Source organism: Chaetodon trifascialis, chromosome 3 (assembly GCF_039877785.1).
Source record: "Chaetodon trifascialis isolate fChaTrf1 chromosome 3, fChaTrf1.hap1, whole genome shotgun sequence".
Classification (NCBI taxonomy): domain Eukaryota; kingdom Metazoa; phylum Chordata; class Actinopteri; order Chaetodontiformes; family Chaetodontidae; genus Chaetodon; species Chaetodon trifascialis.
Genome location: NC_092058.1, coordinates 15,651,291 through 15,794,123, shown reverse-complemented (window position 1 = coordinate 15,794,123; position 142,833 = coordinate 15,651,291). Strand labels below are relative to the sequence as shown.

At 41.7% G+C, this 142,833-nt stretch overlaps 9 protein-coding genes and 1 pseudogene across 11 annotated transcripts; 4 read left to right on the top strand and 6 right to left on the bottom strand.

Annotated features, from left to right (window-relative positions):
* The first annotated feature begins 1,104 nt into the window (after positions 1–1,104).
* Positions 1,105–6,052, top strand: irf6 (interferon regulatory factor 6). Its single transcript, XM_070958703.1, has 8 exons — positions 1,105–1,301; positions 1,632–1,806; positions 2,611–2,806; positions 2,915–3,013; positions 3,106–3,381; positions 4,148–4,540; positions 4,723–4,841; positions 5,049–6,052. The coding sequence occupies exons 2-8, from the start codon at positions 1,633–1,635 to the stop codon at positions 5,277–5,279; spliced, it is 1,488 nt and encodes a 495-aa protein (XP_070814804.1). The 5' UTR covers positions 1,105–1,301; position 1,632; the 3' UTR covers positions 5,280–6,052.
* Positions 6,053–9,854: 3,802 nt separating this feature from the next.
* eps8l3a (EPS8 signaling adaptor L3a) lies at positions 9,855–15,517 on the top strand. Its single transcript, XM_070957785.1, has 19 exons — positions 9,855–9,913; positions 10,022–10,098; positions 10,194–10,258; positions 10,347–10,505; positions 11,422–11,571; positions 11,663–11,712; positions 11,825–11,880; positions 11,975–12,102; positions 12,254–12,359; positions 12,456–12,529; positions 12,681–12,755; positions 12,985–13,130; positions 13,741–13,882; positions 13,970–14,013; positions 14,109–14,205; positions 14,296–14,400; positions 14,821–14,906; positions 15,251–15,383; positions 15,506–15,517. Exons 1-19 carry the CDS (start codon positions 9,855–9,857, stop codon positions 15,515–15,517), a joined length of 1,764 nt encoding a protein of 587 aa, XP_070813886.1.
* Positions 15,518–15,918: 401 nt separating this feature from the next.
* LOC139328566 (AMP deaminase 2-like) lies at positions 15,919–43,422 on the bottom strand. Of its 2 annotated transcripts, none has more exons than XM_070958353.1 (18): positions 34,218–34,612; positions 27,762–27,892; positions 26,960–27,090; positions 26,283–26,351; positions 24,975–25,086; positions 24,690–24,876; positions 23,291–23,432; positions 23,114–23,203; positions 22,876–23,005; positions 22,587–22,781; positions 22,365–22,496; positions 22,110–22,273; positions 21,887–22,013; positions 21,634–21,797; positions 21,380–21,500; positions 20,525–20,698; positions 20,185–20,295; positions 15,919–19,774 (listed from the first exon to the last, which is right to left on the bottom strand). In XM_070958353.1, the coding sequence occupies exons 2-18, from the start codon at positions 27,789–27,791 to the stop codon at positions 19,559–19,561; spliced, it is 2,295 nt and encodes a 764-aa protein (XP_070814454.1). In that variant the 5' UTR covers positions 27,792–27,892; positions 34,218–34,612; the 3' UTR covers positions 15,919–19,558. The 2 variants fall into 2 exon arrangements, with proteins under 2 accessions (XP_070814454.1, XP_070814452.1); XM_070958351.1 differs by lacking the exon at positions 34,218–34,612 and adding an exon at positions 42,981–43,422 and having other exon boundaries at positions 19,414–19,774.
* Positions 43,423–52,090: 8,668 nt separating this feature from the next.
* On the bottom strand, positions 52,091–55,494 carry LOC139328567 (G-protein coupled receptor 61-like). Its single transcript, XM_070958354.1, has 2 exons — positions 55,190–55,494; positions 52,091–54,057 (listed from the first exon to the last, which is right to left on the bottom strand). Exon 2 carries the CDS (start codon positions 53,840–53,842, stop codon positions 52,439–52,441), a length of 1,404 nt encoding a protein of 467 aa, XP_070814455.1. The 5' UTR covers positions 53,843–54,057; positions 55,190–55,494; the 3' UTR covers positions 52,091–52,438.
* A 10,125-nt stretch (positions 55,495–65,619) lies between these two features.
* Positions 65,620–69,833, top strand: LOC139329573 (amphoterin-induced protein 1-like). Its single transcript, XM_070959963.1, has 2 exons — positions 65,620–65,787; positions 66,160–69,833. The coding sequence occupies exon 2, from the start codon at positions 66,216–66,218 to the stop codon at positions 67,734–67,736; it is 1,521 nt and encodes a 506-aa protein (XP_070816064.1). The 5' UTR covers positions 65,620–65,787; positions 66,160–66,215; the 3' UTR covers positions 67,737–69,833.
* Positions 69,834–78,923: 9,090 nt separating this feature from the next.
* Positions 78,924–84,720, bottom strand: LOC139329121 (RNA-binding protein 15 pseudogene; annotated as a pseudogene).
* Positions 84,721–92,135: 7,415 nt separating this feature from the next.
* LOC139328946 (sodium-dependent neutral amino acid transporter SLC6A17-like) lies at positions 92,136–106,970 on the top strand. Of its 2 annotated transcripts, none has more exons than XM_070959035.1 (12): positions 92,136–92,260; positions 95,327–95,766; positions 98,777–98,934; positions 100,073–100,199; positions 101,849–102,030; positions 102,127–102,237; positions 102,345–102,586; positions 103,394–103,586; positions 103,676–103,868; positions 104,156–104,315; positions 104,459–104,621; positions 105,253–106,970. In XM_070959035.1, exons 2-12 carry the CDS (start codon positions 95,484–95,486, stop codon positions 105,658–105,660), a joined length of 2,220 nt encoding a protein of 739 aa, XP_070815136.1. In that variant the 5' UTR covers positions 92,136–92,260; positions 95,327–95,483; the 3' UTR covers positions 105,661–106,970. The 2 variants fall into 2 exon arrangements, with proteins under 2 accessions (XP_070815136.1, XP_070815135.1); XM_070959034.1 differs by lacking the exon at positions 92,136–92,260 and adding an exon at positions 92,269–92,382.
* A 2,951-nt stretch (positions 106,971–109,921) lies between these two features.
* On the bottom strand, positions 109,922–113,123 carry LOC139329280 (tripartite motif-containing protein 16-like protein). Its single transcript, XM_070959485.1, has 6 exons — positions 112,633–113,123; positions 112,047–112,142; positions 111,732–111,965; positions 111,331–111,499; positions 110,997–111,062; positions 109,922–110,869 (listed from the first exon to the last, which is right to left on the bottom strand). Exons 1-6 carry the CDS (start codon positions 113,110–113,112, stop codon positions 110,322–110,324), a joined length of 1,593 nt encoding a protein of 530 aa, XP_070815586.1. The 5' UTR covers positions 113,113–113,123; the 3' UTR covers positions 109,922–110,321.
* Positions 113,124–114,907: 1,784 nt separating this feature from the next.
* Positions 114,908–124,206, bottom strand: strip1 (striatin interacting protein 1). Its single transcript, XM_070959165.1, has 20 exons — positions 124,056–124,206; positions 122,338–122,407; positions 122,147–122,221; positions 121,923–122,057; positions 121,698–121,818; positions 121,263–121,438; positions 121,040–121,167; positions 120,748–120,930; positions 119,872–120,092; positions 119,611–119,676; positions 119,436–119,499; positions 119,246–119,317; positions 118,859–118,933; positions 117,957–118,054; positions 117,540–117,666; positions 117,270–117,370; positions 117,116–117,182; positions 116,910–117,014; positions 116,620–116,824; positions 114,908–116,252 (listed from the first exon to the last, which is right to left on the bottom strand). The coding sequence occupies exons 1-20, from the start codon at positions 124,164–124,166 to the stop codon at positions 116,005–116,007; spliced, it is 2,448 nt and encodes an 815-aa protein (XP_070815266.1). The 5' UTR covers positions 124,167–124,206; the 3' UTR covers positions 114,908–116,004.
* A 516-nt stretch (positions 124,207–124,722) lies between these two features.
* LOC139328527 (S-adenosylhomocysteine hydrolase-like protein 1) lies at positions 124,723–137,831 on the bottom strand. Its single transcript, XM_070958271.1, has 17 exons — positions 137,328–137,831; positions 133,961–134,072; positions 133,517–133,660; positions 133,198–133,298; positions 132,736–132,838; positions 132,052–132,146; positions 131,795–131,901; positions 131,560–131,676; positions 130,380–130,443; positions 129,925–130,013; positions 129,563–129,633; positions 129,355–129,449; positions 129,055–129,153; positions 128,888–128,956; positions 128,504–128,582; positions 128,198–128,318; positions 124,723–127,703 (listed from the first exon to the last, which is right to left on the bottom strand). Exons 1-17 carry the CDS (start codon positions 137,505–137,507, stop codon positions 127,697–127,699), a joined length of 1,653 nt encoding a protein of 550 aa, XP_070814372.1. The 5' UTR covers positions 137,508–137,831; the 3' UTR covers positions 124,723–127,696.
* Between the last annotated feature and the right edge of the window lie 5,002 nt (positions 137,832–142,833).

Here is a 142,833-nt window from a genome sequence, read left to right as displayed (position 1 = left end):
GGATTTTTTTTTTTTTCTTTTGTATTTTATCTCTTTTATCCCTTTAATCATGTGATGAGACCTTTTAAATCCACCCTCCTGTTTGATGCATGCATCCCTTGGGAGACCCTGACCCTCAGACTGGGAACCACTGCACACATCACATGCTTTGTGATGCTAAAGAAAGATGGCCCTAAACTGCCTTCAGTGGACCCAAAACAATTTAACACACCCACACACTGTACAATGCATATTTAGCATCACAGAGACACGGCAACAGGCCCGTTGTGCATATTATGTCGAAACCAGGAAATCCAAAGGGAAAGGTGAGCAGCTGACAGCAGACACACGCTCTCACAGGCACCAGTGGTTTCAGGGAGTGGTTTGTTATTGTCGGATTATTTTTGCGACTATTAGCGACCGGATCACCATCACCCATCCACCTCTCCTGTGCCAATATTGTATTTTTTCTGTGGGAACTCCCCTTCTGGCTGCCAGCTGAGAGTCCTGTCGGACAAATGTGTGCAATCAGAGCTCTGGATGTGGGCCAGTTTAGGGATGTTTGGCACTTATATTTGACAATTAAGATATTCCCTCCTCACACTCTTCTAAGCAAATGACATAAAATTGAAGAAAAATGTAAATAATTCCGTGTAAAATTATATAAAGACTGGTAGAGAGAAATTAACAAATGTGACATTAAATGAGCAAAATGAAGGTCATTTTGGGCACTTCTAATGCCATCTTATTTCTTGGGGGACGAAGAAAACAGACGTTTAGTTTTTCCTAAACTTCCCTTTAAGTTCTGTGATAAAAGTCTGTAAAATCATATTTGATTGTTGGCGAAAAAACAAAAAATGTTTATTACATAAAACATATGGACGTAACAGTTTGAACAAACCCGATTGAACCGGTTTCAGGCTTTACCTTTTAAAATCTGAATTATTCGTCATTGTCTGGGCCGGACTCGTACTGAATAATAAAATCTCTTACTGAATCCATTAGTTTTCTTGCCTGCTCACGTGCTTCAGGAAACGTTGTCCCAGCTGCTCAGAAAAGGTGTGTCACCGGCGTGACGTCACGGTCGTACCTGAGTTTCGGTGAGGGAAAGGGGAAGGGCCAAGCCGAGCGATCAACATCAGCTTTCCGCCGTTCTCCGGGATAAACTTTGCTCTTGTTGTTATTCTCAGCCGCCTCCGTCGACGCTGCTCTCAGTAAACGTCGTTCGGACGATCTGCGGAGGAAACACGCAGTTCAGTCCTCAGCTGTTGGTCCAGCAGGCCGACGCGGAAAGAGGTCTCCAACTTCCTGGTTCTCCACAGGTATGTGTGTCGTTCTTTCGTGCCGTGTTTGGTCGCATTGTTTATTTGACTTTTTGAACAATCCTACTGTATTTCTCACTCTTAAAGACACGATGACCTATCGTAAAAGGTCAAACCTTTGAGCAAACTAAAGCTTTATGATAAGAAAAGGTTCCTCCTGTCAAGGTGTGGACGAGCAGTTTTAAAATGTTTGGGAAATCCGGATCTGCAGGGTTTCGGCTGCAGCGCTGTTCGTTACGGACTGTATTAGATGTATGTGGCAGCTGTGGAGGTGAATCGGAGGCTAATCCACTGTGGGCCGACTGGTTTTGTGCTTTTCTTGTCTGTCAGGATGTCAGTCACCCCTCGACGCGTCCGGCTGAAGCCCTGGCTGGTCGCGCAGGTGGACAGCGGGCGATACCCGGGTCTGGTGTGGATTGACCGTGATGCCATGCGCTTCAGGATCCCATGGAAACACGCCACACGACACACACCCCAGCACGAGGACGAGGACACCATATTTAAGGTTAGAAATCTACCTGCCTTTAACAGAAGTGTTAATTTACCCTGGGGCAGACGGACAGGACGAGGACATGTGCTCCCCCGGCGCTGCTGCAGTTTCCATGTGTCCATGTTTCTGCAAACTTTAAGCTGCTTCAGACCTGCTGAGCATGCTTTGCAAATGGCCTGATTTTGCAGCATAAATGCAAGACCTTTGCATGTTTCTGCAGCAGCATCGGGTTTTGCAACTGAGTTACATAAACATGGTTGTCAGTTACATATGAGCTCTCTGTCTGGCTTCCAGCATGAGCACAGATAAGGTCATACAGATGTATGGCACAGAGGATAGGAAGGCAGGTCCTAGCACTGAGTCTGCATTTGTGTTGCTGATATTGAAGATCCAGGACTGTGATCGAGGGACACGCTGTCTTGGCTTTTTTAGGAGGGTATATGCAGGTATTTAATCACAGATTGAGTACATTCCTTGGAGGAGCACATTCAGTTTTTTTTTTTTTTTTTGCCAAACAAGAAATAAAACATCTCAGTACTGAACATGTAAATTCATGAGATAGAACGTCTTTAGGGGTAATGAGTCCCTTAAATTGTCTTCTACTGATTGTAGCTGTAATTGTTCATAATCATGTCTCATATGCATTAAAGGCCCAAACATCACTGTGTATTTTCTTGGATACTTCTTTGGACCCTACATGTTGCATCAACCATTTTTGGAAAAAGTGGTTGTAAGTGTGTGCATTCTGTGCTGAAATATGAAAATGCTGCAACGGGATGCTGATATTGACACTCCCATTTTTTAAAAATGTCCCTCCAGGCGTGGGCCGTGGAGACTGGGAAGTTCCAAGAGGGAGTTGATGAACCCGATCCTGCAAAGTGGAAAGCTCAGCTTCGATGTGCCCTGAACAAAAGCCGAGAATTCAACCTGGTCTACGACGGCACCAAAGAAGTCCCCATGAATCCTTTGAAGATATATGACGTCTGCGACATCCCGCAGCCGCTCAGTAACCAAGGTACGTGGGAGCGGGTTGAACGTGACTGAGTCTGTGGGTCTTCACTCATTTTCCTACATTTCACTTTCATTTTCATCGTATTTACAGTTTTTCAATGTCACCCCCCAGGGTCCTCAGATGCTGGTTCTTGGACTCCACATGATGATGATGGTGGCGAGGAAGATATTCCAGACACACCAGAGTCTCTCCCCCCATACCCATCCAACGGTGAATGGCTTCTCATGCCTTCCATGAATATTTTTTATATCAAAAAGCGGATACAGTTCCATTAACAACTAATTCTCTCTTTCCTTGCGTAGGCACCAGCCCCTCTCCTCTCATTATGTGGTCTCCTATGGGCTCGGAGTCCTCCATGCAGCCCCCTAGCTGTCCCCCTTCAAATGAGGTCTGGCCCAAAGAGGAGCCTGTCAAAATCTGGCCTAAAGAGGAGCCTGTGGATGTGGAGATGCATCCCTCACCCCTGGCTGACATGCCCCCCCTGCCCCCCGCTCCTCTGGCTGATCACACAATGCAGCCCCCTCCTCTACCTGACACACTGTTTGCCTCTCCAGAAACATGGATCAGTTCCCTCCCGAGTAAGTACGCACCTCCTCAAGTATCGTTGAGATGAGAAGCGCAGACAGTAAATTCAGAGACACTGTTACAACCCTGACTCCAATAGAGGTTGATTCACTGAGTAAAACTTAAATAAAAACAGAATGCAATTGTTTGCATATGAGCTGTGTTTTCCAGCTATGTTCCTGAGCCCATGTCTTAATATCCTTCATACAATCATGTGTTCACAAAGTGGTGAACCTCGCTCCAGGATGCCCCTTTCATACCCAATCCACATCTTTCCCAGTCTTTAGTTTGAAGCATGTTGCTGCATCAAATCCAGAATAAGCCATTTACAAAAATCTATGAAGTTGGTGAGGTCAAACATTAAGTATATTCTATTTGTTCTGTTTTTAGTTGAGGATATGTCAAAAAAGGATTACAAGTTATCACAGTCTGTATTACTTACGGTTTACACAGCGTCTCAACCTCTTTGGAATCGGGGTTGTACGGTCAACAATTTCAATTGTGCACAGACAGAAAGCAGGAGCACTTTGTTAGAAAGTTGTTCTGAAAGGGGGCAGCAGATAACATTTTACTGGTTTGCTCTTGTCCAATGAAAAGACCACAGCCAATAATGTTAAGCAGTGTGGCTTATTGAGGTGTTTTTAATTGTTTTGGGTTAGCAGTGGACACCTGTGGCACAAAGGAATAAGCCACACAGGCAATACTTGTTAGAAGAATCAATTCATTCATCACCACACACACTTCTGTCATGAAACTTGACCTGCACTGTCTCTGGTCCAGTGACAGACCTGGAGGTGCAGTTCCTGTACAGAGGAAAGGAGATGTGTCCCACAGCCACCGTCAGTAACCCGCAAGGCTGCAGGCTGTTCTACGGGGACCTGGGCCCCATGGTCAACCAGGAGGAGCTGTTCGGGCCGGTCAATCTGGAGCAGCTACGCTTTCCGACCACAGAGCACATTACCAACGACAAGCAGAGGATTTTCACTGGCCGCCTGCTGGACGTGATGGACAGAGGCCTGATCCTGGAGGTCAGCGGCCACGATATCTACGCAGTCCGTCTCTGCCAGTGTAAGGTGTACTGGTCTGGCCCCTGCGCTCCAAATCCAGCCTCACCAAATCTTATAGAGCGCCAGAGGAAGGTCAAACTCTTCTGTCTGGAGTCTTTTCTCAGTGGTAAGCAGAGTTATCACTTTTGTAAAATGACTCTGGTTTTATGTTACTTAAATTATAGTCTCCATATTATAGATTAAATTATAGTCTCCATATTATAGATTAAATTATAGTCTCTATTTAAAAAAGAAAAAGCAATACTCTCTGAGGATGAATTGTAATAAATGTCTTTGTATGGCATGCAGGGGTGATAGCCTACCAGCGCGGCCAGACACCAAGCCCCCCTCAGTTTGAAATCAGCCTGTGTTTTGGAGAGGAGTGGCCTGATGGGAGGCCCCGGGAGAGGAAGCTCATCATGGTTCAGGTGAGAAATATTGGAGTTTGACTGTTTGTGTTACGGAGGGACAACACAGGCTGGTAATTAGACCCCGGGTCAAAACAACAGTACTCCCTAGAACAAACTTCATCTCTGTTTACAGCTGTTGAAATAAGAGTTTACCCCATAAATAGTAAACTGTGTGGGAATATTTTGTGGCTCATACTGGTCTTCTGTCCCTCCTCTGTCCTGCAGGTCATTCCAGTGGTGGCCCGTATGATTACTGAGATGTTTTCTGGAGACAACACACGATCCTTCGACAGTGGCAGCGTCCGCCTGCAGATATCGATCCCAGATATCAAAGACAACATAGTGACCCACCTAAAGCAGCTGTACTGCCTGCTGCAGACCCACCAGGGTCAGGACGGCTGGGCGTTGCCCCCTGGCCCGGGCCTGAACATCGTCCAGGCTCTGCAGGCACAGTGAAGCAGCCCACATTGTGAACTCACATTTTATCATGTATCATACTGCTACTGAGAGTTACCTACTGTTAGCAAAGAAGTACTTATGTGTAATCATATTTAGAAGTCTGCACAGCATATTGTAGGACTCATATACTTTTCTTTAGTATGTGCTGTGACAATGCTTTTCTGTATTTAGAAGTAGTGCCATCAGTGTGCAGGGACCATTGACAGATGTGGTGGCTGCAAGGGCCAAAGTCCTGCTTGCTGCAATAGAACATTTAACTTAGTTAATGAGTTACAGAAATCGCCCTGTCTCGTATTTATCCAAAAGGGGTCAGTGATTACCAAACTTGCCTGGAGTCAAGAAACAGGACAGAATGAATTCTCGTGTTTGAACTCGGATAAAATGTTTTGAAGCAACACACCTAGCCTGGGATTTGTATATTTTGCATTACATAGTGCAAGCAAATGTGAATTAAAGCGTGGGTGGCTTCTTCTTCCATTCATTTGAGACTAAACAGTCCAGCTGTACTCAGCTGTTTGACATCCCATTTTCCTGCGAGCACATGTAATGAGGTGCATCAAGCTTTTAACCAACGTTTGATGGAAGGATCGGTTTTCTGGTCACCTGGCCTGCAGTTTTGTCTTTACTTGTCTTATTTTTCCTTTTATATGGTAGGATATTTTTGTATTCATATCTTTGATTTTAAGCCATTTATTGCATCCAGTCAGACATTTAACTAAACAACATTCAGCTGTACGGATCTGTTTTAGTATGGATGCCACTGCACTTTAGGGTGCTGAATTATGTTTTATGCCTAGCTGAATGTTAGTACATTTATCCTGTGATTGTGTTTATTTTATCAATAAAACAAGCCAAAATAACATTGGAGTTTATGAAATACTTTAAAAATTACAAAAAGAGTAAGAGCAATTAACCTTTGTAGCCTCTTCCTCTCAGAGAGCTGTTAGATGTTGACTGTAGTTCCCTGTCTGAACATTGTTTGACTTCTGTTCCGGCTGACTGACACGTGACTCTGCAGGCTGACAGGGTTGTAAAGTACCTGCAGCTCTGCACCTTCTCACGCAGCACTACTGACTTCCAGTGGTTTAGTTTAACTGAAACAGGTCTGGGATGCGTTCATCGTAGATCCTAAACCGTACACTAGATGTGATGTGTCAAGATAACTCTGGGATAAGCAGCCTTCTCACAGGTTCCATTTTAAAACTTACTTTAACTGGAACCTGTGGTGAAAGAGGCTTATGCTGTCATTATAGTCCTTGTATTTTTCTGCCAAGATACAAATACTGTTTTGTATTAAAAGTAATGAGCGTAAGACAGCTGTCTAAAAAGGAAAAAAAAAAAAAAAAAAAAAAAAACAGATTCTGCTGGAATGTTGGTTATTAAAGCTCCAAGAGAACAAATGATGCTTTCAATCATGAAGATAATTTCATGATTTTCAATTTTGCCTGAACTTAATATGCAAGAACTGCTGTTGGTATTCTATATGGCTAATATAGTACATTAAGTAAGATCTTTTATATAGAAATGCTAAATAGATCCAGTATTATGGCCTATATTGGCAGGCAATTCCAGTCAGAAACACAAGAGAGAAACACAACTACTGTAATCTATGAAAATATCTATTAATGCCTAAATTAGGAAAAATATACTTTCTCTGCCTCCCCAAACAAACACAATCCTGTTTCTGCCACTTTTGGGAACATTACACAGACTTACATTAATTTCCTGGAGACTTTCTCTGACCATAACCTTAACCTTAACCTAACCTCAGCCCAAGTGTTCACTGTAAAATGTTATTATTTATGTTATGGAGACTTGTATTTTGACCCCATAAGGAAGGCAAGTCCCCACAGTGTGACTGTGTGAACACACACTCTTTTCCTTATCAGTAGTATTCTATTTGTTTACATTAGCAACACTTGATTGCCATGGAATCAGCTGATTAGTGGACAAATGCTGAGCTAATATTAATAAATATTGTATCGCTTCCGTTACCTTTGAGCTCTAGGTTAGCGTAGCTTACATTTTAACAATGTTTGCTGGTAAAAAATGTATCTGTTTAGCTAACAGATCAATGCTGTTGAGAGTTTTAAGTCAGCAATAACTCTGACTTTAAACTTAGCCGGTTAGTTACTTGGTAGCAATCTTCCAATATTCCATCGCAAAATCCTGCATTTAAAATATTACTTAAGTTAAAGTCAAGAAATATTATTGACAACATTTTCTTAAAGTATCAAAAGTAAAAGTATTTATTAGGCATTATGAGCAGAACTGTGAGCAGAATTTCAATGTTGCCATTTTTCATATTTTTCGGATGTAGTGCCCTAAAAGGACAATATTTCCCTCCAAAATGGCACGGGAATAAAGGGAGCAAACAGCTGAAATACTCAAAGTGCAACTACCTCATGACAGGCAGGACTGCTGTGATCTGTGTAGGCTGATTTTTGGATGATATGAATTTAAAATGGACCCATGTATCTCTCCACTGTAAGAGCCATTCAACTAAATATGGTCATGCTGTTTCCCACATGCTCATTACATCACAGAGGAATTTCTTCTGGTTAATGTTTGGCAGTGTGATTCGGGTGATATGGTGTCTTATTTGATTAGATTCAATGGGGAGTGTGGAGAAAGAGAGAACTGTTTGCTATCTTCTCTAACTGCTCTCTCTTTAGTGTTGGCCTCATATACTCTATACAGCATATAAGAAGGGGGCATTAGGAAGAAACATGAAAGCATTCAAAACTGGATGTTGAACATACAGCCTTCCCTGAGGAGAACCGGTAATAGTTAATATCAATACTATGCAATGTGTCCTTTCTGCCTCTGTAGACCTATCATAATGTGTATCTGACATGTTGTTGGTAGTTATCGCAATAGGATTCACATTTTTAGGAGAAGAGAAGAAGAGCTGGAGTGTTTTGTCTGTGCCAGTACTTTATAGGCTGGGAGAAATGACCTTTAAGTTTTTCCAAGGTAAGGTGGCTCCCTCTGTATCTGATGACCTTTGCTCAGGTGTGATGCCAAACTAGAGCTCTCACACCCACCTCAACAGATCATTTCGCTCCTGACTCTGGACTTTGTCCTTCCCTTTTACGAGGAGGTCTTGGGTGTATAAGATCGTTGACTGAGGGACAGGATTAAAATATGCTTTGTATTTGTTCTGACTGGTAGATAATACAGAGGGAATTAACAACAGCATTCAACTGTCAGAATACAAAGGTAAGATGACTTGACAATGAATTTCCACAATAGACTGGATGTCTTTGTTCTTTGTCAATTGATCTGTAGTGGGGGGTTCCTGTGAGTGCATGTTTCATTTAAGCAGTCGTCAATGAAGAAGTCAGAGCTTTTCCTGAGAGAAAATATGAAAACCATGATGTGAAAATATTCCACTACAAGTAAATGTCCTGCATTTAAAATCTTCCTTTAGTTAAAGCGATAATATCAGCAAGTGTGAAGTATGAAAAGTAAAAGTACTCAATGTACAGTAAAATTATCCCTGTGTTTCTCTGTTATTAATGGTGTTTTTGGATCAATATCACTACTGCATTGATGTGTATGTGGCATTTTACTGCTGTAGATGTTTAAAGTTGAGCTTTTTTTTAATTACTTTATGTACTGCTGGATAGTTTAATCTACAGCAATGCATCATGTTCTATAAGGTCATCAAACGTATCTGTAAGTCAACTTTTCATGAGCTCAGAGAAGCAGACCTGCTTTCAGCTTTGTGTTGATGCATTTTCCTGCTAATCCAAAGGTTTTTGAATTAGCTTCTTTATCTTTAGAAGGAAAATTTTCTCAGCCCATATAAGAACACGTAATCCTTCAGTTTATCACGAACATTCAAAATCAACACATTTGGAGATATTTAGTTTTCACTGGACAGGAAATGTATGAAAAACAGTACAGTTGTACACAAAGTACAATGTTTGCCTTTGAAATGTGGTGGAGATGTACAAAGTTGCATAAAATAGAAATTCTCAGATAAAGTACAAGTACCTCAACTCTGTACTTAATTACAGTACTTGACTAAATGCACTAACTTACGTTTCACCGCTGCATTTAAGACAAATAAAATCCACATCACCATAATTGTCCTTATATTTCTTATAGTGAAATAGTCTTGACAGCAGATCAATTAGAGCAGACTGAAGACTTTTCTGACTTGTTCTTAATCATCACACTGAATTTGTGTTTGAAAAATGTTGAGGTTATTTTATTATATTCTAACAGATGACTTACCTTTGAACTGATTTCATTAGGTGGATCACAGTGCTGTGTCGCTAGGTGACTATAGCTAGTAGATGATTAACAAGACCCTTTTTTAAATTTATTATTTAAAACAAAGGAAATGACTCACTGTCAAAGCTGCATTTCTCAGTTAAATCTTCACAAAATTTTAGTTTTAGTTGGCTTTGAATGAAACCTGACAGCACAACAAACCTCCCAAATAAAGGATTACTCATTTTATTTCAGATACAGGTTGCTTAGTCAGCTCATACCACTGACATAACACATTTATGGTGTGTGTTCTTCCTATCATGATATTGCAGGTGTTCACTACTGACGATGTTCAGGATTAACAGTCTCAATGACACCAGCAGCTATGCAGATTCAATCCACTCCAAGTATGTATTTCACAGTTTTATGTGGCTGCTTGATCAGCTGAGTGATTGAGTCATCATTTTATTCATCAGCAGACCATCAGTGTTGTAAATTGCTTTCCTTTGTTGTAGCAACGATTACTCTGCTGCAGATGAGGTGTCATCACAGCGATCAAGTCTGTCTAGGCCCAGCGCAACGTCAATTTACTGTAAGTTAACACTGCTGTACTTGATATAATTAGCTGTTCCACCTGTTCAGTTTCATCCTGTGAATATGACAGAGCTCTGGTTTGTTTTTTAACAGTGCAAAGGAAGGAGTATGCAGTATCAATTAACAAGATGATGGACAAATATCAATACAGAGTGGAGGTATCATACCAAATGTTATCCATACAAATGTGACCTTCTCTGAACTGTTCCACCTTTAATGTTGCGTTTGAACGCCCCTCTCCTGCAGCACTTGTTCACTTGTGACCTGGATGGGAAGGAGTTGAGAAGCGTAGCTGACTGTGTGAAGCGGCTGAAGCTGCTGGAAGAGACAGGCCGTGTGTGGGGTCAGAGCATGCTGCTGGAGGTGCAGGGTCCCAAACTGCTGCTGACAGACACTGAAACCAAGGTAAACGCCATATGACAAATTAGTGACAAATTAAAACACAGATCTGATGGGAGTAGTCTGTTCCAGGATGATAGGGACTCCGCCCAGAGCATAAAGGATCACTGAATGATTAGATGAATATGAAATCACACGTTTTTACAGATTGTGTTACACTGCACTCTCCACCACAATTCTCCATGTTTATGTAACATGCAACCTGGAATACAGTCGTATAGTGTTATCCTTTTGATAGCACCATTTGAGCTTCCCATCCTGAGCATGATGTCAGAGGAAAATGTGAACATGATCTATTATCTTTAACATCTGTTTCCCCTTCTACGCAGATGACACTCCACTCTACATCTGAGACTGTCCTCCCAAGAAAAATGACAAAATCAGTTGTTTCAGGAAATAGCTAGCGACTCTAGAAATTCACACTCTTGTCCGTCAGGAGCAAAGGAAGTGATGTTGGATGTTATTATAGAAGGATGTTATTATAGAAATGTAAGGCTTTAATACAGGAGACCTCTGCTTGTTTCCCAAGTCATTGTTGGTTTCTTTTAGCCATGACCAAGCCCGTTCCTTAACTTAAACCATGTGGTTTTTATTATAACCTGAATGACGAAGGTCCTCAAACCGTAACAGAGCAACAATTTTAACCCTCTGTGCTTACTTCAGCAAAAAGTCGCCCTGTCATAACAAATATGCAGTATAATTAAACAAAGGAGGATACGATAATCTTATACTAATCTTACCGTCCTGCATATTTTAATTTCAGAATTTTCTAGTTTCTAAGTTGAGTGCTTCGGTTCAAGAAATTCACTCTTCTTATTTCGGTACATACCACACTGATAAACTTGAAGTTGAGTATACTTGATGTTGGTTTTTCCTTAAATTTGTCAAAAAAAAAAAAAAACAACCTGTTGTGCTTTCTCAGACAGAGCTGGAGTCCATGGCTCTCAGTGACATCCTGGAGCTGAAGGCTCTGTCTGGCTCTGGAGCGCTTAACTCTCTGCTCACAGTGACAGTCAAGTCCAGAAGAAAAAACACAACCACTGTCTTCATGTTTCAGTGTGAGGATGTCAGGGTGAGGACAAATCCATGGACACAGCTGTGTTATCAGTGAGAAGTGAAAGAAATAATTGAGTGCATGTTGTCGTTGTTGTTGTTGTTTACAGGCTGACTTTGTTAAAAAGGATCTCTCACGAGCAATTTCATGCAGAGTCAGGTTAGTCAAGAATCAGGTTAGAACCTAAAGTCAGTGAGAACAAATATCTGAGACTTTATTACATATTTTATTTAATTATACTTCATTAAAATGCCTCTTGTACTTGTTCAAGCAGCAATTCAGGACACCAAGGGATGAAAAACCTTCACAGTGCTTTAAGTGACTATGGTGAGTCTGAGACAAGAGATACACAACTGCAGTACTGATCATCACTGATGACGTTAAAATCAATACAAACCAGCAGTCGCCTTTGTACCTGCAGAGGATGACACCTTTGAGCCTGAGCTGTTGGTACCTGAGGAAGACGAGGAGGATGCATCGCTGTGGTCTTTCAGAGCTGAAGACACTCTGTTTACTCCAGGGTCACAGACAGAGCTGGACAGGGATGTGGTGAGTGTCCTCTTGTGTTCAGACACAGCACATGTGAAAGCTGTGTTTGACACACTGATAACCTGTGACATCTTTTTTTAACAGGGTTTATGTTTAGTAACATATAAGAAAACGAGAATATGGAAATGATTTTCCTCTCCTTTCTTTACAGGATGTCTTCAATCGCATTTTAAATGACATAGAAATATTCATGGCACAGATAACTGCAGTAGTGGCTAAAGATGCAAAGAAAAAGAAGAAAAATAAAAAAGGAAAAGGTAATTTAATGCAGACATTGAAACACTGCTGGATGTTATGCATCAGTATAACTTCTGGTTGGACGGCTTCATCATGTTCTTATTTTGATTTTCTAGTCATGGCCGGCATGCCGCCTGCAGCTGAATTTGAAGCTTGTCTCCATAAATTCAAATGTGCTTTCAACCTTCTGGTAAGTGATCTGAATCACATTCACACACTTCCATCATCGCGGTCAGTGTTATTCCTGTTCACCTTGCAGTGTGCAGTATGTGTAACAGTACCGCTGCTGCTGCTGCTGCACATTATGTATGATTCATGATTCTGTGCTCACTCACTGACAGGGCGAGCTCAATGGAAATATTCAAAATCCCAGTGCTCCTGCATTTGTTCACTCCCTATTCTCCATATTATCATTCGTAAGTGGCAAAATCACTTCAGTGTGAGTGATTTTGTAATTTTCATTAACTTGAGCAATATAATGTAAAGATTTTATCATTTATAGTAACTGTTAAAAAGATTAAGTATGATCTTGTTCTGTTATGGATGATTAGCTCAGCCAGTCTTTGGGTTTGAATTAGTCTCACTGAATTCTTAGATTTTTTTAAAATGTGTTCATGTTATGATATCCATGTTTTTCCTCATCAGGTGGTATCTCACTGCCCTGAGCATCTGCCACCGACCATCATGGAGCCGCTGCTGACGCCTCAGTGCATCCGTCTGTTAAGTGAGGAGGTCTCTGTACAGGAGGAACACCTGTGGAGGTCTCTGGGAGATGCCTGGAGCATCCCCAGGTGGGACACTGGACACTGTTGGATCTAATAAGATTTCTAACTTCATCTCACTACATCTCGAGGACTGTACTTAAATACAGTTTAAAAGCATTGTAGCATTTCCAGTTTATGCTATTTTATGTTTCATCTCCACTACATTTCAGGGGAAAATCTTTTTGACTTTTATTTATTTGACAGCTTACTTTTCAGATGAACACTGAAGAAACAATAAGTTCATGAAATTCTATATACCATTACAGTGATTTCCAACATTTTTGGATTGTGACCCCTTACAGAAAAATCAGCATTTAATTGTCAAAATTTGAGATGTCCGTTAGTTAGTCCATTGTTAGCAGTTCCATTAAATAACTTTAATAACTTCTCAGATGGTTAAATTTAAATATCATCAAAGACCTTAGAAAAGTCCAACCAAGTCACATAAGTTTGTCTTTTCTTCGTTTGTCCCCCATAAATCGTCTAAAGAAATCCTGCAGTTGTGACTTCAAACTAGCTTCAACTAAACCAGTAAAATTTTGTTTATGCCAATTTTCTGCAGAATGAGTCATTTTACTTTTAAAGCCAGTAGTTAGTTTTGGAGTATAATCAGCTATGATTCTGACAATATTCCCAGCACTAAATGGCCAAAAGATGATGACATCTCAACACACACTCTGGAGTTTGCTGATGGCTGGCAGACCCCCGAGGCGTCTGTAGCGTCTGAAGCCACAGAATCGTTGAGCAGACAGGAGAGTCCAGAACCTGCACGCAGCCAGGTAAGCCTTCACATCAAACAGTCAGGATGACACCAGCATGACATGCAGCAATAAAAGAAAACACATAACAAGGCTTTTTCTGTGCAGACTCCAGCCAAGTGGAGAATACCACATCCCACACAAAAAGCAAGGTACGCACAAACACAGCAAACATGATTCAGCACAATCTGGATATTTTAAACCGAATTTTTCGAAAGTTTCTGACGCCCTTTCATGTGTTTCTCAGCTCAGGTGAGCCAAAACTGCAGCGCATGCGTGCTAAGTATGACTTCATTTCAAGAAACAGCAGAGAGATCACCGTCAGAAAAGGAGAGATAGTTGAGGTGAGTATTAGTGACATGAACCAGCTACTCTTTCTGCTCTTTCTGTGCATTCATCAACCAACACGAGCTCTTTGCTTTGTGCACGCACAGCTGCTGGACATATCGAAGCTGTGGTGGAAAGTGAGGAACAGCAGTGGGGAGGAGGGCTTTATACCCCATAATGTCCTGGAGGTTGATGAAGAGCAGCTGGTCCAGGTGGGTGCCACAAACACTGAAGGTCAACTTAAGCTCAGTATTATAGGAAAACTCAGCGCCTGTTTAAGACACTGGAGGATCTTGGTAATGACGGCGAAGGAAAGCAGCAACTTCACTGTCAGGAAGCAGGACGTCAGTCTCAGTTACTTCCGGGGGGAATGAACTGTGAAACTGCACTTCAGTAAATTGAGCACTGAGCAGTTACACAAAAAAACTTTTGTGTAATTATGTGTCACGCCTCAGTGATCTTGACCTTGTGGCTGATATTTACCCAAGAAGAAAAGTCACCACTGCAGCAGAAAAAATGCAAATAAGATCAGAATGATTAAACAAGACTGAAGGTATCACTGATGTTACCAATGCGTAAAGTTTCCATCCTTAGATTTCAGTCAAATGACAGTGCATTGTTCCATTTCTCAGGAAACCGGAGGCCCTCCTGTGCTAACAAAGAAGTCCAAGCCTGCAGAAGTGACAGCCTGGCTCGAAGACAAGGGCTTCAGTAAAATGTACGTGTACATGTACATCAGTTATTGAAGTCAGTATTAAATTAATACATGTATGTCCAATGGAAGCTACATTTGATTCATTCATTTAACTTGATAGAATCTATGAAGCATCTAATGAAAAACACTAGTGAGTTGCATGATGGGAAATGTAGGATCAAGTGTTTTTGGAGCTTTGCAGTCGGGATGTTTTGGCCTCTGCTGATAATTTTGACCAGTTTATTGGTCTTTACTTCAGTGGAAGCTTGAAGCAACAGTCGTCACAATTTGGTACAACAACACTTTTCCTGCTAGAATGAACTCCAGCATTGATTAACGACAGATCAATATAATTTTATTACTGGCAGCACTGTACGCTGTCTGGGCGTGCTGAGCGGCTCCGCGCTCCTGGGAATGAGCAGAGAGGAACTGAAGACAATGTGCCCTGAGGAAGGGGGACGAGTCTTCTTCCACCTGCAAACGGTCAGGTCTGCATTACCTGTAAGTGACAGACCAGCTTCACTTTTCTCCACCATCCATCAGTAGATTTATTATTTTGTGACTGATGAGTGCTGGTGTAAGCACAGGCACCGCTCTGACTGCTTTGTGTTTCAACACTGTAGGCTGCCAGTTGAATGGGACCAACAATGAAAGAATAGAACATCAGAGAGGAGGAAATCATCGTGGACCAAATCAAGTCACCAACGTTCACATGCTGTAAAGTCTGAGATAATGTTAAGTGAGTTTAGGTTTACAGCTTGTTTGGCACAAAATATCCTCTGAAACCTTTTGTTGCATTCACAAGAAATGTGCCACATGTATCAAATAATATGCCAATCAGCTGGCAAGTTATATGATCAAATGTAAATTGAAGTGCATTTAGACAATTTCTCCAGTGGTACTGTGGTGTGCAGTATGACATTTAATAAAGTGTAATGGTCTGAATTATGTAATAAAAACTGGAGTAAAAAAGCCGAATCCATGTGAACATTATGCAACCTGTAAATACAAGTTATGACTGACACGCACACAAAGGTTTAGTGAATAAACATGCTTTATTTTATTGTTCAGACATTACACATGAACCTTATCCGAAGCATCTGTTTAACACTGGCAATCCTTCAGGCAACAAAATGGCTACAGATCAATGGACAAAAATTAGGCAAACTGAAAAATATAAATCAGATGTCAAAAAGTGACAGTGTTCACTGTGTGAAAACAAAGATACGATCGAACGACCGTGAGTGTCAGCATCAGAGACAACATCAGACACTGTAAACTATGAATTGGTGAATATGGTGTCTATTTGAATAACTGGTATGATTTCATGCTCTCATCCAAGTACTCACTGTGTCACTGCTCAGTGAGTGCTGGACAGCATCTTTTAATGGTCTCTGCTGTCACTGCTGACAGTGCTGTGTCTCTTGTGAATCACTTCTCATGTGCAATTACAGTACTTACTAGGATTAACTGATTAGATGATCCACAAAAAAAAACAAACCCTCAAATAAAAAATTGTGACGATCGATTGGTCTTTTAAATAACTCTAAAAGTTGAAATGACTTAAATTTACTGGTTCAAGCTTCTCAATTTCGTGATTTGTGGCTTTTTGTCGACGACGGCAAAGCAAATATTGTTGGGTTTCAGACTGATGGTTAGACAAAACAATGGGGAACAAGGAATTATACTGGGCATTTTTCACTGTTTACTGATGTTTTATAGACCAAACATTTAATCAATTAAACCAGAAAAGAGTCAGTTGATTAATCAATAGTGAAAATAATCATTAGTTGTGGCCCTGCTGTTGGACAACACAGAGCAGCCACATGACAGATCAGAGTTTGTGAGGTAGGGTGCATTATGTTGAGAGTGCAGACTGTGGCTCTGCGGTGACGGCAAAAGACAACATGAAGCCTTGAACATACTACAGAAAATGGATGGATGGAAATGGTTCAGGTCAGTCCAGACTAAATTCATCTCCGCGATAATGGACCTCAGCAGGGCATGTTGTCATCAAGCACTTACAATATTTCCATAATTACCCTAAAACATGTTACAAAAACGTCAATCAAGAGTTGTTGAACATGAAAACTAGAAAAGGCCAATAACAAACTGAAGCTGCAATAATTAAACATAATATTTTGTGCTTCAGTCTGTGGACTGATGCGGTCAGATAAGGACAACTGTCGATCAACACTTGACACGAGTGACCAACACACACATAAAAAAAGCAAACTTCATTGATGTGATGTCAAAAGTAAGGTTAGCTGTGTGTGTGTGTGTGTGTGTGTGTGTGTGTATAGAGGTCCCCGTTTCTGACTTGTTTTGGCTGTGAGGTATGAGGTATCTATCATGGGCACAACAGACAGACTGCAACAATGAACTGAGAATGATCAGGCATAAAAAAACAAAGTGTGAGCAGGAACTGAAGATAAGCAAACACTAAAATGTCCAATTAACAGATTAAAAAGGCTAACGACAATAAAACGGTATCGATTATTCTATTTTTGATACAGCTATTTTCGTGATGTAATGCCAACTCACAATGATCAACAGCAATGAAACTAAGTGTTAAACCTTGACATCAATATATTGTGATTATAAAACTTCTTATTTCTATATTACCTTTAAAAAAATACACTTTATACATGAAATCCAACAAACACAAATTTCACCATGTTCAGCGCACAGCTCCAGTGCAGCCCCATGAACACTTAGAAGCGTCTGTCTTCTTACTGAACAAAGACCTCACCTTTGATCCTAATCATCTATAAAGCAAACATGTACGTATGTACTAATACATTACAGTTGGTTATTCAAATAAAGGCTGACATTTTCTGATTCTCTCTCCTAGTCTTGGCATCAAATATTACTGGACAGTGGCGTCTAGATTGGAGATGAATGCTCACAGTTTGAAGGGACATTGGACCGTGTCCGGTGGCAGGATGCGATAATATGATGAGGGTACAACACAAACTGTGATCCCAGCTTTGAACAGATTTGGGACGACTTGGAAAAAAAAAAAAAAATGCTACATGAACCATGTCACAGTCTTAACCATGGTCCAGCATGGTTTGCTCATTTCTACATGGCAAACAATGAGTTTAAATCCATTTGCTCACTGTAACAGATTTCTGACTCCAAAGCTGGTCAGCAGCCCTGAATTAGTTAAGATGCTTTACGTTACAGCTTGCTGTAAGCGACTCATTGTCTCCTGCCATCCATTATTCATGCAGGCATGCAAAAAAGCACTTGAAAGTAGAGAACTAGAAACAAATTAACTTTCGTCCTCAAATGAAGGCCAAGGTAAAAGCCACTTTACACCGAGCATGCAGCTAGGTGACTTCAGTTCCACTGGTGTGGGTATTCGAACAGCACAGCGGCCTACAGTAAGTGACTGAGGAGAGGAGATGCAAAACTCGTTGCAGACGATACAGACAAAAACTGGGCATGCAGTGCCCAAAGCTGAAAATGAAAAGGCACTGTGAAGTCTTGGCTTGGTGCATATGTACAGTGCACTGCATGCAAAGGGAAAACACTTTCTAGTTTGTCTGCAGGGAAAGGAATGAGTGAGATCAGGGCCCTAAAGAGGGACAGAAAGTCCATATCTTCATGGCCACAGTGAGGTAACAGTGAGGGCGTCCACATGTATTTGTGCTGTGGTTACAATTTACAGTGCGCATTTCCCCTTTAATATCTCTCTGAAACACACCATCGAAGTGAGATGGTTTCCAACATTTACTGGAACTCTTCTCATGTGCAGCTAAAGAGGACAGCCGGCTTCATGGAATGTTTTCTATCGATCACAGGAAGTCTGCTTCTCTTCGGACCAGACTCTGAGCCGATTAAAATCATGGAAGAACGATTCTGTGTGTGCAATTTGGCAAATGAATGATCCGAAACCATGCCAAGCACCAAGCATGGCCGAGATGCAGCGCTGCAGCATTCAAAGGGAAGCCATCCTCTCTTGTTATAGGACTCTCTGATTAAGTTATTGTAAATGTCCAAGTTTTAAGTTGTAGCTTAAAACCTTCACAGATATCATCAATGTCTTCATTATAGGTTTGTATAATGAAGATGACAGATGCATTAAGTTTAGTCAAGCAGCATGACTGTACAGTATAGTGGAAGATAAGCAATGTTCTGAGCAGGTTCATGTGAAGAAAGTTTCAATGTGCTGGTTCTTCTGTTCTACACAGATAGTACAGAGATACTACATGTTATATAATATCTCTGATGAAGTAAATCATATCACTGAATAACAGGATAAATCACAGGGATCATCTGATGGCTTTGGCTGGACAGGATGGAGAGATGAAGAAATCAAGAAAGTGTCTTCAGTGAGTGTTTCCAGAGGGAAATCTGCTGCTTCATTATGCTGAGACTGAACATGTCACAGAGAACAACAGAAGAAACCTTGACTCATAAATATGGAAACTCAACAATAATACTGGGTTCAAATCCTTTCCAGTAACCTAAAAATGAAGAACGTCACAGCCGAAGCGCTCTGGCTGGACGGTGTATCTGTCAGTGTGTGGCATACTACTGTAGTGATGGTTGGTGGAGTTTATGCTGTTTATAGGATGACCGACAGAATTACTATCACGCCATGTCTCTTCAGCGTCCTGCCGGGTGGACCACAGGTTTGGGGATTTACAGGACAGGTCCAGGTGATCTCAGCGTCCTCCTGGGAGCGGGCCCATGGACAGAGACTCCTCCTCGTCAATCGTGTCCAGCTCCTCAGTGCGCACAGCGTGAGTGATGAGCTGAAGCTCCTCTGACAGTGTCTCACTGCGGTATGCCACGCGGATATCGGGGACGTTGGTACGACGGATGTCGTTGCTCACGGGACCCTCCTTAGAATAACTGGGGCCCAGCCAGTAGCTTTTGGCCTGGAATCAGGAGAAGCTACATGAGTGGGAGGTTCAGATACAAGCAAGACACAGAAGGAAACACATGATCTGACTGACACCTATTGGACATGTTTGTCATACCATTTTAGATTCAAAATGTCCCTTTATTACGAATGGGTTTGAGGGACACAACAGAGAATAATCAATACATTTTAGTTCAAAGCAACACCACCTTAAACTCTGACCTCAATAATAAACATATATTATAATAATAACATATATAACATAATAAACAACTAAATGTACATATTTCTGACGACAAAAACTGAACATTATGAACTTCATGAGAGTAGCGTTGCATTCGATTGTTTACCTAATAAAGAGGCCACTGAGCACATGCCACTTAAACAAATACATAAAATGAGAAGAGCGGGTTTAAACTAGTTTACCTTGTGTGAAAAGCCACTCATGAGGACACTGTTTCTCGACAGCTCACACATGTCACAGGAACTTAGTTTCCACACCTGAGTAGCAATGCTGTACTCCTCCATCAGAGGCTCCTGGGCGCAGACAAACACACACCCACGCACCGTCACACGCACCGTCGCACGCACCGTCGCACGCACCGTCGCACGCACGCACGCACGCACGCACGCACGCACGCACGCACGCACGCACGCACGCACGCACGCACACACAAACGTCATGTCAGCTTCGTCTTATCTTTTTATAGTTTGTACCTTAAATAAAGGTCGTGTGTAGATTAACTCAAACTTCCTTCGTACTGACCTTGGTAAAGTGGAACTGAAGAGGATCATCCGTGGACAGAGAGACCATGAGGCCTCTGGAGAGGTACTCTGGCAGCGGGTTGCGATGGTAGCTGAGGAACAGGCTGTTGTTACTCAATGGTGACATGGCGATGCCAATTTGAGCCAGGTAGTAAAGATACTGCAGCACTGGGGCCTGATGGACAAGCAGAGAGACAGCATGAGACACAAACCACTGCATATAGCTTTGTCTCAGACGTCTTAACACCATGAGCAGCCTCATTTTGCACTGCCCTGCTGCATGAAGACTATGTCACTAGTTACATGGATGCAGCGGCAGGGACACAGCAATATAACAGAGGACATAAACTGTGGCGTTATTTTTCACCTTGGTGTACTTTTGTATTGTTTGGATGTTTTTAACAGTTTTCTTATGGAATATAGTTTTATGCTGTTTTATCTATGATGTTTTTTTTTGTCATTTGTTTCCTTTTTGGTAATCGTACTGATTAGGATGGAGCGGGTCATATGTTGGACACTGCTTTGTCACAGCGTTCGTGTTTTTAAGGATGAATAAATTGAATCTTGAACCTTTCGGAATGCCATCAGTGAGGGCCAAGGGGGCTCCATTCATTCATATCTCCTTTTATGCTTCCTAAAATTCAATGCAGTCCAATTAACTGCTCTGACACGGACTAAAAAATAAATACATGTCCAAAAGTAGTATTTAGAATTCAGGTGTTCTTGTGTTCACCCTTTGTACGATGTACAATTAATGCACTAAACAGTCTTTTTTTTTTTTTTTTATTCAAACCTGGTAAAACCAAACATTTCCATGGCAGCCTTTTGCAAACAATCCAGTCTGCTCTGTTCTTACCTTTCTGAGCAGCAGCCCGTGAGAGATGTTCTCTGATAACATGAAACCCGACACCAGGTGGTGGATCGGCCCCGCCTCCCCACAGTGAGGTCGCAGCACAAACGTGTGGAAGCCTCGCCGCCTGAGTCAGAAGAATGTATTTACAAAAGCAACCTCGTGCATTTTGTGTTTTATGCCAATGATTGTGCTTAAATGAATGGATGTGAGGCCTAATACAGGGTGAAAGATTCTCAATGTGTCAAGCTGGCCAATACCTTCGCAGGTGGTTGAGCACAGTCATGTTGGCATAGGTGTAGTAGAGGTAGTAGGAGTAGGGTGGGTTGTCTTCTTCTGTCCAGCTGGCTGGCAGCGGACTGTCAAGATTGAAAATGTGGTGCTCCGGTTTAGACTCATCGTCCACGCTGTCGAAGCCCACCACCTAGCACCAAAAACAAACAACAAGCACTCAATCAATCAATCAATCATCAGGACAGCTTGGATTTCTTAGTGATGTGATGTGATCCTCACATGGTCCAGGAAGAGGTGCAGCTCAGGATGACTGCGGGGGTTGATCGTGACTTCAAACAGAGGCATGAAGATATTCTCCAACATCTCCTGGAAATTAGCCAGCTGCTTCTTTGTGTGGTACACATCGCTGGAGAGGTGGTGATTGAACAACGACATTTGTTGAGACCACAGACATGTAACATCATGGAATCTTGATGGAAATGTAAGTTGGGCGAGTACTCACAACAGACGGGGCACCTGGACAAGCCAGCGCACATTATCAGAGTACACTCGATGTTTCACGGCCCACTGAGCCAGTTTATCCCATTCGTCTCGGGAGCGACCGTAGATGGACAGACGTAGCTCAGAGTTCTGGTACTTACTCTCCTCCAAGTCAAACATCACCTCCTGGACACATAGTGACAGGAGACATCGATGCATCAGCGTATGCGTTGATAAACTGTTTGGATGATGCTTTACATATGATGTGATTTCACACCTTGATTATATGTGCAAAGTATTTTCCCTCAATGTGGTTGTCAGTCTTGATGAAGATCTCTCTGAGGATGGATTCTCCAATCGGGTTGTATTTGGCGTTGAACTTGTCGAACCGATGGAATGTGTTACGGTCCTGATAAGTGAACACCACCAGTCAAACCTCAGTTATATCCAAACCAAACCAACCGGTATCCCTTTGCACATAATCTCTCAAAACACTCACCGCATGCATGTCGAGAGTGTCTACGCTCAGGTCAAAGGCCGTCAGGTTCATGCTCTCAAACACCTCCTTGAGAGTCTGACCACGGCCTTGCTCTATGTGAACGATCTCCTCGGGGTATTTCTTCATGGCTCGCTTGATGAATCGCAGCAGGTGCTTCTGATTCATGCAGGAGGATGCATGTATGTGCGTGTCCACCTGGAGATAGGACGGAGGAGAATATGTGAGAGTTCAGTCCTGGGTGTATTTCACAATGTCTTGTTAAACATTGACGTCACATGTCGGCTCTTGCCTTTCGAATGTTATAGAAGTCTCTGTGTGGAACTTTCTTTTGAGCCGCCAGCTCCTTCATCTCATTCAGGAGGATGTGCATCTGGAACTTAGAGCTTAGGTACTGTAGGCGGCGGTAGCAGAAAGACTTCCTGTAAACAACATCAAGGGGAAACAGACATATTTCATGTAAAATAATAAAAACACATAACTACAACACAATGACATGTGTTGAATGATTGTATCAAAGAAACACTCACACCGGCCCGTTGATAATGAGAGCCATCATAACATTCATGTCGGCGATATACTCCTTCAGGTCAGGATAGGGCAGGTCCACTTCTACACTTCTGAAAAGGACAAAAGCATCAAAGTTATGCAAACAGACTCAACCTTTTTTTTCCTTAACATGTCGACCTACATGTAGAGACACATACTTGTCCATGTTAGTTTTCTTGGTGTAGACGTGGACGACTCCATCCACCATCTTGCAACCATATCCTGTATCTGCTGGCATATTCTTGGGATCCTGATTGTCATAGGGGTGTGTCTCTGAAACAGGTGGGTGGACAGGTGCATCTGGGAAAACAGGAAATTGATGGTGATTAAATTGTATCATCCATGCTACAAAAAATAATCCTAAAATGTTAAACAACTGCTCATGTGAAAGAGACAAAGTGTAGGAGTTTTTATTACACAGTGGACCCGGGTGGCTACTGTGTTTTTATTTGATCTCGATTTGAGCTTATAAAAGCCGTTTCTCATAGACTTTGTTGTTGAGTGGTTTTGCCCACTGGTTGGCATTTCCTTGCTGTCTCAATATTATATAGCCATTTATGATTTTCTAAATGCCTGAAAGGCTGTTAAGCTCCTTCCAGCTTGATCACACCCATTAGCTTAATCGTGTTACCTTGGCGCAAATTATATCACAAGATAAGCTTGCAGAGCTGAATCATCTTGCTAACAGGGATGGAAATCACAGAGTATCTCATGTTACGTTACTATCACAATCATGACGGCAGCTTGTCCCTGTCCACGTCTGATAAGTCAGACAAGGTGGGGAATCTGGTTACAACACCTGCATGTTTAAATATAAATATCAACATTTGGCACCAATGTATCGATAAGAGGAAGTAATGTAATATATTCCCATATCGATATTTCATCCCACCTCTGCTAGCTGTTGTGGTAACGATTGGAAACCGTGGACAGCAGAACGACTAGAATCTGATGGAAGGTTGCCTGATTGTTTGGTTCTTATGGAGAAAATGGTGAATTTATAAATGCAGGTAATTATTATTTCAACAATCGATAATCTGCTTATTATTTTCTCTATTAATCGATTAAGGTCAGTAAAACGTCAAAGAATAATGAAAGCTGCCCATCACAATTCCCATGTACCGAAGTTGACATATTTATATTAGCTGTTTTGTCTGACCAGCGGTATAAAAAGAAAAATATTTGGTTTCCTATCACACAAGACACAAAGCAGAAAATACTCCCATTTGAGAAACTGGAACAGAGAAATTTTGGCATTTTTGGTTGAAAAATGGCTAAAATGATTATTCAGTTAATAAATGTCAATTAATTTTTTTCTTTTTCCACCGACACTTCTTTGCGTGAAGCTTCTTCAGGTATGCCCCGAACAAGTCAGACTAAAGGGTGAAACAATGCTGCTGCATAGTTTCAAAGTACGTATCTTGGCCATTGGATCAGTACAATAGTAAAGAATGTGTTTCCCTCACTGTGTGCTTATGTCCTTTTGGATGTACACTTTCTAATTGCTATTTCTTCCCCACTGTAACAGAACATCTGTTTGGTGTGTTCATGCCATACCAGCATCTACTGGGGTCTCTGGTATATCCTCATAGACTCTCATATCCAGAGACTTCACCCCGAGCTCCTGCAGGGCGTGAGCTGTGGTCTTACAAAAATTCTGCATAGATCGATTTATGTACTTCTCCCGGATGAATAATGCCTTCACCACACACTTTGCAGCATCTACCAGGTCAGTGAAGGGCACCTGGGAAGATATCAATAGACAGTATTTTAACTCACTGGAGTGTAAGTATGAATTACTGCTGAGAACATTAAAATTCATTGGAAAAAAAAGCTCCTCACCCCGCACTTCTCCTCTCCAGATATCGAGACCCGCTGGTACTCCTTCTCCATTGGCATTTGCCGCTCCTTAAAGCCATCATCAACAGTGTCCACACTCTTATCCTTCATTAACCTTAAAGGATACAAACAGAGAAAATGAGAGTTTAAAACAAGAGGAATGGAGACAGAGGCAGGATGGATGAGGACGCAGAAAGATGGAAAACGAAAGCAGGAAAGTAAATGAAGGTGAAGACAATCCAGATGTTTCTGGTTTTATAAAACTGGACTGGTAGCATCAGAAATTAGTGCAGTTTATTGTTTCAAACAACGGGTTTGGACAGTAATCAGATTCTAACACACAACATTTCATACACAAGGTGGTTCTTACACCCGTGATTTTTCATTTACAGACATGTTTAGACCCTTAATCAGTATTTCATAGGAACATTATAAGCTGTGATTACATCCTAAGGACCCCACAGATGTTTTTGCACTGTCAAATACAGTGAACTGTGGAAACTTGTATAGGAAAGCGTGTAGCTCTGAAAATAATTGGGCTACAGTTGACCGAATTTGTCACGACTCCTCTACGTGGCGGAAACATCCCAGGAATGACTTAAGGTGGATGCATTCAAACTCACTTTGAAATGTCACTACAAAGGGTTTGGCAACATATGTAGATGAGGTGTTTGTGTGTATTAGGTTTGTTGCACTTGGAGCCATCCCTAAAAATATCCACTCTGCCGTGGGGTACTGAGGCTCAACACAACAAAAAGTGACTAAGCATGAACACTTTTCAAACCAAGTGTACACACAGGGTAACAGCTAGTAAGATGTCAATGTCTCTGTGTAATAAACTTCAGTAGTTAACATACAGAGCTGCCCAGTGACCAGAACTGTAAGAATTTCTTGGGGTCCAAGTTTCATTACCAGAAAACAATGAAATTCATACCTCATGTGAGGAGAGAAGTCATATCAAGATCAGTAGAATATGTAAATACATTCGCTTTAGACTTTCACACTTTTTACAGAAAGTGAACGACCCATTTGTACATTGTACATCTACCAAGTCACCAGCAGGGGGAAGATGTGGTCCATCTCCACGTGCTGATAATCTCTGCCAACAGTTCTGGAAAGAAGTACTTACACTCCAGAGTTCCTAAATAAGGCAGACTAGATATTGATAGGTACATAGTATTGATTAATTCTCCAATACTCAGGTAAGTAGAAGAGAACAAGCAAGCAAAACAGAGATGAACTGTGAGAAAATAAACAACGAAAGGGAAGATCACCACACAAAACAAACATACTGGAGTAGATCTCACTCACTCGAGGTCTGCAGCACTGTCGATTTTCATGAAGTCCTGTTTGGCGCGGAGCAAGATCTCTGGCTCAAGCCTTGGGGTGATTTGCAGCGGCGCAGGATAAGTGTGGGCAAGGCAGGGGTGGCAAATGGGCACCAGAGGTAGTGAGAAGAAATGAAGCATACAAAGGGAGACACCCAATATATGTACAGGCACACGCACCAACACACACTCAAGCAATCTCCCTCTCCCACACACACATATACATAACTATACAAACAAAGCATATTAGGTATTAAGTGATCAAGGAGATGACACAAACAGAGATATAATCAGTTAGTAGTAATACACCCTGATTGGTACACAGGGGTTTGCAGGGGTTGTGTCAAATCCCCCCCCCCCCCCCCAAAAGATCGGCTTAGTGGTGCAGATAGTGTCAACCCTGGACTCCAACAGAGAACGTCCTCATAAAAGTTTATGTAGAAGAAGACTGAACACCAGGACAGGTGCCAATCAGACAGCTGATTGCTGGGGTTAGTTAGCCCACAAACTGGCATGTTGGAAGCTGATAAGCACGTGTGCGTGGGGGAAAGCGAGACTGTGTAAAAACGGTGGGGGCAGGGGACACCTACATCTGTCTGAGGTGATGTAAAGAGTTTATTTCACTGGCTTTGTGTGTGCGCTGTGTTTGCGTTTCCTCACTTAATGTCCTGGCTGATTTGCCTCTCGAGGCGGTGCCGTCGCTCCTCCAGCTGTTCGATGGGGCTGTCCTCCGGGAACTCATAAGGAGCGCTTCGCATCTCGCTCTCTGCCATGCTGCGTGTGAACAGCTCCTGGTGCGAGCACAAGTTATTCCATTTATGGTGTCGTAAAACAGGCAAACAGGTCGATTTCCGTGCACTTATCAAGAGGCTCACACAAAACCACCTGTTACATTTACTTTCAAATGAAGTGAATTCAAGTGCTGTTGTTCAAAAAAAGGAAACTTTGATGAAGTAGTTTCTAATGTTATGCAAACATTAAGGCCTTACTTTTCCTTTCCTGATTTCATAGCCAGATTTTCAAACGTGCAAACATGTATTTTCATAGCTGGAAAATTCCACAGTCAAACAAAATGCCAGTAACAGCTGATTAAAATATATGGATGGTTGAAACCGGTGCAAGGGTGCTACTTCAAGATTCAATTATTGTTATTATTCTCAATTATGCTAGAGTGTAAATGTTTTTGGTCTGGGCTCTCTGACAGTGCAGCAGAAGTAAAAATAAAACTAACAACAAGGGCCTTAAAATGGTGCTTAAAGCACAATAAAGAAGTTGGAATATAAATAATGAAAATAAAAATAATGTGCAGTTAATTGTGCAAGGTGCTATGTGTGTCGAGATGATGTTCATATGTGTATTATTTAGATTAGCTGTACCTAAAACATCTGACGTAATCATGGCTCATAGAGTTTCTGTGAGTTCACAGCGCAGCGACATTATCTGTGCAGCTTTGAATCTTTACCTCAGCAATCTCTTTGTACTTTTCTTCCATGGATGTCCGCAGGTCGATTGGGTAGTGTGAGATAGAAACGGGCGTCCCTGGAAGGGATCTCTGGGGCTTGAGGGGCTTGGGGCCGGACGCACCGCACAGGTCTGTAGGCAGACACAGACAGAGTTACAGTATGTGACAGAAACACATGGTGGCACTGTGACTTCAAAATCATAAATCATTCATTACAGAGCGGTTTTCTCTCTGGTCCTGAGCCCAGTAAATGCAGAGGAGATGGATTATAATCAAAAAGCAACAAACTGCAAAAACCGAGCCCTTTGAACGCAATCATGCCAACATCTAAAAACAGCCATAAAAAGGCAAAATATTGAAAAGCTAGAAAGCAGAGAAGTTAAACATTTTAAAATGTCTGCATTTAAAGAAGGAGCCAGCTCCAAAATCCTCTAAACTAGTTTTAACTCTTTTAAAAACACTATCTGTTGTGTGTGCATATACATAGAAATGTCTGGCCTGTAGTTTACAACGTAAATGTTTACTATTAAAACAGCCCTGACAGTAAACATGAGAACTCTCTCCAAACATATCAACACACATATAAGAAGTTGTGCTGCATGTAACATCATGTGCAACGCATTGCAGAGATCACAGGGATTCGGATACAAGAGGACCATCTGGGCGCTTTGCAGGCTCACAGCTAATTCAATAGACATGATGTCAATCTTTCTCCAATTATTCTTCATTTCACAGTCTGCTGACAGCAGAGACAGATAAACACGTAAAAACAGGCAAAGCTACCCAGACAAAAATAGAAAACAATTAATGTTTGGTTGACCAAAGATTGCAATGTGTGGTGGGTTGACTGTGCAGAACTATGATTTCTGCGACCACAAATTTGCCTCAGACTGTTTACACTGCAGCTTAACCTCATGTGATCCTTAAAACTAAGACAAGTGCACAATCATTCTGTTAAAAACTATGTGTTGTGGACAAACAGCGAATATAAATAACTGCTCTTAACACTGCATTCATGTAAAACTACAAAGTCAGTCAACTAAAAGTTCACATAACACAAACACAGGCTAACCAGAGAAAAACAGTGCTCTCAAGACTGAGAAATCCTGAGCGAGAACTTCCTTTGTTTTCCTCTGGCTACAGGAGAAATTTGTCCGTTTTTCTTGTATTTACACATCAAAAACAAAGACGTCACTTGCAAATACTCAACAGTCATTCATATGTTAAACAAATGCACATAATCATGATTACCTATGAAGCTCTGGTGACAATAGCTGTGGCTGCAATCTGTGGCAGAGCAAGAAAACCCTTGTAGGACTGTATGTCTGAGAACAGAAGCCGGCTTAAGGAAAGACAGCTGTACCAGCAGATACTGTCACTTCAACCACACATGTGCATGCATACACTTGAGAAAGAATTGCCCTGACTCACATGCACACACTGTGTCGTGTGCACACACCTGAGAATGACACAGAGGGGCCTTCCCCTCTTCAGACCTGCTGGAAACAGATGATGCCGGCTCCACTCCAGACTAAACCACACAACACAACAGACCAAAAGACTACATACCTCTGTCTGAGGTACACTGAGGAAGATCACACTGCTGATTCTTGTGTGCTTTCTTAAGACAGCCATGCAGTTGAAGAGTACCATAATCTGAAGAGTACCATAGTTACAGTAATCACTCACTCATAATCAGTCTATGGCTTTTGGGAGTGGAGTGTTCACTCTCCTCTGTAATTGTTGCCCTTATTGGTGCTGTGTCTGGCCTGTGACAATTAGTCTCTGCCATCTGCTGTCTGCCTCCAAGGCGGTGGAGTTAGGAATGAACAGAGGGTAACTCTCCCTAGCATACTAAGACTGGCATGACACCGTAAAGCATTTCAACAGGGCTCACATGAGTTTTAAAGGATCTGTGTTATAGCTGTGCCGCAATCTGCTGACAAGGACATACCCAAGGACATAAGAAAAAAGCTTGAACATGCATGCATATCATTATTGCCTGACCAATACTGGACTGTTAAGGTAGAAATCTACATATGACAGTTTTAAACATTTCTTTTTAATTTTAACATTAACTTTAAAGGTTTAAGATCACAATATGTACTGAGCGAACCATTTTATCATTGAAAAATATACTAAAAAGCTTCTCTCTCTGGTGGACAAACCACATATATCATGTCATATCTGTCATGTCATATGTCATGTCATGTCATATCTGCCTGGCCAGTTTATCAGATTATGAGCAGAGCACACACGTGTGTGGCTATAAGGACATGTCCATGTTCACATGGACAAACAGATGACAGACACACACATACAAACACAGTCATCCCCAGTATAGTATCCATATAATCCCCTGGCCTTTTCACCACAGATGACTCTTAATCCAGCACCCCCAACTCTATTTTTCTCAGTGACATCACGGTCGGAGGGAGCAGACTTTCTTCACACATCTATACAAGTAAACAGAACAAAGCTGGGAGAAACTCGCAAAACACAGAGCTAAAAATAAAGCAAAGCAGAAGTATGAAACTTTGCTCAGTGAATTCTCTCATATTCTGCTCTCCACTGTCTCAAAAATCACCTGACAGACATGCAAAGACACCAAAAATACAGCAAGAGCCAAGCGTCAAAACTGCAGCAGAAGCCCTCATGAGTTTCTGATGGGAAACATCAAGAAAGACTTGAGTTTGTCATAAAGGTGTGTATGATTCATGTCATAAATGGAAAAGCCTGTCAACTAGACAGATCAATGAAGATGGCCTGAACAGTGAAAAATAACTAATAAATGTCTGAGCCATGATGTGGTCCAGCCCAAAGCACTTCAGGCTGTAGCCGCTGCTTGTCCGTGAGACAAATATAGTATGTGCGATATTTGTGCTTATTTGTGAAAGAGAGTGTGGCTCAACATGGGACAAAACATCCTCATTTCCTTTTTTTGGCAGCTTTTCTGTGAAGCTTTGACACCAGCACTTTTGTTTGTTTACTCTAAAACCACTGTGCAGATTGCATGAGAACATATTTTGGCTCACAGGCTAGCCAAGAAATCTAGCCTCACCTTGAGCACGCCGCTCACTACTGTGCGAGTATTTTAGAATGAAATGCCCTTCTGTCTTCATGCGGCCATTGTGAGTTAATTTCTGAGCCCAGTAAGTAATATTGACAAAGCTCTCCATCTCAGCTTTCCCTCACATCCCTGGAACCTGACTCTGCACACCACCCACATACACAACCCACCTGTTCTTCTGAACCCGACCTGAGAGACAGTCATCTAGAATCTGTGGAGCTGCCTCTGCTCTGCGAGGATCAATACAATCCTTCCAGCCCGTCTCATCCTCCCTGTCCCTCGAGCCAAAAGTAGCAGCAGACTGGTTTTGGCAGTGCCGTTCTAGCTCATTTTCTGAAGTGGTCAAACAAAACACTGGACAGTATGTCCATGAAAATATTCCATCAGCAAATCAATCTCTATCAATTTGGCAGCTTTTGTTGTCTTTTTCTTCATCATTTTGAGCGTAATAAAACAAAAAGTCCCACAAACATTGTTAGCAAAACTTCCCTAGCCGGCCCACCAGCTGAGCCATGACAAACATTACGATATCTAGAGAATTATCTCCCAGTTTAATTTCCACATGTATTTTTACTGTAACCGATGAGCAAATCTGTCAAGTAAATAGTGTATAGTCACTGATTAAATTACCAAATTACTGCATGACATTGTACTGAAAAAAGACCTTGTTGTTGCACAACTATTCTCAAAGCAATGTCACAGAGACAGTTGTCAGCATCTGGCCTTGCTCTGCCTCCTCTCATCAGGCAAATGCATATTAATACTACCAACAGGGAAATGCCATCATGTTGTAGCGCCGCATTCTTTGCTCCACTATGACGCCACCCAAAAGCAACCAAAAGCAAAAGCAGTTTAAGTCTCAAAGAAATAATGAAAAAAAAAAAAAAATAGACTTTTATTTCAAATCTTCTTACATGTAACCTCACTAAGCCAGCCTGCAAGCCCCTTTTTCATTGTGGTGTGGCAATGCCAAAACAAGCTTTAAAGAGTTTCAATTCAACGTACAATCGAAAATGTTTGGTATTTCTGCCTTATTTGATCGTAGATAGCAGGGAGAGACAGAAAAGGCTGCAGAGAGAGAGAGCGACACGTAGCAAAGGGCCTGGGCTGGATTCAAAGCTAGGCCTCTGCGCTAAGGACTCAGCCTTGATATATGGCATGCGCTCTGCCAGGTGAACAACAGGGCAACCTACATCAAAAAACCTGAACGGTTAAGGATTACTGTTGGCGCCAAACCAAAGTGGCAAGGACCCAACTCTCAGGGGCAGGTGTTGTTATATTTTTCATTTACTGTTTAGTGGGTGTGATTCTTTCCAAAAGTGAACATGATTACAGCTGTAGGGAGACAGTGCATGCTTCTCCTTTCCTTTGTGGTCTACCTTTATAAATGAAACACACCGTGACATAACTTCATGAAATTCATTCAAAGGTGTGTTTAGCACCGTCTGTCTAATTGCACCAAACGGGCCACAATGTCTTCCTTGGGTTGCTCTTACTTGACGGTGTCACACTTGAAATATACATGATGACATTTGCACCTGTAGTAGTATTGGAATCTTTAATTAAAACTGTCATTAATACTAAGTACGTCTTTTTCCCTGCAGCGAGAGGCGGCCAGGTGAAACCACATGACACCGCCGACAATGAAATGTAGGTGTGGGGCTGATCAGGAGCCAAGACAGTAAATTTAAAAAAAGAAAATGTTTTCTGAACTATGTGTGTATGTGTCTATGTGTATGAGAAATGTGTTACAATCTGACATCAAATAATCAAACGGACGTTAGAATTGTGGTCTACTTTTACACATGACAAGACACCATATTTCATATGAGTCAAAAGAAAAACATAATAACTAATTTTAACCCTTAATAGTTCAGTAATACTTGTTAATTCTTACAATTAATTAGTTTGTTCTATATTATTAGGTTTGACAACAGAAATCTGTAGTACAACAATATAATGATCTTGTCATCACAATATGATATTGCTGGAAGTCAATAAACAATAACATTGAAATATTGCCAAGCCCTTCTTATTGTTACACAGCTGACCATATGTTTGTCCATGTATTATTCAGACATAATCAGCTTGTGTGTACTATTATCAAACCATGAGATTAATCATTTAGAAAAATCAATTAAGGCAGCCAATTTCTATTTGTAGTAGCGACGTTAAACTTGAGGGAAAGTGTTCATGGTATAAAAATTGTGTGTGCGCTTGTGTTTTGGTCTAGTGTGACTGTGGTTCCAGTGTTTAGATACACTTGTTTTTCTTTGCAGATTTCACTTTATTCCCTGAGAGGGAGAGCAATGACACAAGCTTCACATGTTCCTTAGCAACCACAGATGAGAATAAACCTCGACTCTGGGTGCTCGTCTCGAAAATATATTATCAGTCCTCAGCAGGCGGGGTGCAAGGGGACAAACAGGGGTGATGAAACATGGCAGCCAAAAACTACTGCCTGCAAATTCACTTTGTAAACAGTTGGGGCGTAATTTCCTTTCAAAAATAACTTAATGAAGGCTTACCGGAGAGACAGAAATACATTTAAGGCATTCGGAAAAAACAAGATTGTTGTCAGCACTGTGGTAAGAGACCATTTACCTCTAGTGTTACTCTACGGCTTTGCGTAACATAAACAGCCTTTAAGAGGGGACGGATAAGTCACTGCCATCACACACACCAGCACATAAAACAGATGTCAGCTGTTCTCACAAAAACGCTATTCTAAACATCAGGAAGGTCAACGTGTTCAGGTGGACTTTTTAAAACTGAGAGCAGCTCTGCCTGAGGGGCACAGTGTCACTGGAGATGCAATTCTGAATAACAGATTTATTTTCCTCCACTGTCTTTCTGGTTTACTTGTAGAACATGTGCCATATAACGTATACGCTTTGTTTTGGTCAGCACACTCACAAGAATCTCAGTGATTAATCCACTGGGCAATGTCACTGCATCATACAGGAGTGGAGCAGACAGCAGGAGGGACTAGATGCTCCAAAATCCAGTCCACTCACTGCAACAGCCACACTCTGCAAAACACTATGGAGCACATCAAGCTTTCCAAATACCAGCATCATAGCAACAGACCACATGCATGACGTATTATTCTCTTCCATCTGCTTGTGCCTCCTCAAACAGAAATCCCCCTCCTCTATATTTCCTCCCACTGCCTTCTGCATGCTGTCAGCTTATTCCAGTACACAGCACCTGTGTTTACTAGCACCTCAACTGCCACTATCAGCTTGCCTGTGCAGTATTTTTGGAGTCACAAGTACCATGCATCACAAAGAACTGCTGAAACTTCTAGTAACACAGTATTCACATTAACAGGCTCTACAGTATATATGGTGCTGTTCATCATTATGCAGCATAGGTTACAGTACCTCTATCTCCCTGCCTTGTCCTGTTCTCACAGTCTCCGTTACGGTCGCAGTGGCCTTGTCTGAGCTCTTGCGGGATGCTGGGACATGTAACTAGGCCTGGGACGGCCGAGGCACCCTCCCCCGCTGGCACAGAGGGAGGGAGAGAATGACAGCAAACAGAGAGAGGAGAGACACAAGATACGCTCTCCCCTAAACACAAGCTGCTTGCACACTAGGATAACACAATCCACCCTCTTTTTCTCTTTTCTCTGCTTCTCCTGCTCTAACTGTAGCCACCTCCAGTGTGCTGGCGAAGCAGTTTTTTCCCCTCTTTCCTCTGATTCTCTCTCTCTCTCTCTCTCTGCCTCTGTCTCTCAGCTGCTTCCTGGATTACACCGGTTTTCAGTACATGAACCGCACAGCCTTCAAGCTCCCGGATTTAAATACTGGGTTGGAAGATACCACGTGGCAAAATAGGGGAGGGACCGGGGTGAACTACTTCAGGCTCTATTGTGCTGTAAAATGGAGGAGGCCCTGCATCCCTGGCCACTCCCACTGCTCCTCTACCTCCCTCCTCCTATTCATGAATGCGCTGCTCCAGTCGTCTCATGACTGCAAACCTTTAAATTATGTTACGAATACCAGTATTTAAAACCAATTATCAGATGTCTGTGAAAGACACATTTTTTGCACATGGTGTGCAGTCCTTCTTAGTTTGTGTGATAAAATAAAGATTTTAGCTATTTATTGCTGTGACCTAAAGTTTTTTATACCGCCAATATGTGCTGAGTCTGTGTTGATGTTTCTGCTTATTAAAATAAAGACTTTAATAAATAAAGACTATAACTCAACATTCTCTCATGATTTCAATCATTTTAAGTGATTGTCAGATGTTTAAATTCAATGTCTGAAGTGTGATTACTTCTGTTTGTGAGGTCAATATTCATATGACTGAGCACACAGTGGTGTGCGGGTATATGACTGTGTTGACATGCCAGTGAGCTTGTTTACATACTGCACGCCATGTTACTCTCTCCATCGATCACATGATTTCAGGCTATTTCCTTCCTCTCTCACATGACTGCTGTATGGCACAAGGATGGCCTGTTTGAGGGATTTTACGATTTACAAAAAAATCTGCAAGGCCTCTATTTAAGTTCCATTTTATCAAAATCTCAAAGCAGCAAAGATCATCAAGGAATTTTCCAGATGACAGTCAAACAAATATAGGCACACAGGGACACACACACAAACATCAGCATGAAAGACACAAAAGGCAGACACAAACCACACCAGGTGCTGAATTCTGGACAGATCCTCATTTTCCTGCAACACCGTGACACATAAATGACCCAGCTGCAACTAAAGTCAAGCCAATAACATGCAGCACACAAGACTCAGAGGAAGCGACGATGACAATGTTGCTCTACTTGTCTGACTCATGAGTGATAGTTTTTCATCTTTCATGTTACCGTATCCAAACTCAACGCTGTGTGCTGAACCCAGTTTGACGGGCAGAGAACAGTGTGTACCAAGCCTCTCAGCAACTACAAGACAACGCCTTGTCTATTAAATCTGAGAGCACAATCTATGGGCAGAGTAGACGTATGATAGATACCACAACCAACACTTCCACACCACCCACAGCTTTTGAAAAAAAAAAAAAAAAAAAAAAAAAAGTTGACCCAGATAGACAATACTGCCATTGCTATAGCTGTGCAGCGTGCTACATGATGGACGTAAAACGTGGTGGCCAGTGATGTTTCCACATCCTGTCTGCTGTGTTTTAAGTGGGCCGGACTTTTACAGTTCAGCTGAGGTCACCACAACAAGTCAACAAGCTATTTGAAGTCTCTCTTTCTTCAAGAGAGACTTCAAACCTTAAATCAACGATGTCAGCAAACAGAAGAGTCTTTCATAAATACATGGCTCAATGTTTCACAAAGTTAAACATATTTTTACACCTTTCATTAATCTCAAATTTTAACAATATCAGTGGCTGTACCTATGGTGATATCAATTTGATAAATCTTAGAGAATAAAGATAAACTCACAACCTGACGTGAAGAATTTTGAAAGCCTAGAAGCACATCACCCATGACTTTGATAAAGCAGACACACAAATGTGTCCACGTTGCATGAAAACTTGTGGTGATGGCGGTGTATATTTTGGAGAGTGCAAAGCTTAAAAATGTTTGGCAGATCCAGGCACTGTGGAAAAAAGAGAGTAACTAACCTAGAACAGCTTCCTACACGTGTCCAGTTATAGGGTGCGCAGTTTTTCAGACAGCAAGTCAATCAACAGAGGCTGCTGCCGCAACCCAATGACAGCTCCAGGATCTACTGGAAACAGGCTATAACACACATTTCTGAATACATATGATAATAATGATCATTTGATTTTGTCTGTGTAGATTTGTGAAGTTCATTTCAACAGATGAATGCTACCGTCACTTCTACCTGGTAAACGACAGCCACCTGATGTGTTTTATCGTTTTAGTTATGGCACCTGCAGCATATCCCACAGTGCATGTGGGGATTTCTCATGCTTTACATTTCTGTGAACTTGGTGCAAGATTGAGGCAAATCTTTTTCTTTGACTTTCTGTTCAAAGCTCAACCCATTTATGACTACCAATTATATTAGAGGAGGAAACTGCAAACAGACGACATGCAGCCACACATGACTAAATCTAAATTTTTGATTTCTCATATCTATCATGGCTTAACTGGTAGACAAAGTTGCGAAATAAAAAACAAAAATACAAAAATAAGTTTAACGTTCATTTGACGTGCAAACTATCAGATTCACACTGGAACAAAACACATATTATTGAAATTAAAGTTGTCCTGAATCCAATGGTACCAACCATTTTATCTTAGCTCAAGTAGATTTTGAGAGTCAGCCATTTCTGTATCATACATTATTTAGTCGTTGTTTGGGGTTACTCATTTTATCATTTCTGACACTAGTGTCAATAGAGATTTCTGTGATCACTTCTATGATTTTAAGCTACAGCCTCATACTTTCACAATTTGAAAAACTGCTGAATAAATGACTGGATTTTCAATGGAACTGTGCTTAGCTAAGCTAGTACTTTAAAAGCCGTAAAGGGAATTAAAAAATTCCATTGTGGACATTAATTGGTTAAAAACTGACAACGCATCTCCTCTATAGGGTTAATGATGAGTATGTGTTCCATCATTCATTACTCACGAAAATAAAATAAGAGCAGGCTGAGAAGTTCGCTACCAAAAGACAGCTACAGACTGGTGTCAGTTTCAACTCAAACAATGTACATGGCCACTTTTTTTGGCTTAAATCACATTTCTCTCAACAAGTCTGAGGTTTGGTGTCCGTTTCAACCCCAGCTTTTCTGCTATTACCTCTGTTGTGTTCAACACATCTTTTTCCCAAGGGGCTAATCAGCAGCACAGGGGAGAAGCCGTTCACCACTTTTCACTCCCTTTCTCCCAGAGGAAAACAAGGCCTGGCATTATTGTTAAAGCCGTTGTCAAGCAAACCTAATCTCTAACTCAAAACACTCATGGCCTCCCAACACTCAGACTGATGCGATGTTTCTCTCTTTCTGAATCCATCAGGACAGTTCTCAAAACAATAAATCCCCCCTGCAGTCCATCACATGCAAATACACAGCAAAATAACTGCATACTCCCATATATATGTACACACACATATAAGTACACAGCCAGTGCACAGACACACTGTCTGCTCACCAAACCTCTTGCCACCGCTGTCAATGCAGCTCTCACCATATCTGAATATAGCAAAGAGGAGCAGTGTGTCACTTGAAACTGTCAACATGTAGCACACCGTAGTTAGCACTGCTTGGACATCCGGAGGTTAATATCCCATTCCTGAGACTAAGGGTGTATCAGGGATCAAAGCTGGAGGCAATAAAAATAGTGTTGCTTCACTGACGTGGTAGAATGAGGAGGCTTCTGATAACACACGTCCTGTTTCAATGAACTTTGATACAGACTCACATGTACATGCACACGCCTTGCTACTGCTATCTTTACTGCAAGGTACCTTTACTGTGTAGAAACTCATCTTTCCTGCTTTGATTTAAGGTCTTGTTTGTTTGGTTTTAAGGTCAAATCAAAATTTAAGCTAGTTTTTAAGCAAGTTTAGTTCAGTAGAAGATTTGTCATGCACCAACATCACCAAAAAATCATAAACTTCATAAGTAAGCTAAATATTCTCACAAAGGAGAGCATTTTAGTGGTCTGCTACGATGCAGAAATGTGAACACCACAAAAGGAAAGAACTGCTTCTTTGACACTGCATTACTGTGGAGGTGCATGTGTGTGTAGGCCTGTCACGATCATTACGTTATTGATCATCCTATACACGGACATAACCTCGATGATTTTTGCTGACCTTGATACGTCCTGTTGTGTTTACATGCATGTTTGTTTACATAACAATGTCACTAACATAACACCAGAATAAACAGCTGGGTTTTCCCTACCAGTGTTAGACTTGGGCGCAGTGCCCAAGCATATTTTTCACAGCGCTAAGCTTATTCGACAGACAAAAAAATATGACGAGACACATTTAGTTGTCATTCCTGGTTCTGCTGCTTCTGTCCTCTCATCTGCGAACAGTGAAGGACGTGAAGTGAAGATAACGTGTTACTCGAGGCTAATAGGTGTTTTTCCCACAGACTCCAGATTGCAGCCAGAAAGTTAAGTCTCGGTTTCAAAGCCGCTCTCCACAGCTCCACTGTGGGAACATTTTTGGCTTAAAGTCGCATGAGAGAATATTCTTGAGAATTAAAAGTTCACTGCTCTTTGAAAGGGTGCATTTGCATTATTATTCTATTATACTCTCATTATGTCAGTGGCATAAAATGCTCTTAAAATGACAATAATATTGTGTATTGCAAGTATTTCTGGGACAATATTATCGTCCAACAAAAGCAGTTATTGTGACAGGCCTATGTGTGTGCCTGTATTCATAAACAAAGTGAGAATATGAGCGGGGACATCACTTCACTGACTGACTGAGGACAAAGGACAGTGAAGAGCCAGTCAGAGACCAAACATCAGCTGACACTGGTTCATCTGTGATCAAATGAGGTGGATTAAATGAAAATGGATCTTCATTAGGAGCCATGCTGAGAGCAGAAACAGACCAAAGCTTAACTGTACCTCAGCGATGAAATACAACCCATCATAACACATGTGTACAAGCTCTGTCTGCCAGCCTGCAAATCACCCCAGTGAGATATGGTGCATCCAATGGTGTGATGATGAGTCTGGCTGCTCTGTGCATGTGAGTGTGAGTGTGTGTGTGTTTATGTTATGGTGATGATTAAAGTGACAGATACTGTGGCTCTGCTGCTTATCTACTTGCCCCCAGCAACAACAGGCCCACCTGTTGGTGTTGCAGCTTTCGAGGCCTTGGTTACAGGTTCTCCAAAATCCCTTTTCCAGAACTGACACACTTCCCCTGATACATGGGAAGCAACTGAGCTATTCATAGCAGAAGAAAGCCCTGGAATTTTCCACCCAAATACAGAGCAAACTGGTCCTCAGTCATAGACTGCAGAACAGCCAAAGACCCCGGACACTGACAACCAGCCACTTGTTTAAAACTGATGGTCTGACTTTACAAAGCACTTCTTGTGCCAGAGACTCCCTCTAGTGGTGAGATGGAAGCATGCAGCACTCTTAACTGCACTATTAAAATTTAGTGAAGAAAGATAGTTCATAAGAAAATGTTATAAATGTTCACACATTTTTTCACTTTTTACAAAAACAAAGTCCCCACATACACACAGGCCTAGCTGAGTTCAAACAGTTCAACATCATAAAATTGTGCAGCGTCACTGAGATCTGTTTTGTCTCTTAAACAGAAGAAAATAATCCCACTGACACCTTTTTAGCAGGAGAAGTTAATACAATATGCTTCAACACCCACAACCACAACTGTGAGGTTATGGGGCCCTAGGCAGGGACTCCCAGTGTTTGCTTGTCACATATTTTTGTCTGCTGAGGGGCCAGGGGGTGTGGAAGAGGGTGGAGTGAGGCGGGCGGGCGGGCATGGGAGTTGTCAGTTGTGCAGGTTAAAATGCATAGGGTAACAACATGTAGATGTGCTACAGAGACAGTAAAGAATGTAACAAAGCCCCCAAGGGCTCATATGACTTGCCAAGTCATGATTAACAGAATACATGTGAGTTCAAGAGAAAGGCCCACAGAGACATGCCATGAGAGGAACAGAACATCTGATTAATAATGAACCAGATTGAGCCATGGGGAGGAGGGGAGAGCGGTGGAGAGAGTACAGCAACCAGTCAACTGCAGCATGGAGCGGGATGTATTACTGTATACATTATCCAGTACCATACAGAGCACAGACATCCACAGAGGGAAATTCAGGTAATGAGTCAGGGATCACAGTGCTGTGTAAATGCTATTGAGTTGACAACCCAACTTGAAAGAAACAAAGGAAATAAGTGGCAGCAACCTCATCCGACAAGCTCGCCTACTAGAGAGCCTGGAGACAAAAGGTACACCAGGCAATGTCAAATTAAAGGCCAGTAAGTTAGCGAAGATCAAGGTAAGACAGCCTCTGTATCAGATCATATCACAACAGAAAGCAGAGCAGCGCTGGAGAGAGGAATTCCCTCCACCTCTCTGGCAGATACTTAACAGCCTCTATATATCACGTCACATAGCTCGGGCTGCACAGCTAGCACATCACATATTCTGCTTCATGTGATGCAATGAAGGTCCAGTGGGAGAGCAGCCTGCAGGCAGAGACAGATTCCTGCAGATGAGAAAACTGAGTAATCAATGTTTCCACCAGCAAATCAACACCAACACTTACATAAGAGAGCTGCTTCATCTGTGCAGAAGTGCTGAAGATAAGACTTTCTTAAAAAAAAAAAAAAAACCTAAACTTCCAACCGACTTGAAAGGAAAGATGCTGTGAAGCTGAGCTATTTCTGGTGCTGCTTCAAGAAGCAGCACAGGAAATGTTGAAGACTTCAGTTCATGACATGGATAAAAACACCAGCTGTTCAAGCTGCAGCTACATGAGACTGTTCTGCAGCAGCAATTTGGCAGTGAGAAAACTAACAGACTGGGGTGGTCAGATGGAAGTACTATAATGGGTGGCCTACATGCGACTCTTATGACAGACTGGGAGAGCAGAGGGCTCAGCCAAGCGGCTAATTGAGAAGACTTAAATGACTGCATGGATGGAGAGACCTCTAAGTTATTTATTACTGCAGCAAAGACAGGCTTCCTCAGCAAATACAGTACAGTGTGTGTGTCAACATGAGTTACTGCTTGAGACCCGCTGCTGCATCCCTCCAAACATTCAGCATTTGTGCTGCACTATGGCAAACTGAGGAAGGAGTGATCAACATTTAATTGCTTCACAGATAAATTGCTTGTCTAGTTTCTCCCCACAGAGACCAGTTAGCATCAACTACTTCAAAGGTTATCATAGAGCTACAATCATTTGTCCTGTGTCCCATCACACTAAAAACTTAATGAAACACCTACGCATACCTTATGAATTGAGACTACGCTCACACTAATTAATACACCACCATATGCCAGTAAGGCACAGGCCCATGGTGACAAAGGCCAATTAAAATGTGTATGACTAATATCTGATTTATAGAGCACCATTTGAGATTGAACTGCTTTCTCATAACAATTTAGTACCCAACAGTTATAAATTTAATTCAAACAAAGTAGCTAAAACCAAACAATCAAAAAGGAACTGAGGATCCGCATTTCCTAAATTTTGTAACATGAACTTTATCTCAGTCTGTCCAGTTTTGAGTCAGAAATCCAGAGGCCACTACCACAGGCTAAAAACATACTCAATGAGAGTTATCACATCTGTGAGGTTAAAGGAAGAATCCAACTGAAATGTAGAGAAAGGATGAAATGCAGTAATCTCTAGCTGTAGTAACAAAAAATATTTTTCTCCACGTCAGTGCATACTCCCCTAAACAAAAGTAATGACATTTTGGGCAAACAGTTGGGGAGGTTCTCGACGTCTAACCCCTGCCGATAAGGAGAGGCCACAGTCAGTAGACCTATGAACTGCTGCTGCAAGGGATGTCCTCTTCAAGTGTGCATATCTACCACACAACCCACATAACTGTTATGTATGGGGAACACCCTCAAAAGGCGCTCCTGTTGTATACCATGGGGAGCAGTTTCATCAGCATGCACAATATGACAGTAAAAGCAGAGCCTAATCCATATTTTAATGTGTTCGAGTTTGGCTGTGTTATAATGTACCATTGTATTAATGTATTAACTTATCAACTGCAGCGGCAAGTTGCAGCTTTTTTGCATTTTGCACGAAGTGAACGCCCTTTGCAGTTTCACCCATTTTTTAGGCTTGAGGGAATGCAGTGTGCTTTTGGTTAATGGTTAATAAAAAAACAGCAATTATCAGTGAATTAACTCAGCTGCAGCCCCAGTTTAGTTCAAATACTCTTTGTAGTGAATTGCATTACAGTTCCACACAAAGCAGCATGTATGCTGAATGCTAAATATATGAAATCAGCCACAGCTTCAAACAAATGCAACCAATGTCACAACAACAGATTTAGAACATAACTGAGCAGCAAGCTGAATGAGCAGCAGTCCTCATCTCTGGTGAGCACCGTGGATTCTTAAATGCCACTGCACAAGCATCTGTATAATTTCCTGCCTCCACGTCCATGTAACATCTGTGAGTTCACTCACTCTTTCTGCGGGACCCCTTCTCTCCCACACTCACCAGGGCTGGTGGTGCTCTGCAGGCTTCCCCTCTTGCGAAACGGGGATTTAGGTTTAGGCTTCCCTTGTCCATCGTTGGAGGAGGAGGAGGAGGAGGAGGAGGAAGAGGATGACATCTTGCCGACTGTGCTCCTGTTACTACTGGAGCAGAGTGAGTCAGAGCTGTGCAGTGGCCAGCAGAGGGAGAGAGGAGCACTACTTCTAATGCTGGAGCTCTGTCTCACGGTGGGGCAGCGGGGTGGCATGACCCATACTGGGCTGCAGAGTTGGCTCCTCCTCCCAGCCCGCGGAAGGTCAGCAGGCATGCTGCACATCAACGAGCTGAAAGGCAGCCCGAGGCTTCCCCGACTCCTGCTGGGGGCCATCCTCCTTGGTTGCCCTAGCAACCAGGGAATGAGCTTCCTGTAGCCAATGCAGGGAAAAACAGCCGCTGAAGAGGGCATGGCGGATCAAAGCGTGTCGCTAGCTAGCCCGCAAGCCTGGAAACCGACTACAACCCGCCAGCTGAGAGCCAAGGTGAGTGAAGGACAAAAGTTTTTTTTCCGCTCCTCTAAAAATAGCAATTAGATACACCAGATATCATGAGGAACTGTATTCAACTGGGTGGAAAAAAACCCAGAGGATTTAGATAAATGGCAGGTGACAAAATAAGTCAAAGAATAGAGAATGGTCAGAGTGGATAAGCACAGAAACCAGCTTAGTGTGTAAGCTGACTAATGAACTCTCAATCTTCTTTGCTGGAAATTTCTGAGGGGAGACAGACAGCCTGAACACACACAGCACAGGCCCGCCCGACATCAAGTATTATAAATAGTGACAACCAATGCCCAGCAAGGGCCAGTAATGCAACCAGTGACGAGTATGTGCACAAGTTTCGCTTCTGTGAGTTCCTGCAGTTTAGGAGCATTAATTATTATACATTTTAAATAAGTGTAATAATCACACAAGCCAAAACAGCTGAGCCTGAGCAAGAAAAACAAGTAAAGCTGTGGGTTATTTGTTTGTTTGTTTGTTTTAGCAGCAGTTTACTTTATTGACACTTCATGTGATGGACACACTCATCTCTGACCCGCACAGTAACGACAAAGTTAAAGTTGTTGTTCAGCATACATGTACATATTTTAAAGAAAATACACAAACACGATAAATGCATGTTACCTCTAACTTAGCTTTCAAAATGATAAACCTTTCTTGACTTCCCAGGGCAGACACTAAATACACCCAAAATGGTTCATTAAAACTATTTCTGATTCAGGATTTGCAATGTCACATATCAGTGTACATATATTCAAAAACTTACTGAAGATGACTGACACTGACTGTTGACTGACTCTCTGATATTGGCCTTATAGTGCACCTCAGTACTTTGGGATTCTATCACTTACAGTGTAGCCAGAGCTGGAGAGATACAAAAAAGAGTAAAGATCTCCATCTAGTGGTATAAATGTTTTATGCAGTGACAGAAAAACATGTCAGTCCCCTCTGAGTATGGGGATTATTCTTAAAGCAGCAAATAAATTAATACATCATAAATGAAAACACTTTGTAACTGCAGGATTATGCTTACAGCGTTTTCAATTAAACTGGCCTCTGACATTAATGCTTTGACTGAACCTGATCAACTCTGAACAAAATATCAAAAATACAGGTGAAATGTGGATCATACACTTAGAAATTCAAATGTACCAGAGAACAAACCCCCAAACGCTCAAACCTATCAGACTGATCTCTAAAACTGAAACACAATCTACAAGTTATGTTTTGTTAGAATCAGTGTGCAATTTAGCTAAAACAAAGACTAAACTCACAAACCTGTTCAAACAACACAGACCTGCATGTTCAGCAATCACACAACTAAAATTCAACCAGTCTGTTAAATGAGCTGGATAACAACATGCTTCCAAGACAGATTCTGGTGGTGACCAACAAAAGTGGAAGAAGTCAAGGTTTACCTTTGCCAGGCTGAAATAAAAATCTTGTTACAGCCTTTTCTGAAATCTGACCCAGTTTTTGAGTGAGCTGACATTCACCATCTGGTGCAGCAGCAGCAAAGGCTAAAAAACAGAGACCTACTTTTGCCTGAAACAAAAATCTTAAAAACCCCCATGAACAGACATTTTGCTCAAACCAAATCACATTCTCATTCTCTCACCTGGAAACAGGAGAAACAGTCAGCCGGGTAGCTCTTGCTAATCCTTTGGTTGTCTCTTTGCTCTCTGCTGCTTAGTCAAGCTTTCTGTCAACACACCCTCGCTAAAAATGAGACCACTGTGCATATCACTGGCTGCTTTTTTTCACTCCTTCAGAGCAAAGCGTATGGAATTCAGCATTTTGTTTGCAGAGGCCATACACCAAAAAAAACACAAAACACAGAGGGTTCTCTCTTCCCTTTCATGCCAGTAAAATGCCATCAAACCCAACTGAACAAAGCATAATTTTCACCAAGCAGATTCCATACAGCTTGTATCCAAAGGCTGATGTTGCCAACCCTATGCATGAGGAAAGCAGGAAAGCCAGGATTGTTTTAGCATGTTACAACACAGAGCTTTTTTTGTGTGTGTGTGTGTGGGGGGGGGGTATTGATAGGATGTTGTCATGGGACAGTTATGTTGGGATGCCACCATGGGATGCCACCATGGCCATTGTTACAATTACAATTAGTCATTTGGCAGATGCTTTTATCCAAAGCGACCTACATATGAATTCACACACTAATGGCACAGCATCAGGAGCAGTTTTGGGGTTCAATATCTTGCCCAAGGATACCTCAGCTTGTGAACTGCCTGGCCAGGGATCGAACCACAGAGCTCCAGATAGGTGGACAACTGCTCTACCTCCAGAGCCACAGCCCCCCCTGTTTGTTACCCAGAGTAGTCTCCGAAATGACACATGTAGCATTGATGTTAAAATATCTGTACTTACAAACATAGTAATATTTACTTTAAATAAATTGTTTTTTTTTTCTTATCCAAGGAAAGTGTGTCATATGTTGTAGCCTACAGATTAACAGGATGTAGCTTTAAAAGCTAAATATAACTAAAACAACAAAGTTCTTAATGAATGCTTCTGACTTACTGACATGAAAGAACTGTAGAGCTGCTGGAGGTAAACAGCTGGCTTAAAACGTTTTAAACGTCCCATATGTGAAACTTGGTTTGATGTAACCTCGTAAGCACTTGTCCTGAATGGCTCGTGACAGATGTTTGCGCTGCTTGCACACTTACCACCTGACATTGTTGAGGACCCACGAGGAGTTGAGGGAACGTTAGACTGTAGCACGAGACAGGAAATTCCCTGCAGCAAACACACAGCAACATAGCACGCGACGTTAAAATGACAGTGGTTAGCTAAGCTAGCTAGCTGATAAGCTAACAGACAGCGACACCTGGACAGCTGCGTTATCTAATAAAAGTTTGCTCAAGTGAAAGCTTCACATATGTAACATTAAAACGTGCTTTTCGCTTCCTCACTGACTAATTAACTTTTCACCACGAAGTCAACTAACGTCAGTCACCTCTAACACCGAGCTGTAATTTCAGGTGAGCAGTCAGTGAAAGGGTTAAACTCGTCCATAACTTCGAACGTTACACCTAAACTGACAGGATAACAAAATGTTAATTCAAACAAGCGAATAGTTATTTACCTGAGGTTTTCTTCACCTTTCTTTGACCAGGTCTGTTTTTGTTCTGACGTGAATGCAGTTTCCTCAAAAGAAGGACGAAGTTTTAGTTTTAAAGGAGCCGCTCGCTTTGACCGTGAAGTGGTTGAAATGTCGCCTGACACAGAAGACAAACACAGACAGGTTTCCTCAGGCTTACTGTCCAGGAAGCTCATTGCTCATTCAGCTTGTTGGAAGTGAGAAGCAGCAAAGTGACACAGATAACTGTCACTTTAAACCACAAGCTGAGCTGAATATGGAGACATTAAACTACAGTTTGGCTCACTGTGTGTTACCATGTATTAAACCAGTAGTGGAAAGTAACTACCCCTGCTAGAGTACATTTACTCAAGTACCGCAGCCTACTTTATTTTGAGGAAACCTACTTGTACTTTACTTGAGTGTTTCCATTTTTTGCTACTTTACGCCTTTACTCCACTACAATGAAAAGGCAAAGAGTGTACTTTTTATTGCACTATATTTATTTGATAACTTCTGTTACGATGCAGACAAATACAAAATCTAATCAGCAAATAAATTGTGATGCATTATTAAGGATAAAGACTCTATTGGTCCCTCGGTGAAAGTTAACTTCCAAACAGAATATAAAGTTGTTAAAGTTAGCTCAGCTCCATCTTTATCAGCTGCAACATCAGTATTTATCCAGTAATATAATACATCTTATTGTCACATGATCCATTCTGCATAATGCGTAACTTCACTTTAGGTAATTTATATGCTTTTCAATACTTTTGTTCTTTTACTTGAGTACTGACACTGATATTGACTACTTTTACCTTAGTAAAAGGATTCACTGCTTCTTTACTGGATTTAAAGTAAAAGTACTTATAATGCAGAAAGAATGGTTCTATCAGTGTTACAGCAAATTGTCATCTAATAATGGGTTAATATTACTGATTGAACATGTAAGCAGAATCTTAATGTTGCTCCTCAAGGTAGAGCTAATTTTGGCTGTTTTATGTGCTCTTTCTTAGTTTACTTTACTGCATAACAATGAATTGTATTTAATATGCTTAATAAATGTTTTTAAATTCTAAACTGCAATAAATGTAGTGCCAGATAAAAGCAGTGGATGGAAAATTACAGTAGTTTCCTCTAAAATATAGTAGAAGTAGATATAGAAGTAGAAGTAGAAAGTATCAGGAAATGAAATTACTCTAGTAGAGCTAAAGTATCTCACATAGTATAGTTTGTCTGTTCAATTCAACAACCAACAGGCTGTTTGCCAAAGCAAAGGGCAAGGCTGCAAGACACTTATAGTAAAGATGGGAACACATACCTCAGCAGAACAGCATGTGCTGACACAGAGCTTTCAAGACTGAAGTCCAACATTTCATTTAGTCATGCATGTCGCTTGTGAATACATAACCTTTGATCTTTATTGAAATCAACAGATAAGATAAGATGTATAATGATAACTTAGTAGATCCTGTTATAATATGATCATGTTACGATGTTGACATATGTTGTTATTTACAATCTCAATTTTGTCTAATATTACAGGTTTTGTGAAGCTGCTTAGCATGTAACAAGCCCATGCTAACATCATTACTAGTAAACTAATGCGTGGTATGTCAGGAACACTGCATTAATATACTCAAAGATTACTATATTGAAAATCACATTATTGAAGTATCAGTGGCTGCATTTGCCTTATTGTCTTAAAAATGTTTAAACAATTTTGCCTGTTTATATTTGTATGTTCACGTGTCTGACAGTTTTATTCCTCTCTCAATTTTACATCATCCAGCAGATCTTATTTCCTCTTCTGCCCTCTCACTTCTCCTTCCTTGGCTGCTTGTTGTCCCTCTTATAAATGGTATCTCATTTTGTGAAATGTTGACAATGTGCCTGGAAAGTTGTTGCAAACAAACAAATGATACTGCTGTTTTCTTGCTCTTCTTGTCTGTGTTTCTGCCACAGAATCCGGCTGCAGTCCTCTTGTCCATCTGCTCTCACTTCCGCTTGATCACCATGGGCAGGAAACATGATCTGAAGCACTGACATCCATCTGGAGTCAACTTTTTGGGTTTGTTCGGCTATAATATGGCCCTTGCACGTCAGGTTCAATAACAATTACTACTAAACTAAAGATTTTGAGACAACAGCTGGGCCCTCCACGTTTAGTGGCAGCAGAATACATTGAGGACTGCTGTTCACAATCTCCCAAAAATGCTCATTTGAAACCAGATCTTGTCTGCTGCTGTATCCCCCATATGGCTAACAGCATTACACAGTATAACCATATGTCCTCTTGATAGTGGCACAAAACCTTACCCTGACATATCTTATGTCGTGTATGTTGATTCAAGATTTTTGTATTAAAAATGTGCCAAATGACTATGCATAGTGTGAAAGATGTGAAAATAATGACATGACCCATGAAGAATTTGAGCATGTTTTTTTTGTATGAAAGGTGCTACACAAATCTTTCAGTTCATTGTTTTGGTTTTCTGAACCTGAACTTTGCTGTTCTGGTTCAGTCTCTCCTCGATCATCTGTGTTACTTCCAGATGCAGCAGCAGCTGTTTTGAAAACCTTTGATAAACACACTCTGCAACACCAAACAGCAGACACACAAAGTTAGCAAATAGCAGGTGAACATAGTGAAGCATCTAATGTGTCCCTCAGGAATTAGTGGAGACCAAACCAGAGCTAAAAGGAGAGTGAATATGGGACTTACATTCATCAGGTGGCAACAAACACAACTCCAAATGAATACTAATGTTATGTATACTCACACTTTGCAACTTCTGTTGTTCTTACAGTCGTGTTTTTTTCTTTCAGTTTTCAGTTACACATACTGTACATGAGACGCATGTTTTCAACAGTAGTTTAGGCTTTTGCTTTGCATTTGCATTCCCAAGCTATCAGGTTAAATTGATTTTAATATAAAGAATTGTGTGCCATCAGCTTCAGTACTTCTTTTTTATAGCAGTGATCAACAAAAATTATCCACACAAACATTTCACACAGTATGAAATAATAGATTTTGAATCTAGATTATCAGAAGACGCAATCTGTATCAGAATATAATACTGAAGTTTACATTTGAAAACATTAAGGTAAAGCAATCCAAGATCACAGAGAAATAATCAAAGCTTGCTCTGAACAGCAGCAGAGCCAGAGAGTTATTTACAGTCGGAGATGCTCACACAAGCAATCCCAAGATTATGAAAAAAAAAAAAAATGTCAGCTCTGGTTTAGTCTGGAGAATTTATTTTAGGAGTCACAGATAAGGGTGTCTTGTTGGATTCCCAATAGAGCAAGCTCCTCCTCCCGCCCACTACAGCTCTGAGAAATGTCACTAGGTAATAATTGCCATGGGGATGGCAGAGCCTGGCGAAGCCGGGGGCGGTTTGACTGAGGTCCATGTTGAGGTGTGAGGCCTGTCGCACACTCGCATCTTCCAAGTGAAACACAGCATGGAACAGCAGCAAGATGCATTTGTTTATATTGAGTATTTCTACTATTTTTTTTCTTTACATTTACACCTATCTATCGATCTATCTGCCTATCTATTGACAGTTATATTTTCTTTGTGATGAAGGTCATACCACTGGCTTTGGCTTTGAAGTTGAAATGTTACCTTAAGGTCAAAGTGTTTGAACTTTATCCTCCCCCCACCCCACCCCTTGCAATGGATATCAAAGTAAAGCAGATAGATTAAGCCACACATTGAATCAGAGAGCACAAGCATACAGAAACAGAGCACTGAGATGTGGAGTAAAAGGAGCCCTAAAACCCTAAATACTGGGCATGTATTTGGTATCACTTAAGCGTATATGTGACAGCAACCCCAAACTGTCGGTGAAATTATGAGAATACATCCAAAGTGTTTTACAAACATAGAAACTCTTTATTACAACAGTATCTTGCACTCAACTTGTAGCCATGTATTTTTCTACACACATTCATATCATTGCAGTACAGTGGAAGTCATTCTTTTATTTTAATCACAGCTTAAAAATCAAGTGAAAATCCTAACACAAACATTCAACATCATTCACAGTTTGGGATATTTAGACGTGATGCAAAGAAGATATTAAGCTCAACAAGCTTTTGATTTTGGATTGGCATTGTCACTCAAAAACAACCTTTGGAAAAAATATCTTATAAACCCTGTATCCACATTTGGTAAGAAAGAATCTGTTATTTCAGTCAAACATTTCCACATAAAGTTCATCATATTCATCCCTAATATTTTGCTAGAAAATACTACTCTTATTGTCAAAATCAAGCCGAAAAACTTCTGCACCCTCACGTCTAATAAATACCTCTTGGAGAAAATCACACCTGCTTGAGTCTCCTTGCAACATCAGAGTAGAGTGTGCTGCAGAAGTCATTTTGACATAGAACTGCAGGACTGTAAAATAATGTTTGTTTTGTCCTGCATGTGAGGTAAAACCCCCTGATGAGCAGGGTAGTCAAACAAAAATCTAAATGTATTCTCCTTCAAGTCTAAAAATCTCCAAACAAAGAGCAGTTACTGCATATGTGTCAAAATACATCAGCCTCCTTGTAATGAAATTCAAACTCAAACTCACGAATGAAAAGAAAAATGGGGGTGTTGAGTGAAATACACAACCCAGAACTCATACAAATTTACTAAAAGTAACACACAGTTGAGTACATTTAACAAATGTAAGAAGTAGAAACATATGTGAATGTAATGCAGTTCATCGAGAGAATGCTGATTTTTAATATCTATATCCAAATACACTGATAAATACATCACATGGCAGAAAGCTGGGTGACCCGTTCAGATGAGTTAAAATAAAGTCAATCTAAAGCGAGTCACAACAGGTCTGGCTTGCTTTTTAGGAGGTCAAAAGAAAAGGTGTGTTTGAACAAGCACCAAGGAAAGGAGAACAAAATTCAAATGGTTATCTGTAAACAACTCTTAGCAATTCCATGAGAGTTATGCCACGACATGTACGCCTCCTACTCCATTAGAATCAGACTGGCATAAGGGTTAAGAGTGACATTATAACTGATGAAAGCCAACCGCTGATCAAAAGTGACAGCAGTGCTTTTCCCTCAATGGATCCCAGAAATACTCACAATTTTATGTATTTTATTGCTGTCTTCTTTGACATGACTTTTCTTGCAGTCATTTACAAAACTCTTTTCAAAGAGAATCAACTTACCAGGTGTCAAAAATGATTGATTTGGCAGTTACAAATACAGTATCAGTTGGAGTGTGGACCCATTTAATCATCATCATGTCTGAATACCAAAGGCAGTTCGTCTAATAGCAGAGCTTTACTGCACAACAATAAAGTAATTAACTGAGAGGGAGCCAGTGTATTTCAGCAAGTGCTCCCTAATTTGAGATCAAAAGGGATATTCAAAAACATCCAACACTGAAAACGATTCAGTCACCTTCGTAGAATCAAACATATAATTAATGTTATTTTTTTATTTAAAAAAAAAAAAGGCTTTAACAAGTTACATCAACATTAATTCACTGAGTCATTAACTGTACAGAGCTGAGCGGTTGTGTGGAATGTTTTCAAATCTAGCCGTAATTTCCCTGTTCACAACAACAGTTTGAAATGCATCTCAAACAACTGCATGTGATCGTATCATCGTCACTGAGGATGAAATCTGATGAGGCAAAGTGCAATGATTCAAAGGTACATGTTCATTTAAATGAACTGTTGGAAAGCTTTCGGTAGAAACAGAGCAACGTGTTTTCACTGAAATGACTCCCTAAACAATTTATATCTGAATGATCCAATTGTGTCTTATTTTCAGGGAATAAAGCTGTTGAAATCTTAATTGTCTGTATATATATGGTTGTTTTTCGGCTGTTCACTCTCAGTAAATTCTGAAGTCTCTTCTGCAATTTGTCCAGGGATGCGGAAATCAATCGGTATGGGCTGCACTGGCTCCAGTGGCTGGGACTGAGCCACAGGGCAGCAGGCCTCCCCTTTAGGACTGGAGGTGCTGTGAGAGTTTTGAGGATCCAAGTTGCAGCCAGTGCCCTGAAGAAACTGAAGGAAATTCTCCTCTATAGATCCTTCACGGCTGGGCAGTCTGTCCTCCATCTCAACCCCTGCTCGACGAAACAGACAAGGCAGATGCTTGCCCAGCTCCTCCCGGATCTGTCGGTTGAGACAACCATAGAAGAAGGGATTGGAGGTGAAGCAGAAGTAGCCAATCCATGTGACCACCTCCTCCAAAGAAGCTAATGTAGCTGGAGGGCTGGCAGCCAGTGCTGAATACAGGTGGAAAGTAAAGTAGGGCAGCCAGCAACAAAGGAATTGCCCACCTACTGCTGCTAACACTGCTGCAGCCTTTCCGCCTCCAAAGGGCCGCTGTGGGGTCGCTCTGCCTGTCCCAGTCCCCGTCCCAGAGCTGGTTACCATCGTGGAACGGCTGCTGAGCGATTCTGAACGCTGCCGCCGAGGAGTGTCCATCCAGGTGGGCAGAGGCCCGTGTTGCATGGCTGCTACCCGAGCCACTTTGAACATATTGCAGTACACAACAAGAATAACCAGTAGTGGACAGAGGAAATACACCAGAGTAAACAGGACCATGAAGGCCAAGCGGTTTGACCCTCCTCCTGTCCAATGTAGTGAGCAGCGCCTGTGACCCTGAGCAGGGGGAGATGGAACAGCCCCTACTCCTCCTCCCCCAACCCCACTACTCTCCAGAAGAGGAATTCTTCCACCTTGTAGGAACCAAGCGAGCAACGGCAGAGCAGACATGGCCAGGGCTTTGACCCAAATCCCCACCAGCACTGATGCCACCAGACCGACAGTCATCTTTACTTCATAGCGCATAGGGTGTATGATGTAGTAGTAACGCTCCACATTGATGACGGAGATAGAGAGGATGGCAGCACTAACCAGGCACACACTGAGAAAGAGGTAGCTCCGGCACAGGGCCTCCCCAAAGAAGGCTCGGCTTGAGAGCATGCCAAGGGGCATCAGCACCAGGGCTGCCAGCAGGTCCACCACGCACAGGTGGAAGACAAAGGCAAACTTGTGGAGCTGTGGGGCCTTGGCAATGACCGCCATGACAGCCACATTACCCACCACAGCCAGCAGATCCATGAGCAGCATGGCCAGCAGGGCTAGCGACTGGGACAGAGCCCAGCCCTCAGGCAGAGAGGAGGCAGACACATTGGACATGAGCTGTGGAGGTGGGTGGGAGGAGTTCCACATTGGCTCCATTGAAGGGTGGGATGAGGCAGGCAGGCAGGATCAGTCACAGGCCCATCACCCATCCTTCAAAGCCAGGAAGTACGGCCAGAAAACAGCGACTTGAAAATGAGGTCAACAGCTGCCTTGTAGTTGGAGGGACGATGCTGTGATCTTCAGGAGGTTCAGATTTTACGATTCCTGTCCATTTAAAAAGTCTTCATGTCCGCTGTTGGCGACAACACACCCTAAACACAAGAGAGAAAGACAGATGGAAATAAACTGTGAATCACCTGAGTTTTTATGCAATCCCTTATTTGGTACCTTTTTAGCTACTTGCTGAGAAAACTGAAGGAGAACAATGAATTCAACAATCATGAAACATCATGCGAAAGAGTTGAACAGATTATAATTCATAAATCCACAACCGACTCATGATGCCCACAGCACGTGTGTATAATCAGACCTCCTTCTTTACACTTTTACTAATATTACGGTAAAAAGGCAAATTCAGTCTGCAGGTGTTTAATACTTTTCAAGCACACATCCTGTCAATGCATGAATGCATACTAATACCCCAAACCAGTCCTATCAGGTAATAGCCCTTTCCCATCACATCTACACCTGCTGCCAGAGCTCTTGTTGAATATGTATGCCCAGGTTCTAAACTGACTGTGTATCCTAAAAAGAAAGCAGATTTCTGGAAGGTGTTGCCAATGTGTTCCCAGCATGCAGGTCTGAGATTCAATGTACTGCATGATTTTGCTTGCATACATGAACTACGATAGCATGTGTGCCACTATGTGTTTAGTATTTCAAATGGAAAACCTTCATAGGCTGTGGAGGCTGCATATTAACTGTGCCCAGCTATTACACACAACGAACAGACATGGGTGGCTGCTGCTGTATGTATGTATCACATCAAGGAAATCCAGTTGCTTACTGCTGTGAATGCTCTCTGCCACTGATGTAACAAAAGCCCGGGATGTTCTGCCTCCTGTCTACAGTGATAATAGTACGAACCTGGGTAAAAAATTGAGCTCCAACCCCTCTCATCACCTATGAATGACTGCCCTCAGTGAGCAACATCTCTAAATCACACATAGGGGTACTCCCAATTCAGTTTAACCCTCCTGCCTGGTTTAGTCATGTCTTACCGCCTACACATTTATATATTAATCATGAATGCATTACACTCACTGTATAAAGCAAGGCCCACATTCTGTATATCACATTACAACTGAATTAGATTTAGCATTGCACTCAGCAGTACATAATCAGCAGATTAGAGGAAGAGGGTGAGAACAGGCGAGAAAATGTGGTGAGAATCCGGGAGCGTGGGGAAGAGATAGAGAGGACAAGGCAGAGAGCATTATATACCTGAATCAGAGTGTTCCCTGATGAAGCTGTCTGCTGCTTTGGTCTCTGAGGATGAAAACCTGGTGTAGCTCCCACTGCTGAGGTACACAGTGGACATCAATCACCATACCTTGTGAATGCTGTTGAGGTGCTTCCCACTACACAAGTCTGTTTCTCTTCCCATCCCTTGATCTGCCTTTTGCATCCTCCTCCCTGGATGACTTCAGCTGTGGCAGCAGAGATTTGTCTGAAACGATGCTGATGTAAATGCTTGCAAAGAGACCAGCTCACTCTCTGCTTTCCCCCTCCACTCACACTCAGTGACTGCAGAGATGGAGCAGGAGGCAGTGAGAAACAGGACCAGAGCTGCTGTCTCCACAGGGTCCTAGTGTCCTTACTGTATTGTCAAATTTTACCTTCAGAAATCAGGAACTGGATATGATGCAAGTGGAGAGAAGTTATATTGGTTGGTCAGGGGAGGGTGACAATATCTCCATTAGCCCAACACTTCTAAAAAAAATGATTGTGATATAACTATATGTATTACAGTATATCTCAACAGCTCTAGGGTTGCCACGTTTGTTCTAATTCCACCACCGGGTTAACATTTCTACTGCCTGACACTTCGGTGTTTGACGAAATACCTCACAAAGCAAGGACCAAATTCTTGCTAGCTTTAGCCGTATAGTTTGAGAAATGCTAAAATTTATGTCATGCTAAGATCCCAAATTCTGGCCTGTTAAACATCCCACAGTGTTAGCATCCAGTGATTGTTATGTAAACGTGCTAATATATGCTATTGTTAGCGGGTTAGCATGCAATTTAGACCCTAAGCTGGATAGTTAGCTTGCTAATTCTACAGTTCATGTTTATATCTTTCATGGGGGTGGTAATATTCAGGTCAATCTTTTACTTTCTAGTGTGTAGTGGGTATTACAGCTGAGTAATGGCACCAACATGGCAATGAACTTGTAATCTTATTTTTTTTTTTTTTATGTAATAGAGGGGAAGTGCTTCAATGCTTAACACATTACCTCTGAAGTGACCTCTGTGTTTTTACTCCTTCCCACCAAATCTGATCCATTATTTCTTGCTCCTCTCCCCGTTCCTTCATATTTGTAAGTCGGTAATGATTTGGTCAGCTATTTCATGGATTAAAGTTCCCTCTCCTATAAGATTTACTGAGACAGTGAGGCATTGATTAGGCCAGGCCTCAGCCTCCACCATCCCAGCTTCTCAAACTGGGGCTCCTGTTGCCACGGTGATCTTTTTCATATACAGTCCATCTCATCGCTCTGTCTGCAGAGGACAATGAGATCTGGGCCATTATGGGTAAGCCTACTCTACTGAAGGAGCAGGCATGGAGCTGCTTGGATCGAAATGTTTCCTATTTGCATATGTAAGGTTTTCCATGATAATACACGTAACATTTGCATTTCATGTAAATTGCGTCTCACACCTCTTTCACCTTTAAAAAGCATGTTTTAATTTTCAGCACCTCTCAGGAATTCATTGATTGAGTTCGTTCACTTTCACAGCTTTATTGTAACAATAGCACTGGTTAAGTTGGTGTGAGAACTGCCGTCTTCTGGTTGAAATATTATACACTTTGTTGCTTTCAGCCCACATGCCAGCACTCACTGCACTATAGGAACAACAGATGCAGTTATGGATGAAGAGTGGTGAGATGCGCTTGTGACTCTTGCATTGTGAACTGTTGAACAAAAGTGCTGTTTAAATTTTACATTACAGGTTATAATACCATATACTGCAGAATAGTATCGACAAAACAAATAACTTGCAGCTATTTGAAAATTGTTTGAGTAATTTTTCAAGTGTTTTTCAAGGATTTCGTGCTTTTCTTTGTCTTGTGTAGGCAGACAAAAAAGGGATTTTTGAAATTCAGAGCAGGGGAAGATGTAATGGGATTTTTCATTATTTTTCACTATCACTGATTGATTAATAAAGAAATATTATATATAGAAAATATATTAATCGATAATGAAATAACATTGTGATGTCTGTTGCAGCCCTACTTGATATCACTGTGCCACTCCTCACCATTGTAAACTATTATTTCAGACTGTGGAAAACGGCACTTTTGTGCAGTTTCATAAGCCAAACACCTTTTACCTTCATACATCACAGTAGACAACCATTACCATGTTTGGTGATCACATTCCTCTATTCTAAATCTTATGTGAGTGAATAGTAACCTATGATTTTGTTTAGACTTGTCTAACCCCGACTGATTGCAAGATTACATCATGTCCTGTCAACGCTTCACACATGAAACACGCCTGGACAGCAGAACATAAGGAAACACACAATGCAGTTATGGAGAGATTTAATGGACAGCGATTACTACTGTGGTCATGATGAAGATGTATCAGGATCTCTGCACTAAGGAGAGACGGGAAACTTACACATGCTTGTGTAATACATGATGCCTCTCAAACAGTATATATGATTAAACCAGCAGCACTACTTGTATAGCTGTGGGGTGTTTTTTCTGTGCGTTGTGTGAGTGCATCTGTCTGTTCTCATCTGCATTCAGGCATGTACACCTGAGCGTGTGTATATCAGGTGTTGACTCATGACAAAAATAGCAGAGTCTTGCTCGGCCGGCAGCACCAATCGCTGCCACCGCAAATACAATGGTTTCCATGGCAACCATGAAAATAGACTCCACATTCGCACTCAGAAATAGCAAAGGACGCCGCACTAACCCCAGAGAGCCCCCGCTGCCTGCCAATAATAACCACCCATAGATATGAACGCGCAAATATCAGCAGCATTCATGCCATCACATTTACCAAAACATAATGACTGCAGCCTACACAAACAATCAACTCAAATGCACATTTAGCATTTAGTGCACCAAGTGATGGAGAACATTAACCAGCTTTGCGTTTAATAACATCAAAGCAAAAGCACAAAGAGGTTGTTCAGTCAAGCTCCACAGCACCTGACTGAAGGAGAGACTCTTTACAAATGTCCAACATGCTACACAAACAAGCCTCTGTCGTGGCATATTTTCAGGTGTCTTGTAAATGTGTTGCAGCGATGTTACTGGAGATAAAGGGTAAAGTGATGAATGTTGCCTTGGTGACACTTTGGGAGGAAGGTTTATATACCGCAGCAGACAGTCAAACAGGATGGAGGAACAACTAATACAAAGTGACTGTGTGTAGCCAAGCACAACACTATCTGTTGGCTTATTTTCACTTCCAGTGAACATTCCCAGGCTGAGGCGTTATCGTTCAGGAGATTTGTGTATTGTTTGGCGTCGGGAGTTATACACAATGTTGGATAATATTATGTTGGATCGTATCAGACATTATGAGTCATTCATAGGGGATGTTGCTGTTGAATCACTGTGCCGCTGGAAACAGCTATGAAACAGCCTAACGGTGGTCGTTTCCTCTGGAATCAGTGAACATTGAATCACTTTCAGGCAGGTAGCTGCAATGATGCAAACGCATGTGGTTCATCAATTAAGCTGATGATGATGTAACTACCCATTCAGAGCAGCTCTCAGAGCTCGGAAAGTTTGCCAAGTTTGAGTCCATGAAAATAATTTTGTGAACTACTGAATTAGAGAAGGAACCATTAAACCCTGCACATTATCAGTCATGTGAATTAACTTTATCTCAAACCTTCATCAGCTTCCATTATTACTACAATTTTAAAATAAGAGTCTAAATGATCAACCGAGTTGTAGGTTTTTAGGTTCATTCACACTCAGAGTTTATGGCCTGATGCACTTTAAGGCTTTCTTTAGATTTGCTAAACTTCTGAAATAAAAGCTGATGTCAAACCTCACTGTAGTTGAGTCGTAAAAAATTATTTTTTTTATAGAAATCTTTGACATTCTTCTCTTAGTCTGTCAATCATTGCTGGCAGGAAGTTTACTGAGTTATCTGGATAACTGTGTTCCTGAACAGATCTTTTTCTTCAGTGTTCTGGGTTTTACTCACCAAACTTATCCAGATAACTGAGCAGACCTGCCTCTTTAACAGGCGCCTGAACGTGCGGGCTATGCCAGATGGTGGCAGTGTGTCTTCTGTATTGCAGCTGTGGTACATTTGCTGCTGCTTCACCCACTGCAACAGAGACTACCTAAACATGTCTGCGGTGCACCACTGCCAAACAGAGACAGAGACAGACACATACAGAAGGACAGGGATAGAAAATAGTCATTTCTTTTACAACAATAAAACTTGGAATTCACTGCTGGGTTTTGGTGCAGATTTGTATTAATAACTTAAAAAAAGGTCTTGTTCAGTTCATAGTGTGATCATGGTTTGTGTGTGGGGGATTGTACAAACTGTTCTTCTCTAATACAAAGAAACCATCTAAATGTTCTTGTTCTTGTTCTTGTTCTTGCTACGTTTTTCACACAGAGAGCTCGATCTCTGGGATTTGTTCTGCTGTTCTCTGTCTGGCTTTGATGGAACATCAGTGTGTGACACATGTGACTTAACATGTGCATAACACACTCATGGCATTACTATTGATGTGTCAGGGGTTTTTTTTATGTGCAATGGCCTGTCCAAACTTTCAAAGGAGATATCATTAAGAAAGATCACAAGCACAAAAATCTAAATGTTCTGAGACAACTGTCAACATCTTTTTTTATTTCATATCAGCAGAAGAGCAAATATAAATGGACCAGTATGCTCTGAATAAACTTTTAACTTTCATTCTAAGGCCAAAAGCACAATGATTTTTTTCAATGAAGAACATAAAAAGAGCTGATACATCCTTGCATCTTATAATTTAAATATATTTGGATTTTTTTCAATACATTTAGACTCATTTATTAACTGATGAACCTGTTACTTGCATGCATTTATCCCTCAAGTCCAGAAGAACCTGTCATGTTGATCCCAAACGTCAGTAATTAAAGAATGACATACAAACAATATTTATTTTTCATCATTTGATGCCACTGTATATCCACACATGCATAATTTATGACACATAAGAAAAAGTCATGGCATATCAGGTTATATATCGTGACCAAAATCTATTATTTCTGACCATCACAATGACCTGTCAGCCAACACGTGGATCATCATCAGCAACACAGTTCACCATCAGTTCTTAGAAAACAACAAATCTGTCTTTTTCCAGCTGTGAGCAGCAAGCAGCTCTTCTTCAGAGAAAGAGGCTGATTTCATTTAGCTGATGGAGCGCTGTGAACTGGGCTGGATATTACACTAACCTGCTGCCAATGCTCTAGAACTGTACCTCATTTATAATTCACAGGAGGACTGTAAATCTCCCCAACGGCCATCCATCAGGCGGCTGCCTAAATCTATGCTGCTATCTGATACTCTGCAATTGAATGCACATCAGGTTGAATCGGCTTTATGAACAGGCTGTTGTTGTGACAGCCAGAGGTGAGTTCACACGACTCACTCCAACAAAAATCACAACTTTGAAGAGGCAATAATAAACATTATGCACATGGGATTACATCCATCAGTGAGTCTGTAACTGTAGAATGATTTATTTGTATTTTGTCAAAGCAAAGAATGCATCAGTTTTGAAAAGATCTAAAAATAAAAATAAAATCAAAATAAACTACCTAAGTTTATTATAGCTCAGTGATGTGTTTTCAACATTTGGAGCTTCATGGCACAGAGAAATAAGATATATCAGGCTTTGACAGTGGGAATGTTTGTAGGATCAATTTACCGTTTATTTTGCTCTTTAAATCGAGTTTGTTGACCATAAAGAAAAAGGCATCACAGCATCAATGCTGTGCCTTTGTGGAGCAAAATAAGCATAATGTGCTTGTTTTTTTGTTTTGTTTTTTTTCGTTTTCTTTTTGTTTTGTTTTTTTGCTTTTTTTCCCCAAAACGTTCTGGTAATGATGGGTAATTACTGCTGCTGAGATGTCACATTATTATACAGTGGAGGGTGCACGTGCATTGCGCCTGCACAGCTCGGTCTCCACACGGCCCCATATCTCACTGGATCTGAAATAATCATGATGTTTACTGTTGTCGCCTAATGAAAGCCATGCATCTCCATTTTATCGATCAGATCAATCATTGTTGGTTAAGCTCTGTAGACTACAACAAAACAAAAAATTAATTGATTCATTAAAACAAAGGTTCACATAAGGTTTTCTTTATCTCATGAAAATATTTCTGTAGAGCAGAGTGAGAGCTTGATGTTTCACGTTTCAACCACTGACTCTAAATGATTCATCATCATCTTTCTTTTCAATTTACAACACAATCTGCTTCACACTTTCCCATAATGCTCAGCAGCTTCAGCATAAGACGAGCTGGACTCTGATGCAGAAAGCACAGCATATGATGACACATGTATTCAATTAATGGAAAACACTCCGTAGCACTTTATCAAAAACTAGCTCAAAATGTGTCCTCACCGTCTCTTGTAACTCCCCTCGTGAGTCCACAATGTAATTGAGACCAATTTGGGAGAGGATGTAAGCATGGGTCCCTACAGACATCTGACAAATAGATGAATGATGATAATATCAGATAATACTCAAGTTACAGCACAGATGAGCTGATGTATATACAACATCTCCCAAAGGGACATTCAAAAAGGTCTATTTGTGAACGTCTATTTCTAATTTTTAAGAGGTTACTTGAGCCAAGAGAGGAAAGGAAACTAAGGAAACAAAAGACATGTCAGATAATAAGAAATAACTACATTTACTCAAGGGTTGTTCTCAGGTGCAGTGTTGAGGTCCTTCCATCACAGAGATCTATTTTCCGGCTTGTTATACTTCTACTTGACGGTATTTCAGTATATAATTGTATGTACTAAATGTTTGACCTCATCATCATCATTCATTTCTGTAAATATCTGCGTTTTCTGGATTTGATGCAGCAACACATTTCAAACACTTTGGGACAGGAGCAACTAAAGACTGGGAAAGATGTGGAACACTCCAAAAACACCTGTTTGGAACATTCCACAGGTAAACAGGTTCACTGGTAACAGGTGATAGTATCATGATTGGGTATGAAAGGGGCATCCTGGAAAGAATCAGTCATTCACAAGCGAGGATGGAGAGAGGTTCACCACTATGTGAACACATGATTGTATAAAGGGTATGAATACATGGGCTCAGGAACACTTTGTAAAAGCATTACCAATAAACACAATATAATTACAGTACGTTTGAATTTCAGTTAACTGTTTCATTTAACAGGGAACATTTCAGCAAGGTGACGATGGAATAAGAAACCTGCTGTCTGACGAATGGTCAGAGTACAAATTATATTTCTATTTTTTACTTTTGGCAAAACAGTTTTTGCCAATTTTGCAGATTGCTAAGAACAAAAAATAATTTAGGTTTCAGTCAGGAGTTCTGTTGAGGATATTTACTCGTTTCTTCTGGTTTTATATAAAGTCTCTCTAAGCTATCTGGACGGTGTAACGTTGTCCTGTAAGTGAGACCTCACTGTGTGACTTGATCCAACACTGAAATCGAGCCCTGATGTCTTGTCAGAGTTTAATCAAAGACTCACAGGTTGACACTGAGTGCTGCACGTTGATCTTTTGCTCCCAGCTGACGTCACAGCTTCCCTTCCCAGTGTCACTGATGGCCATGTTGATTAACGTCATAGGATGTCAAATGACCATCCCACCTACACACACGCACACACACATTTTATGCAGCACGTCTTGTTGCTCCCATTGTTTGTTTTCTCCACCATCACCTCCTAGCGTAGCAACCCATAGCAACCAAACCTGTGGGCCATTTCATCTTCACATCACTTTGTGTGTGAGGCTTTCTGTGTGCAGTGACCTTGGGCTCCGAAGACTGATAACAAGGAATTTAATCAGCAGCTGTATGTGAGCTGGATGGTCATCTGTCATGTTGACACCTGCACCGTCGCCCTTTTCACCTTTCCTCCAGTTAAAATCCCACTGTGTGTGTGTGTTCAGGCATTTTCCATACCCTCGACAGACCTTTTCCACAGCAGACCTTTTGGCTTTTCGTCGCAGGTGTAACTGATAACATTAAAAACAGATGCTTTCCATTTAGCTGAGCTGGTTTCAGGGTCCTGCCATTGTGCATGCTGTCTTGTCATGGATAACTGGGACACTTCAGACGTGCTTTTCTGTAATATGACAAGTCAAAACCTCTGTGGTGAAAAAGGTCTGTATTACTCAGCTGTGTCTCATTCCCTCATTAAGTTTGCAGCATACAGGCCTGTACATCTGTAGTGGTGTAACCTTTCCTGCCCATTACTCATTTACCTGCTTCCTTGTCTATTGTTTACGTCCTGCTTGCTTTGTTCACCTGATTCTTCTCTGCCTGCCAGATGTAACTCAAAATGAACTAAATAAACTTCAACAATAACTGATGTGTTTTGCATTTGTTTGAGTCTCCCTTGCTGCTTGCAAGTTATTCCAGCTGCCACAGCCAACAATACAGTGCATTTAGCCAGTGTAGTTGCAATAATGTGCACACACTGCATTATGTCTAAACTCACAACCCAAAGCAGCTGGTGTGAATAACAACACATTGCTAACAAGGTCAGATTACAAACCAGGCTCTGAAAGCTCCAGGCTGTCTTTGTGTCACCTGGGTTGTCCAAATTTAATTGAAAATGTGTTTGAGAAAAAGAACCACTAAAGCAGATTATCCACTGATGTGATCTTAAACGTGGTGTGAGTCATTCTGGAGAAAGACTGTTCATATCATCATCTTTCCTTCTTCACAATGCAATTACATGTTGGCATGCCAGACTTACCATGCCTCTCCCCCATCTCCCCGCTCCTTCCCCTTGTCCTGTGCACAAGCATGAATGCCACCCATTGCTGATTGGCTGGAATAGCGCTGTGTGGCTCGGACTGTGTGGGCTGTGTACAAAAGCAATTTTTTCTAACTTCTTTTTTCATACACACAGAAGGGACAGCTAGAGGATGACATGATATTTGCCGAATTTGAAATTCAACTAATATCTTTCTGACAACCCTTCTGCAGAGTGACTCACCACACCCATCTAATCTTGAGACCCTGTCTTAGCAAGGGCACTTGTATCAAAATCCAATGTTAAAGCAGCTATAATCGACATTTATTATAAACAAACAATAAATTAAAAGACAAAGTGACAACAATGTGACAGTGATTCATAGCGAGTTTCAACTCATTTTTTAGCTGCCCTCTCATGATGTTGTTTTCGGCAGCAGCAGTACGCTAGCTACAAGCTAGCGATGAGACAGATATTTCCCTCAGGAATAGGTGGAGACCAAAGCAGAGATGAAACAGAGTGAACAGAATGGATGGAAACATGAATGATAATGTCGCTCCACAACTGCTAAATGTGTAAATAAGCAACTGTTTGCGAACAAGTTCGGCACAACGAATTAAACAGAAGCCATGTCGGTCTTAATGTTGTGTTTGCAACTTGTTTTCGCTGCCCCCAAGTGGCCAGAAATGTCTTCGTTGTTGTTGTTTTATGATGCATATTCCGAAAATAAAGTGTGTGAAATAATCCCATTGCAAACCTGAGGCCAGTAAGTATTATAATGTGGAAAGCTGCACAGAACGTGTGAGGAAAGAGAGGCCCAGAACAATTTGCTCCTTACCGCAGGTTAAATAAAAATAAAAAGCACAGTGAACTCTAACAAAGACAGACTCAATTTACCAATCTTACCAGTGTAAGGACAGTTCACAGGATAGAACACCCCCCCCCCCCCCCCCCCCCCACACACACACACACACACACACACTGCTGCATGCACATCACGTCCTGTGCTAAAGATCGCTGCAGCTGCAGTTCCCACACACACTGAGTGTTTGCCCTGTCCTTCACCAGGGTAATAAGATGAACCAGGAGGAAGGGCTTCATCATTAAAGACATCATTGCGCTGAATGAGCCCTTGATTGTTAATGCGGCTTTACAGGGAAGAAGAATGACCCCATCCTTCCAGACAGCCCTTTTGTTTTTTGGGGGAAATAAAATGTGATGAGAGAATAATAATAATCTACTGAGGACTGAGGGAAACAAAGACAAAGGGGACAAGGGGACACTCAGCGCCGCTGGAGTGCTGAAGCTCATCCCAAAGACTATTCATTTAGCACACTGCAACATTCAGCATGTTTAATAAAAGATGTCAGATTCTGATTTCAGACATCATTTGATGTTGTTACGGCTGTCTAAGTTCAACAGCAGCGTATTTGACCAGCTGAGGACACTTCACCGCTTCAGTGTTTTAAAACAGTCATGTGTCTTATTTGAATAGGTAATGATGTGCAAATACAAGAGACAGACAGACAGACAGACAGACAGACAGACAGACAGACAGAGAGAGAGAGAGAGAGAGAGAGAGAGAGAGAGAGAGAGAGAGAGAGAGAGAGAGAGAGAGAGAGAGAGGAAATGTGACACACCCCCCGCTCTGCCGTTTGCGCCCCTCAGATCAACTATCACATGGTTGCGTTTCCCCATCAGTGAGGACCGCAGACAGGCTTTTCCGGTGAGACAGGAGGGACCGCTGATCGCTGCTGCTCCTGCTGCGATGAGAAGAGGATGAGACTGTCCTGCAGCCGATCACCTCCAACACTGGACTGTTGAACCTTTTTGTCTCTTCGGATCTTCAGAAAACGACACAAGGTAAAGTATTAGCGGGCGGGACGCTTGTGCCGACCGGCCAAATGTCTCTGAGTCACTGAGGAGATTTGGTCATGAGAAGATGGTCCGGGGAGGCAGAGGAAGGATGTAGGATTAAATAGTTTGATGCCAAGATTAATCTCGTTTATTAACTAATGGCTGATTTGATGATTTTTGCCCTGGCCAACCATAACTTTTTGACCAGTGGTGATCTAGTGGGCAGCCTGCTGCAGTGCACCCCTGGGTGCATTAGAGCATGATGGCCGTGAGCTTTAATGTCATCATGATCATTTCATACAAAAAGAAAGACATCACAGTTTTCACTTTGAGCCTCAGGAAAACAGTGCTGATTTATTGATCTCATTGTCCTTACAGCTGCATGACTCTCTGCTCGACCAGAACTCATCCAGACTGTTGATAATCCTGACACGATGGGGGGGTCGCTCTGGGTTTCCCACCGTGCCTCTGAAGCAGTGATCAGAAGAAGGAGCTTCCTCGCAGTCCTGCCTCTGGCTTTATTGTTGCCAACAATGAGAGTCAGTGCGCAGTTTATTGGAAGCCCTCTGGACTGCCACAAGACTTGTGTGTGCGCCAGTAACATCATCAGCTGTTCTAAGATGAATCTAACCAACGTTCCCACTGCTCTTCCAAAATATACAGCTGTTCTGGATCTCAGCTTCAACTTCATCACCAGGCTACGTGCAGAGTGGACCCCTGTCAAACTCAGCAGACTGCACAGTCTGCTGCTCAGCCACAACGGCCTCAACTTCCTCTCCTCTGAGGCGTTTGTGTATGTGACGAAGATTCGTTACCTGGACCTGTCCTCTAATTGTCTCCGCCAGCTGGACGAGTACATTTTTGAGCCGCTGGAGCACCTGGAGGTGCTGCTGCTTTATAAAAACTGCATCTCTCAGATAGATCGCTCTGCCTTCTCTGGCCTCATCAACCTGCAGAGGCTCTACCTGAGCCACAACCAGATCTCACGCTTCCCCTTAGAGCTGGTGAAGGACCGGAGCCGGCTGGAAACTCTCAGGCTGCTGGATGTGTCCTCCAACCGAATCAAAACGCTGCACCTCCATGAGCTTCAGGCTCTGCCCGCCTGGATCAAGAATGGCCTGTACTTCCACAACAACTCTCTGCCCTGCAGCTGTGAGCTGTACGACATGGTGGCACACTGGAACCTCAAGGAGCTCAGCTCTGTCACTGACTTCAAGCTCAGCCACACTTGTGTTTTACCAGGCCCACAGAAGAACAAAATGGCCATCCTGGATCTGGACAAGGTCTATTTGAACTGCAGTGAGGTCAGAATTATGGATGAAGAAGCATATCTGGAGCAGTTCCTGGTCCTGGACTGTGACACCAAGCAGAAGGACATGAAGAAGAGCTGGGTGCTGCCTGGAGACATCCCCTTGTCTGCAGCATACGAGACTGCTGTGATGCGTCCTGACGGCAGCCTCCAGATTGGGCCCCTGAAAACCGAGGACTCAGGAGTCTACAGCTGCTACGCCACCAGTGACTCCTTCAATGAGACGGTGTATGTGACTGTAGTGGTGTTTAATTCCACCATGAGAGGTGGACTGGAGAACCTAAAAACGGCCTACACCACCCTCGTAGCATGTCTGGTCAGTGTCGTGATGGTTCTCATCTACCTCTATCTCACACCCTGTCGCTGCCCTTGTTGTCCAGGTCAGGGCCTGGAGAAAAATGACCCCGGAGACAGCCTCCACTCTTCAACTGTCAGCATCTCACACGATGAGACACGGCAAGAAAGAATGGAAGACGGCGGCTTTCCTTACAGACACGTGGCCTTCCTGGAACACAAGGACCAGCTGGAGCAGAACGGGCGGTTGAACCCGATAGGCGAGGAAGACGAAGAGTGGCAGGGGGACAGCACGGAGAGAAGGAGGTCTGACGCAGAGTCTGTCAGCTCCGATACCCCCATGGTGGTGTAAAAGTCAGGGGTTGAGTCTGCAGGGTAAGACAGTGTGGCTCGAGCCATGCGGCTGCTCCACAGGGGTTTGTGTGCTTTGAATGTGTGCAAGATTCAAAGGTTAGCCTCTTCCAGACAAAGTTAAAGCTTTAGTTGGCTCAGCTGGTGCCACTGTTGCAGTAGCATGTACTCTTCCTGTTAGAAAATACACTATCTCTGCAATGTCTCGATAACAACGATTTAAAAACACCCGTAAGCATTTTTATAATGCCGAGAAACGTGGTTACATCATTGGTGACCTAAATTTTCTTTGATGAACGCATTTGTCATTCAGGATTGAAATGGTTATTTCTGTTTCTTCACCAAAATTCTCTGCAATTAATGCACTGATTCAATAGTACGATTTTTACTGCAAATCATTGGCTGGCCCTGTAAGAATCTGCTATGCAACTAAGAACATAAGAGTCTGAAATAGTTTTTGCAATTATTTATGCAAAAAAACACTAACCCTCAGCACTAATTACTGAGAGGCAGCAAACTGCATGGAAGCATTTTTGGTGTTATTTCTCACCTTAGCAGGCTTGAACATGCTGAGGCTGCTTCAATGAAAGTGATCCAGCTTTTGTTTGTGCACTGGGGAACGCAGCACTACACAGATTAGATGTTTTAAAGATGTTGGACGGAAGCTGCTGCTTGAAAGAGAAGCTAATTTTTATGCAGAGCTCACTGAGCTCACTTAATTATTACAGCAAGATGGTTAATATTTATGCTATGTTTTACATTCCTGTTTGGTTTTGTCAGCCTGTGCAGCGCATGATGCTGTGAGGATTATTCTTATGCAATTTTATCTATTATATTATTTTAAAATTGAGTGTGATTCAACAGTCAGTTAATCATGTGTGTTTTTATTACTGCCTTGTATGCAGGTCTATTTTAAGTCATCCTGGATTCAGCATAATCACAGAATCATCAACCACTTAACAAAAGCTTTTTAGATCCACCAGACTACACCCAGTGTTGTGGCAGTCCTTCATATCACAGTGACCACACACGCACTGAAGATGTTCCTGAAACCAATACCTAGTTGTTTACATCAATAGAAATACAACCATTGATTATTAAGAGAACATGAAATATTGATTTCAGATGAGCCAGTTTTTCACCCTGTAATCACATGATGGAGCAAGAAATATTGTACAAAGAAACGTTTTTAATATTGATGAGATCCAGCCATGCAGAATAATTGGCTGCTAATTCTTAGACAAAGACACTTATCTCCTGATTGCAGCATATCTCTCTTTTCTAACCATGCTTGGCCTGATATGCATGTATGCCTTTTATTTTAGAGCACCTGTGTGTAGTGTCATCAGGGACAGAACTGCTCCACTGACGGAGACTTTATTAGTACATTAATATCCCCAGTGAGGGCTGCAGAGATATCACAGATTCCGGTCCGGGAAAGTAAGCACTGTAATAAGATGAAGCTCATGTAAAGCTTAAACAAACATTCCAAAGTCAGCTAAGTCACCCAGCTGTCCTCTGTCAGTGCAGCTGCTGCAGGTTTTGTCTCCTGGTTACATTTTTAGTCTCAGCCCCCCAGTTTGAACTGTTCAGAAAAGGTTAATCATGCTCAAAAAACACTAAAATACCAATTCAAGTCAGACTGGATACGTGACAGGGAGTTCGAATTCCAAAAGAAAACCCGGTGACGTTTGGATGCAGTGTGAAACAATGTGTTCAGTATTCAGACTGGTAACATGAATGTGCATCCTGCCATATTGGAGAGTTAATAGCAGCCAGGAAGCATCAGCCCAGGGGAAACAACTGAGAGCGAGTCCCATCTATTGAATGCTTCTGGGCATTAGTGCCCAGCCCTGAACAAATCAGCAAATGCCAGCCAGCCAGCCAGCAGTCTCATAAACACAGTCAGAAATAGCAGCTCGTAGCGCAGCCAACACACAGGCTGCCTGACACAGATGAAATGTAAATACACAAGTAGCAGTTTTCAAACATGTCTTAATTTTAGTAGCTTTGCTAAGTTACTGCTAAGAGGCTCACATCATAACTTTAATGCTGTCACCTCCATCATATGTGCAAACGTGGATATAAATCAGGAAAACACAGGAGATGGAGGCCAAGTCATGTTTTCACAAACCAGAACTCACTCTGGCTCTGATGCTGATGAATGATTGCCACAGGACACAGTTTAGAGTAACATGTCTACTAATAATGGGAAGATTGTTACTTATACGAACAGATTAATAACTAATAATAATGATAAAAAATAGAACTTTCTTTAACTTGCAAATAGTCCACACTCATTACTGATCACACTCGTGATATCAGTGAATCAAGTGAACAGCAAAACACACCAATCCCAGGTGATAGATGTAGCAGTGTGCAGTAAATTGACTTTTAATTTGAAAGAACCATTATTTTTATTCTTTCACTTCTCGTGGTGCTTTTTCAAGATAATTTAGATGAATCAACACATTTACCTAAATGTCTCTATGGGAATTATGCCATTGAAAATTGTAATAACATTGTGATTGTAGTCTAATAGCATTATCATGTACCTGTAGCTAAATCATGAGTAACTTCATTGAATTCAGTCTCTCAAGAGGGGCACGTACCTACTGTATGCTAATGTACATATGTCATTTTTTTCCTCTGAAAGTTACTTATAACCAAAGACTGAGATACAGGGGAGAATTAATAACCTACAGTCACAATAGTTATGCTGTCATTAGTATGTTGAGGTTACCCTCTGACTTTCTGTGTTAAGCCACAAACTTATATTTTAATATATGCAATCCTGTATAAAGACTCTTTATTATTTCCTGTGTGATCTTGTCTATTAATGTATTGTTCCTGTATTTCATAAACTACAAAAACATGGCAACAAAGAGTGAATGATGTCCACTGTTTTCCTGCCAGGTGAATTCACTGACTGCATCAAACAAAGCTGCATTACAGAGCTTTTAAAAAGTTAAAGGAACAGTTCGACATTTTGGGAAATAGGTTAATTTGCCTTCTTGTTGATGGTTAATGAGAGGAGCCATACCACTCTAATGTGTGTCTCTAATGTTAAATGAAGCTACAGCCAGCCGCTGGTTAGCTTAGCTTAGCATAAACACTGAATCAATTGGAAACAGCTAGCTTGGCTCCGTCAGAAGGTAAAGAAATATGCATAACAGCACCTTTAAAGCTCACTAATTAATACATATATAACAATTTTTCACTTTGCTTTTTGTCGGGATTACACAAACAAGATACAACATGTTAATTAATGAGCTGATGAGTCGCTAGTCGGCAGGCTTTGTGATCTCTTGGCAGAACCAGGCTAGCTGTTTCCTCCTGTTTCCAGTCTTTATGCTATGCTAGGCTAACCAGCTGCTTTATATTTACCCCACAGTCATGAGAGTGGCGTCAAGGTTCTCATCTAATTATCAACAAGAAAGTGAATATTGCGAAATGCCTCAAAATCCTGACGTCTGTTTGTGCTTCTGTTCAGGCCTCAGTCGGCCGAGTTAGCGTGGAGCTCCGCTGGCATCAGCTTTTGTGTTACACTAATGACTTGTTCATTTGAGGGTGAAATGGGAGACCACACAGATCACTGGAGCAGAAACTGTTCATCCAGGGAGTCGTATTTATTGTGCCTGTCCCTCACACTTACTTTCCTCTAAGGCTTTTCACCCTTATTTGGGTTGTTGACCACAGGATGTCCCTGAGCAGAGCGAGCACTCACTGTCTGTATTCACTCCCCTCTGCCTGTTTACGTATAGTGCAATATTGGTCTCAGACAATCTAGGTCTCAGATGTTAGTACTAAAATGTTATCTTGATAACATAATCATTATGCAGAACATGCTGCATCATACTTCTCCTTGTGTCAGTGCAGCAAATGTGTGCAGAATCATTACTGAAAGGGGTTAATTTTTGTACAGCTCCATCTTTCTGGCAGTGCTGCAGTGAGGAACCTCACCTGCTGCCCTGCAACTCCTCTGCAGGATGAATGATTGAAGAGGTCTGCAGGGACGTCCACGCTCCCTGTTTCAGTAGCTGCTGTCTCATGTTACCAGGTTTACCCGCACTACATGCAGCACCCGCCAGGTGTGTGCAACTAGATTTAACCATTTGTGGAAATGCACTGCAACGATGCAGTACTGAATTCAGAGTTGAAAAGTATTTCATTATTAAAATATTAAATGCAAATGTCTTCATAAGAGGCATGAGGGGGTTAATGATAGCTCATCTGTGTCTCGATGCACGTGTTTAAATGGAAAAGAGCTGGATGATGCATCCCCATTGGATATTAAATCACAGATTATAATTAGAACAAATGCAGCAGCCTAAAGGAAATCTCAGATCACTGAACATCACAGACACAGATGGCATGAATGTGAGCTGGCGCCTGTTGACAATGAATGACTGGCAGTTGCTTCTGTGTTTTGGAGACTGAATTCTAAGTAAGATGACTCATCCTCTCCTCAGGCCCCTCCCAGGAGAATCAGATGAATGGTGAAGTGACTGAATGTGCAGCTCAGTGAGGCCTCTGCCATCTAGTGGCCACCAAAGGACAGATCCACATCAAAGTCAAACGTCTGGGCTGATTCTCGCCTTTACAGAATATTGCAGGACGACTTAACAAGGATTTGAATTCACAACAAAGACGTGCTGACTTTAAAGTATTGTTTTATTAGTCAAATTAGATTGAGTTACACTCTAAATACCTCAGGCTGTCTTATGGTGACAGACAAAAGATTAACTGACCCACCTCTTCACATGTGTTGATACAGCCTGAGCATGTTGTTGCTGATGCTGCAGGCAGTGTTCAAGTACAGCATGAAGACCCCACCCAAGTCCCAGGGGCCAGGGTTAAACTCTGTCCTGCACCCAGAGAAAGACTGAGGAGAGAGGACAGACAAAATGACTGAGAGCTGCTGCTCATTGACAGAAATCTGGTGCTGCTTTCTACTACGGTACACATGAAGAGTTTCTATGTGGTGGGTAAGTCATACTCTAAACATTATGCACATACACCCACCTGTCAGTGAAGAAACCTACATTATATTTGTCCCAGCTTTCTTTGCACACTGTGCAACAACTCTGTCCATACACTCAGTAGCCAGTTTATTCGGTACACCCAGCTAAAATCAATGCAGTCCAATTTAACAGCCCTGCAGTAAACTCCACCCTCATGAAGGTTATGGTGTTCAGGGGTTTTTTTACGCTGTTACAGAGAGGTGTGGATTCAGCTGTGTCATCATTTGGAGGGAGACGTTTGTATTGCTGTTGAACTGCATTGTGTTATACAGACAGTCAGGGATGTCATTTAGCCTACCCTTATTGACTTAAATGGTTTGGACAAAATAATAGAAACACCTGTCAGTATAACGCAGTACAAAGCTGGACATTATAGTCTACATGAGGGTCGGGCTAACTGCATGGATGTTGTATTAGATTTGTCATTTTAGAAAAGCATCTCTTGCCTGTTTAAATATCTATACCATGCTGCATGTTTAAGTTTGCTTGATATTTCTCTTTAGCTTTTGCATCTTTATTGTCACGTAAAATTGTTCTGTGCACTGTGTTGAAGCATACTGAGATCCAGTGATTTTCCAATACACTTATTTGAAGTTAATTCTGGTTTTGATATATTAAGCCATAAATCATTCAAACAAGGTTGTCAGGTTGTGAAAAATCCCCTTTGGCTGCTGTTTATCCTCTTTCAATGGAACATGCTTTGTCCTTTGGTGACTTCTTTAAGGATAAGAGAATTCCTTCAACCACCTGCAGAACATCCAGACCACAAACCCTTTATGATTCACGCCAGTAACAAAGGGCTGTTGATTTATCACTTTATGATCAGGCATCAAGTCTGAGCTTACAAATGTTAACAACTTGGCAATAGATTATTTTTTATTTTTGATGCCCTTTGGCTCTTTTTCAGAAGGTAATCAGTTGAATTGTCCATCATAGGGGTGGTCCTGATGAATTCATTCAAGAGCTCAAAAGACAAAGCAAGTCATATTGGAGGAGGATACATTGTCCAAAATAATTTCTACAACCCCAAAGTTGCCCATATTAATAAATTATGAATGCTATCTAAAGCAAACAGTGTTCATAACAATGGCTTAAATGATTCATGGCTTAATAAATGATGTATTAACATTGATGAAGCCATTAGATGCAACTATTCATTCTTTAAGTGTTTCTCTTAAAGAATTTAAGTGTTGCCATGTATCACTCTGTGTCTACAACACAGACTTCATGGCATAGGCTGATGGAGGAAGAGTGAAGCTGTCGCCGTTTAATCTTTAACAGTGTGTTGTATTATATAAGCTTATAATGTGCATTTTATGTTTATCAGTGTGAGAAATAATTGTAATTGTAGCTGTCAAATCAATGTAGTGAATATAAAGTATTAAAGCAGCATTTCCCTCTGAACAGCAACAGGATACAAGTGTAGCATGAAATAAGGAAAGCACAAGTACATTAAAACTGTACTTCAGTACATTACTTGAGTAAAAGTGTTTAGTTACTCTCCACCACTGGTCAGCAGCTGGTCGTAAATGCAATATTAATGTTTCCTCCTCACCTTCATGGCCTCATATGTGGTGCTCTCTACTGCACATGCACTGCTGTATGAGTTGCAGAAAGTCTTTGTGCCGCCCTGAAACGATGCTGAGCTGTTGAACTTTATCCTCGGGTGACACATAGAGAAAGTACGTCATCTGGTCAGCTGGTGCCCGTGTCATAGAGAACTTTATGGAGCCTCAAAGCCAATCACTTCACGGTCTGTAATCTCTGCCCAGAATAAGACTGTTAGTTAGCTTGTGTATTTCATGATTGCACAGGGCAGAGTACACAGTGGTTTCAAGATACTTACATCTGGGTCACTGATCAGGGGCGCCACACTCACAATTTGCTCCTCCTGTGCTCCTCAAACCGGCCTCGCTCCTCCAGCGAGGAGGCTGACTGACTTCTCTCTCATCAGGGGAATCCTGGACAGACAACCCAGCTCCACTGACACCACATAAACGCTGCAGCACGATCATTGTTTCAGATGATCCAGAAGCATCCTCACAAACATTTCAAAGAATATGTCAGCGCTCATAACATTTCCTAAAAAGGTCTTTCAGCCTGGGAGTGATTTAGGAAAAATAAACGATAGTGCTCTGAGCTAGAAAAGGCCAAGAACTCTCAGACGGGTGTTTGACGATAAATGGCTGCATTTATGTAACACTTTCATCCAAAGAGCTGGGATTGAACAGTCAACCTTATGATTAATGGACAACCGGCTCTACCTCCTGAGCCTCGTCTTGCTTGATGTGTTGCTCTCTCTCAAAGAACGTCTGAAAGAACTGCTCGAGGCCTTTGAGCTGTAATATTTATGGCAAACAAAACTGAAAAAACAATACACTGAAAGGTTTTTCTTAAAGCTTTCGGGCTAAAATGTGTCCTGCACACATCGAACTCACTCTCTTAAATGTACTCATCAATTAAAGTCACTATTTCAGCAGCTATCCACTGAGAATCACATGATGAAAACAAATCAGTTCGATGCTTGATGCTCAGTTATCAGTGTGTCCGAAATCATTTGATTATCACAACATGAAGTCTGCACCAGAGTGGATTTTCTGCTCTTTACTACTACTACTACTGTTTTTCACACGTTCTTATCTGTGTAAAAGCTATTTTCTTCCTCTTTATCCCAACAGTTTTGTCTATCACTGGGTCCTAAACTCCTTTATTCTTCTTCCATTAATCTAATTGCAGGATAACAGTGAGACCAAGGTGATGGGACAGCCTGAATCAAAGAGAAAGATGTTTTTGCTAGGGCATTTTAAAGCTAACCAAACAAAATGTCTATTGTACATTATCTGCTGTGTTCTACATCAACACATATAAACTATACTGTGGAAAACACACTTTCTACAGCTTCATTACTATTTGATTCAGTTGCCTGGTGTTAACATGTCAATCAATCAGTTTGAGAGTGAGAGGAAGTTCAGCTCTTTCAGTTTTCATTGTTGGGGAGATTTTAAATATTGTGCAAATATAATTGATTGAACAGAAAAATTTCTCCCTACGTCAGGCTTTGAAGCTGCCATTTAACAGTATGCAGCTGCTCCTGTGTGTACGTCCACAAAATAAATGTGTCATTGCACAGTGACTTTAAAAAGTCCCTCTGTACCAAACAGTATGGCGCTCTCTGTGTTGCTGAAGTTATTTGAGTAAATTCGCTTCAGTTTCAGTTTTCTGCAGGGCTGGACAATGTGTGAGAAGAGAAACCTCAAATCTGATTAAATCTCATCTTCTTGTGTCTCCACTTTCCAAAGCCCTTTTCACACCGAGGGGTGTTTCAAGGGAAAGTATATAACAGTGTTTAAAAGATAAAGACTGTAGACCTGTTATTGACAGTGTGAACTCAGTTTAAGGTCTCATTTTACTTTCCTCTCCTGTCGACCACATCTGAGAAATACTGACTGTATTATTTCTCCTTCTATGTTCATCTTCTGTTCACGTTCTCTTGTAGTTCAATATCGCTCCATGAAACTCTGCCCTCTGCAGGACTGAGAGTCTAAAAACCAGAACAGACAAAATGCATCCTGTGGTTTACAGTGAAAATTGAAAAAAACTATCATGAAAAAGACACAACGGCAGAATATGTTTCAAGACTTTTATTCAAACACGAATCAAAAGCATTTACATTATGAACACAGAATTCTCAAAGGTATAAATATGAGAAGGGAAATTATACTCACCAAGGCAACTTTTCATACCTTCACTGAGTTGAGTGAAGCTGCGTCGAGCTCATTCAGTCACACCGCAGCAGCCTAATGTGAGTCTCCTCAAAGAGGACAGAAGAGTCTGCTTCATTTCTCACCTCCAGACTGAGCTGACAACCTGAAATACTCAACAGTTTAATCATGTTCAAAAAATATTGAGGCACTGTCGAGTCCAGGAAATTCATATAAACTTTGCAAAAGCAAAAAAAAAAAAACCCACATCATATTGAATTCACTATTACATAATCATCTCAATCATTTACTACATCTGCTACAGAATCAGGATATCCTTTAAAAAAAAATCTTACTAAAAGTACACACACACACACTAAATACAACAGATTGTTTATGTGGGCTCCAATCAAATCCTTTGCCAGAGATGGGCAGAACTTCAATTTAATCTAAAATCAAGTGTTAGTATTGAACTAAGTGTGAGTGTTTTGTCATTTGTAGTTTGCTCTGCAGAAACAAAAAATAAGATGGAATTTGGAACAAAACACTTTAAAAGCTCTTTTTTTATTTGAAATCCTCCAAATACTTTATTTTATGTCATTTTATTCTCAAATACGACGCATTTTTATCCCAGGTTTAAACTGTAGAAAAAGTAGTCTAATCACAGTCTTTGGATAAAGTAAAGTTGGAGATCTTGGAAATATTCTCACTCCACTGCACTTATATTGAAAAAGGCATCTGACTAACTGTCCAGTCTTACTTTCATCTGAGGTGAGCAGTGCGTCGCTGTGGCCTGACTGTTCACGCAGTCAGTTTCACTGAGAGGAACGAGCGCGTAACCCTGAATTCACAGCCTCCCTCCACTAGGATGTATCCTGATTGGCTACTTCAAATATATGACGAGGGAAAATGTAAACTCAGATTAGATATCTGTTTGTATTGAAAGAGTTTTTGCATTTTACAAATGATAAATAGCTTGAATTTTACTTTAATAAAATACATTTTCTCAGACCAGTATTTTGTTTTTATGTTGATACATTTGATGAGAAAGTATTTGCAGTTTGTAACAAGATACTTTTTGATGTGTTTGTGCTCATCTGTCCTCTCTGTCAAACAGCTTTTACAAACTCTGGATCAATCACACCTTTCAGAGTCATCTGCAGAATTATTTTCTAAAACATGGGAAACAACAAGAAAGTCTTTGTTATGACTGGAAAGTAAAATCTGGTTTTAACTGGCTCAAGTGTTCTCCACTTTCCAGTTTTCAGCTGCAGGTTCACTACTGTCTGAGCTGGCCGTGACACTCACTGTTAATGCTCTCACCTCCTCATGTACAGGAAACACAGCCTCATTATTTATGTCAGCATGCTCACATCTCGAACCAAACTCATTACATCCTGACACCATTTGTACAAGCACACTTCTAAAGTTGACATTGTACCTCTGCATGATGAATCACAGCACTTTGATTATCCTGGAGGAAGTTGTCCTCCTTCCTGTTTAACACCCATCATAGGCAGCGATGGCTCGGCTCGTTCCCCTCGTGTGCTCCTGCTGATGAGCGATTACAGGTCATCTAAACCTATTCTGCCCAGACAGCTTTGACTTTTTTTAATCACGGCTGCAAAAATAAGGGCATTAAACACTCCTTTAAATCATTTTCATCAATTGAAACAGTTGATCTTAAACATTTTAAAGAAAACTACATGGTCTGAGTAAAATAAAATAAAGCACATGTGCCCTTAAACATCTTCTATTGGCTCCTGTTTGCTAATGCACTTTCCCCATGTTTGGCATATGATGTCATATAATATGTCATGATTCTTTATACTCAACATTACTTCGCAGCTTTTGCAGCTACGATGTGAGTAAGTCAAGCAGAGACTATTTGGCTCTGGTTTCCTTCTACTGCTACTTACTGACATTCAGCTATGACCGGTGCTTGACGGTAATGAAGTACATTTACTTAAATACTGGCCGGCTTCTTTGCAGAGAGAAGATGATACAAAACATATGACCATCTCGTAAAGCTTAGTGTATTATTATTATTATTACACGACCAGTGTACAGTATGAAGTAGTGAACGTGTTTGATGCTGTCTATGTGTTAATGCCACATTATTAATAATCCAATTATTCAATATAAAGCTCTCAAATGGATCATTCCACGCTCTTTTTTAATACCTTGAAATTTCAACTACGTTTTGCTGATAATAATTTCATACTTTTCACAAAAAACACTGAGTATTTGTACTTTGTGGTACTGCTTTTGTTAATTAATAGATCAGAGTCACTTCCTGCACCACTAAGACTTACTTGTGCAAATGCCTTCAATGCTGAGATTCACACTAATTTGCTGCATGAACGGCTGCAAAATTATCAGTAATTTGACAAGCAAGTAACATCTAGGAGGAAGTTCACTCAGCACCAACTGAAAGATGCTGAGACAGGATACATCACAGTGTTTTTTTAATGCTAGATCTGCGACTGTCTCGACATAAAATGTGCTTTGAGGGCCCAAGTTTGGTATCTTTTCACCTTCTAACCAGCTTTTATAAATAAGGTCTAGTATGTTTGTAGTAGTCTTAAACATTTGAATACGTACCCGAGTCAGTAGTTCAGGCCATCTCAATACTTCACCTGTGGAACGGGAACAGCTGCAGACAGGGTGACACTCAAACCTATGACACCTCAGGACTCCAGGAAAGCTTGGATCCCAGCTGTGGCACCGTGGGGACGCCTGGGGAAGCTGCTCAGGTCCCTTTAGTTCGGAGCAGCGACCAGCAGGAACAGCACCGTCTTCATTATACACATCCTGCAGCAGAGTCTGACTCACTGATAGCAGGAAACTCTTCTCTTGGCTTTCATAAGCAGTTTGGCACAGAATCGTTTTTTTTAAAGTGTGCAAATCAGATCAACACATCAGCTAAAGATTAGGATTCCCTGCACGGGCAATCTTTTCTCTTCTGTTGCGTTTCCTTTCCATTTTATGGCAAATAAAGCAGATGCTGTCTCACTCTGCTGACTCGACCTCCTCTCCAACATGAGATGAGTCAGGTTTGAAGTGTGGCCCTAGCAGAGATCTTCCTTCAAAACTCCAATGCAAGAACAACAAGCAACTACACACATGAACACCGCTCTCCTTCTCCAGACGCTGAAGCAATGCTGCCAGATGCCAGAGCCAGATGAAAGGCCGGGGCCTCCGAACGCCGCTGAGCCTCCGGGCACTGCTGTGCCTCTGCCGAGAGGCTGTCGAGGTGGAGACGACCCGGTGATTTTGGCACAAACCACACGGACGAGCTCTCTGCTGGTGCTCAGCCACACCTCTGGTCACACAGGCCAGAGGCGACTGAGGAATAAGCCACATATGTGAAGAGACACAGTGACTCTAGCTTTGCCTTCGCAGATGGAATGAAAAAAGTATTCTAGTATGGCCAAATTTCAATCTGAATGAAGGTCACAAAGAGGTCATTCAACAACTGATGATCAACAGAATGAAAACACAGAACCGAGAGGCTGACACTTCCTCTCCTTCCTGCCGGGAAGGCTCCTGCTGTCAAAGTGATTAAGCCTTTAGAGTTTGATAGACAATTCCAAGAACAGAAAAGGTCACAAAAGTTGTCTTCCGAGGCACTTGTGTTTCCCACGAAAGAGTAAATTTATTGAGACAAAATCAAGTGCATGTCGCACTTTGCGTTTTTTTTTCTGACAGGTATACTTCTTAGGCCCATGAGCAATGACGTTCTCCATTTCTCTCCAGATATCCTGAGTATACAAATCTTTTTTCCTTCCATTTGAAACACAGAACTCAAATCAAACCATGAAAACCAAAATTAACAGTCCTTTCAGAAGAGGGCGCGTGAGACCACCGGAGGGCGGCGTCTCACCTCCGATTCGTTCAGAGGATTTTATCACAGTCCACTGAGAGCACATCGACATGTTCTACATACTGACTCCTGGTCAGTTATTAGAGATCTGCATGGCATACACATTGCACTTAATTTAGGGGTTACATCAACTTTTTTTAAACAGTACATGCTTTGTTGGGGTAGTTACTGTACTTGGTGGATTTTAACATAAGAAAAGTGAATAATCAACCAATCATTGCTGAACTGAATTGAATACGATGCCAATAAAAGAACAAGATAGAAGGGACGGACACAAAAGCAACCCTTAAGACCAATCAAACCAGACCTATCAGCTCTTCACAGCCTTTAACATTCAGTTTTGTTTAGGTTAAAGGAGCTGATTCAACCCTGAAACGCTGTCAGTCCACAAATAATTAATAAGCAGCAGTTCTGATAATTAGATGATCAATAAATTAGCCCAGTTTTGAACATTTTGTGGTTCCAGATTACCAAATGTGTATATTTGCTGCTTTTCCTCATCTTACATCATAGCACACTGAATATTCTTTGTAAATATGGGTTTTTTTCATTATTGTCTGTTGTTTTATAAATAATAATTCAATTAATCAAGAAAAGCAACTTAGCTTCATCAATATCAAATATAATCAGCAATAAATATGAGCTTATAACATGATGCAGGTCAATACAACACCTCAGGATCCGAAATAGCTAAAAGTCGCATCGATGACATCATTTCACAAAAAGTAAATATAACTGTCTTTGTAAAGGCTGTTTTTTCTCAGTTGCTGTATTGATCTGCATGCTTGTTTACAGGTGCTCGCTGCTTGTGTCCGTCCCTCCACACACAGACCAGTGCTGACAAACAGACAGGAATTCACTTGACCTTAAACTCCAGATGTGGCTCAGAACGGAGCTCTGATATTAACGTAATCCACTACACTACAACCCTTAAGGCTTGAATAAAGACTAAAGAATAGTCTCATTTTTTCCACAAATTTCCTTTAGCTTTACGCAGAACTGGCCCAAACTGACAAAAATAGAAAAGCTGTCATAAGGAAACTTTGAATTAGGAACTATTCAAAATGTTAACTTGGTCAGCAAAAAGTAATACAGACGCACATCTGGAATATACCTATTAACAAGCAATGGGTAAAGCTTTAGAGGAAATATATTTCCATAATCAAGAGAAAATTTCTATGTACATGAGTTTGATGTAATTCATTCACAGGCTGGCTGTACAAATTATAGTACTACAAACATGGCGACTGACCAGTTCAATCTATGCTGAGTACAGATAAAATGAAGGCTAAATACTTAGTTTTGGATTTTAAATTCCTTTTTTTGTTGTAGGCAGGCATTGTATGAAAGGACATAAAGGAAATGTGTTTCTTTTGAAATAAAATAAGGCAACAAATAGTATCAATTCACAGAAATGTAGAACTTGCTCTGAATTACTTTAAGTACAGTACCCTTCAAGTCATGTACATTTATCTGGTAACTAAATGGCAAAAGTCACCTGTATTAATAATCAAATCCAGCTCATCAAAATGTATTCAATTCAATGTGACTGTCACTTCTATGAACCTTCAGCAGGATGAGATAAATGACAGCCGTCCCTCTGCTTTGTTAACATTACCTCTCCCTGTTTGACAAATCACAGTTTAACAGTTTATGAGATTGTGACATTAACAATTTGAACTCTTTTTTTTTTTTTTCAAGATGCTCCTTTGATAATGACCATCAACATGTAGTCATCCTCTGATTTGGCAAAGGCTTTGGCAGAGGCATCCAAGAACTGCTGCGAGAACTCGCATGGGGGGAAAGCGTGAAGGACTCCTCCGTGCTCCTTGTCACGGCTGCCCCCCACAGGGAGGCTGATGATGCCAGCTGCCTCCTTCTGCTTTAAGTAGGAGACCAGGTTCTTCAGAGGCCTCTCAGTGGAGTTGCTGGCGTCCTGGACGCCTCCATCTTCAGTTTTCCCAGGCACGGCCAGGAGGATGGAGTATCCGCTGGAGCCGGCAGCCTTGATGCGACGAGAAACCTCCTCTAGCTTTGGCTGGTCCAGGCGCAGGCGCTGGCTGATCTTCAGCTGGGACACTTGACCGCCCGTGGAGCCCTCCACCAGCAAGCTGGTAGCCACCTCCATGTCTCCCTCCAGCAGGTGCAGTGATGTGGGAAAGCTGCTATTCTTCAGCAGGAGGACACCCTGCCAGGCCTGACTCAGCTTGTGGCCTCCAGCTGCTGGCTTAGCCTGCTGGCCAGACTTGGAGGAAGAGGAGGATGAAGGCTGTCCGAGGCGATCCTCCTTTCTCGCTGGACTCTTAGATGAGTCACTGGCTTTGCGTTTGCGGTCCTTCTCGGAGCAGGAGCCTGGCTCAGCCGGGCTGAGGGTTTTTCTTCTCTTGCCTCCAATGACAGTGTCCTGGCGCTCTCTGATGGGGGACGTTCTGCCAGAGCGAGGCAGCCGTTCAGGGTCACTGTAGCGTCCCCCATCTCGGCTGCTCCCTCCAGGGCTGCGCTCTAATGAGCTGCCATGACGCCGCATGCTATAGTCACTGATGTCAGGTGAGTGATCCGGCCGGCCATCATCCAAATGTCTCCTTTTGCGGCTTAGATCTCTGCTTTGGAACTCACGCTCGACTGACCAGGTCTCACGGGAACACCTCTCCAGACGATCAATGGGGTCGAAGCCTGCCCCTCGCATCCTATCGTGGATACCCAGGCCAGACCATTCAGCGCTTGAGTACAAATCTCTGTCTCTGAAGCGAGCAGGAAGTGGAGGGGATCTTTCTCTCACTCTCACTGCGTCAGTAAGGCGGTGGGCAAAGGGCTCAGGAACTAAGTCATAATGCGGCAGGGGGAGGGGGAGCTGCATGTACTGCTGCTGCTGGTAACGTTGCTCTGTGTCCGCAAAGTCCACCCTGAGTCTCCGGTCAGGGCCCCCGAGTGGGAAGCCTCTCATGTGAGAACATGCAGCTTGAGCAGCATCCAAACTTTCATACTGAATGTAAGCCCAGGCCTCACCTTTCCTGTAGTCTATAGTCCTGATGGTGCCAAAACGGTCAAACTCCTTGGCCAGTGCAGCGAGTGGAACCCAGGGTCCAAGGCCCCCCACCCACAGCCTGGTTGTGGGTGTAGGTTTACCATAGCCGATTTTAATCGGGTTGTGGCCCACCACTTTCCCCGACATGGCCAATTTGGCACGATGAGCCATGTCGAGATTCTCAAACTTGATGAATCCATAGGTGCTGCTCTGGCCTCTCACGGCCCGCTTTATGTCCACCTCTGTTATCACTCCAAACCTGTCAAAGGCCCTCCTCAGGTCACTCTCCGTCACAATGACGTCCAGATTGCCCAGAAACAAAGTCCTGTTTGCCCTGTGGTCATCCTCGGGGCTCACCAGGTCCTCCTCACGGTAAACAGCACATTCAGGGATGAAGGGGGGTCTATTCCTGGCATCATACACTGAAAACTCTCTGTCTCTTTCCAGGTCTCTTGTGTGAGGTGGAGGTGGAGGGGGAGGGGGGAGACGGCCCAGAGCCAGCTGCTGTAACCGGTAGTCTCTGTATCCCAAACCAGTGGGAGAGAGAGGTCTCTGGGAGTGGAGATGCCTCTGGCCTGAGGGGAAACTGTCTTTTGAAACAGGGGAGCGGCTTCTACGTCTGTTCATGTAAACCGTTTCGATTTTCAGAGGACGGTCGTACAGCACGAGCTTCCCGCGGGCGTGTTTGGCCGCCCGGGCGTCATCCGGCCTCCTGAAGTTCACAAACGCCACCCTCTCGTCGTTTTCTCGACTAATTTTAACACTCACGTCCCCAAATCTTGTAAACTCATGAAACAGTCCGTCCTCTATCTCCTCGTCGTTCAGCTGAGAGCCCAGTTCACTTATTTTGAGAGTCTTGTACTCACTTTCGGGGACTGACGGAGGCCGAGTGTCGCTGCGTGAACCGGACCTGGATGTTTCCGCGGCGATGTCAGCGCCGCCGTACGCCTTGTTCGGCGAAATAACTCCGTAGTCGTAGCCGCTGCTAGCCCGACTGGATGAATTGTGTCCGTCTGAATCCCTCATGTCTCTTTTGTCACTGTGCAAACTTCTCCTTTGAGCAGAGCCGTTGCCGTTGTTGCTTCCAGCCGTCGACAGGGATCCGGTCTTCTTACCGCTCGGGTGGCTTCCTCCTCGGTCTCTGCTATCATCTGGTGCCCGGGAACGTTTCTTCACCGGTGATCGTTCTTTCCCCTTCATTTCCACCAGCCGATACGTGCAATCTACAGACACTAATCCGTATGAATATGTCTCCTCTCTGCCACTGAAATATACCTAAACTCTCTCAACTTGGTCGCGGTTTCCACCACACTCTCAAGCCAGCGACACAACCGCCATGTTGGACTACTTGGACTATTGTACAGGAAGTCCCGCCCATACGTCCGCAGAAGAAGATGATTGGCTGTGTAGGTCGTCACTCGCGTGTACATGAAAGCTGCTCGCCTATTACAAACAAGGGTGCGGCTCTCCTCGGGGTCAAAGAGCGGTCCTGAAGGCAGAAGTTGATTTGAAAGATAACAGTTGTGACAGCCTGCTGCAGCAGGAAGAGCCGATTTACATTAGTGTCATCTTCGTTTTGAATGAATTAATATGAACACAAATACAGAATAAGTTTATGCAAGCTGTATATAGGTATAGCATAACATAGTGTTTGAGTGTGTGAGTGAGAAACTATTCTTGTGAAGTATTTGTTCAGGAAAGCTGCATGTTGCCCTTGAAGTAAAGACACTGAGTCATACATGATACGGAAACACTTCATTTAAGGCAGGGGAGGGTGTTGCTGTTTGAGTAGTTTTTGACTAGTATAAAATATATAAAGAGTATATATAGAGTATATATATAAAGTATAATCTAGTATTTCCATTTTGGGCGACTTTGTACCTCACTTCATCTCAAGGGCAAATATTGTATTTTACTCCACTACATTTGTCTAACTATTCTTTACTTTACATATGATCATTTGCCACAGCCTTCCTGCCCAGTGTAAACCACGGATCTCCAAATTCTCCTGATAAACTGAGGTATGAAATGTTCCTTTATGGTTTGAGAAAATTCTCCAACTTCTTATAACAAATAAACTATTGAAAAAAATCCTCTTAGATTAGCTGGAAAATGCATCGGCACAAAGTTGAAAACAGGTCTGTTTTCCTTAGCTCACAAAAAGTTGACTTTTTAGAGATGTGATTCTCACAGGACAGCGACACTACAAATGATGATCTTATGGAGAATGATGCATTGCAGTAGATTAAACTACCCAGTACTATATAAAGTAGTTAAAATTAGCCCGACCTTAAGCAAATACAGCAGTAAAATAATTTCAATATTTCATAATAGTAGTAGGAATAGTAAAACACTGACAGGGACCAGCTTTATGACACACTCAGTATACACTGTATACTTTAGGCTTTCATATTTTCCTTTCCACTTATCTTCTTCTCCCAGCTGAAGAACTTAATGTGATGTATAATCTATACTTGTGTAAAGGGATGGCAAAGATGCAAAAGAAATCAATTTGTGGGGCAGGTGGTTATATTTAGTGCCACAGTGTTTATATTTCTGGTGTCTTATCTGACCCTCATTATTTTTGGCAGAACAAAATTATTTTACAATGAAAACGCAATTTCAAATTGTGTTTAAAAGTGATCAGGCTGTGTGTAACAATATGTGTGTGTCTGTTCCAGCAGTACACCATTTCGCCTGCTGGATACTGAACAAACCATTAGAGGGCAGAGGAGCTCCTCCTAACAACCACATGAGCTTGTTGAAACATGAGGATGTTTTAAACTCTGATATATTTAACTGTGCTGTTTGTTTTCTGTGTGTTAATATTCTATCAGAGCATCTCTCTGAAACACAATTAAACATAATCAAAATATGAAACAGAACAAAATAAAAGACATATACACCAACATCAAATACATAAATTACAGCATACAGTTCCTATTTGTCCTTTACACAAATCCTAGAAGCTTCACTTACCACAACAGCTGGTCTTCCTGTATCACATTATTCTGAAGTCATTTAATTTCATTACCTCCTATAATATCTGTACAAAGTCCAAATTTCCTGTAATATTCCCTCTCAGCATCAGTGCAAGAACATATAAAATGTACCTTTGGTCGCATTATACCCCTCAGATCATTTGTTTAACAGACGACCTTGAACTTCATTTAAACCCATTTACTCTTGTTTTTGTCACAGTATTTACACTGTACCAACCCCAGCTACGCTGCACCCTAAGCCGTCATCCATGCTCTACCAATCCGTGTAGTCAGTGATGTATTTGTTGACATGTGGCCTTTTTATTATTATTAATGACACACAGGAATAAAATGCTGAGGCATGTATGTAGGGCGCTCCCACGCGTAGGATTACAGCCTGCTTGACAGCAGGGGGAGAGGTGGTCATCCAGTTATTAAATTGTGTTGCTTAATGGGCAGAAGAGCTTACAATTCAGAAACTTTTTTTAAGTCCACTGTGACACACGTGTAAACATATATGCATGAAATAATTTGTTTCTATGGCTTAATTTCCATTTCTTTAGTTTGCTGAGATTCTTTAAAACGGATGAAATGTATCATAGAATTATTTATGTTAACTTCCAACCAAGTTCACCTTTGCACCCCTCTGGTATCAAATAATTTAATTCTTTGCACTCAATAACTTTTAATCTGTAACCCTTTTTTGTCTCCCTTAGTCTGCGGCATGCTTTGCTGCAGGGGCATTTCAAAAGGATTATTCTGTCCAAAAAAATGGGGACAGGAGCTTTGCCCTCAACCCTGTGAGCTGGACCGGCCCCTCTTTGAGAGACCATCTGGTGAAGTTCTTCTATAGGCCGTCACATGACTCTGCACAGGCCCAGCAAGCCAATCTGCTACCCAGTATTAAAATGGGTTTAAATGTGTGTGTCTATAAAGACAGCATGAGGGGGAAAATTTGTTCCTGCTTTAAATCTCTTTCCAATATCCAGGTCAGGTGTTTGTCCTCAAAGGGAGCAACAAAAGCGTTCATGCTTACATATAAAAATGGTGGCAAACTTATTAAAGGGAATTATGCTTGCTGTGTATGTTCATATCAGCAGAAAGTCAACAGGAAGAAATTACACACAGTAATGTTTTCAGGAACCTTTAAATAACACATTTAAAAAAAAAAAAAAAAAAGATTAAAGCTGTTTCAGACCATCTCAAATTCATCACGGCGGCTGCTGTGAATTCACCCACATGTGAAACCTTGACTGTGCTGCAGCAGACAGGCATTTCATCTGTTAATAACCATCAAAACAGAATGGCATGCAGGGTTTTTCTTTTCTTTTTTTTTTTGTTAATGAGCTGTCAAAGGGGAAATCTGCAAAGGATTAGTGAGGGAAAAACAGCTTTTAATGAGTTTCTATTTTTGTGTGTCGCATTAAGGTGAACAGCACAGCCTGACCCACTGCACTCTGGCTTTCATGTGAGACAGATGCCTGGTAACACATCTCTTTGTACATTTCTGTCATCAACTAACCAAAAGACAGCCAAACCTTCACCTGTCTAACCTGAGCAGGTGTGCAATCCATTACCAATCCCAAGTCACGTTTGTGAAAAATGGACAATCATCTATCTTGATCCTCACACGACAGCTTCTGATTTCAACCTGCGTAAATAAACACACCATGTTGGACTGATGCCGTATGGTGGAGTGCTGCAGTGACTGTTTGAGCCCGACATGACCCACTTTCTCCACTGTCTAAACACCTGCACAACACCAGCACATCCCTGTGCACTGATGCACTCTGGGAAAGCAGGAGGCGCTACAATACTGTGAGGATGCATCAGCAGATAAAGTAGAAACCCAAGACAGATGGGTGTTTTTTGACACATAATGATACTTATGAAAAAATCAAGTTATGCATGAATTAAAACCCTTTCTTCATTTCTTCATCTTAGGCAAAGGAAAATAATTCATGAAGTTCTCATGCAGGTTTTGTATGATGCTGATGAGGTACTGCAGAGCTTCAGTGAGCTTTAACCCTCTTGGTTAAAAGAATCACTGATTTATCAGTGCACTGATCACAGAGAGCAATATCATGCAATGCAGACATCAATTGCTTTAACTAATCTATTCACATCTGTCAAAGGTGGTCACATCCACTTGCTTTCAGCAGGAATTGCAGTGTAGATGTAAATCTGTTTGTTCAAGTGCTTGTACCAAGAATAATGGACTAGATAAGCGATACTACAGAGCCCAGTGCAGGCTGGAGCTTTTTTAGGAGCTGAGAGTGACCCAGACAGTACAAAACACAAGGGGAGAAACAGGAGGGAGGGAGGGAGGGAGGGAGGGAGGGAGGGAGGGAGGGAGGAATATAAATGAGACTGGAGTGAAGGAAAAGTACTGGGCGGATGTGCTGGTGCAGATGCAGAATGCATGCACGTGAGTGGAAGTGGGCGGCGGGGAGCACAAAAGAAAGCGGGTGCTGCAAAGCGGCGGAGGAGAAGTTAGAGGCAACTGAAGGTGAACAGCAGAGAGGAGTGGAAATGTGCTGTGAAAGGATGCTGACGTCAGACACCAAGGAGCATGAGGTGCAACCACAATCACAGAGGATATTTCAAGCAAAGAATCCAAAGAGAAATTCTCTGTAACAAGAGGGAGGACACTGTGCAGAGGGACCATGTCAGGGAGCAAAAGGAAAGGATGCTGATGATGGAACTGATAAAATATCATAGAAAAACATTTTTTTTAAAAATAAGTGCAGTTACATCCAGCCTGCCAAAGAGTGACATGGACGGCTGCACATATAAACCTGAGAGGAAATAATGTCACTTAAGCTTTGCTGGCATTTAGATTTATTAGTCATGAAAGCAGTGTCATTTTGTATGAGTCTGTCGATTGATCCATCATTTTGATTCCAACTGAAAACTATTGAATGGACTACTGTTGACTTTGTACAGGCATTCATGGCTCCCAGAGGATGAATCCTGCTAACTTTGATGATCCCTGACCTTCCCTCTGATGCTACCATCAGGTTGACATTGGTGGTTTTGAGAGAAATGTCACAGGAAAATTTGGCACACAGCCATATCCCTCCTCAGGATGATTTGTAATGATAATGTGATCCTCTTTTCATCATCTCAAGTCATCATCTGGTCAAAATCTCTATGTTGGTTTAAGACCAAATACCTACAAAACTAATGACTTCACATCAGCACCTGCACTTTGTGCATAGTAATAATTAGCAAATGTTGGCATGCTAACATGCTAAACTAAGATGGTAAACATGGCAAACATTACACCTGAAAAACATCAGCATGTTAGCATTGTTAGCTTTAGCATTAGCCCAACCCACAACTGTGCCAGAGTACAGCGTCACAGAGCTGCGAGCATGGCTGCTTATATCTGAATGAACAATAACCAAGAACTATTTTCTGTTGTTTGACCAAACCACAAACTCTGCAGTTCATCAAAGTTGGAGTGACGCTGAAAAAAAAAAGGTTTAAAAGTATGTGAAATGAATGCAGGTATGAGGGAAATGACACAGCGTAAATGAAGGCAGAACAAAGCTGCAGCTCCTCCAACTCAGATGGGACTGTTCGGTCATTTGCTAACCAGAGAGGGCAGCAGCGCTGCTGTGCCAACAGTCCCATGGGTCTGCAAGGCTGCTGATGGAGGCTTAATAAAACCTGAAAACATAATGTGAGCATATCACTGAGTGACACACCGCTGTCCACTTAGCAGATGCCCTCCAGCACTGCCTTGGCCATTGTTATGCTATTTCAATCCTTGTTGTTAAACTGGCTTTATCAGTATTAATCATCCTCTTCAACTCGTTTCATTCTCAATGTGCTCTCTCAGACATGTTCTTCCAATTGTTTTTTCTAACATTTTGTCCCATGAGAAGCGGTGACAAAGAGGTTGTGAAAGCAAAAATGGGGTGAGAAAACACTGCAGATGATCATTTTTAATCCACTTGTGAAACAAGAGGGAAAAAGTAGACCTGGGGAGAGATGTGAAACTTAGGCATCAGTATAGTCAAACTATTTAAGTGACTTCTGATTTGGATTAAATAAATATTAATGTCAATCTTCATACAACTTCAGAGACTATAGATTAAACCAACAGAAGAAGAAACCCAGCAGTTCACACAATGTTTCAAATGAATTTTTTTGGTCTCCCACCATAGGAAAAAGCAGAGTATGGAGTGAGGAATGCAGAAAGGAGAGCGCAAAAATGAGACAAAGTCTGTCATATGATCCTGAGGTTGCCACAGCAACTGCTCCCAGTAGTCAGCTCGAAGAAGGTGCGTCAAAAGCGTCACCGAGCGAGGACCAGCTGTAGAAATAGGAAAGATAGATCAGACCCTGTGTGGACGCTGCACTCTGCTGTGGGTTTCAGTTTAACCCAAAAACAGTCTTAGCAACATCCTACAGCAAGGCATCACAAGCAGAGGGGATGTGAGATATGAGCTTTGACTGAAATGTGCTGTAGGGATCAGACAATCTGGGGTATACGCACTTCCCTTTGTTATGTATAATCACTTAGAACAAGCTCCACAGTGATGATAATGATGCAAATGAAGAGAAACTCCAAGAAGCCAGTGAGGACACATGTCTGATTAAGTCCACAGAGGAGGTAAACATGGGGGACAAAATAAATCCATAGGGTCAGGATGAAAAATGGCCTCTCAGTGACGTCTTCCTCCTCTATTGCGGTGGTATTAAAGAATATTCTGTCAGCTGGTGCGTGATTTATGGTCCCCTGGGTCCCCTGTGTCTGCTGCAGTCATGTCGCGTGTCCAGTGTTTAACAGAGAAAAGACCACCCAGTGCAAGTCCAAAGACTTAACGTTGATGAGGGAGATAAAGCTGTTTGTCAGGGATTATTAGACAGCAGCCATCTATGGAGAGAATTATCTGTCCCCAGAGATGAGCTTGATCAAAACAGTGTTTTACAGACTTTCATATCAATGTAAGTTTTGTCTTAGTAAGTAGAGGCCAGTGACAACAAGTAACTAAGTATTATGTATTATGTTATATAGGCTAACGAGTACAACTTTGAAACAGGAATAGTTACAGATTAAACTGAAGTTTTGACCTTGTGACCAGAAGGTCACACATTCAGTCTGGTTCAGGATAAATCTGGGTGGATAAATCTTGCCCCCCTTTCATTTACCACCACTGAGGTGCCCTTGAGCAAGGCACTTAACCCCAACTTGCTCCAGTGGAGCTGCTCAGTGATCAGTGACATGGTAGTGTGGTTGTACTGAGCAGCTTCCAGGTGTGGATGTGTGTGATCAGGACTTTCCTGCAAAACAGTGAAATCGCCCTCAATAAATAAATAAAGGTGAAAAATAAAAACTAGAGCAGGGAACATTAGCTCCATATTGGAGAACTATGAACAACAAGATCCTGCTGTTAAGGCCTAAATAATAACGATGCAAGAATATAACAACCTGACACTGACAGATGGCTTTTATACACACTTTAAGCACATTCTCTGCTTTTACTTAAGTAAATTTGTGAATGCTGGACCTTTACACATAATTGAGTATTTTTACAATATGTAGGATATTACTAATTTTACTTAAACGATCTGGCGTGTCTTACTCTACTAACACATTTGCTCTTCTTCAAGCACAAAACGCCCTTTTTCCCTTTCACTGTATTATTCATTTACTGCTCATGTATTTATCATGAGATTAATTTGTTTATTAATGCTTATTTATTGAGCGGTGGGAAAAGGCTTGCTCATCTGATGCTCGCAAAAACTCAGTGGCATTATTTTTTATGACCTTTAGAGGAGCTTTTATGTCTGCGCATCGCTCGCTACATCCTGACAGGCCAGCGCTGAATGGCTTCAATTTTTTATCAATTGAGATGGGGATGACGAAAGCAGCGTCACTCGCTGACTTCCTCAGGTAGGAGTGGATAACCTTGACAAATACGCGCACGGTTTTGCTCTTATTTCCCCCCTCAGCATCCCAACCTGCCCGTGCCGAGACGCAGCGATGGCCCGAAGTCTCAAACAAGTGAGCGGCAGGTAATAATTTGTCATTGTGGATAATGAGCAGCACGTTGTGCGTCACGGTGCGCCCCGGACTCTCCACCCTGCATGTCAATTGTAGGCAGAGCAGCATGTGATCCTCCGTCCTCCAGTGTCCTGAGAGCGCTCAGTCCGTACCACACCGACGCACAAGTGCTGCTTAGCGGATGTATGCATGCCTCTCTACAGATTTCCTCTGACATCTGCGTTCACAATAAAAACTGGAAATAGTTGATCGCTACTGAAGACTCACGGTGAGAAAGATTTTTACTCTAACACCCCTCCACTGACTGTGCATCCCTCTCTGAGAGGCAAAACAGCGCGACAGGCGGCATCACCTGCAATAAGAAAGATGTTCATTTCTGCAGAAAGTTCACAGACAGCCGGTGAAGAGTTTCACTTGCTTTGTTTTAAGCCTTAAACGCTTGTTTGTGAGTCACGGGAATTGTCTGCAATCGCGTAAAATTTGCACGATGACCGGCAGGAGCGCGAGTTTAGGTCATAAAAGACTTGTGTTTGACCTTGGTTGTGTTTAAAAGTCAGTCACAGTCAGAGGTGGCGGAGCACTGAGCGATCAGCATCAGCACCAGATGTGTCACCTGGCGGTCACATTAAGCGATCTGTGCTGAGGTGTTGATGAGCGAGAGCCTCATGAGCTTCACACGACGTGCAGCTGTTCCGCACAGCTGTATTTTGGAGTTTTAGGAAAACGTTGTAAACTGGCGTCCTCCTGCTTTTTATTCGCAGTGTTTAAAGTTCGGCGATCTGCCACTAAAGTGGGAATAACAAATCAAAGGCTTCAGACTTTTAATGCTTTTAATTTCCGGTGTGAAATAGCTGATGAACCACTGACTGTAGGTGTGTGTTGAGTGTTATTTATAGTCATTCGGATGTTGCTTGTAATACACTGTCATGATTCTACATTTTTTCTGTAGTATCTCTTGAGATCAGACAACTAGTCCATTCATCGAGAAGCTGACTGACAGGAAAATAATCTGCAACTATTTTGATGATCGATTAATCATTGATTGATGATTTGATGATTTCTTAAACCAAAATAGCAAACATTTCCTGATTCCAGGTTTCTTCATTTGTGAGAATTTGCCACTTTCCTCTGTCATATGGGATTGGATATCTTTGGATTTTTGACTGTTGATTGGACAAATCAGGGATTGGAAGATGTCAACATTGGCTTTATGAATTTGCACAGACATTTTTAACATTTTTTGTACAGTGTATACATGCTGTTCCTTGTTATGATGCATGCACAATGTCTGATTAGATAGGAAAGAGTATAAATATCCAGAGATCAAGCAGATATTTGCAGTACTGAAAATGTAGATCCTCTTCTAAGGACACCTTGCAGAGCCATCCAGAGGCTTTTTCCTGCTCCGGAAAACATGCCTTTACTGTGCTATAAAATTGCTGCACACAGTCAGACTCTTAGCGTCAGACGGGGTCATCTGAACTGTGTGTTTTTGGATTATTGGTTGGGTGAGTTGATGTGTTTTCATCTCTCGGTGTTGGCTGGATGATGCAGCCTCTGATTGATATTACGTGTCTTGTATGCTGTATGATGGGATTGAATGACAACACAGAAAAGCGGCGCTGGGGGCTTTAGAGTTAATGCACACAGGATTATGAAGACTTGTGAATGGCTGTGGATTATTGCATCATAGGCTCATCTTGACATGCAAACAGGAAGAAATCTGCTGTGACGATGAAAAATACATAAGCAAGGAAAGCTAAATGCACATTCTGAGAGCGAATGAAGGAAGTGTTAAGGAGTGTTTGCAGCTTTCTTCTGTCTGCTCTGAGAGTGTGTGTGGCATTTGTGCTCTTTGCTGGTGGAGTTTGTTTTAGGCTGATGTAAGCAGTGAGTGTTGTGACGATAAAGGCTCGTGTGCATCACTGCTGCTGCAACACACTTGAGGCGCAGCATCACTCTCTATACTGTTTCCACATGTTTTCACTCATGCTCTAAAGGGACTCTGGTGAGTTGACCAGACACCGCCAACACAGAGAAGTAAAAATTATGATCTACTCTTTAATCATAGTCTTTTCTTTCTTCTGTATCTTTTCCTCCTGCATGTGAAGTCGTGTTCAAACAACCCACAAGCTTTGCAGCTTTGCATTTCAGTGGACAGCAGCTCTTTATCACAGAGAAGCGATTCACTCAATAAGTAATGAGGGGCTCGTGATGTGGATCAGGAGAACACATGACGGCACTTCATCCAAAGCATCATGTTCACTTCCTCCATTACGTTTGGGTTGAACCAACCACTCCCTGAGAGAGGGGTGAGGATGGATGTTGCCGCAAGGCTTCTGAGGATTATGGGGATTTACGGGGGGGGGGGGGGGGGGGGGGCTTCACTAAAGTTAAGCTTTGCAGAACAGGGAAATTAAACAGAACAATTTGCAGGATTGGGAATTTTTTGGAACCAGAAACATTGCGTGAGAAACAAAGAGCTGTGGGAGAATGTTTTTTTTACTGTTTTAGTTTTTGTTTACAGTGTCAGTTTTTTTGTTTTTTTTTACTGTAAAAATGTCCGTTCATGTTGAGTTTTTATTGAAAGACTGTTGAGATTAAGCTACCACACAGGTGTGACAAATGGTCTCCTGCCTTTATGCTGACATGCTTCATGACTCTGGAGAGACATAACCATGTGTTACAATCCAGTGTCTTATTACGAGGCAAACCAAGCACTAAATGGAGGAATAATTGTGTCAGTGAAAGTGTGCAGTGTTATTTAAGGATCACAGCCAGGAAAGGGAGGTCTAAAATGACTGTACATTAAATGATCCATGTCAGGGGCACTACACTGACATTCCTATTTAAAATATAGACTATTTATGGGATTTTTGTCCATGAATACAACATTATTACCTTTTAATTTTGATGATGTCCTTGAAACATGCATCTTCTATTTTTCTGATGCAGGACTGAGGCCGAGACCTGAAATCACTCCTCAGCATCTCCCTTACAGCTACATCCATCCATCTCTTCTCCACACTCTGCCTGTATCACTTCCTCCTGTTCCTACCAGGCTCTGTCTCGCTCTCTTTCTCTCTCCACCCCCACCCCCCTCCCGACCCCGATGCCTAAGAACAGTAAGGTAACGCAGCGTGAGCAGAGCCATGAGCACGTCACAGAGTCAGTGGCTGACCTGCTCGCACACGAGGAGCCGCTCGACTACAAGAGCAGCTCCCTGAATGTCGGAGGGGCCGCCGGGAAGAAAGTCCCGCAGATAGAAGTGCCCGAAAACGATGGGCGCCCCGCCTGGAACAACAAACTGGAGTACATCCTGGCCCAGGTGGGCTTCTCTGTGGGCTTGGGGAATGTGTGGCGCTTCCCTTACTTGTGCCAGAAGAATGGAGGAGGTGAGTCAGTGACATTAGTCCAAGCTGTGTTGCACAACGCGCAAAGTAACTGATCACATTTACTAACCCCAAGCTTTGATATCAGTAACTTGATCTTAACATAAAGGCCACAGTGGAAGGATGTTACCACAACCCTTTGTGAGGGTGACAAAAAGAGACAATATGACAGACAGCAATGCACACCGATAGTGTCTCCAACACAAGGACACTGAGAATAAAAGCCTGAGCACACAGAGTGCTCCAGCTTTCACTTTATCTCTGTGCTTATAAAAACTGATGGTTTTTGAATATTTAAAAGATGATCTAATCACATAGAAGTTATAAACATAGCAACTTCCTTTTTTTCCATGAAGTGAAATGTGTAATTGATGTGATTTAACACATTTAAAATCACATCCATGCAGAAAACATATTAGGTGAACTCTCTCACTGAAAACTGGAATATGTAGCACCATCATCAAGTCAAAATTTTCAGTACAAAACCAATGACATTCCCATCAGCAGTACTTGGTTTTTGGGGCTAATTAGCAAATGTTAGCCTGGAACATGTTTAATAGCATAACTGCCAAACATCAGCATGCTCAGCAGGCAATATCTTCATTTTTAACAGGGCAGGTGGCCCAATACATCCAAGACAAAGGGTGGGACTGAGAGAAAAACACAATTACAAATCCATCTGCTGCTTCAGCACCACAGACAGCTCCATGGATTTATCAATACACAGCACAGTGAGGCCACTGATACTTCAGAGTCACGGTCGAGGCCATAGATTCTAACTTGCACAAACCTCAGTCATGAGATAAAGGATCAATGAGTCAGTCGAACCAGGCTAATATTCAACTACACTACCCCTGGCGGGGTGGCAGGTCAATATGGGGGATGCATTTTGGTCATTTTGCTAACAAAAGGGGGATTGCATCCCTCTTCATGCCCCCTCAAATAACCCACTAAGCATTTTAGCGTCCTCATTGTCATAAGTTTTGAACCAAGCAGTACGTCTTAAATGAGTTTCATCCAAAAGTAACACCACTGTACATCCACCTGGGGAGGGCGTTTTAGCCGTCTTTCCACCATTAAAGTCATTTGTAGTGTTTGACACAAGGGCTAAGCAATAAATCAGTCTTCTCCATTATCAACATTCAAGTTGTTGTTTCTGTTCTGCAAATTCAATATTCAAAACCAACTCTAATATGCCACACACAAAAGTTTGGTGTTTTTTTGCATATTTTTGCAGTACTCCTCAGCCCTGTTTGACAGCACTGATTTGTTGTTTAAATCTTTCAGACATGAATGCTCATATATAAAGCCAACATCTGCTCAGCTTCTTCTTTAGCTGTCTGTCTTTCACTTTTAGCAGCTCAGTAACCCAGAAGCATCAAAAACTACATGTCACTTCCATTCAGTGCAGAAGTGCCAAGAGAGCAGCTGTAATGTGCAGAAAACAGCCAGGTCTAAATATAGCTGCACTATTGATTACTACAGCCGGCAGAGCAGGCCAGCTGGGCTCAACTGATCCTCTGGTAAACAGAAAAGAGCTCGATAAAAACACATGAATGTAACTGTATCGTGACAAGCATTTATTTTGGTCTTGTGTGCATGTAATCGTACACTGTGTAAACCTGTGTTCACTATAGGTGAGAAACACCTCGCTGTCATGGACTGATAGACAGCGCTTACATCGCTCTGAGTCTTTAATGTTTCTGTGTTTGCTGCTTTATTGCCCGTGTCTGATTTACTGCATATAGGCAGGATTTACTGCCTATAGAGAGAGGATTTACTGACACCAGACTCCCAGACCAGTCAGGTTATGTGCCCTGGCGAGCGGCCACTTTTCACTCTGTAATTTTCTGTCAGGGAGCCAATTACAGACACATTAAAGGACTGCGTTGTTTATCGCTGTGTAGGCTTCTCTCTCACTTCTGTTACTTCTCTCCCTCATCACACCTTCTATCATTTCCCCCTCCATTGTCACATCTTCATCCTCGTGGTGATTCTGTCGTAAATCATATCTATCAGGCTCCAGTTGAAATAACCTGTGATGGAGTGGTTGATTGGAGGATCCTGGCAAAGGCCCAAAACTTCTCACTACATTTAACCTCACTATCCTCTTTAGTTCAGCTTTCTTGATTTAGCCTTTCGCCTCCGCTCTTCTCGCTGCCTCATTACTTCTCCCACTATCAAATGCGTGCCACTGAATGTAATTCCCACTTCTGATTTATTAATAGTAGTATGTGTTTGCCTGCTATAAGTCCCAGATGATGACTCACCCTTCATACATAAAACACAGTTGCATCCTGATTATGCCTCTCTGGATTATGCTGCAAAGGGACAAATTTAGACTTCCATCAAAACTGAAATGTAATTCAAAGAATATCCTCGAGTGGAGCGGAGGACCTCACATGTGAGGGGAGCTGAGTGCAGGAGGAGGGTGGTTGGATAAATACATCTCTCTGAATCACCATATCACATTTTGCAAGTTGAACAGGAAGCCTTGTTTATATTTATTGTATATGACCAGAAAAATATAAAACCCCTATTTAATGTGACGCAATCTAACACCTGTCCTATACCACATGCGATTGCTATTTGTCTTCACCACTGTGTTAAAAACTGAACACAGTCTAATACCATAATTGACACGCAAACAAGGAAAGTACTTTTCTCAACAAAAGCTGCAGCTGAAGATCTGCAGAAATACAGCACATTGTGAAAACTAGAGAAAAGTGGTCCCAAGTGTACATTATTTAAAGTAAAAGCCACACATTGTCTTGAAAAAATGACACTCTGTAATTCCTACAGCGACACTTCAATTTCTGTTTTTACTTTCAGTTATGATTAAATCAGATTTCTTTGTGTGTGCCTGTTTCTTCTCTTTGTTTGTTTGCCAGCCAAATATATGACTTCCCTTGGTCTCTGTCATTTTTGTTTAAATGGTACAAATTGGCACATTTGCCTCGAAATACCTCATATAGTGTACAGCATAGGTTTAACAAGCCCTCCTATTTTTCAGGGGCCTACCTGGTTCCCTACTTCATCCTCCTCTTCCTCATCGGCATCCCACTCTTCTTCCTGGAGCTGGCTGTGGGTCAGAAAATCCGACGTGGGAGCATTGGGGTCTGGAACTACGTCTGTCCCAGTCTGGGTGGCATAGGGATGTCCAGTCTGATGGTAAGAGGGAATGGCAGCAATTTTTCTTTGCTATTTTTCCCTTTAATTGGTTTAATGTAAATCAGGATCATCTATTATGTCTATACCCTTTAAACTATTCTTGATGATTCTTTGGTGTGCTGCAGCTGTTCGAGGCTCTTAGGGGGCCTCAGAAAAACAGTTTGACAGCAGTGTTGTGGAGAGAAAAGGTCTGGGTACTTAGATAAGAATCAGGGAGGTTGTAATGAGGTTGTAACAGCTGCCAAATCCTGCAGTTAAACAGAAGCATATCTGCTGAATGTGCAGCAGTTAAAAGATAGAAAACAAGCCACTGCTCTGTCTGTGTGATTTATGATGGTACCCTTTTTTCTGCATGACCAAATGCATGCATGACCTATCTATCTATCTATCTATCTATCTATCTATCTATCTATCTATCTATCTATCTATCTATCTATCTATCTATCTATCTATCTATCTATCTATCTATCTATCTATCTATCTATCTATCTATCTATCTAAATGAAGCATGGTTTTATATGCATGTTAATAACATGTAACAGCCATGAAACCAATATGGCAATGAGTGGGATAAGGTTACAGGAACATCTGTATACAGGACAACAGCCTCCACACTGCCTCAGCATCTTGTGGGTTTCTGGGAGCTATTGATGTGTTTGAGAGTGAAAGGTAGGCTTTCTTTAGAGTTGCACGGCTGGCGCAGAAGTAGCTATAAATATCTTGTAGAAGATCAGTGTTGAAAAGAGAGCGCTTTAATTATTCATCCTTTCCTCAACCTTATTTAGCTTGTGAACGTCCTGGCTGGCACGACTGCTAAGAAGACTGACAGCAACGTGGGACATGCACAAAGCATGCTGCCTCATTTGCATACTTCTCTCACTCTGTGCAGATCTTATTATACAATTTGGTGGAGGTGTCAAAATTTGACACATTACAGTGGTAATTTCTGTTGCTGTAATGCACAGTATGAGGGCTGTTTACCTCACATAGCAGAGGGCATACTGTGAAATGTCAATAAAATTGCAAATTGGTAACCATCTATCTATCTATCTATCTATCTATCTATCTATCTATCTATCTATCTATCTATCTATCTATCTATCTATCTATCTATCTATCTATCTATCTATCTATCTAGGTGTGTGGTTTCGTGGGTCTCTACTACAACGTGATCATTGGCTGGAGCATCTTCTATTTCTTCCAGTCCTTCCAGTATCCTCTTCCATGGAGCGACTGTCCGATCAGAAAGAATGGGACACTCGCCAGTGAGTGACATTAAATACTAACGAAGAGACAAGGAAAGCTATTATAATAAATTAAAACACAAATAGACAAAACAAGACTTAGAGTCTGCAGCAATGTTAGTGTTGGTATTTATACACTGCAATGCTTTCAGTGCTAACAACAGCATGCTAACATGCTCACAGAGACAATACTAACATGCTGATGCAAAGTAGCTACAGTGTTAAACCAATTCACCATCTTAGTTGCATGCCAACATTTGTTAATTAGTACTAAACACAAAGCACAACCAAGGCTGATGGGAATGTCAGTCTTTTCGGAGGGGACATTTCAATAAAAAAAGAAAAATGTCAACCTCATGGTGGCACTAGAGGAGAAGCCAGGGGATCATCAAAGTGAGCTGAATTCACATTGAATGTGTATACAAAATTTCATAATGAACCGTCGGACACTAAAAAATACAATTTTAGTGCAGAAACCAGTTGTGAAATAGCTGATCAATCAAAGGGACAGAGAAAAAGGAGACTTTTTACTGTATTTATTTTTGAAAGTGGCTAAAGTTTGTGTTTGTCAAATCAACCTCTTGAATCAGATGGCTTTATAGTCTGTATCTGTATCTGTACACAAAGGCTGTATCTAATATCAAAAGTGCATTCATTCTCAGGATTTTGTCACGTTTGGAACAATATCCGTTTGGTCATTGTTATGGTCCATTGTTGTCAGAGAGCATATAGATGGATCTCATAGCAATTCCTCAACGGGCCACCAAGCTGAGAGCTTGAGGATTAAATTTGCCTTGCATGAAGCCCTGCAGCCTCAGCCTCTGTCCACACACCTGCAGTAAGCAGATCAGGCAAACTGTGTTAACTTCCTTACAACTTTCCGTCACGACTTCACGGACATAATCCAGATTAAAACCCTCTGGAGTTTGATTACAAGCGATAATAACATAACCCCGGGGCAGCCAAGAAACACTCAGCCTGTGTATGACTCAGCTAGGCCGCAGCTGCTGGCAGACAGACGGGGAGAAGATTCTGCTGCTCAGACTGAAGGACGCTGATGCTGAAGGACAGAAGCAGAGTGTAAAATATTTCACTGGCAGCACAGAAACAATGTGTGCGTCTTATCCACCTGCATCCAGTGTGACACACAAAGCATCATGATGGAATTAATAAACAATGAATTCAACAGATGCAATCTTGAATTAATCAGATTTAGATTGTCATACAATATATAAAGAGCTTTCCCTGCATCTGAATGTGTTTATGTGTGAGTGCTTCTGCATGAATTAATCTGGCCCATCCTGCAACATTATATGGAGAATCGTAACACTGCTGACTCCGAACTCAGCTGCAGACAGTATATATCATTTCCCAAACAAGAGAATATAGTGTGTGCACTATAAAAAATCTCAGGTGTGGTCAATTGGAGGTTCATGCTCAGCATACTAAGCACGTGGTCGACCTTGTTCAGCTCCACTTAAGTCTGTGAAGTGTAAACCAGCCGAGAATTGAGATATTGACCCTGAGCAAACATTCTCAATCTCATCATATTTCTCCTTCTGCCCTTACCGTGACATCCACACCTCCCCACTGCATCTTCACACTTGTTTCTCTCCTTTCATTACCACCCTGACTAAAGCGCCATCTCTTTCTGTCTGCAAAACATGCAGTTGTGGAGCCGGAGTGTGAAAAAAGCTCAGCTACGACCTATTTCTGGTACCGTCAGACCCTGAACACCACCAGCACCATCGCCGAGAGTGGCGGCCTCAACGTCAAAATGACTCTGTCTCTGCTGGTGGCCTGGATCATCGTGTGCCTCGCTGTCATCAGAGGAATTGCCTCCTCTGGGAAGGTATTGGAGGGTTTGAATGATATGATGACAGAAGAACATGAAGGAGACCGCTTGTTTCCTTTTCCTCAATATGTTTTCCCTCCTCCACTTTCACAGGTGATGTACTTCAGCTCTCTGTTCCCCTATGTGGTGCTGTTCTGTTTCCTGGTCAGAGGTTTAATGCTGAAGGGATCAGTGGATGGTATCGCTCACATGTTCACTCCCAAGGTGAGATTGGCAGAACTGCTTTGTCACAGTTTTTTTAATCAGTCACGGAGACAAATGTCCAATTTTGCTGAAGTTATAAACTGATGTCCCCTCTCTGTCTCCTACAGTTGGAGAAGATGCTGGAGCCCCAGGTGTGGAGGGAGGCAGCCACCCAGGTGTTCTTCGCCCTCGGTCTGGGGTTCGGAGGGGTCATAGCCTTCTCCAGTTACAATAAGATCGATAATAACTGTCACTTTGATGCAGTGCTCGTCTCTGTCATCAACTTCTTCACCTCTATTCTGGCCACACTTGTGGTGTTCGCTGTGCTGGGCTTCAAGGCCAACATCATGAATGAAAAGTGTGTCGTGGAGTAAGTTCACATCTGTAAAAGCTTTTCATCCTGACGCAACATTCGCAAAATTACGCAAACAATGAAGTACCAGCCTCTTTGAAACGTTTAATTTCTTTGCATGTACTGTACATTCCCTAAAAACCACAGCCTGAATTTATGATCGACAGGAAATTTTAAATTAAAAGTGCAGAGCAGACAACATTAAATCTTATTTTTATACATATAGGTTTTAAAAATTTGTGTGAATGAGAGATCATCAAAGAATTAGTATAAATCTATATGTACATTATATACAAGAAGAGTCTAAAAAATAATATTGGCTTGAATTGCACATGGAAGATATGGATGATAAAATACAGTGTTTTGTACTATGGCACAGTCGAAATATGTAACACAGTAAAAACAAAAAAAAGTATAATAAGTGTCAGAAATAACACAGAAATGAGACATTTTACTGTGCATATCATATATATTACAGTGTACAATGAACATCATGCAATGATATGTACATATTATCTTGTCATTGCCACACTCTAAGCTGCTTAAGTCTAAGCAGACTGTACATATACTCTGAAGGAAGTAGAGTTCATACAGTATTTGTCCTTGCATTCTTTACCTTTATATACAGTATACAACAATTTGACCTGTAAAGAGATAGAAGGTTGTCCAGGCCTTTCCTGTATATATAATCTGTACATGCTTCTTGCATTTGTTTAGCTTGATATCTTTCTTTAGCTGTATATATCTGTTGAGAACAATATGTAATTTTCTTGGATATGTAGATATATCAATAAAGTTCATGAGTCTGTCCTTTTATCTGTGTAGGAATGCAGAGAAGATCCTGGGATACCTCAACTCTAACGTCCTGAGTCACGATCTGATCCCTCCACATGTAAACTTCTCCCATCTCAGCACCTCAGACTACGCTGAGATGTACGGGGTCATCAAGACGGTGAAAGAGGGCAGCTTCGCCCAGCTGGGTCTCGAGCCTTGTCTCCTGGAGGACGAGCTCAACAAGGTGAGTCTTTAGCAGAGTCCTGCTACAGACGAATCCACTGCTTGTTCTGTCTGTTACCTGATTTCACTCCTCTGGCCGTCTCTCTGCAGGCTGTCCAGGGCACAGGCTTGGCCTTCATCGCCTTCACAGAGGCCATGACCCATTTCCCTGCATCTCCATTCTGGTCGGTCATGTTCTTCTTCATGCTCATCAACCTCGGTCTGGGCAGCATGATCGGCACCATGACCGGCATTACCACACCTGTCCTCGATGCTTACAAGGTCCAGAAGGAGCTTTTCACTGGTAAACTTCCCCCATTGACTTCCTCAGTCAGGCCACTCTGCTGTTAGTAGCTGAAACCCCTGATTCAGCACAGCATTAAAGCACTTTTGGGAATGGACTGCATTAGGCTTTGTATTATTGCTCTGAGAGTCCAGAATGTAAAACACTCACAGGAAACAGAACAACTTACTGGCAATAAAACCATTTTATTTTTCCATTTTCTAATCCATTAGACCTAAATCTTGACCATTTGTCATCTTTTCCTCTGACTGGCTGCTAATTCTTCCTCTTGTCATGGTTTGTTTCAGTGTGTTGCTGCATAGTGGCCTTCCTCTGTGGCCTGTTGTTTGTTCAGCGCTCAGGGAATTACTTTGTCACCATGTTTGATGACTACTCTGCCGGACTGCCTCTCACTGTAGTGGTCATCCTGGAGAATTTGTCTGTCGCTTGGATTTACGGCACAAAAAGGTATAACAAACTGCAGGTTTGTGTGCACATGTCATTGTGCATTGTATTAAAACTACATTCCTTAAAACTCATTAATTAAAATATTAAAACTAAAGTATTAAAACTCACTCCTGTAATTGTTGTTGTTGTTCTGTCTCCATCAGGTTCATGCAGGACCTGGAGGACATGTTGGGTTTCCGACCATGTAAGATCTATTTCTACCTGTGGAAGTACGTCTCCCCTCTGTGTCTCATTGTGCTCATCGCAGCCACTGTCATTGAGATGGCCATCAGCCCGCCAGGATACAATGCCTGGGTCGAAGAGCTGGTCAGTCTGTGTGTGTGCGTGTCTGCGCGCGCGCGTGTGTGTGTGTGTGTGTGTGTGTGTGTGTGTGTGTGTGTGTGTGTGTGTGTGTTGTTGTTTGTTTTTTTTTATTCTGCTGTTTTTATATTTTCCTGTTGAATGGGTTTTCCTTAACTGGAGTCACAAAGTGTCATTTGATTGACTGATTGAGAGAAAAAAAAATGTGATTTTGGGATATACAGTACGTATAAATGCAATTGACTAATTTTAACTAATTTGCAAAGTTTTTTGGACACATTTTATCCTGTATACATGACTTAACATCTAATTTTTGTCATCATGAAATTTGTGTGGAAGTCTCACAGACAAATATGTATCCCCAAAAATAATCCTGGTCATTATGACATTATGCGTGTCTCTTTGAATCTAAAATAGTAACATGTCAACAATAACAAGGCTAAGAAGCTAAATTTAATATGGAATAATGTTTAGCAAAAAGTTTGTGGATCACCAAAGGGAGCCAGATTCATCCTCTGGGGACCATTAATGTCTGTACAAAATTTCATAGTCAATCCACCTGAAAGTTGTTGAGATATTTCTTTTGATGTCTTTTTGAATTACGCCTAATCACTAAAGCCCCTCTGTGTGCCTGCAGGCTCAGGAGCGCTTCCAGAGCTACCCTCCCTGGGCATTGGCCATGTGCTTCGCTCTCATCGCAGTAGCCATGCTTCCTCTCCCCATTGTCTACATCGCCCGGCGCTTCAACCTGATGTCAGACGGCTCCAACAAGCTGTCTGTCTCCTACCGTAAAACCATGATGAAGGACATGTCCAACCTGGAGGAGCAGGACGAGGCCAGATTCATCCTCGGTGCCAAGCCCGGCGAGGCGCCATCATCAGTGCCGGCACGCAAAGCCTACCTGACTCCAGCAGGGAACAAATCTCTGGACCCCAACTCTCTGTCTCCGAACAGCTGCTACGGTACGAGCTACCAGAATGCTGCCATCAGCCCCACCACACCAACTACACCGCCCACGCCTGCCACACCAGAGTCTGACTCTTGACTGCTGTCCAAACATCCCTCTGACACCCCAGTCCTGTAGCACAGTTTACCTTCCAGTTATAAAGTCTCCACTGGGGGTCACTGCAGCGCAGGGAATCCCCACCACTGCCCTACTAATGCCACAAAACTGTATGTAGCCACCCAACGCTTCACAAAATAACACCAAGGAACCACCTGCAGCAGGAGGAAAAAAAGTTCACTCTTTAGCAGCAGATCAAACACTGAAACCAGGGTGAGATTGACAGTGACACACTGTACATTTATACCAGTTCTGTATTTAACATCACAGGGTTTAAGATGAAGTTCTGTGATCTGCTTTTCTTTGCCTTAGTATAAGGATGGTGAGCAGACACGCCCCCCCCACCTCCCCCCACACACATATTGCACATTCCTGTCTGCACAGTGCAGGGGAGCTGAGAGAATGAATGTAGAGGAGTTGGTGTGGTCCTGCTGATTGAACAGGTTTTCACTCAGTATGCTGGCAGCGAGCCAAGATGAATGTGAGTTTAGTTAATTTAAAGTTTTAAGGCTGTCAGTGTTTGCATTGCTGCCCTCCGTCGTGGTACTGTGCATCAAAGCCATACAATCTAACACCAAACAAGTTCTTTTCTATTACACCTTATGCAGTGATTTCAGTGGGTACATACAGTATGTCTGACATGCACCTCGGCTCAGGTGCTCTGAACTAGAAATCACTTCTCATTGTGTAGATCTGTTTTTACAAGGCTCTGTGTATTGCCAGCTTAAGGCTGCTTTCATGACATCCATTTATGCATCATTCTCTTCCATTCCCATTCTTCACTGTGTCGTCTGTGTAGCCAGTATTGTTCTTGTTCATTCTGTGAACAGCAGTGTACAGTATAGTAATATATGATATAGGACAGTATGATTTTTATTCTCAAGCTACAGGCTCATCATCATTTATGTGCATGTTATTAAGTCACTTGTGACTCATTTCAGTTTCTCCACCAAAGAGTAAAAAGTAGACAACAAAACACTTGAAATCCACATATTTATATTACAGACGGACAGAAAGAACATGCTGAATTGTGTTAAAAGTGAACTACAGAGATCTTATTTTCATCCTTCAGTGACAGAAAGCACAGTTTGTTCATGTGAATATGAAACAGGTGCCCATTGCTTGCTTGAAACAGTTTTGTTTTTTTTTTCCTGGAAAAGCACAAAAGAGACATAATTTGATTATTGTGCACAAGTGAATCACTAACTCTAACTCGGGACATCCTATTTTGAACTTTTACACACATGTGGAGTTAAAGTAATCGCTCAACTATGTCCCACACAATGAGTAAGCAATATATATATATATATATATATATATATATATATATATATATATATGCGCATTGGAGCACAAAGCAGAATGCACGAACTATGTTCACTATGGACCAAAAACATAATGAATGAGTAACTGAAAAATCAGCTCTGATCCAACAGATTTAGGAATTTAAGGCACAAAAATCCAAATTATGGAAATGCACATGCAGCTTTTCTGTATATTTGCAGAACAATAAACATCTGGAAGTGTTATTGAAGCAGACTTTAACATTAACTCAGCGATGTCTCCTTCGTGATGGAGGTCTTTGACTCCTGATATGACTCCTGATGTTAAACCAGCTGACATGTTTCCCTGAACCTCTTTCAGTTTTTGTACACGCTGATAGCGAGTAGTCATGCAAAACTGTCTACAAGTTCAATGTGAGCACATTCAAGTTCCTGTTACATGGAAGAGGATACCTTGTTTATTTTTTTATCACAATATTCAAAGCCATGGTGTTATGGATTAAATGGATTATATTTATAATTCTGTATATTTGCAGTGTATGTAGGTGTGATGAACAACAAAGATTTATCTTTTGAAAGTGACCAGTATATGTATGTATACTGTATATTTTCATCTTGTGTGATGCTTATTTAAATTGTATATTTAAAGACATCTATTTTGTAATTTGTGTAGCTAATTCTTGTTGTGGGATGTGAAAATGCTGCTGGAAGGTGGAGGTATTGTGTGAAGTGCAGTCTTAAATGGGAGCAGCTGTTGTGTTCATCAGAGTTGTGTGTTTTCAGGCTGCACCTGGTGTCACTCACCTGTCTCCACGGCAGGTTTAGTGGTCCATTTGTTTTCAGCCACACTAGCACCACCTGCATTTACTACCTAACTTTTAATCTGGCACCACCTGCAGGTCAAAATTTCCTCTTGTCCAACACCTCAGCCGTACTTTAGATGAAGGCTAAAATAGCATGCTAACATGCTAAATGTATTAAAACAAACTCACATGCTGAGCATTAGCATGTTTGCAAGATAACAATGTAGTATTATAAATGTTATATGGAGCATCAGCATTTTAACACATCCAATAGATGTTAGCTTGTTAGCACATTACAATGCTAGCATGCCTGTTAAGATGCTAACAATCTTTTAGCTGAAATTCTGCATCCAAACAATTTTCAGAAGAACATGAACAACAGAAAAAAAACTCTCACCATTACCACTTGGGAGTGTCTGTAACCCCACTGTTAGCCTTGCAGTCATATAATAGCCTAATTTAGCTATTTTTGCAGTGTTAGTTGAATTATGAAATGTGAAAAGTGAAATCAGACCCAAAACAAACCATGTGGTGGAAATTCATTTCATTTCATTTAAACTTGAGTTAAACTCATACACAAACACATGAGCACACAGCATACTTGTGTCTTTCATCCAAATTCATTTTATTTTATCCAAATTCACTTTTACTATCTGAAGCTAAGCCTGACAGGTTGAGTCTGTCCTCGAACAGCTATTGTACAGAGAATAAACCTTAAAACCTTTTTGCTCCTCTTGTGGTAGATTGAAGAACAGCAAATTTGTCCCTTCATTTTTCATCCGTTCAACAATTTTGTGTGTAATAAGCATTACTGTCTTGCAGGACCACTATAAACATTAAGTCTTGTTTCATCTCTCGTCTTGTTTTAGTCTGTGTGAGCGATGCACTCTCTGCTGAGGCTGAGAGTGCATCATGTAGAGATCGCTCTGTTGTCCAAATCTGTAAATAATCTTATGTGGTCAAGCTATTGGAGGTAGATTTTATCCATGTGAAGTATATTAATGTCTTAAGAAGTAACTGTTGTAGCAGTAAATGTAACATAAAGTAATAATGAATGTGCACTTTTTTCACTAGGACTGCAAAAAAGTTAGCATTTGTTTTGTTGTCCTCATAGCAGTAAATTCAAGGTCTGTGTAAAAGCAATATGAAATTATTGAACTCAAGAGTAATTTAGGCTCAAAGAAGCTTGACACATTAGTGTCAGTTAATAGCAACGATTAGGAACTGCCCATTATATCCAAAGGGATGTTACGACCCTTCCTTACAAGTGCTGGAGCTGGTGTGTGTGTGTGTGTGTGTGTGTGTGTGTGCGTGCGTGCGTGCGTGCGTGCGTGCGTGTGTGTGAGTGCACTACATGTTCCTTCTTATTACCTGTGGGTGCAGGGCCTTACTGAGCACACGTTTCAAGCACTGTTTGTACAGGAGACAAGTTTAGCTTCTTTCTGTCTCTCTCCTTGGTCATATTATGATTGTATGATTCTGACAAATTATTGTACAAATTGTGAACATCACTAAAAATATTAATAATAAAGAGTGGACAAGCTGCTGTCGGATATCTGGATTTTTTTTTTTGTGCTCGATGTATGGTAATGTCGACTACTGCAGGTACTTTTAGTGCAGATATCTACGGCGCCCAGAAGATTAATCCTGATGACTTTTATGATCCCTGGACTTGTGGTCTCCAGGCCATATACAGTTTGAGAGGCGGTTTGATCCAGCCTGCGAAGCAATTCATGAATACAAAAAAGGAAAAACCACAAGGTAGTAGACTAACAAGTTCTTCTGGGTGGTCCCTAAACACAACACATGGCGGTTACATTGAGGTTATGTCGACATGCCAACAAAACATTTCCATCAGCCTCTGCCGTACTTTGAATTTTAGGCTGATTAGCTCTAAACTAGTGAACTAGATAGTTGAACTTGATGGTGAACATGCTAAACATTATGCCTCCTGCTTAACATCAGCATGTTAGCACTGACAGTACGAGCAAGTTAGCATGCTGACATTAGCATTTAGCTCAGAACACTGCTGTGCAGCCTCCGTCTTGTTGAACAACACTTTCTATGTATCTTTTACCTACATTTCTTAAGTTTCTTCTCATTATTTGCAGAATTTGCATTTTATTTGCAAAATAAAAACACCTGCATGCGAAGCTTCTGTGTGTAATGGTTTTACTGAGGTTTTAAAATACTGAAGTATTAAAGTCATGTAAAAACAGCAGGCAGACCATGACATGATGATAATTAGTTAAAAAAAATAAAATGGCATACAAAACATAAGAGAAAGCAGTGTTGAGTTCAGCATTGATTTACAAAGAACCAGCTGGTCCTTAAAGTAAGACAGGGGTCCCCAAAATGTGGTCCAGGCAGAGGTTCTCGAGGTCATGCAAAGGGGCCCCCCCAAACCTGAGATATGCAGTCGTTTAAGTTCATGGTTATTCAATTCAGCTCAATATTATTTCATACGGTGCTCATCTCATTACACTTTTACTTACTTCATCAACAATCAATCAATAATTCAAAACAAACTCAAACTAATCAAGGTGTCTCCGGTGGTTTACAGTCTGTGTCGTCTCAAATCACAGATCCTGATGCAACAATTCTCTGACAGCCAGAAACCTGGATACAGCGGCTCTGTGAATGTAGCTTCAACTTTATAAAGAAACGTCATGCTGTCTGACACCTCGTAGAAAGACAGAGTTCCCTTTTTGAACTCCAGATAAACGCCGATCCTGTGATGATTTGGGGTTGTTGTGAGCTGGATGCTGTCGGCTCTGTGGCTCACGGAGTAGTGTGCGGAGCGATCAAGACTCCAGGAATTTATATTGGCCCCAAATGCTGACAGTTTTGTGCGGGATTTTCGGTCTATTGTTTTGTAGGCAAGGGCAATCTCGGCCTTGTCCCCTTCCAACTCTATCTCGTAGTAGCAGCGCTCGGCCTGCAGTCCCTCCCTGCACAGCAACTGCCGTCGGTGGACGAACCTCTCGGAGTTACAACCAGTTGGGCTCTTAAACTTGATAGGGCTCAGCCTCACCTCTTTGTCTCCATGAGAAATAAGCAGGTCCTCGTGAGCTGTGGCAGGGTCCAGGCTAAGGCCACACGCATCTGAGATAGTGAAGAAAGTGAAAAAAAGTACTTTGTTACTCTCCACCACTGTCTACAGATGAGGTTCAGGTATAGTGGACCGAAGTGCCTTCAAGTGTTAGTCTTGTGCACAAGAAGATAAACTCACACTGCAGGAACTCTGCTCTGGTTTTGGGCTCTGCAGTCTGCTCAGCGTTGTTAACTCCAGGGAGACCTATGAGACAATCTTAGTGGATCACTGCTGAAAAGCTTGTCAAACACAGGTGTCATTCAAAGCTTTAATGATGGCTCCATTCCAGAGGAGTCTCAGTAAGCCGTGACAGTGAGCCAACATAGAAAACTACAGGACCCTGAACACAGCTTTTATTGGTCTTATTAATAACATCTCAGCTCATTGCCTTTTAATGCTGAAGTTTGATTGATGTAAGCAAAGCACCCTCCTTCTGTTCATCACTGATTGGCAACAAAGATATAGCACATACCAGTTTGAGAGATGGAGATGAACTCTTTGTCACAAAATTCCTCTAGATGCCTCCCGAGCTCTTCAACAGCCCTCTTTGTAGACTTAAAGGGGAGGAGCGGATCCTCTGAGTCCCTGTGGAGAGGGCGGAGATGGTCTTTTTCACAGCAGTGCCGCAAAGACAGCCATTTCTGTGAGGAGAGAAGGAAGAGACAGAGAATTGGAAACGTCTTCTATTACAACCCCAATTTTAATAAAGTTGGGATGCTATAACACATAAATAAAACATTTCAAACAAGTTGGGACAGACTGGGAATGCTCCAAAAATACCTGTTTGGAACATTGTTCTTTGTTGTGTTGCACACCGTCCCAACTTTTTGGGACTTTTTTCAGGTAAAGTTTCTCATGACATGATCACAGTACCTTCAAGAAATGGACATCGTTGTCAGTCTGTGCCAGACAATCCATCTGAGTGCTCCTCTCCCTCATTTGCTCCATCTTCATCTGCAGGGTCTGCAGGGAGATCTGAACCTGAGCTGCTGCCGCCTTCTCCTGAGCTCCAATCAGCTCCTTCACTGATAGGTAATGTCTCTGGAGGGAGTCAATGACCCTGGTCAAGATGCCCTCACAGGAGTCCTCTGTTTTTCTCGCCTCCTCCTGTTTTCATACACAAGTGTATTTATCTGTTTTCATGAGTTCAGGCAGTATGAAGACACATTGGCCACATGTAGTCCTCACCTCAATCTGTTGGAGAGTCTCCCACAACTTATTGCATTTCTTTTCTTGCTCCTGGAGAACCTGCTGGGATTTCATCTGCATGTTCTTCAGCTCCTCCTTCAGTGTTCCATAGAAATACACACAGCCCCTTTAGTTTTGTGAAACTGGTTTTAGGCTTGGCAACTTTTAAATATGTGCTGTAAAACACCATTTTTGTGCTTGTAAAAGTGTAAAAAGTGTGTGTGACCTGGTCAGATTTTGGTTGGCTCTGTCTGAGCATATATTTTGGAAAGTAGCAGCTTCTTTTGTGCCTTTTCTCCACCATATAAAACATTTGATTAAATCACAGTTTTGTGTCTGCAACAGGCGTTAAGGTGCATTCAGAGGAAAGTGCTTACAGCTGAAGTTTGCCTTGGCTTGAAAAAGCAGCAACTCTGAAAAATATATGTATTTGAGGTGCTCATTCCTCAGCCACAGCAACAGCTGGTGCCCTTGTGAAGTTTGGGGTGGAGTAGTTTGGATGAACTGAAACTGAAGGGAAAATCTCCTCGTTCTCTATAACTAACTTTTAAAAAATGTATCATTCTTTGTGTTTCTGTTGAAGTACCTGTTTCCTCTTCCGTTCCCCCATCACTGATCCAATGGTGTGCCCTATGTGCTCAGATGAAGCACACACCGCACATATGATCTCCTCATCGGTGCAGCAGTAGACATCCAGGATGCAGTTGTGCCTCCAACACAAAGGGCTTCCTGTTTCTGTGCAGCTCGAGGCTCTTTTCGGGGCCTGTGTGGACACTCTTGAATGTGTCTGTTTCCAGCTCTCGCTGCCAGCATCCCGCTGCTCTGTGTCCCTCACCAAGTCAGCCAGAGTTGTGTTCATGATCAGCCGGGGTCTGGAGGGAAACGTGTGGCCGCATTCAGGACAGCTGCAGGGGGAGTTGCTCCTCTTGTCACGATCCCAGCAGCGCTGGATGCACTGCAGGCAGAAGTTGTGCCCACAGGGAACAGTCACAGGAGTCCTGAGGATCTTGAAGCAAACTGGACAGCGGAGGTGGTTCATCCTCACGGGGATATGAGGCTCTGCCATGTCTGTGTGGAGAAAGGCAGGCTCTAACAAGCTAAGTTTCGTTTCCTGTTCAAATGGTTCAGTAGTTTTGTGGTGTGTGTGTGTGTGTGTGTGTGTGTGTGTGTGTGTGTGTGTGTGTGTGTGTGTGTGTGTGTGTGTGTGTGTGTGTGTGTGTGTGTGTGTGTGTGTGATGTCCTCATGTCAGAGTCAAGATGGGCTTGACTAAATTATTCAAACAGGAGGGAACAGAAAAGGGCAGCAGTGGTGGTGTGGTGTGTTAATGCTTTAGGAATGTAACTGAGGAATGAGTTGATGGGTTTTCTCTGTGAGTTCTCTTCACTGTGTGGTGGTTTTTATTATTCAAACTAAGATAAACTTGAATGCCTTCAAGTCAGTTTAAAATGAGTCGTGGCTCAACATGGAGCGAAGAAGAGGAGAATATGCAAAATGTCTTTTGCATATTTGGGCAGACGACAACATAAAAAGTATGCGGGACAACACACATAAAAATGCTGATGCATTTAATACATCCAGCATCAGGATGGGGAAGAAGAAGTTCGAGTGTTACCCCGCCCCCGACCGTTTCTCCCAATGATTGAATGATCTTTGCACATGTGGGTTTGTTGACAAATTCTGGGGCTCTTGCGAAAGTTGCTACGTGAAAAGGAACCGCACCAAACCAAAAAAAGATACATTGTATTTTCGTCCGAATCAAAGACAGACAGACCAAAGGACTTCCTGGTCTGACGCCCTTTGTCTTTCTCTTGAGGAACAAAGATTAGGATTTTTAACGTTTTAGAGAATTGGTAGAAACAAGGTGAGGGAGAAGAGACCCTTGCCTGGGCCACATTGGCTCAGATCCTCTTTAAAGCAGTTCAAAAATACAATAATTACCATAATTACGCACGCACATACACAAACCATTAGCACCACATCAGACATAATGGCAGATTATATTGCTGCTGTTCAATTATATTGCTGCTCAGTTTTATGATTCTGTTTAGTGGATTCCTGTAGATGTTGGACAGTGTTCCAAACCAGGAAGTGATGTTGAATGTGATTATGGATTCAATAAAACATCTGTAGAATGCAGTCAGAACAGATTGGTGGAGCTGGAGTTTGCGGAGTATATGGAGGAAAAAGAGACGCTGCTGGCACTTGGAGTGGATGGTATCAATGTTTGCTTTGATGTTGAGTTTGTGGTCAATTATTTTACCAAGATATCTTTATGTGTCAGCCCTCTCTATGGGCTGGTTGTTGACCGGCTGGTTGTACAGTACATCTTGTTCGACCTTAGTTTTCAAGCACACTTAAAATGTGTTGAAAATGCTCAAGAAGTATGTAAAAATACACTAGTATCCCAATGTAGACGTATTCGCAATCTACTTTAAATTGAAGAGTAACATGAGTGAAAATACAATAATTAGTACATTTGTAGTATATTAAGCATATTTAAAATAGTCTCATTTTAGCACAGACCAGTACATTTAATACAACTTAAGTTGTTGGAAATAAGTGAAATTCTTCTTCTTCGGGTGGCGTTTATGTGACTGAGTTGTTGTCACAAGATGTTATACCCAACACTGTTCATACTGCCACTAGTTTTACAGGAAAATCTGGTCCTTATTAAGTCAAACTTTGCACAGCTGCGTGTTTAAACACGTCAAATGGCTGTCACACAGCCAGTCACAGCCAAGAGACTCTTTTTAACAGACTGGAAATCCTCCACATTTCCCATCTCTATCTCTGCTACCGCTATCCAATAAAGCTAAAAATCGTTTAAAAAATAAATAAATAAAAATAAAGGCAGCAAGAATGACAGTATAACTTTATTACTTACATTTGAGTCAACTTAAAACAAAGACAAAGCAATGATAAATAAGTTTCATAATGTACATGTATTCTCATTTTCTTAACCTTTATAATAAAACAAAAAAAAGTTGAAAAGTAGAAAAAGACAGTGGAAAATGGTCATGTGACTGAAAATTAAATTAAGTTATCCCCTTCAGTTCAACACAGCCGTCTGAGGAGTGGAGATCAGGAACCACAGAAACTTGTTTCTTTCACACAATCAAATCATGTGAACACACCCAACCATTTTTTTCTACACAACTAAGCAAATTAAGATACTAATGAGTTTTTTTAGGTTAAAAAATTAAGGCTGTGGTCATGTCCATTCAGCCTGGTGGTCAGGTAAGGTCTGAACAGTCGCCTCCATGGTCCCAGAACAAAGGTGTGTAGGCAGCACTCGGATGAGAAACTCAGAATAAAGCAAATAAAAATCAAATGTTACGCAAATGTAGCGGCAAAACAAGGGATGAGTCTGGTAAACAGATGTTTATCCCATTCAGGCAATAACTATTAAAAAGTTTTGCTTGTATTTGTATGTTAAGAAATGATTTCATCTCTCTGAGGAAGGTCAAGTCATGACATGCATGAGGGTATGCTGAGTCCTGCCTCTACACACACCTCAGTTTGAGTCATAACAGTTAATGCATAAAACTGATTCCAAGAGAAGTTCTTTAAAATTAAGAGTGAACATACTGTCATGTAGTGCTTCAAAGTCAAACTTACTGACCTTCTGTCGCAGGAAAGAGGCACACAAAGCAAATACCTGTATATGTAAAGGTGGGGGCTGGGTTGAGGTCCACATATGGATTTAGCTTCAGTTATTTCATTAAAAAACTGTGGGTGGCATTAGTGTGGAATAGTTCATCACACAAAGCATTTTGGTCAGCATGATGACTCAAAGTCTACGTCTGCCGTCCGTCCGTCACTTTCAGTCTGTACAGAACATGTAACATAATGCTGTGATCTGTGAATCCATCAGTGAGAGCACTGCTGGCGGTTTGCCTGAAGTCCAGATTGACACCGTTTCATTTCATGTATGAGGATGCTGACAGTTGCTGATTCTCACTGCAGCAGTTCTTCCCAGGAAATAGGTTTGGAGAAGACCTCCCGCTCCAGCCAGAGGTCGTAATTCATTTGGAAGTCCTCAGGCAGGTCCACCCGCTGTCCCAGAACGCTTTGCAGGCAGTTGTCCACAGGCAGGAAGTCCGGGTTGCTGTGGCTCTTGTCGTAGCGCCGACTGTTGAAGCGTTCAATGTTGGCCCGCAGAGCGCACTCCTCAGCCTGGAAGTCCCAGGGACGAGCGTCCAGATCTGCTCCAGGACAACAGAAGTTAGTATTTAGTGCATTTTGAGCCGAGTGGAAGTACAACTATTCTTATTGTCCAACAATGCTGACCTTGGTTTGGACTTTGACTATTGCTTTCAAGACCAATTAGTCTGATGTGGTTTGCTCTATATGATAGAAAAGGCTGAAGATAGCATCATAATCCCCTAAACCCAAGCAGAAATATTCAAAGTGTTCTTTTTGTCTGGCCAACAGTCTGAAGATATTCAGTTTACTATCATACAACCTCGATTGTAAAAAAGTTGTGACGGTGTGTCAATGCGTCCTTGTTGAGTTTATACACACTGGTTGTGATTCTCTCTGAAGGGATGTATCGTTTTTACTTCAGCTCACCATTTCCGTACGCCCAGTCGTCGTTGAGCCGATGACGAACCTTCTGGTAGATGGCAGACATGGTCTTCATGTTGCTCTTCCTCCACTGGCGTCCCAGGTATTTGGTCTGCACTTTGAGCAGCTTGAGGACGTACAGCTGCATCATGGCCTGCTTGACCTTCAGCGCCCTCTTCAGGATGGGAGCGGACTTGAACACCACCAGCATCTGGGAGGAAAGATTGTGTTGAGGGCTCAATGATGATGTCTCTCATTCATGACAAGACGGTGAATATAAGTCGATGAGCTCTCACCATCGTTCTGGAGTGCTTCCACTTGGTCAGTTTGTTGAGAATCCTCAGCAGGTTAATGCAGGAAAACAGATTCCTCCAGCAAAACTGATTGTTGTCTCCTGCTTCCTGTAAAAGACAAAATATCCACATTAAAAATGACTTTAATTCTACATTTGACAGGAAACAAAGCAATGCTCATACACAACTGTAAATCATCAGAAACTCACCAAACTCTCGGCAGTTAACTCCGGGAGCTCATGCACCACACAATAAGGAAAGTCGAGCACTGAAATGCTTTTTGGGAAAGAGAATTGAGAGCAGTGAAATAAAGGCAACAGATATGGGACTTATTTTTGAGATTTAAAGAGGGCCTGAAAATACCTGTTTTTAGCAGTGATGTAAGACATGATGTTCTGGTTGAAGAACTTCAGTATGAGGGGGATGCAGTTGGCAAACACCAGGTGTTGAGCCATGTACTCAAACTATGAGATAAACGTACAGAGACATGTTCACTTCAGATGGATGTTTAGCTTTTTCCTTCTATCAATGTGAAATGAACAAGAATGAGATTAAGTGTCTATATTTAGAGAAATATGTAATACAGTAAACATGATGACGACTTGTGATGTGACGAGTGTGTGATGTCCACACCTGGTAGATGTGGTTTATTTTGAAGTGTTTCAGAAGCAGCAGCAGGATGGCAGAGATGGCCTTCACGATGATCTCCTTGTGTCGATTGACATCAACGCCAAGTTTCATGCTTTGCAGCACTGTGGTCCTGTGGAGCCAGACATTACAAATCAATGACCGATTTAAGTTTACCTTTGACCCTCAGAATGAAAGCTACAGTCTTTGACCTTGATGTTCAAATTTGGTTTAAAATCATTTCAAGCCTGGTAACCAGAGCCTTGGCTATACAATCATGAACTATTTCTTGATGTGGTCACATGTCCATAGTGTGAGAATGTCCTGAGAGAGTGCTGCTAATTGTAAAAATTGTTACAAAAGCTGGGATATTTTCCTTCTTCAGATCATAAAAGTGCCTTTTACAGGCTCTTCATCACTTACGGCATCTCCTCTGGCAGCACATCTGCCAGAATATTGATGGAGTCTGTCTTGGCTTTGGAAGTCGGAGCAGCTGCAAGGAGGATCTTCAGCAGAGCAATCTGACATTGAGAGAGACACCACGACGTCAGTTACAAAACAGTCTGGCATGAAAACTCTGCTCCTGCCTCTGAAGGGATACATTATCAGTCAGATGAATGGTGGTGGGTCATATTTCTGCTCTGACAAACAGTGACTTTTAATACAGATAAAGTAATGATATTGTATTGAGGTTAGAAATCTAACGGTCATATTGTCTTTTTTGCCTTAAAGCAACAACATTTTGCATTTTAGTTGTTCTGCATCTATGGAGACTTTACCACTGAGGCTTAAGTGACAACTCAATAAAGCAACAATATTTGTAAGCTTTACAATTCAGTATGCTTGGTTATGTAAAATTGAACTGTCACTGCCTTAAAGGGTACTTTCAGTGTGTACTTGTATGACTATTTTCTGCATCTTAATTTGCTTAAATACAGGAGGAGGACTCGTTGGTAACGATGATTGTTTCCACATTGATGTCAGTACTGCATGGATTTGGACATATCCGCAGTATCAGCAAAAGATTGGAAAGTAATATACTGGCAAGCGGAAAAGAGTGCAAAGTCTCCATGCAATGTCATCACCAGAGCTGCCTGCATACACTGTGAAAGACTGTGTGTAAATATGACTTAAGTTAGAGCTCCTGTGGTGGAGACGGCATTTCAAAATCTCTACCTGTGGATACATTTCTATCATTGCATGGTGTATACCGTCATCCCACCCAATACTACTAAACCAGTCTTTTCTATGCAGGATGATTACCAAGTCCATAACACTGTGGTGCACACTGTGCATGGAAATACCCAACCCCAAACAGCACTAACCATGTACTGAGGCAGACTGGGCAGAATTCCCTGATAGAGCAGCTCAATGGAGGACATCTCCACCTCCTCTTCGCCCTGATGACAAGGAGGGAGAAAAGAAGAGACACAGAATAACATCACCTCGAGATGTTTTGGTCTTGCAAGAACTTCTACTATCCTGAACCAGAAGAAAGAGCAAAACTCCTCCTCTCATATGTGAAGTGTATTGCTCATTTAGAAACATGTGAAAATGGGTGAAAGGATGCTAAATACTGCAGAGTGCGGAGATCTTGGAGAGCAGAGTAGAGTCACTTTCTTTACAGGGATGACATCATCCTCAGATATTCTAACAGGACAACAGGTTATATATTTGAATTATTAACGTGAATGGTTTTTGTTACCACTTACCCCAGACAGAGGCGTTTTCTGAAACTCCTCCTCCTTCGCAATCTGTATCTCAGCAATAGAGACGTACTTGTGCTAAAAAAAGATGAAAGTTTAATACGTGAAAATCAAGCAGCTCTACTACGATTTGGATTTCCTCATATTCTCAAGTTAAGAATAGAGTTAATGATATATAGAGAATGGCAATGCGCACCTGCTTTAGTGTCTTTATGCTCTCATGAATTGGCCTGGGCAAGCCGACAACTGTATCTGTATCACTGCAAGACATGTATGCAAATAAGCATTATCGCAGCACACATAATACAGTCAAAGCATAAGATAGAAGTCTCAAGCTACTTTTTGTGTGAAGCCAATGAGAGAGAACTTACTTTCCAAGTGTATAACCAATAAATTTACTTCTACTTGATTCCAGGAAGTTTTCAATGTCCTTTTCCCTGTTGGTGCACAAACAATAATGTCAAAACAAAACGGACCTTGAGCTGATAATCTTCAGAAGTTTCTTTCTACATTTGTTTATACATGGAATAAAAATACATTTGCTTTTCTGAAATTTCATTACAAATAAATAACATAATTACTGTTACAGCAACACATATTCAGTGTTATTATCCAGTCAGACTGAGCTGTACCTGACTTTAGGGGCCCACGGCAGTCCTTTGGGGAAGGACACTCTCTCTGATGGAGGGTGAGGAATGGGCGGAGGCATGACCTCGTCCCTCTCTAGAGGGAAAGTCTCTGCCTCTATAGAGTTGTCATTGTCATCATTGTCATCCTCATCCTCGCGAGAGTCATCGGCCTTGTAAGGATCCTTTTCATTGAAGGCGTCAAGGTTGTCCTGTTTGATCAATGCCTGAGTGAGACACAAGAAAACAGTAAAGACATTAACACACTGTTAGAGGAGAGCTGGGGGGGGCAGCATCCAGGTGAAAATGAAGCAATAAAACAAGTCATTCCCCAAAAAAACATAATCAGCTACATCAGGTAACATGTGTGATGTCAAGATTGTTTTATCAAGTTAAAATCATGTCTAAATGATGCCACCTGACATGTGTCTGGTTGGACAATAATCTGTTGGAAAAGGTGGAAAAGGCTTCGGGAACTATGTAATTCATATTACTGTTTCCATACTACGGGGCATTGCCAAATAACAACTGAAGATCTTCGTGTCATACTGTAAGCGTGCTTTATCTTTGTGGCCAACTTCATGCAAGTTTAATAAACACACCACATTCTTCATAGCTTTTGATAGTCATGGTTTGAGTAAGTATGGTGTACACATGTTTAAAACGCCATTAAACACAGGACTAAAATCATGTTTTAGCTTTACTAGCTACAAGTCACTTTAATCAGTATAATCCTAACTGGGTTAAAAATGATATATGGCACACAACGAAATTTTATCAGTGTGCTTCACTGGCAGATAAACAAGGCGATGATACATTTGACTTGTAGCTTTAACCTACATCATGTTTGGTTTGAGAGCACGGAGCAGCAGAAGTGTCTACCTTGTGTTCACGGCGTGCCCGTTTTTGCTGCTGCTCTATGAGGTCGGATGCAGATGCAGGCGGGGATGCGGCCCTCATGCTGCGAATGACTCGGATGCTGTCCTCCGGAAGAGGTGGAAGACCGAGCTCCTCACGCTTACAAACCTTTATGCTTTGGAGCTGCTCAAACCCTCCAAGTGTGAACTGAAACAGAGCAGAGGATGTTCATGTGTTCAGATGTCACTCTACTGTTGTAAGATCACATGAGCATTGGAGTAAATGGTCATGAGGGGCAGATATTTCTGTCTCTCACCAGGATACTTTTCCACAACAGCAATAACACCTTCTTCATTGGGAAGTGAGGGGCGTGACCACTGCAGAACTTGGTAACCATCCCGAAGAGCATGACAGAAATGGGCTCGTTGTTGAACAGAGGAGATCCTGGATGAGAGAGGTGGAGTGGAAATAGTTTACCTAGCAAGTTTTTTGTTTATATCCATCACATGAGGGCAGCATCTGACACTGATGAAACGTACCCAGTTCTGCTCTGAAGGTTTCCCTGATGATTTTCCATTCGGGCTTGTCAGCTGGGTCATCCTGTTGTATCGTTTCCACCATCAGGTACATTATGTTAAGAAGCACTCTGAGATCTGTGCTGTCAGCAAGGGAGATGGCTGGCTTTCTGACAGCACTACTACAGGCAGCGCTGTTACTGTAGGAAACAGAAAACGCATTAAATTGTTGCCATGGAGGCCAACACACAATTTTTTTCTTTTTCTTTTTTCTTCTAAAGCTGATGTTTCTCATTGAGTACAGTTTTGTTGACTGGATCAGCCTGTCTTCAATCCTCAAAACTAAATATGGCTCAGGATGTCAGTAGATGTTTTCCAGACTAGCATCTTGTAGCAAACATGAGCTGTAAGAAATTAAGCCTGGCTTGTACATTGCTAGAAAACTGATGGAGAACATACTCAATCTCCATGTTGAGCAGCTCCACCAGTGCAGAGAAGGTCCCCACATCCAGCAGCAGAAAGATGTTGTATCTCATCCAGTGCTGCACCTCAGCCTCAGAGCTGCACTCTCCAAATGTTCCTAGAGATAAACAAAATGTACCATTGTGAAATATACAGAGAAAGCCAAAAATAACCTCCTTGATCATTCATTCTCTTGTCCCCCTTCAGCTGATGTGGACTGACCCTGAGCCATGTAAAGAATAGCTCTGGCAACCTTCAGCCTCTTCTCCCGGGCAATCACCTCCAGACTGTCCAAAAGGCGCATGGCGTGAGCTCTGTGCTGAGCTGCATCAAGCTCTGTCCACTTCTTATCAGAAACTAAGAACAGAAGAGGTGGAGATGATAAACTTAAGACAGATACCATCTTCATCTTAGATGTAATAACTTGTTCCCAATTATGTACGTACCATGTGCTCTGAATTCCACCTCAAAGCACTTCCTGTTGAGAGCAAACTCTGGTCCTTCAGTATAGCTGTACAGCTCTAAAACATAAGTAAATCATATAGAAATAATATGAACATGCTGTAAGTTGCACACTGAAGTTCATGGGAACAAAAAGGAGTCAAAAAATGTCAATGTCCACAATGATCACATATACCTGACAGCTCTGCAGCCCACTTGTCTGTATCAGCATATTCAAACTCGAGGTCTGGAGACTCAGACAGCCCCTGTGCACAACGCATGACACATGTTATGCCTCAAGAAGAAAATTATTACAGAATAATAGTAATGACTATTCAAATGTCCAACTACAAGCTTAAAAGGGTCAGTTCAAAAACAACAAGTAAAAAAGGTGGGAAGAATTACTATACGAGAGTGAATTGCTGCGGATGCCCAAAACATTATTTTGATAGTACATTTTTTTCTACTTTGGAAACATAGCTTAAGTAGGACCATTTATAAATCAAAAAGATACTGAAAAATGTATTCATGCCAACTCGATTACTGTAACGCATTATTTACTGGCCTCCCAAAAAAAAGCATATATAAAACACTGAGAGACTTCAGCTCATTCAAGCTCTGCTGCTCAGCTATTAGCCAGAACCAAGAAGAGAGAGCACATTAGTCCAGTTTTAGGTGCTCTGCACTAGCTTCCTGTAACATTCAGAACTGATTTTAAGGTCCTCCTCATATACAAATGCCTTAACGGACAGCCACTGAGCTACACTGCTAAATCCCTTATTCACTATTTGCATTTGACAACACTGCAATCATCTGCAGTGCTGCTGGTTTATTGGAGGTTTCCAGCAACAGCCGAAAGAAAAATGGGGATGCAGCCTTTGTCAAGCGCTGGAACACATTACAGACAGATATCAGGGAAGCCAGGTCACTAAATATTTTCCCAAAAAAAAGCTAAAAACTTACCTCTTCACCTCAGCCTTTAACTAGCTATGAGGTGCCAGTAAGAATAATCTAAACCTATTAAACCTTCCATTAATGAAAAAATACAATGAAAGGTGCAATGCTAATATATTATGATTACTTTCACTGTCAATTCATTAGTTTTGCTTAAACTGTACACAAGTAAAAATTTGAATACACAGCTTTTACTTGTAAAGGAATGTATTTTACTTTGTAGTGTTTCTACTTTGACTTAGTACAGGACCTACTTCTACCAACACTGTGAGTGAGTTTGTCATTTACGGGAACAGACTGTTGATTATGCATCAGTTTATGGTATGTGGGTAAATTCCTCTGAGCCACATTCAGTGCTACAATGGTTTTAGCTGCATTTACAAGGACTGCTCTTTGTTCAAAATATTACAAGTGGTCGAAACTCCCCATGCACTAGTTGAATAACATGAAATCTGGAAGTGATTTTCTGGCAGATCAATTCATCAGAAATCCTACATGTCATAACAGACACAATTTGATTTCTTTATAGGTCCCATAGCATACAAATATATAATAAAGGTACATCAACACACCAGGCCAATACATTAGAAAGCAGGGGCCTGTTTGCAAACCGGTCCTCGAAGATGTCGTTTCCAACAGGTCGCCTCTGGTTTCCTGACAGACAGCTCAGTCTGGCCTATGACAAGCTAACGTCAGCTAGCTAGCCTATCATTAGCTACACATTAGTTCAGCATTATAATGATTAGCACTGGAGTATACACACATGAAACACTGCACAATTATAGTTACATGACTTCAACAATTTCAACAACCTCGGTTACTGCTCTTTGAACACACCGCTGAGTGACGTTAGAAATAAATTAGCCCGGTAGAGCTAGCTAACGTTATGTGTCACGGCTAAAAAGGCCTCATCTCTTAATATTCACACGGAAAACGAATCCCACACTTCTACTCACGCACCTCTGAATCTTTTCTTGGGTTGCGGGTGAATTCGCCCCTGCTTTTGTTCGGTAGCATAGCTCTCTGTTTATTGTTTACAGGAAGCCCACCACCGTTTCCACCGACGTCCATAATTTTTTGGACGAAGTGTCCTCTCGCGAGACGAGAGTTGACGTGCGACAGCCTGACTGGCTGCCCTCGTTCTTGCTGTAGATTGTATTTTAGCTTTATGTTAAGTAACAACAGCCTAAAAAGGTGCTGAACATATTGAATTACATTTAAAACACAACACATATGTTGATTTTCTGCTGTGCTAAATGTCTGTTTTCTTCCTCTCATTCACTTTTGCTTTTTACTCTGGTTTTATATTTTTCTTTAATGTAATGATGGAATTTCAACCAAATGAAAACATTCACTGCTTCTAATGCTCGAACTGCAGCATCTATGCTTATGTATAGGATCCATGGTGACAATATTAGGCTTTAATAGAGCATATTTCAATATTTGCAGACAAAATTATGAGTCAAATGACCACAAACCCATTCCGACAGCTGTCCACATTGCCCAGTCATAATCCAGCCGTGACCGTTTCTTATACTTAATTATACTTGTGACATGTATAGGCAATAGATTTTCTCGACAGGTCAGGTATAATTATATCTGTGAAATGATGTATCTGAGCCATTTTGAAAGTCAAACAGCAGTTTATTAAAGGGAACAGTGCACATAAATTGAACAGAGTAAATACTGCTAAAACTGTGTTCTTTAAACTAAACTACAGATAGTGCTGAAAATATAGGCTTATACTTTATAACTAATATATAATTTACATAATTTTGTCTCCACATCAAAAACTTCAAACTAGCAACAGTGTACAACTGTCAAATCACAGTGGTATGCTTATTTATTTCAATTTGACAAGAAGTCAAGCTGTTTGCTCCAGTAATAACACATTCATTTGTGTCTATAGTAGAGTTAAAAGTAGGGTAAAACAAGAGGAATTCATTATAAAAGGCATTTTAAGTTCTACTGTGAAAAGACCACTGTAGGTCATCTAAATGTTGGATTGTTACAAGAAATAAAACTGGGATGAAACATTTACATTAAAATCAATATATAAAACACATACTGTAAGTTGAACAGAATGTAAAATGTTGTCTGCTAATGTCTAAAACTGTTAGTCATCTTACAGTAATGCATATTTTGAGTGATGTGAAACACTGAATAAACAACTCCACCACTGCAGGAGTAGAATAATATCGACAGGAGAAAACAGAATGTTTTGCTGCATAGCTCTGACTGTGTATTGCAGAACAGCCCTGGGCATTACCATACTTGAAGAAACACACAGTTGTACATGTGAATATAAATTACTAAGTGAGTCACAAGGCACTGTCAACTGACCAGTTACCATGGTTACAGTGCTCATCTTGCTGACAATGATGTCCTCACTGAATGTCCTCAGCTGCTAGTGCAAAGATGAAAGTACTTCATAGTAGCATAACGCAGGGTACTATACAATTCAACAGCAGGAGTGAGTGACAAAAATCGTCTCATTGAAAACAAGTGAAATTACTGCAGAAATTAAATACAGGAATTACCTGAAACTGCACATACAGTTTACGTTTTGTGAAGGATAATATGGTGCCAAAACATTGGTAGTGACAGTCATACTGTCAACAGTTTGGATTAAAATCAGCCCACAGAGCACCAGCGCGAAATACACATGCTGAAATGTGTTGAGGGTCTTAGAATTCGGCAAGACACAGCTACTACCCGCACACTAGATCATCTGAATTAAGAAAAAAAAAGGAATCACTAAGCTAAGCCACCAATTATCAATTAAGAAGCATTACAAGTGAAAATAGAGAAGTAAAAGTGGCTTAATAAGTTGAACAAGTCTCACAAAAGAGTGTGTAAGCCTTTGGAACAATGAAAACCAAACATTGCATTATTAGCTATTAACTGTAATAATGGTTCAGTACCACAAGATAACACAGAGGGTAAAGCATACAAATCTTTCTAGGTAAATGTGTTGACAAAAAAGCTTATTCATGTTTAGGCCCAGAGCATTTGGATGTTGTCTTCAGCAGAAAAACAGACATCATCTAGTTAACACAAGATCAGAGTCTTGTGACAAATCTAACAATAAACTCAAAGTTGCACTTCAGCAAACACCACTATGCGATCCGAGGCTGTTGCTTACACAGCATAAACCTATGTAACACTGTTCAACATGGAGTCTTGAGTTAGCTTTACACAGAATATACATGGCTGCAGATGACTTGCAGATGATTTTGATCACAGAGTATCAAAATCTCTAAAGCTATTTTATAGTTCTACTGTAAATACGGATACTAAAGTCAGTGAGTGCTGATCTGGTAAAAATATATTTACAAATAATCTTCGATATCTGAATGACCTGAGGTGCAGATATGATTCTTACCAGACACCAAAACCTCTTAAATGGACGCATCTTTCCAAGAAAATTAATGCCAAGCTCCCTTCTTATGTTTGCTATAGTCAAAAAGTACTGAAGTTGCTTTTTTGCCCGGATCTGCTGAAGGTTACCAGTAATGTGGATGGTGCTGCAGACGACATTTCGTCCGTATTTTATGGATGGAATGTATGAAGTCAGTGAGTGCTGCCACATCAAAGCAGAAAGAAAACTTTAAAGCTGCATCAAGCGATTGTTGAACACTAGGGGGCAGAAAGACTCCAAAACAAGACTCAAGCAGACATTAAGCCCAGATTTGCAATCAGAGTATAAAGTTGTTATGGCTCATTTGTAAGCAAACAACTGCCTACTTTAACATCCAGCAGACACACTACAACATCTAACTGGAGTCAAATTTCTGTCCACTTCATAAATTTAAGTCCAATATTCACTGGCATTTTAGCTCGGATTTGGTCCACCTACTCCTGAGAAACACATCTGGGCTTTCTTTACCAGCCAGGAGTTGTTTTGTAGTCTTGTCTAAGGTTTTTTAATTTTTCTCTGAAGATGGCTGCCAATGCCTTCATCGAGTGGTTGATGAGAGAGCCAAAAAGAGTAAATGGTGGCTAAAAAGCTCAGAGTGAGTTGGGAATTTTGAATGACCCATCAGCATTGCATGGTGAATTGTGACACAATGCTTTTATCAAAAGTATCGCTTAGTGCAGGTTTAACTGATTCCACAACCATTAACATTTCACAACTGTAACCCTTCCCCATCACAGTCATTTGGCACAATACATTGATAAATTATTCAATATCAATCAGAAATCAAAAATAACCAAGGAGCCAGCAGGTATGGAAAGAGATGGAACCATAATATAAGTGTGTGTATATATCTATATATAGATATATTTATGTATATGTATATGTATATGTATATGTATATATATATAAGTATATAAGTAGAGAGAGAGAGAATAATATAACAGATATAAGTGCTGTGGTTACACTGACTTATCAGAGCCAGCTGGGTGTCATGTGCAGTTCTGCAGGAAGCAGCAAGAAGAGAGAAACTTGCTGTGGCCCGTAAAATACAACTAAGTAGGAGCTGTGCATCTTGTGAAGAATAAAAAATACAATATACATGAATATTTCTTTGTCTTAAGGATGGATGATGTTGGGTACCGTCCACATTTGAAGTGCTGAGGTGTGGCTCCCCTGCAGACTAATACCTGTGAATACAGAGAACAAGTTAAGTTAGGAAATGTTTATGGACCAATCAATAGCAAATGCTTCATTTTATGCCTCTGTGTGTGTGTGTGTGTGTGTGTGTGTGTGTGTGTGTGTGTGTGTGTGTGTGTGTGTGTGTGTGTGTGTGTGTGTGTGTATACACTTGTACAGCTATCTTTGTGAGAATCATTTTGAGTTACACATGGAATGGAATTATGCATTATGTTAATGAGGGTCCTTCATGATTATAGAAGTGTGCATGCATGTATATGACTTAAAATTGATTGATATGATTTAAAAAAGCTGATAATTAGTAATCAAAGAAAACCTTTTAGTATCAAATCTTTGCAAATTGAATACTTGGGGCTACTTTCGACAAAATAGCACTAAGTTTTCAATTTTGACATTTTAAAACATGTTTATTAATAATGAATTATTAACTGTTTGTTTCATAGTTTCACGACTGTCTGCTGTATTCCGGAGTTAAACTCTGTACCTGTAGTAGTTGGGTTTAAAAGGACCATTCTTATTCAGGCCCAGATATTTTGCCTGCTCATCAGAAAGCTCTGTCAGGTGGGCCTCAAAAGTGGCCAGATGCAGACTGGCAACATATTCATCTGAAAATACACCGATATGATTTAGTAAGACAGAGATACATACACAAGACTAAACACCAGAAATCAACTTATGTCTGCTGGGTAGAGCTGTACTGAGAGTTACAGCACCACCATCGATAGAGGGCATGAGTAATGTTACTTTGAACACTAGTACAGGTCAAGGTTAAGTATGGATATATCCTCACCCATCTTCTTGGGAAGCAAGTAAACATCCTGCTTGTATCGTCCCTCTGGAGCATTGTACAGCTCTATAAGGGCCAGAGCCTAAAAACAAATATGGATTAATAATACTGTTGATGCACGCAATGAATTTAATGAAGAGCAATAAATGAACTATGAACTTGTGATTAAAGAGCAACAATATCTAAGAAGGGTGAGAGGTGTTTTTATGAGTGTACTGCACATGCTTAACAAGAGCACACCTACCAGGATAGCCAAATAAGACAGCATGTGGAAAAGCACAATGAAAGCCCTACGTGCCATCTGCAGTGAGTAGCAGCAATAACTACTGTGTGTCTCTAGCTGCTGTACAGCTTAGAACAGGCTGTGTGCTATTATCAGCATGATACCTGAGTAGTGGCTGTGATGGACAAGACAAAGGTAGGGACAGTGGAGCAGCTGAGGTTAAGGAGACGTCCCTATGGAAGAGAAGAACATAAAAAATATCAGCTTTAAGAAGTACATTTCAGTGACATGACACAAAGACCAGGACCAGCAAGGTGTACAGGTGGGCTACCTCAGCCAGAAGGATAACCCTCTTGCCATCAGGCCAAATGACGTGATCCACCTGAGAGCGCACCCTCTCCCAGGTCAGCTCAGGGGTCCGAAGACTTGCCTGCGAGAAATGAGAGTATCAGTCTCCCTCACGTTCTTCATAATAGCTCAATACACTGTGACTGACCTGCCTGTTAGGATAATCCTAAAGCGCTAGACAATCGTGTTCATGAACACCAGTTAAAATCTGAGCCATTTTAAATATACACTAACTCAGTCTGAGTGATACGTTTAGCTTGGTCCATTGTAAGCAATTGTTTACCACATCAATCTCAGTGTTGGAGTGGCCCATGTTGCAGACAATAGAGCCATTTTTCATCCGGTCCAGCTGGTCTCTGGTCACCACATTCTTGTTCCCTACAGACAGACACATTCATTTACCTCCAATTACAACTGTAGATTGAAAAAGGCTAAAAAAAAAAAAAAAAGCAACCGTGCATCCCAATCAGCATGGCCGCGAGTGAAGTTACCAGTGCATGTGATGATGACATCGACCTGGCGAATGACCTCGTTCAGCTTGACCACCCTGAATCCGTCCATGCTGTTTGTGACACACAAGAGGAAAAAAAGCGGTTCAGCGTTCAGCCTCAGTGAGGACAGTGACAAACAGTAATGTATCTATTATTTATTGAACAGCAGCTAGATTCAGCTGAAGGGCTCGGCTCTCTGCTGGGTTAATGTAGTTTGAGTTTAAGCTGAACATTTGTCCTCTCACAAAATGTTTCTTTAATAATTAACAAACCTTGCTATGCTGCTATCCATAATATTGTCTGTCCTTTTCATATATTTTTGACATGCAACACATTTTCAACACCGTTCTTGTTTTCCTCACCAGGCCTGCAGCCCACAGATGGGATCAATCTCTGTAACGTAGACGATGGCTCCCAGAGCTTTCAGAGCAGCACAACAGCCTTTTCCAACCTGCAAAGGAAAGATGATGTATTACTTGACAAGCCAATTATGACCCTGACCTTAACAAAGAAATGACACTTATCGGTATTTAAACACAAGCCATCTTAAAACAAAACCATCAAGGCTCTACATACTGGCCATGACGAGCCAACAAATCTCTGGCTTTAATATTACCAAGACTCAACAGTCAGACCCTGGTATATTCAACAATGTCCCGTAAGTACTTTCCAATGAAATGTGACGACAGCTATCTGTGTCATGAGTCCTTGGCATGTGTCATCAGTCTTTTAGCATTGCAACGTATCATCACCAATGTTTTCACAGCTATATGATTAAGATTACTGTGGCATGTTAATATGAAAAGTAGTATCTCACCTCACCGTACCCACATACGACCACCTGTTTGCCACCGAACATGACATCTGTGGTTCTCTTCAAGCTAGAGAGGTTTGAGACGTACAATTAGCACATTTTGTGGGGGTGGGAAAATCTGTATCCGTCCAAAAAACAAGTCCAAAACTGATACACAGTAAAATGTTATGTGGCACCATTTGTACCAAAAGTTTGCCCACGCCAAACAACATTGACTGACCTGTTCTAAAAAGCCACTTTAAGTCGCACGCTTTCTGTGGAATAATACTACAGTTCTATTCTTTACTAAACAGGTGATCAGTCTCCTTAAAGGTCCCAGCACAATAAATCATTTAGCGTCATTACTCATAACAGAACACCTGCTGGCAATAAATCATGAGTGGTGAGTGCAGCACTGACTGCATGTACATTTGTACTTACACTGTTAAGAGTACTACACTCTGTTTGTGCTGCTGGGGTGATCATTAATACGAGGGCAATAAATGCACCAGTTTTGTTGAGGCTGTTCAGCGTTGAGTTGAGCTGGCACTGTGCACAGCAGAGGACTAGGTGAGGGAGGTGATATATGAAATTGATCTGTATGGACCAAGTGTTCTGTGATGACAGCAATGTTTCCTGAACTTAACGCCACTTCAGTGTTACAATGGACACAGTTCCAATGTTAGGCATGTGGCAGCTGATGACTTACTCAGCAGTGAAGGAGAAGTCATGTGACGCATCTTTGAGAGTATTAAACTGCTGGGATGGGTTGCACCAGCTGGTCTTAATTAAGTCAGTCTCTGTTAAGACCAGTCTTTAGATCAGACTTTGCACCAACTGGACTTAAGCCTAGGCTTAATTCCGTGCAGCGATCCATGTGAATGCCGACGTGACAATGGCTATTGCTAAGCTGCACACGTTGCTAGGATACAATGTTAACAACCTCCCGGTTTCTTGTCTATTTGTAGCTAATCATTTCTCATTTGCGTCAACGTGATGGAGGATCAAAAGAAAAAGAAAAACTAATTTCACGGGCATTAAGATAAGAAAATTAATGGAGCTGTCAATGTAATAAATAGGGGGAAGCAGTCGACTTGGAGAGAAATAACAGAGGCTATAAATGATTGTTCAAATAAAACAGATGTTTGTGATGTGTTTCAGCATAAGTCCGACAACAAAATACCTCAAACTCAAGTTCACTCACCCATCCAGGATTGACTCTCTGCAGCAGTACAGGTTGTCAAACTTCTGCTTTGTCACGGAGTCATTTACATTCATAGCAGGCACACACAGCTTTCCAGCTTTAGACAGCTGATACAACCTAGAGAGAGGAAAGAGGAAGGCAGAAACCTTTTACTTCATGTTGTTGTGTGTTGCTCTGGGTGTGTAAGTGAATATCTTAGAGTCTTATAGTTGGGTGTATATCTGCAGTGAATTACCTGTGAACCCCAGTGACACTCTCCTCTACAATGCCTCGGATCTTCTTGAATACATTGGGGTATTTCTTGTACATCCAGTGTGTCAAGTCTCCTCCATCATCAAGGATCTAGCAGATAAAAAATATGATTTCCCTTTATGAACATGAATGTCAGTTAAGAAGCATGCAGTCAAACAAATGTTTACATACTGGCCTGCTTGTCTGTATTATTCACATTCAAGTGCTCCTGACCAAAAGTTAGAAAACTTTTCCACATACCATGTTGGGCTGCCAACCCTCAGTGTTGATACAGCGGTCAATACACCACCAGAAATCATCCTCAGACTCCCCTTTCCAGGCAAACACAGCCACACCTGAAACATAACAGAATGTTAATATCTTGAAGGACCTTACATCAACACGCCCATGTTTGTCTATGATTTCTTAAAAGTGAACAGTGTGGTTCAAAATTCTTAGCACTGTAATGGAGATAACAGCTCAGCGTGTACTTGACTATGCACAGTAATAAGTTACTGAACAGCAGTTACAAACTCAACCCCCCTGCCCACTCAAAAATACACAATCTCCACTGAGCAACTCCTAAATCTGCTGTGACCCCCTCAGCTTGTCACATCATGAAAGGTCCACTGTGGAAATTTAGTACATACTTAAGCCATCACATAGCAACCACAGAAGAAAGGCTCAAGCAGTGCTATTACTTCACCAAATGGCAACCCTTATGTGTCCCCATTAACTCTGGAGGGCTGATTTTTCAAGAGCTCATTAATCATTTCAAAACAGTACCCCTGGTTCTAAAAGACGTGAGGTGCTCACATGGTGAAGCACACCTCTGCTCATGGATAACGTGTATGATTTCCACACTTCAGCATTAGTAAGAACTCAAACATTCATTGTGCGTATTCAACCTCCAATCTAAATGCTCTTCGCCTTCTCCTTGCTTACCGGCCTCTGACAGAGCAGCAGCCACTTCATTCTGTGTAGAGTATATGTTACAAGCAGTCCAGCGGCACTGAGCCCCAAGAGCCACCAGAGTCTCGATCAGCACCTGAAAACACACAGGTGAGCAGGAAGTGGAAAGGAAAATGGTCAATGGTCATAAATAGACTGCCATCAACAGGCAGCTGAGCAAACAGTTGATCAGCTGGTTGCTAAATAGTCTTAAAACACTGCCAATGGTGTATTTTATGGAAATACAGACAAGGCCTCCTCAGCACTTCAATCATTTAACATCAGGCAAGAGGAGACCTGATGTAAAGTGAGAAAAACATCCTGTTTTCTAGACAGAAAGCAGTGCAGAATCTGTGACTGCAATTGACCTAAAATCCCATCCTCATTAAGAGGCACTACCACACTGCAGCCTTTGCTCGGATCGTTGAAGTTAAACATCAGAGAGAGAAGTCTTACTGCAGTCTGGGCAGTGATGTGAGTGCAGCCCACAACTTTGGCACCTGCCAATGGTTTCTCACTCTGTGCTCTCTTCCTGAGTGAGATCAGCGCTGACATATCTGAAAACAAGAGAACATAAAAGGGGTGAGTGAGAAAGCGACACAGACGATGCCAAAGAATCTCACAAAAGCTCAAATTGTGTTCCTTGAGGCCCCAACAGAGTAAAATGTAACTTAGACTTGGCATCTTAGGGATAGGGGTAGGTCAATAAAATCTGAATAATGCTTGAATCAGATAAGTAAACCAATGGAGTGACTTCGTTCCAGCTGTGTCTTACCTTGTTCTGCAATCTCAATCTCACGTCTGCCAAATTCAGCCTGTTTGATGTTCTTGACACAGAAGTCACTGCTGCCCTTGGAGTTGACCTGAGTTTTGTCCCGTGGTGAGGTCTCATCGTCAGAGCTATCCGTGTAGGACGCAGCTGTAAAGGAAACAAAGTTTTCAAAGCCATGGAGTAGTGAACAGAGTTTTTTAAGAAAGTGTAAGAACACAAAATTGAAAATAAATTGATGCATATTGATGTTTTGCAGAAAATCAAATTCAACTGCTTGAATGAAATTAGGCCTCCACATTCACCATCTTTCTTTTCCTCGCTTGCCATATTCCGAAGCTCAATTACATAACAATCAAAGACAGTCATAGGTTTTTTGCAAAATCCAGAATAATACTGCAGACAGATTGGCCGCTGCTGCACACATGCATCTGGTCGTCTCCTTCTTACCGGAGCTGTAGCTGTCTGTGGATGACTGAGAGATGGAGCGGGACAGGGAGCGACGGCCTGCCTTAGTGGGGAACCTGCTGAACTCCTGCTTGTCCTCCACAAACTGGATTTGCTGTTATAAAAAGAAATGTTACACGCTATATATGTAATGCTTTCATAGACAGTTTAAACAGCATATTTTATTTAGTTTAAGTTAAAAGCTATTATAATGTTTCAGTTGTATGCCGGGTACTGTGGAGACAACAACGGCCTTTATTTTTGTCTCACATGAGGTTTTATTTATTTGGCTTCAGCCTCGACCAGATTTGGATGGAGCCGAATGATGAAAAATGAGGATATTTGCTAAAAAGACTTTAGTGAAATAATAATCCTACTCAAACCAGAACACTTAATATATTGCACTGACAAAAATTGATTTCTGGCTGTAGACCAACACTCATTGCACCATCAAGACAGATGTTCCAAAATTCAGCTGCCAAAGCCACATTTTTTTATTTTTTTATTTTTTGGTTCAGTTTACCACACACTTGTTGGGATCATGTAACTTCCAGAAAGACAAAAATCACAAAACATGCAGACAGTGCTCCAGCTTGAAACCTGCTGACTGAAACAATAACATGGCATTACATTTTCACTGTGGTCCGTCAAGTGGTAAGTGGTAATTACCTGTGAAATGTATTAAGACATTATATGTTTTTATAATGCAGTGGTATGACAGTAATTGCATCCAAATGAGTACTTAAACCACAGTCAGGTAAGGCGAGTGTGTGCATGTGTGTTTGCGAAGGGAACGAATGGGTGTTTTTGTTGTGTGTACCTAGCTTTATGCCTGGTCAGCTAACTTCTTTTATCAAGGCATATTGCATGCAGTGAAGCAACGTGAGATGGTAAGAAAAAAAATCCTCCAGGTGCTGTAAGTTTATCTTCTCAGGTACAGGAAGTCGTCGGGCAGATTTCTACACCTCAGCGGTTTCTGGAATGAATTAGTTTTCATTTTCTCTACCAGGCCAGGTGAGAGTATTAACTCATTTAACACTGAGATATACAGAATCAGAGCATGGCGAGATTAGATTAGACATTAATAAATCAGCCTGCAGACTACAGTGCAAGTAAGATACCATTCCTGTAATTAATATCACTCAGTTACTTTCTCTTTATCTTTAATGAGAGTCAGGTCAGTCTCTAGTTTCTAGATTTTAAGCCTGGTACTGAAATCCCTCCACATACCAGTGAAATCACATGCCAACAAAGAACAATGTGAAGCAGTTTTCTTGAGATTTAAGGTGACAAGACACCACATATTTTCCCCCGGGACAGGACAGGACGGGGTGGGCTGCAGGGTCCTAAAGCCCGATGAGACTGACTCACTCAAACTGACTTTAGTTTTTTCAGATCTGATGAGCCATGTTAAAGATTTTATGTAACCACTGCATTACTAAGTGCTTCCTTTAATGTAGATGATGTTGCTATAGATGGTCACGCTGACTTGCTACCCAGACTCTGCATATGCACCACATTGACGCAGTGTTTGAAAGGAAGCTGAAAATACATCTTTTCCTATGTGCGTCGACTATTCCTTGCCTGCAGTATTTGTTATTAAGTCACTTGCATTGTGTTGTTTTTAAATGCCCACTAAAGAGATTACTGGGACAAAGATGATTAAAAGGTGCATAATTGATAAAAGAAGCTAAATTTAGCATAGCATTCTTCCTAGAATAGCAACCACTCAAACCCCATAGTTAAAACATGATCTCCAACCACACGGCCATGCATAATAATGTAAGCTTGCAACTTTACTGACACATGACTACCTGAATATTAACTACAGGACAAAATCCTTTAACAAAACATCCACAACAACAAATTAACATGAGCTAATCATTCTGTGTCAAAATAAATGTCTTCCTCTGGGCTTTGACCCCCGATCAGTGAGGCCATAAACCACACGGACACAGCAAACTGTCCTCTGATCTACTCCCAAAATCAGCTTAAGCTACCTTTGAGCTTACATTTTCTTGCTCTGTTACACAAACATGACCACCAATCAATGTTTAAATCGCTGTTAAATATTGTAATCTTACTAGGATCATACGAAATTACATGCAAATTATGTTTAGTGTATTACCATGACCTCATTTCTTTTTTTTTTATTATTATCTGTTTTTACCCGCCCCTTGCATTTAAGTTTGCCAAACAGCACACATCTGCCCAGTGAGCATGACTGATTTCATTCCAACTCTTCTCTCGACTCTTCACTGCAACAAAAACACAAGCTGTTCAATTTGAGATCCAAAAAACTGCAAGCCAATCATTGCTGTAATATGAAGTCCCTCCCAAAGCGAGATTGAGGATGTGAAACAACTGGCCTGTAACGAGGTTGCCAGGCTGACTAACACATCTCAGACGGAGAGTGTTGAGATTTTGCATACGACAGATTCCTCCAAGCTACACCGAGCTAAAATTACTGCAGTGTAACAGAACAGTCCAGCCATAAATCTCATGTTCATGAAGGCTATAAAGGCTTTTTTAAACTGTTTTACAGATGCGTTGATTCCAATGTATGATCATTTTGGAGGATGTAGTTTGAGCTGTTGAACTGTGTTACACCATACAGGGAGGTGTTTCTGTTATTCTATGGACCCCAGAAAGAGACTTGAGAGTGGGTTTTTCCTGAAACTGGTTTTTATTTGTCTACTCGAACTTAAATGAGGTGTGCCAATACCTTCCATTGTTAAACCCCAAGACTTCAACTCTTCCTTGTTCCTTAAAGGTGTCAGGGAACATCCTTCTTTTGTAAATGTTATCTGTCATTTCCTTGAGTTGCACACGGTTAGGAAATCATGCAGTTTTCTTTGCAAAGAGGAAACTGAAGTGGTCTTTTTGTTTAAGAAGCTCAGCTGTGAGGCTTTAAAAACTGACTTTCACACTTCACTCTACACATGCAGACAGTGGTGGTGGTTTGACTTTTCACTGCTGATCTCTTATTTCTCTGTAATACTTAACAGCTCAAACAACCTCCTCAAAGCGTCTCCACTTACTACTTCACATTTTGTAATATATAATCACAGACAATATTAATCTCCTTGTCCCTGCAGTGTTGAGTGACTGTAGGCTTTATGTTGCCTCACACAGAGACAGAGACAATCCAGATTAGTGTCTATTCTGTTCCCTTCATTTTAGCACTGCAGGCTATCAGTCACTTTGCACGGTGTGAGCAGGACTGTGTACTTTTGTAGTGTATATATGTATATATGCATTTTTTCTAGTAACTGACGCCGTTCAGCCAAATGATTAGCAGACACGGATAAATGAGGCAATTAGGTAAAAGCACCGTATAAATGCTGCGAAGGCTCGGTTGAGGTCTTACCTTTTTAACCGGTTTGTGAGTGGGCACCGCGCTGAAGGCGGACGACAGCTCTCCCATGTTCATTTCGCTGTTCTTGCTCACGGTCATGGCTGAGTATTTTTCCGCTACGTTTTCGCTCTCTTTCACCTCCTTGCTCGCCTGTTTCACTTCTAACTTCGCCTCCCCGGTCGGATCCGACATGTTGACGGTGCCTGTCTAACGTTACCCGGTCAGAGATACAACCGTTGAACCTTCTCCGGTAGTCACGTCACACGCTAACGCTGTGATATATATCCTCGCGCTGCTAGCAGGCTGCTCCGCGAGCGGGGCTTTCACAATACGCACATGTAAAACCCGAAAGTGAACGCAACTGAAGAGTAAATGCCTGCGCTTGCTCCAGTGCGAGCTGGCGCTGACGGATATGGTGTGTTGTCTACTCTGTAGAACTGAGCGCAGCCGTGTCGCGTCCCTGCTGGTTCAGCTGTCACCTGGCTGAGTAACTTTATGGGCGGTTACCAACAGACTGAGTGGGCGTTTAATGTGGGCAGCGACGTTCACGGAAACTGGGAAAACAAAAGTAAGAATGGCAGTCGTGCAGTGGGGCTTGTTAGTGACTCCCGTGTCGGCTAAATTTGACATGCCAATCTCTGTTCTGAGAGCAGCCAAACCAATACAACTATCTTCACCCACTTGCAGTCTAATGTGTCTGTGGAGCATACAACCTGTACTAATTTGCATAATATGCTGCCGCTCTTGCTGTTTTGTACTAACAGAAAATTAGACAGGAAAATTATTTTCAAAAGACAACGTGTAATTTCTAACTATCTTACTGTATTTGCATCATAGACATGTACAATGTACGTAGACGCCTCATTGACTGACGCTTCCTATTGGAACTGACGTTCAGCGCTGCCGCCATCTTGGATGGGTCTCCCATGCGCCCCCAGTGCATTTATATCTACAAAGGTGTATGTATGTATGTAAGGTGTATGTCCAACTACAATAATCATAACTTTTTACCCGATTTTCACACGGTTTGGTTTGTTACAAATGGCAGAGATGTAGTTATGACACAGGACGCTGTCACACATTAAAAACACGTGCTTGATGCTAAAATACTTTGTTAAAGAGCAGAATACAGATATATGGTATGGCATATGAATAAATGTATAAATTAATTAATTTTATATTTTAATAAAGAAACATTTTGATTGTTCATTTGAATTTATTTTACTCTCTCTCTCTCTCTCTCTCTCTCACTCACACACACACACACACACACACACACACACACACACACACACACACACACACACACACACACACATACAATCATGACCCTTCTGTACACACCAATAACACAAGAATTTCTTCATTTTTGTTTTTGCACGCTGAGTATTTTTAATGTAAAGTTAGGCACAGGCACATGCACGCGTGCGCGCGCACACAACACACACACACACACACTCAAAAACCAGACATCTCACATAACCTGTTGACATGCGTATTAAACTTTGAGTAAGTTTTTTTACTCAGTTGTGTTGGAATAAAACTTCACCAAAACAAACTGTCGAAACGAGGAAGGTTTTTCTTTTTTGGCCAACTCATCATGTGTGTCAGCCCAGTCCACTGCTGCTTTCAAACACACACACGTACACAAACACACACTTGCTGGCCTGACGTGTCTAAATTTAAACTGTTCACAGCTTTCGGATGACAAAGATTCCACAATAGCCTGAACTGAAACTGCTGATGTTTGTGATATACTCTGATTTTAACACACACACATACATACATACATACATACATACATACATACATACATACATACATACATACATACACACATACATACATACACACATACATACACACACACACACATACATACATACATACATACATACATACATACACACAAAGCTCCCATACGTACTCAGTTTTTTGTTTTTTGTTTTTTTTAAGGCCTGGAAAAGTAAGCTTTAAAATTCCAGGTCATTCCAGCGTCTTACACTACCCTGTTAAGCTTGCAACTGGGGCTGGGAAGCTAAATAAAATAAAATAAATAGATAAAATAGGGGCATAGTTGCTCTCTTTACGTTGACTTCGGTTAGCTCTGGTGCTAGCGGAGACCCACCCAATATGGCGGCGATGCTGGATTACGCTCCAGCACGTAATGAGGCGTCTACGTATGGTGGAGTATCGTTTTCTCTTAACAATATTTATCTATTAACTGTTAATCCATTAGTGTGATTTGTTCCTTAAATGGCCATTTATATTGGCTGATACTGCTATTAAATAAATGATCATTCATCCGACTTTAAAAACTCAACATCCTAAACAATCAATCAAACCACAATATAGTAATCATCTCCACTGACGCTGTGCAGCCAAGGATGTGCCTCTTCCCACTCACGTCTGTACTTTTGCAAGCGTTTTCGCTGTTGAGGACGTGGTGGAGTATCGGGTGTAGCGGACATTTTTAAAAGGCGCGGGTGTTGTGAGCAGCGCCGGTGTGTGATGTCTGTCTCTAGGCAACCGTGACAGCAACACACACAGACAGCGAGGCACAGACACACGACCGGTGTCCTGCGTTGATCCCCTCACGACAATTTTGCTGGCCTTAGTATTTCCTGTGTTTTATTTTGTTCATTATTGTTAGATTTAGTGTTGATGTGTGTGTGTGTGTGTGTGTGTGTGTGTGTGTGTGTGTGTGTGTGTGTGTGTGTGTGTGTGTGTGTGTGTGTGTGTGTGTGTGTGTGTGACAGACATCTGTATTGGACATTTGTGAAAATACGGAACAAATCGCGTCCCAACATTTAATTGCCAATTAAAGGACGATTCCGTATTTTACGGGACGGGTGGCAACCCTACCTATAATTGACCTTGAACAGCCAATTATGTGGAGAGATTGCTGCCCCATACAAAATAAAACAAATATAGAACAGAAATATGTCAGCTAAGACGCTACATTAATGATCCGTTAATGTCAGGAAGCACCCAACAAGCCATAGCTTCGATGAGCCATAGACGAACGGAGTTCAATTCACCTGATCTAATAAGCAATTGATGAAGCACTGAAAAAACACTTTAAAAACCTTCTCATGGTCAATTCTTTGAGCCGAATTACTCAGCAGAGCATATTGATTACTTTCCCAGATCGAAACGCGCGGACCGATGCAGATTTTGGAGAAAAAGCGAGATAACTTTAAATTTGTGGATTTTTGACTGCGGTTCGGCGAGCCCCGCAGCGTCCCGTTAGAGTCCTCACTTCGGGACGAAAGCGACTGCCACACTGTCAAAAACAGTTATATTTCTCCGTAGATTTTACAAAAAGATCATAAACTATCACCGATTTTAGGCATGTTATTCAAATGTGTACTTTTTCCATAATGAGTCTTACCTGGACACAGTTTCATACAAACGATGTCCTCGTGCGCCTGAGGTGAACGGCAGAGTCCCGTGATCTTGCTGGGCAGGTGGAGGTCTGCTATCCTGCACGTTCACATACAACCAGATTGACTGTCCGTGTACATGTGTGAAAGAAGATTCATCAACCGGTATCGAGGAACACTTTTAAGTCAAATTTCAGGTTTCTGCGTGAGCTCAGAGCGGAACACAGTGGAACTACACTGTTAAAAGGGATTTGGGCTTTTAGTCAGAAGGACTATTGCTGTCAAGCTGAGAGAACTCTGCCCATTACAACAAAGTAAGAAGAGTTCAAACAACTTCAACTTGAAAAAAGCGCGGAAACTCATTAAAAACCCATGATAATCCATTCAGTTAACTTAAGAAAATACGTCGTGGGCATTTCAACCAACACGCATGCGCCCGCAATGTGACGTCACACGCAGTGTTGAACTTTAAATCCGAGCCGACCGCCATCTTTTTACCTCGAAGCCAAGCTGTCTAGTAAGTACATTTAAAATTATTTTAGCTTAGTTAGTTCATCTGTTGGTAATGTGCATTGGTCGTCTAATGTCTCTCCATCTCAAATGATCCGTCAAGATATTAAACCTGTGATGAATCGTTCGTTCTTTTTCGGAAATACTTTAGCATGTAGCGCTAGCTAGCGCCGCCAGAGTGAAACAGCAAGTTAATGTAGGGTTGAGCCTCATATTCGACTGTAACAAGTATTCGGCACCGACAGTGTACTCTAATAGCAATGAAACAGTGCGAGACTTGTCTTTATAATTACGGAAAAATGTGTCAACTGTGGGAATATTATACCTGGCTCAACCTGCTAATATACGTGACGTTGCGACTTGTACAAGAGGCTTTGCTCGCACTCAAACAACCTGGCACAGGATTGACAAGGCAGCGAAATAACAGAGCAACTTATGTTCCACCAGGAAGAGAAGTGGAAAAACACTGACCACTGCCGTAGTGTATGGATATCTTTTATGTAGAGTTAGATGCTGTATAAACACGTAGTTATAAGTGATTGTTTTCAGGTGTGCCGTTACACTCTGTATCCATGGCAACGCGTAGCAGTGGGGGTGAACGGCCACACAGCCCACCGGCTGCGTGTGGGTTTTTTGGCCAGTGGGAAAGGAGCCCTATGCCGTTTGAAAGCGGGTCGACCGAGTTTAAATTTAAAAAAACAAAACAAAACCAAAACGTGTCAGCCGCTTCCCCAATTAAATAAGCGGGTCGATGCGGTTTTTTTAATGCTAGTCGACCCGCTAGAGATCGGCATATAGCTCCTTTCCTATTGACCAAAAAAACCCGGGTCTGATCTCCATCTGGCAGCTGCCACCATAGACATAATGTACGTAGACGCCTCATTGACTGACGCTTCCTATTCGCTCCGTGCACCTTCGAACTTGAGTGTGCGGGGCAGTACTTCCGGGCAATACTTCCGGTGCGCGTCCGACAGCAAGAGACAACAGCAACCGAGAACCAGAGATAAGCAGAGAGAAAGTTTTTCACAATGAGTGTTTTTAGGATTAAGAAGAGGCGATGTGTATTTCAGAGGGTGAGAACCTCGGCACTTCATTGGCCTGGAAAAGTAAGCTTTAAAATTCCAGGTCATTCCAGTGTCTTACACTACCCTGTTAAGCTTGCAACTGGGGCTGGGAAGCTAAATAAAATAAAATAAATAAATAAAATAGGGGCATAGTTGCTCTCTTTACGTTGACTTTGGTTGGCTCTGGTGCTAGCGGAGACCCACCCAATATGCCGGCGATGCTGGATTATGCTCCAGCAGGTAATGAGGCCTCTAAGTATATTATGTCTATGGCTGCCACCGCTGTGCGTTGCCATGGATACAAAATGTAACGGTACACACATCACTCATGAGAGGCTCTTTTTTCTCGCTGTCTTGTCAGCGCTGTGCCATGTGGCTTCTGTTTTTACAATGTAATCACTTACCATTCAGATGAGTGACATGGCCAAGTGTGTCCACTTTATAATAAAGTCGTGTTTATTTCATGTTAGGATACATTAAAATCTGGAAGCTTTAAATTGTGAACTGTGCAATTTTTCAGAGATATGTGGCGATGCACAGTATTTTGCACATCTAAAA

What these genes read in the sequence shown, in the direction of transcription:
- LOC139328566 (XM_070958351.1), bottom strand. Translation starts at nt 43,422, where the DNA reads ATGCCCTCTTCAGCGGCTGTTTTTCCCTGCATTGGCTACAGGAAGCTC. An exon ending in AGAGACCCCAGTAGATGCTG is followed by an intron (nt 23,433 to 24,689) that starts GTATGGCATGAA and finishes CTGTTTTCCCAG; the next exon opens with ATGCACCTGTCCACCCACCT. An exon ending in ACTTTGCACATATAATCAAG is followed by an intron (nt 22,274 to 22,364) that starts GTGTGAAATCAC and finishes CTATGTGTCCAG; the next exon opens with GAGGTGATGTTTGACTTGGA.
- LOC139329573 (XM_070959963.1), top strand. Translation starts at nt 66,216, where the DNA reads ATGGGGGGGTCGCTCTGGGTTTCCCACCGTGCCTCTGAAGCAGTGATC.
- LOC139328527 (XM_070958271.1), bottom strand. Translation starts at nt 137,507, where the DNA reads ATGTCGGATCCGACCGGGGAGGCGAAGTTAGAAGTGAAACAGGCGAGC. An exon ending in CCAACACTGAGATTGATGTG is followed by an intron (nt 129,154 to 129,354) that starts GTAAACAATTGC and finishes CATTTCTCGCAG; the next exon opens with GCAAGTCTTCGGACCCCTGA. An exon ending in CCATCACAGCCACTACTCAG is followed by an intron (nt 128,583 to 128,887) that starts GTATCATGCTGA and finishes ATTTGTTTTTAG; the next exon opens with GCTCTGGCCCTTATAGAGCT.
- LOC139329280 (XM_070959485.1), bottom strand. Translation starts at nt 113,112, where the DNA reads ATGGCAGAGCCTCATATCCCCGTGAGGATGAACCACCTCCGCTGTCCA. An exon ending in GGGAACGGAAGAGGAAACAG is followed by an intron (nt 112,143 to 112,632) that starts GTACTTCAACAG and finishes GGAACACTGAAG; the next exon opens with GAGGAGCTGAAGAACATGCA. An exon ending in CATCTCCATCTCTCAAACTG is followed by an intron (nt 111,063 to 111,330) that starts GTATGTGCTATA and finishes ATTGTCTCATAG; the next exon opens with GTCTCCCTGGAGTTAACAAC.
- LOC139328567 (XM_070958354.1), bottom strand. Translation starts at nt 53,842, where the DNA reads ATGGAGCCAATGTGGAACTCCTCCCACCCACCTCCACAGCTCATGTCC.
- LOC139328946 (XM_070959035.1), top strand. Translation starts at nt 95,484, where the DNA reads ATGCCTAAGAACAGTAAGGTAACGCAGCGTGAGCAGAGCCATGAGCAC. An exon ending in GTGCCAGAAGAATGGAGGAG is followed by an intron (nt 95,767 to 98,776) that starts GTGAGTCAGTGA and finishes CCTATTTTTCAG; the next exon opens with GGGCCTACCTGGTTCCCTAC. An exon ending in TGGAGGACGAGCTCAACAAG is followed by an intron (nt 103,587 to 103,675) that starts GTGAGTCTTTAG and finishes GTCTCTCTGCAG; the next exon opens with GCTGTCCAGGGCACAGGCTT.
- strip1 (XM_070959165.1), bottom strand. Translation starts at nt 124,166, where the DNA reads ATGGACGTCGGTGGAAACGGTGGTGGGCTTCCTGTAAACAATAAACAG. An exon ending in GGTGGAATTCAGAGCACATG is followed by an intron (nt 122,058 to 122,146) that starts GTACGTACATAA and finishes TTCTGTTCTTAG; the next exon opens with TTTCTGATAAGAAGTGGACA. An exon ending in TGTTGTGGAAAAGTATCCTG is followed by an intron (nt 120,931 to 121,039) that starts GTGAGAGACAGA and finishes GCTCTGTTTCAG; the next exon opens with TTCACACTTGGAGGGTTTGA.
- eps8l3a (XM_070957785.1), top strand. Translation starts at nt 9,855, where the DNA reads ATGTTCAGGATTAACAGTCTCAATGACACCAGCAGCTATGCAGATTCA. An exon ending in CAGAACCTGCACGCAGCCAG is followed by an intron (nt 13,883 to 13,969) that starts GTAAGCCTTCAC and finishes TTTTCTGTGCAG; the next exon opens with ACTCCAGCCAAGTGGAGAAT. An exon ending in CATCCCACACAAAAAGCAAG is followed by an intron (nt 14,014 to 14,108) that starts GTACGCACAAAC and finishes TGTGTTTCTCAG; the next exon opens with CTCAGGTGAGCCAAAACTGC.
- irf6 (XM_070958703.1), top strand. Translation starts at nt 1,633, where the DNA reads ATGTCAGTCACCCCTCGACGCGTCCGGCTGAAGCCCTGGCTGGTCGCG. An exon ending in GCAGCCGCTCAGTAACCAAG is followed by an intron (nt 2,807 to 2,914) that starts GTACGTGGGAGC and finishes GTCACCCCCCAG; the next exon opens with GGTCCTCAGATGCTGGTTCT. An exon ending in CCCCCCATACCCATCCAACG is followed by an intron (nt 3,014 to 3,105) that starts GTGAATGGCTTC and finishes TTCCTTGCGTAG; the next exon opens with GCACCAGCCCCTCTCCTCTC.